At 41.5% G+C, this 121,896-nt stretch overlaps 2 protein-coding genes across 2 annotated transcripts; one reads left to right on the forward strand and one right to left on the reverse strand.

Annotated features, from left to right (window-relative positions):
* Positions 1-3,805: 3,805 nt before the first annotated feature.
* On the reverse strand, positions 3,806-121,341 carry MAPK1 (mitogen-activated protein kinase 1). The gene is made up of 9 exons (XM_055322726.1): positions 121,002-121,341; positions 43,993-44,175; positions 41,633-41,822; positions 33,782-33,898; positions 26,951-27,065; positions 26,520-26,651; positions 13,951-14,060; positions 11,793-11,918; positions 3,806-5,491 (listed from the first exon to the last, which is right to left on the reverse strand). The coding sequence occupies exons 1-8, from the start codon at positions 121,118-121,120 to the stop codon at positions 11,802-11,804; spliced, it is 1,083 nt and encodes a 360-aa protein (XP_055178701.1). The 5' UTR covers positions 121,121-121,341; the 3' UTR covers positions 3,806-5,491; positions 11,793-11,801.
* Positions 51,691-52,422, forward strand: LOC129507816 (elongation factor 1-beta-like). Its single transcript, XM_055322557.1, has one exon. It carries the CDS (start codon positions 51,691-51,693, stop codon positions 52,420-52,422), a length of 732 nt encoding a protein of 243 aa, XP_055178532.1.
* Positions 121,342-121,896: the final 555 nt, after the last annotated feature.

The following is a 121,896-nucleotide window of genomic DNA, read 5'->3' on the forward strand; positions in this document are numbered from 1 at the left end:
CCTCACAGTCTCCCCTAGCCTCCCTGGGCCTCTGCTCTGCCCAAGCCCGCCAATGCAGCTGACGGGAAGAACATCCAGGCCCCACGGGGCAGTACTTCACTAGACTCTCAGGCACCACCTCAGTCAGGCTTCACAGTGACAGGCATTCCTGATTCTTCTCACACTGGGTCATCCTTATTCTCTAAAGATTCTCCCACTTCACCCAAAAAACACCTGTCATGGGGCATAACCTCATTCCCTTTCCTCCGCTCTACCTTTTCTTCAAAGGACCTTTGTCTTCAGCTTTCCTTGGTGCCAGACTCCGAGAAAGAGCCCCTGTGCCATGCCCACCTTGACCCACCCCTTTGCTGGCCCTCAGCCCTGTGAAGCCCAGCAACATTGTCCCCACCGCACCCATTTCCCTCGTAAGACTTAAGTATGGTCACACCCAACCCCTTTCTCCCTCTTCCACACTTGGGGCTTCAGGGAGGTCTGCACCTGCCTCCACCTGGTCTGTAACCCCGTGACGTGGGCTTGGCTTCTGCACTTCCCAGAGAGCCACTCTGTGGCCACTGGTCAGCCCTGAGCGCTCTGGTTCTGATTAAATACAGAGAATCAACCAAGATGCAAGTCTATACTGCCAACTGGAATGGCTGCACTACTGCTAAGACAAGGAGCTCATCATAATTAATGTAGAAAATAGAATTCCTTGTGCTGAATACGGAAAATGACCATTATAATCGGTTTCTATAGGATCTAAACAGAGCTGATTTCTCAAAGGGAAGGTGAAAATTCCATCAGCATTTCAAATACCCATCAATTGAGGAGAGATCAGCTCATTTCCCTGCAGAAAGTTTCAGACAGGTTTTTTCCTCTGTTCAGATTAATAGAAAGCAGGTAGTTCAGTTAGCAGACATCTTAGTGCTGCCTTACAACAAATAAATACAAAAGAAATAAAATAAAGGATTTAGGATGATCTGCTATTTAGTGTTTGTTTTGAAGTAGTGGGCTAGAAACTTAAAAATATATTTGTAAAATCTTTACGACACGTAAAATTCCAGTTTACGGTCAAAGGTCTGAATGTACACCACAAGGAGTGGCCCAAAGCCTGTGCTCTTTCTACATCACCAAACCAGAAAATTTCCCAATATTTTTGTCCTGCAAGTAAATCACTGCCTGATGCCCAATATTGAGATGAACCAAATGTTCAAGAGTCCCTAATACATTCATGACACCTTGGTCTGAAAAAAGGCTGCTGAAGACACCTTCCCTGGCAACAGAGCTGCTGCAGTTTAGCAAGACAGAGGAGGAGACGCACATGGGCACTGTGTCAGCACTCCCAGCAATGACGACTTCTCCCATCTATTGCCACGCATCTGAAGAACAATCTGGAAAACCTGATGGAGCACTAAAATCCCACTGGCTTTCAGAGCACCATCTTATGGTTCTATCACTGATTACTATAAGCAAAGTCAAATTACAAACACACTTATTTGGGAAGCATTGTAATAAAGGACTAGACCACTTCATATTTTCACATATGAAATTCCAATTAAGCTATACATGCACAGTACTATATTATTTTGGTAACACAGGGACACAATTTAATGATTCTAATTTTTTTTTGTAGTTTTTTTTTTACAAGTCAGGTGCCATAAACATTCAAATAATCCATCTTTCAAAAAGTACGTTTACAACATCAAAAGAATTAAGATGAAATATAAACCTTTCTACTTACAATTTTTATACAGATTAACCAAATCACAAATACCACAAATAAATGTTAAATTGTAACAATATAATGAATAAACATTCAGATTCTTAATAAAATCTTCCTTTAACATTTTTTTTTAACTTACCATTATACTAAATAATCTATGCAGAGTTTTGGGGTACAATACCAAGAAGGCACCAACAGTACAAAGCAGATACAAAGCAGTTTCAGAACTTTCTCGAGTGCTCTACATGGATAAACAGCACAGAAAAGGCAACGAGCTTTAGGTAAACCTGGTGCAACCCCAGAGAATTCCCTCTGGATTCCTACTCACTTCCGATCCATGATGCCCAACTGGATTACAGTGAGAGAGACCACATATCTACTGTTACATGCTTCTCATCTGCACTATAGGAGTATCGTATTTCAAACACCAGCATGACAATTTTAAAGCACAACTGCTTTAAAAATGTATAAGCAAAAGGATTGCTCAGATTTTCAAAACCACTACATTTACAAAAATATTTCCCTTAAACTTGGGATTGCTCCAAAACATTGATTTACAAATATAAAAGTATTATGGAAGGACCCAAAGCATGTGTGCATATGTAGGTGTGTATTAACATACTGTTACCGTACTATATAAAAGTTACCAATTTAAAAACCGTATTAACATATAAGCAAATAAAGGTAAAACAGTCTCCTCTGAATGGTCTGAACATTATGTGGCATGTGGCGCAGGCAGCATATGTGTGTGACTCCTCACTCAGATACAACCACTGATGAGCCACGTGTGGCTCCAAACACTGACAGGACTCTGCATACCCATCGCCTATGCCTGCAGCAGAAGGACTGACCGTGAACACACCACGTACTGTGTACTGCACACTAACACAATGATACTTTCCTACCCATGCATCAAAATGGTCTGCGTGTCTCCATTATCTCTGAAGACTTGTGTCAGCACAGAGTCGTCATGAGTTCTCTCAAATCCATTCCACTGGCTTGGTTACGTATTATTTTGTTTCATACTAAATGAAAAGACTGGAATGTTTCAACAGGAATTTTTTGCTTTACGTTTTAGACACCAAAAAAGCCATTGATTGGTCTGAAAGCTTCTCTGAGCATACTAAGATGGGAGGCATTCAGTATCACCAATAGGAACTTGGATGACCTAAGCGATACATTTTTAGAGATATAAGAAGATCCAAATGACGAGCCTAGCACATAGAATAGCTAGTACTTTTCACAGGTACCTTGATTATGACAATTCTCTGATCTGTTAAACCAAGTTTGGCATGATTAATAAAAAGCACACAACTTACGGCTACAGTGATTCTAGAATGCAGTTAGTGGTTTCATGCTAATCTGACTCCACAGTACCAGTGAGGAGGGTGGGACAGCCCACAGTCCTCAGGTATTAGTAACCAAGGCTATGGCTTTCTATTTAGAGGACTGCAAATTAACCTCATAATAATACTAACATTCCATTAAAAAAAAGGACAAAAGAAGCAAGAGTAAGAAAACTGTCACTGCTTCTTCGAAAATGAAAACTGACTCACCAATGTTATTAAGTAACAATCAAACTTCTATCCTGTCAATGCTGTACAGACCTTGGCCTGGCAGCTCTGAGCATGGAGATGAATCACGTATTTTAGGGCAAGAATCTAGATGTGGTTCCGATCTCTGAGGCTGAGTCAGCTGTCCATCGTTAGCCCATGAGGTGTGAGCATCCACTCCCTGACCCAGGTGGTATGGGCCAAGTGGGCAGCCCTTCCCAGCACCCCGCCATGCCCAGGAGCAGTTCTGGGGCACATAGGCAGGCCCTCTTTAGAAAGAACCAGAGAATCCAACCTGAGACGTTTGGGCTCTTCATCAGAGTTTGACATAGTATTTTAGACCTATGGTTTGAGTAAAAGAACATGTCAGAGTTGATCCTAGGAAACTAGGACCCTACAGAAATGCCTTCTAAATCATCTTGTGTAAACCAGTGTTGGGGCAGTGCCCGGGCGGGAAGGGGAGGCCCGTAAGCATTTCTGCTCCAAGCACAACTGAAGCTGACTGTCCATTTGGACACGCTGATCCAGAGGAAATTGACACTGAATCTTAAAATGAATATGAAGATCGAAGATGTACATTTATTTTCATGAATTACAAGTGCATTTCTGTTCATATTAGCAGGCAGTCTTTATATAACCCATTCTCCATTGCTGTCAAAAATCAAACAAGAAAAAAAGGACAGCTGAGAAATGAAAAGCTAAAAATAGAATTATTTTTCCTAAGTGATCTGCTGGATAGCATTTCCGTGGAACACAAACTCAGAGGTAACAATAAATTTTTCGTTTCAATCATAGGCATGTGGCACTTGGACAGTCATCTCTGCACAGAAAGCTGTAACAGTCATGCGAGGGTACAGTAATTATTGAACAAGGCAAATTTCTCACCACAGAGAGCAGTGGGGGAGTCAAGAGGAGGCACCGCACTGGGACAGAACACCAAGTCAATGCCACAGTGTACTGTGGCAGGAACAAATACTTAAAGAGATCAGGAGAATATGGGATAGAGCTCCAAATATGACTTAGTGCTAGCTTTTTCTCATGGTCTTAGCTCAGCAGTATCAGAAACATTTGAGAGTACTTGACGACAGAACAGTGCTTCACGCCATGAGCTCATGAAGGCTTTATTACAAATTGTTATATCGTAGGTTGAAAAATGAACTTGAGATGCTGACATGCTGTAGGAGGAAAAAGAATTGTACACTTTCTCATTTAAAGACGCAGGGCTCCTCTCTGCTAAATCCTGAGGCATTGAATGTGGTTACACTGAACGTGGCACACCATGTGAAGTAGCTCAGGGATATACGTACACCTGTGTGTGCAGCTCTGCCCCATGACAGCTGGGTGGCCTGCTGGCTGCTTCTCCAGACACTTTCTTTAGCACCCTGTTGTGACCTGTGTACATCTCTCACTAAATCCTGAGTGCAGCTGTCACTTTAAATCTTTTTGTGTAAGCCTTGCAAACAGTACTGCAGATGACACATCTGGGCAAGTGTTATACCTCAATAAATGGTGTAAGAAACCACATAAATCTACAGAGTGAAGTTGCTGGATGCAGTACTTCTTTTATTTAGAAAAATGGTTGAGTATTCTAAAAGCTGGGCAAACAGCACAAACCTTAAATATGTTAGTGACTAACATGATATGAGAAAAGACACGGGCAAGTGCCCCTAAAGGCTCCCGAGATGGGAGCACTTGCCGCAGGCTGCAACGACATCCCAGTTGTTTCCACACACTCCTGCTCCGGGGAAACGCTGATGGTGAAAAGGTGATGTGCAAATAAGGGGCTGTCACTGACTTAAAGTGCCCTAGGTAGTAGCCTTCCGTATCATAAAGTGAGAGGCCAGTGACGAGAGCCAATCTGGAAAGAACTATCTCTGGTGTGACTGCATGGGTCAGTAGGGCGGTACATAGGGAGGATTCAGGAGAGGGAGGAACCACTGCATCTTTCAAACCAGAAAGCGATTAGTGACTAAAGCAACGGTAAGCAGTAGGTGCACTGAAAGTACATACTGCCACAGGTCACCGGTGGGTGACACACACAGGGATGCCAGGAACAGTTCTCTGGACTGAAGGAATTCTTTGAAAGCATAAAAGCCACAACTACCAGAAACCGCCCCTCCGAACGGCTCAAAGGAGTCAAGGTGGATTAAGCCGAGACAGGCTGGAGACAGGACCGGGGTCAAGAACTGGGAAGAACAACACCGATGTCTGAGCACGTCCAGTCCTCTGAGCCCTTGTCCTATTGAAAAACACAAACAAACAAACAAACCAAACACACCTATGAGTTAAAAAAGACCCACGCTGGGGTGCCTGGGTGGCTCAGTGGTTAAACATCTGTCTTTGGGTCAGGTCGTGGTCCCAGGGTCCTGGGATCGAGTCCCGCATCGAGGCTGACATCGGGTTCCCTGTGGGGAGTCTGCTTCTCCCTGTTTCTGCCTCTGTGTCTCATGAATAAATTTTAAAAATCTTTAAAAAAATTTTTTTTAAAAAAGGACCTACGTTAAAACATTAGCAGCAGCATTAGGAAAATGGAGAAGTGAAAAGAATGAACCAACATGATAGAAACTGGAAAGTGGGGAAAAAGAATAGAGTAAGAGAAAAGCCACTCCTGCAAAAAGGTCATTTTACCTGGAACCACTCAGGCCTACACATCACAAGGTAGCTCTGAAGGGGTGGGCTCTGCCTCTGGTCTATAGGCACCTCTTCTCGGACAACTCAGAGGAGGTTCTTGCTACACCCACAAGGAACACATGTGCGTGCACTCATAGCTTGGGGGACTTCAGTGTTCTCAAGATGCCTTTTATTAACTACTGTACCCGCCACTCCAATGATCAAAACCAGAATCTGAAGGTCTTTGTAAAGAACATACATTTGGTGGGGTGCTTAGGTGGCTCAGTCAGTTGCCTGCCTTTGGCTCAGGTCATGATCTCAGGGTCCTGGTATGCAGCTCCATGTCCAGCTCCCTGGCTCAGCGGGGAGTCTGCTTCTCTCTCTCTCTCTCTCTCTCTCTCTCTCTCCTTCTACCACTCCCCCTGCTGGTACTCTCTCTCAAATAAAGCTTTAACACACACACACTCGGGGCACCTGGGTGGCTCAGTTGGTTAAATGTCCAACTCCTGAGTTCAGGTCAGGCCATGATCTCAAGGGTTGTAAGATCAAGCCCCACATTGGGCTCCACACTGGGCACAGAGCTTGTTTAAGATTCTTTTTCTCCTCCTCCCCCTCCAAAGAAAAGAAGGGAAGGGAAAAGGGAAAGGGAAGGGGAAGGAAAAGGAAAGGAAACACATTTATGTAAAACATTTGTTTGCTCTGCCACCTCCTTTTTTTTTTTTTTTTTTAAAGTAATCTCTACACCCACTGTGGGGTCAAACTCAGAACCCTGACATCAAGAGTCACATGCTTCACTGACTGAGCCATCCAGGCACTTATACTGCCTCCTATTCTTACCAAGCCTCTTTTTCTCTCTGGAAGTCCAGTCAGGACAGAATCAACCACAGAGCGCCAAGCATGTTGTTGTAACACTCAAGTTTCCTGTAACTGCAACAAACCAAGACAAGCAAACTGAAGCACTGGCTGAAGTGTGAAGTTGGTGGGCCTGGATTCTGGTGAGGTAGGGGACCATGGCAGGGTTCCCACGAGCAGGAGATGGTTCTGATGGCTCAGGTCAGAGGTGATCTGACAGCTATTTCCCCACCGGGCCTCCAGGACAGCACCTTGAAAGCAGGTGGCACCCCGAAGATACCCTTCGTTCATTTACTACACTTGACAGGGCCCACCTGGCTCTCCAGATGTCTGCATATGGGCCACCTGCAAGAGATCCCCAGTACAAATCAAATCTATTCTCTTTATAGGCTAGTAGTTCTCAAGGGTGAGCATCAGAATGCTCTGCAGAGCTTGTTAAAACACAGATTATTAGGGGGTAGGGCACAGATGGACCACACTTTTGAGAACCACTGCCTAGGGCATCCATATATAATGAATTAAGCTCATCCCTAGATCTCTATTAGTTTTGTATCATCCTAGGGAGAAGTGAAACATTGCCACTCCAATCATGTTGTGTTCTTGATTCTGATGAGGAAACCTGCTTGAGATGGCTGGGAGGGCAACTAAATGTGTCAAAATGCAAACAAAATAAATATTCTCTCTGGAGAGACTTGTGTTTTTTTAAATATTTTATTTATTTGAGAGAGTACAGAGTGAGAGAGAACAAGAGAGCATAAGAGAGAGCACAAGCAGGGGGAGGGGCAGAGGGAGAAGCAGACTGCACCATAAGCAGGGAGCACAGATGTGGGGCTTAATCCCAGGATGCTGGGATCTTGATGCTTAACTGAATGAGCCATGCTGGCACCTGGAAAGACCCTTATTGCTATGAAATGTTTGCTAGTACGATCTAGCAGAATGTCACTTTGGTATTTCACAATACACTTTCAGGCAAGATGGCTTTCATCTACCACTCAAGAGTCAGGGCAGGAAGGATGGATATTATATCCCAATTCTGTGGCAAGGAGATAGACTCAGAGATGGGAAATTATCTCCTTCTAGGTCCCACTGTTCTGAACTGCAGCCAAACATACTGGCGGGGAGAAATTAATCCATTTGAGAAAACTCACCAACAGGCAGATGAGGAAGGGAGTCAGGAGCCTACCTTCACCTTCACCAGCCTCTTACAACATGAGGCTTGTCAAAAAGTTAACCATGAACACATTCTTAGACTTTTCAGTGGATAATCTGAATCTGGTCAGTGACCTGACCCACTTAAATAAAATATAATGAATATACTCTGATCTTTTAAGACCACTAAGGGCATCAGTAAAGCCTGTGATGAGGTAAGCAGAGGACACCTGGAGCTTCTTCTGGAGTATCTGCCATCCCCCGCCCCCACAAAGGGGTCCCCATGGCTGTGCTCTGAGGTCCCGTGTGTGTATGTTTTCCAGTTCTTTCCTATGTAGCTGGACAGTCAACATCACCTTCCTCTAACGTCCCTGTATGTTCTAGCACCTGTATCTACCTGACTCTCCAGTTTGTAACTTCTAATCTTACTGTTGTAGGCTGGGAACTCAGTAACACTGCTGCATGGTATTGTGAAAGAGTTCCTCGACCCTTTCCAGAGCACAGAACTACTCCAAGGCAGTCTACAGAACTTGTAAGAAAATGGGATTCTGGGTCCAGACCTGTCTAACTTTGCCACCAGCATAATGCCTAAACACAGGCAATCTTCAGTTTCCTCAATCATAAACATGGGCTGTGTGCTGACTTCAGACAATGTTGCTGTGAGCATCAAAATGAAATGTTTGTGAAAGAACCTGGCCCAGAATTTAGCAAATGCCCCCAGCCCCCACCTTCCCATGGATTCAACTTTTATATTCTAGATGACTAAATTTATAAGCTGGTCTAGATGTTGGCAGCCTCCTTTGAAATGCACACTAAAGTAGTAAGATAGATTGACAGGTAGATGGAGGAACAGATGGACAGATATGTGAGAAAGCATGTATAGCAAAATGTTAATTACGTAATATAGATGGCGGAATGTGGGTTTTTATTGTAAAACTCAACTCTTCAGAATAGCTGAAAATTGAAAAAAACCACTGGAAGGAACTAGATCTATTAAGGTGATTATTTTGTGATGTATAAAAATCAAATCATTATGCTGTACACCTGAAGCTAGTATTATGTATCAATTATAATTCAGTAACAGAAAGTTGGGGAAAAAAGGCTATAAGCACATACTGTGCCTTTTGCCCCCATGGAGAAAGTGAACTAAACAGAGAGTGAGGGTCTTTGCCACCCCTGTCCATGGTAACAAGCCACGGTCCCAGACTCTGAGAACTAGGGTGGACTCTGGCAGCAGCCTTGACCTCTGTCTGCTAACTCAGACTTCAGATGTCAGGCCCCAGGAGTTGCGCCCTGGATCCCCAGGAGCATGCTCGCCTTTGTCTTGTTCCTCTGTGGCTGCTGCACTGCCCTTCTCCTCCAGTAGCCTTGCCAGTGATCCCAAGGGTGCCTGTTCCCTGAGGTTGCCCAACATTCTTACTGCCCTAGCATCACGTACTCTGGTGCTTCAGGACTGGAAGATGCCTGGGAGGAAGAGGCGGGGCTCCTTGATAAGCCTGGACTTCAACCTCCCACTCGGACCTGACTCCCTGGCCCCGCACTGCCAAGCACCTCCCCAGACAGCAGAATGCTCCCTTCCTGGCACACTCTTTTACACGAAAACTGTGCATGGCAGTTCCGCCTGTCTTTGTACTCTACTAGACCGTATGCTCCTTTGAGGCCAGTTTCAGAGTTGTTTGCTCTGCTCACTTAGCAGTCTAACATGTGCTTATCACAGAGGAGGCATGCAGTATGTGTCAGTTCGACAAGAAAAAGATGGGGAAAAACAAAATCCACTAACAGACTTCAGGAAAATGAGCTGCTAAAGGGATTGTGAAGAAGAAAAGCAACCAAAGTAGTTCAGCCCACTATTCTAGGCCAGGGATCAGCAAACCTGTTCTCATAAAGGGCCAGATTAAACTTTATCTACAAAACCGCAGGCAGCTGATCTGACCTCCTGCAGACACAGGAAGGGAGAGAGAGGACCCCTTCCACTGTGAGCACCAAGCAGAGGGACCAGAAAGGAGAACCCAAGGAGACTCAATTTAAGGAGTGAAAATGGTTGGGTCCTGGGGTCTGACCTGTCAGTAAATCATCTTGCAGATCACTGTACATAACAAATACTTTAATAGACTATCACACCAAGAGGTATGAAAGGATAAATGAATCCCAGCCTTGCTAGACTCTGTCCTACTCAGCCTCCTAACACCTTCTGTCTCTCATTCAGACACTTCCCCAAAGGCTTGTTTATCAGTATTCTCCTAATGTCCTGTAAGCCTACACTTCTTCCACACTACGTGCTTTGTCTTTTAGGACATGTCCAGTGTCAGGCTAAGATCCCCTGGCCCCCAGGTGCTAGGGTTAGGAAATTTGGAGTCTTTCAGACTTTGTGTTCCCTCCACTCTCCTGAACACAATGGTTCTCACCTCCACAGCCCTTACCCTAGCCTCTAGCCCTCTGGTCTGGAAGATTCATTTTGAGCTCATCTCCCATCCAGTCTTCTCCTCCAACCCTCCATACTTGGATACCAGACTTCTGAAAATTCCATTTTCTGTCCCATTAGTAGAGTAGCAGTACTCTAACTAGTTAGTACCACTAACTGGTAGTGGTACTCTCTACCAGTTAATAACCCAGCCTTACTCTGCCTGGCTTCCACAGCTCTCTGAAGCTGAGCTGGCCATGTCTGTTCTCAGATATCCTTTCTAGTTTTCCCCTGTCCTCTGTCCTTAATGACAGTGCTGGGAGCTTGTCACTGCACTGTTGGACTTCATTGGTGATTGGCTTCTGAGAGGTTCTGCCAATGGCCGGCACATATAGGAAAAAACAGGTTTCCTTTTCTCTGCTTCTTACTGATACATGGTTATTTAGGAGGGAGACTCCTGGTTTTAGGAGAAAGGATGGTAATGATGGCTTTAGGCTCCAGAGATCCCCCACATCAGTGGCAGCACAGGCTCTTGACCCCTTTTCAGCAATGGTGATAATCTAACAGCTGCAGTTACAGCAGCTGCCCAGCACCCTGGCTGTGTGATGATCAAGGACCCTGGAAAACAGTTTGACTTTTGTTCCTTTAGCTGGAGGCTAGGAACAGCTTCCTGTGGTTACATCTAATGCCCTCTGACCATTTGTATGTCCTCTGAGTGAAACCCCAAGCAGTTTCTACTTGGAGCCTCAGTACTGCCCTCAGCCTGAACCATGATATGAAAATGCAATGGACAAAACAGGGAAGAGGGGAGCAGAGATATGGTTGTATTAAATGCATACTGCCACAGAACCCATTCCCCTCTTTCTGCTGTCAGGGAGCCTCCAGTTCCAAGGCAAGCGCAGCAGCTCCATGGATACTTGTGGGCACGCTGCACACAACACTGCTCCAGCCCCTGAGGCTGGTATGTCAAAGCATTTCTCCAGCAAATGCTTTGGCCCTTGCTTGTGATTCTCAACTTCACTGCTCATTTCTACAGAGTTGAACACAATTCTCACTCCCAAGTTCCCACACTATTCTCTCTCCTCTTTCCCTATGTTCTCTAAAATCAAGATCTGCATTTCCTTTTTCTTGAACACAATTTTTTGAAATCTTACTGATACCACAACATTGCTCACCACCCTTTCAAACTTAAGCAAAGGAAACTTCCATGTGGAACTCAAGGAAATTTTTTTTAATTTAATTAATTTATTTATTTATGTGAGAGAGAAAAGAGAGAGAGAGAGAGACAGAGAGAGAGAGAGAGAGAGAGAGAGAGAGAGAGAGGCAGAGACATAGGCAGAGGGAAAAGCAGGCTTCTCGTGGGGAGCCCAATGGAGGACTTGACCCCGGAACCCTGGGATCACGTCCTGAGCCAAAGGCAGACACTCAACCACTGAGCAACCCAGGCTTCCCCTTTCTTTTTAATAACATTTAATTTATATTCTCTCTCCCTCACCAGGGTTTGTTGTGCGACTAAAACTCTAGGTACCTGATAAATTTAAGATCTGTATCCCGGCTGGAATCTAGCTGTCTCTTCGAAGATGAGCTCCTTGAGCTTTTCCTTGGGCAGGTCATCCAGCTCCATGTCAAACTTGAATGGCGCCTCAGCGATGGGCTGTAGGAGAGCATAGAACATGGAGTAGACAAGAGTGATTGTGGTTGAGGTAGTCATGTACTGATTCATAATGTATGTGGATTCAACTCTGAAATGTATATAGTAGCACTGACATCTTTGGAATCCCAAAAGCTCTGAGAAGTATCTATGTACCCGTATTCCATCTACGTGATCCAAAACGCACATCTTCTGTGAACATACAGTAAATGGACGGGGAGCAACTAAATCTATTTTGACCACTCTTCTGAATTTACCACTAATCCCAAAATCATTTTCAAATTTTTAAGGCACTAAGTGTTGAAGTTAACAGAAATTTGCTGTTGTGGGGATAGGTTTACACAATCAAAAGCCATGATACTCAAAATCAAATACTTGATTAAATACATTATACTATCTTCACATGAAAAATTATTATGGAGTCATTAAAAATGAAGCCGTAAGAAAGATTAATATTATGGGGAAATGTGCATGTTTGTGTTAAACAAAATGAACCCTGTTTTTAAAAAAAATTTAGATACAGAAATATAAGACTGAGAAGAAAATACTCCAAAATCTTAATATCTGTGTAACAAGACTACAAAATGATCTGTCATAGTTTTCTGCAAGTTTTCATTTTTACTATTCAGCACACCCTATGACTAATCAGAAGGCTATTTAAGTACATATTTCAAATGACTATGTCAAAGAATTTCCATATATACAATGGTGAAAAAGAAAATCAGTCAATTGATATTATTTATATTTTGATTTTTAAGTACCTCCAAACTAACACAATGTGCTAGAACTAATCTGATGAGGATTCCAGCTATCAATCAGTGGATGCCTAGTTATCAGGCACTCCTAGATTTTATCCATGTAATCCTCACACCAGGCCTTCAGGGTAAGGAAACATGGACACCAACTCTGAACTAAGCATTGGTTTCTTGAAAGGGGGAAAAGGATTCATGTCCACAAGAGAAAAACAAGTAGTTAGCCCTCTTTGAAGGGCAGCTATATGTGTGAGGTCACAATGGTGTGCCACATATGCCATCTTTCTGGTCCTCCCACCCGCTAACTGGATTTGGAGTACCACCTAGGCTTGTGATTAGGACACGGGGGGCTCATAGGGCTGGTTAGAGCTCCAAACTTTACACTCTCCCCTCCTTCCCTATTATTTATTATGTTGTAGGTATCTTTGCAAGCTGCCTCCATTATTTCTGAGGGTAGGGGACAGAGATGGAAGGGGGCTAATTAGGAAATACTTCCTCTTTTTGATTTCTTCTTTCTCTTTCATTTATCAGTTTTTAACTTTTTATCTTTTTCTTTTCCTCTTCCATTTTTCCTTTTAACACTCTCTGCTTGGTTCCCTTATGAAAGCGTACTGTCTCTGCATGAGCCTCCACTAGAAAGATCCAAACTTTGGTTCATACTACATTTTTCTTCATTACCATCCAGAGAATAAAGCCCCAGAAGAATCCAAGAGGCTAAGGAACTGGGACTTTCTTAGAGATAAACATGACACACAGGGTCTTTACCTGGCTTTGGAGGCCTGCCACATCCACCTCTGGACACATTTCTCACCACAAGAGGCTCTAGTATCCCCATACCTAAGGAGGCATACCAGGCACGACGTCCGACCGCCCCCCTTGCAATGCCCCTCTCCAAGCAGGCAGTTGGCCTCCTTTCCACCCTCAGACAGGCACTGTGATTGAGGTAGCTCCTCCTGCCACAGACCATGACCACATTCTCTAGCCTTGGACTGCTTGTTTATTCGTGCTCCCCTTTATTCATCTATTTCCCCAGTCCCACCTCTGCTGCAGGTGCTCTGGAGGAAGCTTTCTGAGACAGAAGGGGTTTGGGGGGTGGGATAGGGAGAGGTTTCAAGCTGTGCTGACAGTACTAGTCCTCAGGCAGACAATGCAGGCTGAGAGGACCAGGTGTGGCACCATACACTTCTCAGAACCAATCTAACATGACATCTGGGCCCTTCCTGGTTGGGCCTACTGCTGCCTGATAGATATTCCTGAAGCAGCAGCCAGGGTATAGGTCTTACCTCATCACTTGGGTCATAATACTGTTCCAGATACGGATGGGCCAGAGCCTGTTCTACTTCAATCCTCTTGTGAGGGTTGAATGTCAACATTTTGTCCAGTAAATCCAGAGCTACAAAGAGAAAGGTTTTGTAGTGGTGAGAAGCCAAAGGAACATTTACCGACTACTTTCCATTTCCTGTTTAAGAAAATTGACCCATGAAACAATGGAACTAAGCATCACTATGGGGAGAAGAGCCAGCAGCACACTGGGTGCCTATTACCTCTCTGAGCTTCTCAAGACTGTGGCTAATCTAACAATTGCAGACCTAGACTCAGAAAGGTGATGTGATCAGCCAAAGGCTGAAAGTGGAAGCCTAGGGTTCAAACCCAACTCTTCCTACAAAATCTGGATTTTTTTCCCTAAATCATTCTTCTGTTTTGCAGGCATCTGAAGGTAAAGTGTTATATATGTATTTCTCTGAAATCCAAAGTCCTCTCTGCAATGGTCAGTTTATCTTTCAACATATAAAGAAGGCCTCTAAGGTCACAGAAGACAATGGTCACTTGTCCTCCTGTGTGGTTTCCAGGTCCTGGCTGAGATCCATGTGGGAAGCACAGGCCCCCTGGCCCACTCTGCAGCTTGGCATCTTTCTCCAAGGCCCAAAACAAAAGAATGCTCTTTTTTTTTTTTTTTAAAGTTTATTAATTAAGTAATCCCTACACCCAACATGGGGCTCAAACCCATGACCTCTACATCAGTCACATGTTCTTCTGACTGAGCCAGCCAGGCACCCCCTAAGTATTCTCTTGATCTGGTCAGTAGTGAGCAGCTGAATATTTCTGTGTAGAGAGTACAGGAATAGGAAGCAAGTGTAGCATCAACCAGATCAAGAAGGAGGGATAGCTAATGATTAGCTCACCCTGGTGGCCTCCATAGCTAGTGTCCAGGCACTACTTCAAGCCATGAGAAAAGCCAAAGGTCATGGCTGACAGTGGCTGGAACACGGGTTAAGGGAAACGTGACCGAACACTTCCTGCATTTAGTTTCAGGCGCAGATTTCAATGAGAAAGAATACATGCTAGAAAAGACATTATCGCTCTGGTAAAGAAGCAGCAAAGGGAGCTTTTAAAAAAAGTGTCTGGGGGATGGCGCAGCGGTTTGGCACCTGCCTTTGGCCCAGGGCGCGATCCTGGAGACCCGGGATCGAATCCCACATCGGGCTTCCGGTGCATGGAGCCTGCTTTTCCCTCTGCCTGTGTCTCTGCCTCTCTCTCTCTGTGACTATCATAAATAAAAATAAAAAATAAAAAATAAAAAATTAAAAAGTGTCTGCTTTTACTTGACAATGCTTAGAACAGTGTTTCCAATTCATGTAGCAGGTCCTTTTCTCAAATTCAAGGCTATCGACGGAGTAAGGAGCTATCCATCTTTCTCAAGTCCTAGCTCACAGCTCTGAGGCACCCCTAAAAAATCCAAGGATTCCAAGAAACAAGTCTGATAATCCATTCCAAGTCTGAAAAACTACTAGGGAATAAAAAGAACATTCTTTTTTAAAGAACAGTGATCAAGGGGATCCCTGGGTGGCTCAGTGGTTTAGCACCTGCCTTCGGCCCAGGGTGTGATCCTGGAGACCCAGGATCGAGTCCCATGTTGGGTTCCCTGCACGGAGCCTGCTTCTCCCTCTGCCTGTCTCTCTGCCTCTCTCATGAATAAATAAATAAAGTTAAAAAAAAAAAGGGAATACTTTAAAAAAACAAAAACAGAATGGTGATCAATAAAATAAAACCGGGGGATCCCTGGGTAGCTCAGTGGTCTGGCGCCTGCCTTTGGTCCAGGGCGCGATCCTGGAGTCCCGGGATCGAGTCCCACGTGGGGCTCCCTGCGTGGAGCCTGCTTCTCCCTCTGCCTGTGTCTCTGCCTCTTTCTCTCTATCATGAATAAATAAAATCTTTAAAAAATAAAATAAAACAAAAAATGAAAACACTGCCATCTACTCAATGAAGCCTTGTTTATCAGTGATAACTTATGAGGTTGTCAACCTCATTCATCTGCAAATTAGCACGTATCACTGGTCCTGAGAGTAAAATGGTAAAGGAAAATCATTTTAATCATTTATTCACTAAAAGCTGTGTTCAACCCGTGAGAGCAGCAGGCCAGTATACAGTCAGAATCTTAAGTGACTGACCACTTGTGTGCCTGGAAGTCAATCTCAGGAGAGTTCAAAGCAGCAATTTACTGCCTGAGGTGACTGAAAGCAGAGGCGTGAGAGGACATGTGTGCACGTGTGTGAGCATGCCTCAGTGTGGATACTCCGCTCTGGCTCCCATCTGTGACTCCCCTTATTGCACGTCACTCATCCTTAATCTTCAAGACAACTGTGAGATAATCTATGTGGTAAACCACACGCTGGATGTCATGAGAAATTCCACACAACACAGAACTTTTCTCATGTCCACAAGACAAACTGTAAAAAAGTTTTTTACATAATGCATTTCTACAAATAGTACATTTTTTATTTTTGCCTCTAACTATAATCTCTTCAATACACATGAATGTACTGTAGGAAATTCGGGAACAGTGACACTTTGCTTTATAGGCTTTATGAGGACTTTTCAGGAGAGGAAGGAAGCTCTTAGGAATCTAGAGTGCTGACTAAAGGAGTGTCTTGGGCAGGAAAGGTATTTATCCCTGCAGCCAGGACATGGGGTCTCAGGGGCCCATGAACAGGCTAGGTTTCAGAGGCAGCTCTCTCAAGAGTCTGGACAATGCAGTACAATGATGAACTTAGGTGCCTCTGCCCCAATCTAAGTTTCATAGAATCCCTGGCAGATGTGTGAACACATGACATACCAGTTGCTGGGCATCAGTCTTACTATCTGTAACACAGATAATATTACCTGTAACACAGGTAATAAACCTACCCCTGTTCTCCTCTCTCCATAAAAGAACTCACAGACATTCCCCAAACTTTTTTTTAAGATTTTTATTTATTATAATTTGAGAAAGCATGTGTGAGTGCATGGAGTAGAGGGAGAGAATCCCAAGTAGACTCCACACTGAGCATAGAGCCTGATATGGGACTCAATCTCACAACCCTGAGATCATGACTTGAGCCTAAAGAGTCGGACACTAAACCAACTCAACTATTCAGACACTCCTCAAAAACTTTCTTGAGACTAGAAGCTATTTGGCCTTTTGTCCAATTAGATACCCTCTGTCAGGAAAAATCCAGGAGAGTTTGGCCATAGATTGTAACTTCATTGTTTCTAAGCTGTTGGGGGATACTTTTCCCCTCTGAATCTTGTTGGTACTAAGTTGGGAAGCACTTCAAAGCAGCTGGTATTTGGTAGCTTAAACAGCTTTAAAATAGACCTTTTAGTTCCTTCAAGTTAAATTCTAGGCCCTTAAACATAGAGGCAAAAATTGCAAAGGAAGATAGTTTTTTTTTTTCTGCTTGAAAAATAACTGGATCTCTAGCTTCCTTTTATTGCTAGTGCTATTTCTGCGTTATTCACAGCTACAGAAGGGGAAAAGGAGAGAAACGGGAAGCAGCTGGCAGGTGCTGATCTCACAGTCAGAGTGCCTGGCCTCCCTCCTCCCACGCCACACAGCAATCCACTGGCATCACTCAGATGGCATGAATCACTCTGCCTGTGCGTATGTTTCCTTGGATACAGGCTTTATTTCCCCTAAAGGACTGGAAGTCCCTTTGAGGCTGGGATTACATCTAACCACAATCCCGGACTCTCCTTGATATCATCCTAGAACCCCACACCTTCTCTTTTACTTCAGTGGGTACAAAGCAACAAGACCCTGCCCTTCTGATCCATCAGCTATTTTTTCTTCCCATCTTAGCCCAGACTCTAGGGTGAGCCATAGGATTGGCTCTCCATATCACCACAGCGGGTCCATCTCACCTATCCAGCAAAACTCTCCTCAGAGATCAAGGCTTCAACCTGTCACTCCCATCCTCAACCTGAATTTCTGAGCAGGGCCAGAGAAAAAGACCTAGCTGTTCAAACTGTGTCACTGCAACAATGCTTCTCAAGCTTCCTGATCTTAGAACCCTACTCTTAAAACCTGTTGATGATTAATCTTAAAAACCAGTTAATTCAGACATAGTCCAACCTCTGTAAGCACTCCCCTGCATTCAGTATGTGTTCATGCTCTCGTTTTGTCACACAGAATGTGCAAAAGACATATGAGAAGGGTGGGATTTAATAAAGTAAGGACTTTTCAGGGACATTCTTATGTGCAGCTGGCACTGTTTTTTAGCTATGAGGACAGGGTACTGCCACTGCCTTGTCCTGGGTCGAGGTGCTGGCAGTCATGTTCACCACTGCTTCTGCACCAAGAGTGCAGATGGCAGCACAGAGAAAGTGTGAGAATACCTTAAAACTATGAACATAGTTTTAACCCTATAGACACCCTGAAAGAACCTGGGGGAACTCAGAGGTCTAAGAAGGATGCTATTGAGAACTATGTACCACAAAAACACAAGATTTTTAATCATATCAAGGATCTCCCCAAAGTTCTGGGAATTTTTCTGCTCAGCTGCTTCTCTATTTCAAGATTCAACTCAGACAGCTTGAATCATATCTTTCCTGCCATGTGAACTTCATTACTCTGTGCTACCGAGGAAACTGAGGTCCCTGGGAGCAACCCTCCGGGATGTCCCTCCATCAGATTCACACATATATCCTTAACTGTGGAAAGAGGAGACCCTCTCCCTATTCAAAGCCAAACCTCCACAATGCTGTGTGTGGCCTGACCACAGCCAGCTCCCCTCATCTGGACTAGTTGTACCTGTCTGCACTTTCCAGTTTGAACTTCCTGCTCATACTCAGTGCTTCAACTACTTTTTTTTTTTTTTTAAGATTTATTTATTTGGGAGAGAAAGGGCACACATAAGCTAGTGGGGAGGCAGAGGGAGAGAGAATCTCAAGCAGATTCTGAACTGAGTGAGGAGCCTGCTGCGGGGCTTGATCTCACAATCTTGGGATCATGACCTGACCCAAAACCAAGAGTTGCACAGTCAACCAACTAAGCCACACAGGGGTCCCTCAACTACTCTTATGTAGTCACCAATGACCCTTTAGTTGGAAGCCTCTCTGTTCCACGGAGGCTGCTGAGCATGTCCATTTTTCATGATGTCATCTATTGCTTCTGTGAAATATGCACTAGTTATTTTCTATGTCCATCATTCTTTCTAGTTTTTAAGAATTCCTACACCTATTACATTTTGGCCATTGAAGGTTCTTCAGGCACTACTAATATTAACTAGTCTAATAGCAATAAACTAATAATTCATGGAAGTCTCTCACAATTACCCTATGAGGTGGGAAATGCAATTTGTTCCAATTGAGATGAGGAAATTGTGAAATAGAGAAGTTAAATACCTTGTTCAAAGTCAAAGATTTGAGGTGGTAGGGCCCATATGAATTCAGGCTGGTTCTAGAGCACATAGCCTAAACCACTGTGCTATGACACCTTAACATCAATAGTTAGGATAGGGATCCTTCAAATGTTTTTCAATTTGGAACATTTTACATCTATCGCTCAGGTGTAAAATAGACCTGACCTATCTATTTTAAGTTTTAAGCTTCTTTGTGAAAAAAAAAAAAAATTAAATAAACTTTTATGTGATCAAATATAGCTTTTTTCTTTTATGTTTATCTTCTTGGTTTTTATGTTTTTAGAGCTTAGGAAGACAGTCTTTCTCCAGTCAGAGATCAAAAAAATACTGAATACTCTAAAATATCATTGGCTTTTAATGGCATGGTTTTTTTTAAAAAAAAAACATATCTAATTATCAATTCTTTCGGAATTCACTTTGAAGTGTGAATAATGATTTAAACTGATTTTCTTCCAAATAGTTATTCAACTAGCCCAGTACCATCTGTTGAATAATAATCATTTCTTCCCCCTCACTGGAGTAATTTTGGAGAGAATCCTAAACTAAACTCCTTTGAAGAAAAATACACAATACTACTGTTCAAAGGACTCAGCAATCAGAAATTCCTAATAAATATCTGACATATATTCAATCTCAGGATTTGTTTTTCTTTTATTAAGTAAGCTCTATGCCCAATGTGGGGCTTGAACTCATGATCCTGAGATTAAGAGTCCATGCCCTACTGAGCGAGCCAGGTGCCCCGCCTCAGTAAAAAAAAAAAAAAAATTTAAAATGCCACTTCTCTCCCATTTGGTTGGCAGATCCAAAAGTTCAATACCCTAAATTGCTGGGACAAAAAATGTGACAGAACTGCTGAACTGCTAAACTGCCCTGCAGAGAGACTCAAACAATCTACAGGCTATCAGCTATCTCTGAAAACATCCATCTTCCCCACAGCCTTGATCACATGGTGGATCATCAACCTTGGTGCGTTCTACTGGAGGCCGGGGGGAGGGATTACTGATCTTTCGATTTTCATATCCAAAATAATAATATCTTTTCCTATATTTGAGATATTTACATTTTCTTTTTTGTAAACTATCATTAACCAGACTTAAAACTGCCAGTGTTTCAGCTTGAAAGTTTTAGAGTTGTGAGTTCCCTGAAGTCTTCCACTCATTATTCACGTCATTTTTATACTAGTCCAGACTATTCGCTCCATGCAGGCAGGTAATCAATTTTATAGTTGTTCTAAGTCCAGGGTCTTAGAAATCCGATGGCACAGAACACTTAGATCTATTTATTAAAATAAATAAAATTATGTACATTATAGTAAAAAACTAGAAACAATCTGGTGGCAGATTAAATATGGCCACAAATCCCTCCCAACAATGGTTTTTTTTTTCCACCACTTGAATCTTTGCTGACCTTGTCATTTGCTTTGACCAACAGATTGTGGCAGAAGTGTCTGCTATTCTCAGACCTTGCAGCTTCTGCTCTTTCTCTTTTGGAATATTTCTGCTGATGTCATAAGTCACCCATTTGGGTCTACTGTAAGATGACAGGCAATGGCACAAAGGAAAAGCAACTGCAAGATGTGGTAAGGCTACTTCGGACCATGCAACTTGAAGAGACCTAAGCAGACCCACTTAGCTACGCCCAGGTCAACAGATTTATCAACAAATACGTGGTGGTCATTTTAAGGCCCCAAACTGTGGAGTGGTTTGTTATGCAGCAATAGATAACTGAAGTGAACTTTAATGTCCAATATGAAACTGGTTAAAGACACTATGAGTCATCCTTATTAGGGACTACTACCTAGCATTCTTTATAACTAGGGATATGGAAAAGACCTCTGAGATATATAAATGAAAAAATTCAGTTTTGAGATCTCAGAATCTAGATCTACAAATTCCAATAGTCTGGACTTTTATACAACCTTGTGATGCATGTACTATTACTAACTCTATTTTATAATCGGGAGGGGCGCCTCAGTTGGTTAGGACTCTGACTCTTGATTTTGGCTCAGGTCATGATCCCAGGGTCCTGGGATTGAGCCCCCATCTGGCTCTAAGTTCAATAGGGAGTCTGTTTGAGATTCTTTCCCTCCCCTTCTGCCCCTCTCTTGGCTCACATGTGTTTACTCACTCTCTCAAATAAATCAATCTTAAAAAATTCTAAATAAATAAATAAACAAACAGGAAAACCGAGACCCAAAGGGGTTAGTTTGTCTGAAGTTCACGCAGCTAGTAAGTGGCTTGGCTATGAACTGAAACCAGGAGGTCTGGCTGGAAAGCCTGTGTTCCTAACATCGTAATGCTATGTTGCTCACTCCAGCACTACCAATCCCATTTTCCCACTTTCTTTATTCTATTTATAGTCCCCTCCCTGCTTCATTATTTTCATCCAAAGCCTGTATTTCAAAATTAAATCTCTGGATTTTAGTAATTTCTAAAGATTTTTTAAAAATTTTATTCAGGATGAACACACAGAGAGAGGCAGAGACACAGGCAGAAGGAAGCAGGTTCCCCATGGGGGGAGCCCAATGCGGGACTCCAAGACCACGCCCCAAGCTGAAGGCAGACACTCAACCACTGAGCCACCCAGGCGTCCTGGGTTTTAGTAATGTTAATTATTATCTAAAAAACCAATCTTAAAGTTCATAGCTTTAATTTAAAGATGATAATCTAAATACAAATCTCATCTAATTTGATACAAATCATAACAATAAAAGAGCGAGGAAACAAACAGGGGAACCCTGGAGGTCTATTTATTATAAAGTTTTAATTATGCAGTTTTGTTGTGCAACCACCTCTTACAAAAGCAACTTAGGAAAGTAAGATTTATGTAACATGCTTGGGACAACACAGAATACAAGCCCATCTAATCAGTAACATATGCAATGCACGTACAGGTATAATTTTTTTAAATCTTACAATTATAATACATTATGTAATTATAGAATTATAACTAAATAGGTTAAAGCTATGCACCCATTGGCATAGCAAAATGTTAAAGGTTACTTTGGGATTCTGGTAATTGTTTCTTTTACCTACTATTGTTTCTAGATTTCCAAATTGTCTCTCATGGTAACACACTACCTTCATTATCAGAGGTTTTAAAAGATAGTTCCTTCTATATTCAAAAGAAATTCAATTTTATTTTTTTTTAAATTTTTTATTTATTTATGATAGTCACACACACACAGAGAGAGAGAGAGAGAGAGAGAGAGGCAGAGACACAGGCAGAGGGAGAAGCAGGCTCCATGCACTGGGAGCCCGACGTGGGATTCGATCCCGGGTCTCCAGGATCGCGCCCTGGGCCAAAGGCAGGCGCCAAACTGCTGCGCCACCCAGGGATCCCAAGAAATTCAATTTTAAAAACCACCAAGTGTTTCTGAACTTTGACTCAGGTTAGTACATTAAACAAATTCAACAGCTAAGCTGACAATTATTAAAGCAAAACAAAAATAGACATACACACAAAACAGTAAAAGGTAGAAAAAGCTGAATTTCCGAAAGACTAGATGAAATATTGTGGTTTTATTTTTTATTTTTTATTTTTTAATTTATTTATGATAGTCACAGAGAGAGAGGGAGAGGCAGAGACACAGGCAGAGGGAGAAGCAGGCTCCATGCACCGGGAGCCCGACGTGGGATTCGATCCCGGGTCTCCAGGACCGCGCCCTGGGCCAAAGGCAGGCGCCAAACCGCTGTGCCACCCAGGGATCCCCAATATTGTGGTTTTAAATAATGCTTCCGAAAGACTAGATGAAATATGTTGGGCATGGAGCCTGAGTTCATGGCCTTGACTGAGATTAAGAGTCTCGTGCCCTACCAACTGAGCCAGCCAAGCTCCCCTGGATGAAATGTTTTTAAATCATTAAAGAAAAGCCAGATCCATGTACTAACATGGAAAGACACTCAGACACAATTCTATTAACGGTGACCTTAATTATATAGGAATTTCACTTTTTAAATGGAATATTCCTAAAACTTTTGAATTTTTACCAAATAAATTAGCTGACATAGTAATTATTTATAGAAAGGAAATTTTAGGTAAAAATATAAATCTGTATGAAGATAAAGAAAGCTATGAAAGAACAAGTCCTAAGATGTTGGATGTTGGCAAGTTGATCTCTCTCTGGTTTCTTTTATTTAAAAAAAATTTTTTTAAAGATTTTATTTATTTATTCATGAGACAGGGAGAGAGAGAGAGAGAGAGAGAGAGAGAGAGAGAGAGAGAGAGAGAGAGAGAGAGAGAGAGAGGCGCAGAGGCTCCGTGCAGGGAGCCTGATGTGGGACTCGATCCCGATCCCGGGGACTCCAGGATCACGCCCTGGGCTGAAGGTGGCGCTAAACCGCTGAGCCACTGGGGCTTCCCTCTCTCTGGTTTCCTATTCTGATTTCTTCTTCCACTTTTAAGGACCCTTGTGATTATACTGGGCCCACTGAGATAGTGCACAACAATCTCCACCTTCTTAAAATCAGATGATAAGCAACCTTAATTCCTCTTTGCCATGTCATCTAATATATTCACAGATCCTGGGGATTAGGAGGTGGACATCTTTGGGGATGTGGTCATTACTCTGCCTACCACAATTCTGTAATAAAGTTTTTAAAACAGCCACCTATGAGAAAACGAAAAGCACAACCACCTAATATATTTAACAGATACATGCTAAATAGGTATAAAGGATAAATAATTATTAAAGTTAACTTAAAATATAAAAGGGTAAAATGGAATCTATCATCTTTCTTTTATGGATGAATGCTCCTGCTATTTTATCTAAGAAATCTTTGTTCAACCTAGGGTCATAAAGACTTTGTTCTGGTGTTATTCTGTATGTTGGTAAATTGAACACCAATAAAAATTCATTTATAAAAAAAAAAAAAAAAAAAAAGACTTTGTTCTGTCTTCCTGAAGTTTAATAGCTTTAGGCCTATATTCCATTTTTAGGTTTTTATGGGGGGGTGTGTGACATATAGAGATCTCCTGGCACCATCTGTTCAAGAGACTGATACAAGCAATAATATTGATATATCTTGGGGCACCTGGGTGGCTCAGTTGGTTAAGCATCCAACTCTTGATTTTGGCTCAGGTCATGATCTCAGGGTCATGAGATCAAGCCCAGTGTGGAGTGTGCTTAAGATTCTCCCCGCCCCCCAAAAAGATTCTTTTTCCCTTTCCCTCTGTCCCTCCCCGTCCTGCACACATGCACACATATGTGCCTTCTCTCAAGAAATAAAGAAAGGAAAAAATAAATATTGGTAACTCCCAAATGCATTACACTGAGTGGAAGAATCCAGACATAAGAGGCTACATACTGCCTAATTAATTACAATTTCTATAACATTCTGGAAAAGGCAAAACTATAAAACAGAGAAATGAGATCAGGGATTGCCAGGGACTAAGGAAGAGAAATGGGTACGAGGAGCAACTTTTGGGGTGATGAAAATAATCCATATCTTGATTTTGGTGGCAGTTATGTGACTATATACATTTGTTAAAAGTCAAAGACCACACAATTAAAAAGGATGAATTTTACTCTCCATAAGTTATTCTTCAAAGAAACATGACCTGATAAATTATGCAATAACAAGATGAAAATAGTGTAATTTGTGTTGCAGGCTCCCAAACTTTCTGAATCCTAAAAATGTGAACTTAATCCAAGTTAAAAAGTAGGTGAAGAGGATTAAGAGGTACAAACTTCCAGTTCTAAAGTAAGTGCGTCACAGGGACAAAAAGCACGGTATAGGAAATATAGTCAATATTGTAATGCTTTTATCATGGTGAGAATTTCATAATGTATGTAATTATGGAATAACTATTCTGCATACCTGAAACTAACTTATTATTGTATGTCAAGTACAATAAAAAAAAAAAAAAAACTTTTTTGAAAGGGAGCAAAGAGGGGTGCCTGGCTGGCTCAGTGGGTAAAGCATGTGACCTGTGATCTTGAGATTCTAAGTTCTCACTCCACACGGGGTGGGGGCCGAGGAGGCGGGGGGAAGGCTTGCGCATGTATACTTGAAAAAAAAAAAGGAAGAATAAAATAAGGGATGCCTGGGTGGCTCAGTTGTTTAAGTGTCTTGACTCTTGATTTCAGCTCAGGTCATGATCTCAAGAGTTGTGGAACTGAGCCCCACATCAGGCTCCATGCTCAATGTGAATATGCTTTCCCTCCCTTTGTTCCTCTCCCTGCTCACGTGCGCACACACTCTCTCTCAAATATATAAATAAAAAAAAAGTCTTGGGGATCCCTGGGTGGCGCAGCGGTTTGGCACCTGCCTTTGGCCCAGGGCGCGATCCTGGAGACCCGGAATCGAATCCCACATCGGGCTCCCGGTGCATGGAGCCTGCTTCTCCCTCTGCCTGTGTCTCTGCCTCTCTTTCTTTCTCTCTCTGTGACTATCATAAATAAATAAAAAAAAATTTAAAAAAATAAAATAAAATATTAAAAAAAAAGTCTTAAAAAAATAATAAAATACGGGCGCCTGGGTGGCTCAGTGGTTGAGCATCTGCCTTCGGCTCAGGTCGTGATATTGGTGTCCTGGGATTGAGTCCCACATCAGGCTCCCTGTAGGGAGCCTGCTTCTGCCTCTGCGTCTCTCATGAATAAAGTAAAATCTTGAAAAAATAAAAAATAAATAGAAGTATCTGTCTTTGAACAATGTAAACAGATACAGGCTCCTCCTGAAAAACTGGAACTTAAAAAAATAATAATTTAAAAATAAAAACAAATTTAAAAAATAAAAAGCAATGGGGTGCCCAGGTGGCTTAGTTGGCTAAGTGTGTGCCTTCGGCTTAGATCATGATCCTGGGGTCCTGGGATCAAGCCCTGTGTCAGGCTCCCTGCTTAGCAGAGAGCCTGCTTCTCCCTCTCTCTCTGCCCCTCCCCACCCTACCCCTGACTCATGTGGGCACTCTCTCTCAAATAAATAAAATCTTTAAAAAACAAATAAATAAAAAAGCAAAGAAACTATAAGGTGGAAAACTATACAGTCATTCCTAGATTCCCATACCCTATGCCACTGCTTGAAAAATGAAAGAGGAGAAAACAGAGTGACCACTAAATAAGGCATTATCCAACAGGCTAACTTTTCAAGCTAGTGACCTAACAATTTAACCAGTAAAACACACAAGCAAATAAACAGCTGAATAAGAAAAAATATCAATAAAATAACATTTACCTTTGGAGTCAGCATTTGGGAACAGCCTGTTCCATGGCACCTTATTTTTGTGTGGAAGAGAAAGCAAGTAGTTTCTAGCTTTTAAATTTATTATACAGTTCAGGTCTTCCTGTGATGGGGATCCAAGAATACCTATCAGATAAAATAATTAGCTGTTAATTATCCAGACCCAGGTAGACTGACCACACACTATTGGCTTCAGGGCACAATGGACCCTAATAGCTGTTTTCTCACCATCTCCCCATGCTTACCTTTCTTAACAAGTTTTTACAGGATCCTTAACATTTCGAATCAAGCAAGATTACAAACTCATAGGTTAAAGAGGTTAAAGAGTTGTCAAAACAACTCTTAGTTTCATGAAGTGACTCTTAACATAAACTGTGGCAGGTGAACTAAGTAAATCTACCCTCTACAACGTTTGGTAACCTTACCCAAAATGTGGTTCAGCTGGTCGAGATAATGCTTCCCTGGGAAGATGGGCCTGTTGGACAGCATCTCTGCCAGAATGCAGCCTACAGACCAAATATCAATGGACTTGGTATAGCCCTGTAGTGGGAAGGGAGAAGAGACTGAGAATGATATATCATGTTACAGAACACAGTGAGATTGTCCTACATGACAGGTACATGGCTGATAGCAATTTTACCTTCTCCATTGGCTCTATAATTCAGAAATAAGACTGTGCGCAGAATCAGTAATTTGGCTTTCTCATAAGTTGTTGGACAACCAAGATTACTTGATTTTATTTCTCTTTTCAAAATTGACTGATATGGGTAGTCCAGGTAGCTCAGCGGTTTAGTGCCGCCTTCAGCCCAGGGCGTGATCTTGGAGACCTGGGATCAAGTCCCACGTCAGGCTCCCTGCATGGAGCCTGCTTCTCCCTCTGCCTGTATCTCTGCCTCTCTCTCTCCTCTCTGTGTTTCTCATGAATAAATAAAATCTTTAAAAAAAAAAAAGTTGACTCACTTATTATTAAATGAGAATTTCCAAAGTATACCTCATTCCTTTTCTCAAATGATTTGAGAGAAAGAATCCTTATAAGCTGAAGATAGAAAAAGCAATAACATCCCTTGCTTTAGGACATCTGTGGCCCACTTACTCATTTTGAAAACGTGGAACCAACTCAAAAGAAGCAGCACTGCTATACTTCCAGAATATCTTTGCCCATTTTGCAAGTCATTTCCAAAAAAATCAGGCTGAAAACCCTTGATCTTGGGGGTGGGGGTACACGGGACAATGTTACACAGTGCCCAGGGTGTGCTGGCTCGATTACAGTTTACCAATCCATATTTCCTATCTTTTATTTCTATTCAATTTTCAGGTATGATTTTTTTCTTTTAAAGGAATTCTGTGAAAAGACTTGGAATAATTATCTAAATCATACAACAGTGTAAAAAAAGATAGCTCTCCAAAGAAGGTAAGTTAAGTTGAATTTTATGGAAAATGCTAGGTGATAAATAGTAATAGTGATAATACGAATAGAGGAAAAAAAATTCAGCCAAATATTAAAGTTTAGAGAAACATAGCGAAAAAAATTCTGAAGATCAAACACAGAATGATCAGATCTGCAACTATGATAAAATGGGGTTGAATTTCAAGATAATTATTCCCAAAATTCTTGTAATCCAAAATAACTTTTGTTTTGAGCCAAAACTAAATAAAGAGGAACATTTAAAACACACACACAAAATAACTAAAAGGAACCAGGGCTCCCTGAGAAATGGCTGCTCCAAGTCTGGGACAGGGAAAAGTACTATGAGCATCTAGTGCCAAAAAGTAAAGTAGCGCTCAACATTAGTGGGAAGATGTCAAAGTGGTTCCTATTAGAAAGTCTGGGACAATGTCAACATCAAATACAGAATGGTAGCTATGGAACTGAAGCCACTGAATAAGATAACTAGGAGTTAATAAGTGGAGAGAACTAAAACAAAGAAGGAATGATAGAGGTACAAAATCATCAGTGCATGGTAAAAAGTAGTGGCTGAAAGTATGATGAAGAAGATAACTTACACAATCTTAAAGTACTTCTCCACAAATTCCTACTCACCTAATAACAATTATTACCATAATTAAACATAATGATCACCATTACATGGCAGAGAATCAAAGGACACCATTTAACCAAAGTATCAACATGTAGTTCACCAATACAGACATAAACCAGCCTAAACCTCTTGACAGCATACTGAGAATAAAACATTGTTTTGTGGTACTCATGCCCAGAACACATGACACAAAATTGAGGTGCATTCTACAAAACAGCCACCTGTACCCTTCAAAAGGATCAAGGTCAAGAAAGGCCAAAGAATTATTTCAGATTGAAAAAGACTGGAGAAACAACACAATGTGTGAGCCTGGAGCAGGGAGAGAAAAGCTATAAAGATTATTGGGACAATACTTAAAATTTGAATATAAATGATGCATTAGACGTTGGATCAGTATTAAATTTCCCACTTTTCCTGCAAGCTGAAAATTCTATGAAAATAAAATGTTACAAATACACACAGCATGCTAGCCTGCCAAAATGGGGATATGAGTATAAAGATGATAATGGACAGCACATATATCATGAGTCCATAATAAATGTTTTTTTTTGTTTGTTTGTTTAAAGCTGGGATGGGCACCTGGGTGGCTCAGATGGACTCTTGGTTTTGGCTCAGGTCATGATCAAGCCTTGCACTGAGCTCCCCACTCAGCAGGGAGTCTGCTTCCTCTCTCCCTCTCCCCACACCCAGCTTGTGTACTCTTTCTAAAACGACTAAATCTTTTTTTTTTTTTAAGATTTATTTATTTATTCATTCAGAGAGAGCGAGAGAGAGGCAGACACAGGCAGAGGGAGAAGCAGGCCCCATGCAGGAAGCCCAACATGGGACTCGATCCCGGGTCTCCAGGATCACACCCCAGGCTGCAGGCGGCACTAAACCGCTGCACCACCGGGGCTGCCCCTAAAACGACTAAATCTTAAACAAACAAAGGTGGGAGACAGGAAGAGAAAAGAGAAAAAAAAGAAAGCTCTTCACAGAATAGCAGCGAATTAATGTAGAATGAATACATTTGGAAAATTCCCAATATAAGTGATAGGGGCAAGGGGTCATTGAGGGTTTAAACTGCTGAGAAACAGAAGCTGCTCCATATATGTGGTTCCAATAATCCATGGGGTTCCTGCCAGAAGAGTGTGACCTAAACCTAATCATAAGGAACTGATCTGTACTCTGCAAAGCATTCAATGTCATGAAGAAGACAGGAAGGGCGTGAGGACTGTTCTAGAGTGAGCACAATGCATGAAACGTGATTAGATCACAGACTGAAAATAAAACAAACAGCTGTAAAGAACTTCTGGGCGGGATAACTAGGTTGTCACTGAATTAATGCTTACTGTCTCAATGTGCTAAGGGTACTACGGGTATGGGGAAAGAACACCCCTCTGCCTTTAATGAGTATCAGTATGGCCCCAAGGGTCTAGGAGTAAAGTGGTATTTTAAGTTGGTGAAATGTCAGAAGGTTTGGCCAAAGGGAAGAGAGGAAGGAGGCAGGGAGGGAGGCAGAGATAGCCACGGAAGGAGTAGTAAGATGTTAATAGCTTGTTAAACCTAGGGAAGGAAAAAAAAAAAAAAAAAAACTAGGGAAGGAGTGTATGGGTGTTCACCGTACTCTCAATTTTTCTACAGGTTTGAAAATGTTCTAAATTAATAAGAAAAAAATTAATACGGTGCTAGAAGTAACATTCTCAGGCTAGAGGTGCTGTAAATAAACGAATTTCCCACTCAGTTTTCATCAGTTAATTCTACAAGCAGGAGGCACTGGGCATCTTATAAAACACAGAGGCCATCCTTTTGGGTTACTTCCCCCCAGAAGGTGAAGACAGTGGAGTCGCCTCAAACTATGTTGGAGGCTGCAGGGCCACGAAGGCACCAGGGTAAAAAGCCCACTGCCAGCTCTCCGTTACAACCACCAGCACCACGCACACACGCAAATTCTTCTGGTTTGGAATGGCTGTCACATGGCCAGTCCAAAGAAAGAACCTGCTATTTGGGACTATGTGTAATACAGAATTATGAGAATCAACATGGCATTTTCTTCTTTGAAACATCTGTTACACTACATCCTTCTTTATAATGAAACTTATTTTAATGGAATTTTACTTTTATAACTAAACTGAACAAATGTTTATCTAGAATAACTAACTGCTTTAAACAAATTCCACTTCCTCACAAAACAACTTAGTGTTCATCTCAAGCTTTTCTATTTATAAAGGATGGAGAAAGAGAGTGAAGCTCATGGGCTAATGGATTCCCTTAAAGCTTCTTAGGTCAATTTCTGGTTCCTAGATCTGAGACACAAGGCCCAATGCCAGTTTTATTGCTTTTCTTCATATATCTTCACATTACATTAACATTAGATGGCACTGAAGAAGATGTGACCCTGGAGCTGGACCCAGGCAACAGGAAGCTCCTTACCCACTCCCCTGTCCTTGAACATACAGTCTGACCACTGCTTCCACAATGGGAGCCATTTTCAAGGATGTAGCCTAGAAAGAATAGGTATTTTGGAGGCCATCTGGACAGTATATGTGACTGAGCCCAGTTAAGGCCTCTATGTAAACTTTAAGGTTTGGCAGGTGAATACAGAAATTGACTGACTTTGCAGTTGCCCAAGACAAGCTTTGTAATAAGTATGTATTAAAATATGTAAAAGCCACCCAGGTGGCTCAGCAGTTGGGCGCCTACCTACAGCTCGGATCCTGGATTGAGTCCCACATCGGGCTCCCTGGAGGGAGCCTGCTTCTCCTTCTGCCTGTGTCTCTGTCTCTTTCTGTGTATCTCTCATGAATAACAAATAAATCTTAAAAAAAGAAGTATGTAAAAAAATTTATGTACTAAAACTGCCTCTACCAATCTGGACCATGCTGCCTCTTCAGTTTTTCCTTGTCCACTTGGTACTGGGGGTACTTGGCAAACCAACAGATGGAATTAATTGCAAATTTTGAGATATTAGGGATGCCCGGGTAGCTCAGCGGTGGAGCGTCTGCCTTCAGTTCAGCATGATCCCAGATTCTCAGGATCGAGTCCCACATCAGGTTCCTCACAGGGAGCCTGCTTCTCCCTCTGCCTGTGTCTCTGCCTCTCTCATGAATAAATAAATAAAATCTAAAAAAAATTTTTTTTGAGATATTATAGAAGTATGTGGGGGATCCCTGGGTGGCGCAGCAGTTTGGTGCCTGCCTTTGGCCCGGGGCGTGATCCTGGAGACCCGGGATCGAATCCCACATCAGGCTCCCGGTGCATGGAGCCTGCTTCTCCCTCTGCCTATGTCTCTGCATCTCTCTCTCTCTCTCTCTGTAACTATCATAAATAAATTAAAAAAAAATCAAAGAAAAAAAAAAGAAGTATGTGGAGTTCATGCTTTTTCAAATTTGCTACTTCACTTATATACTATTTGCAAATGATATATTAAAAAAACTGACTTCGGGATGCCTGCGTGGCTCAGAGGTTAAATGCCTGCCTTCCACCCAGGGCGTGGTCCTGGAGTCCTTGGATCGAGTCCCGCATTGGTCGCCCTGCATGGAGCCTGCTTCTCCCTCTGCCTGTGTCTCTGCCTGTCTCTCATGAATTAATAATTAAAAAAAAAAAAAAAACTGACTTCAACTAGTTTGTCCAAAATAAACTTTGGAAAGAAAAAAAGAAATACTGAATCTCTCTTAAAAAAAAAAAAAAAAAAAGGGATCCCTGGGTGGCGCAGCGGTTTGGCACCTGTCTTTGGCCCAGGGCGCGATCCTGGAGACCCGGGATCGAATCCCACGTCAGGCTCCCGGTGGATGGAGCCTGCTTCTCCCTCTGCCTGTGTCTCTGCCTCTCTCTCTCTCTCTGTGACTATCATAAATAAATAAAGAAAAAAAAAAAGGCAGCCCCGGTGGCGCAGCGGTTTAGCGCCGCCTGCAGCCTAGGGCGTGATCTGGAGACCCTGGATTGAGTCCCACGTCAGGCTCTCTGCATGGAGCCTGCTTCTCCCTCTGCCTGTGTCTCTGCCTCTCTCTCTCTCTCTCTCTCTGTGTCTCTATGAATAAATAAATAATCTTTAAAAAGAAGAAGAAAATCAATCAATCAATCAATCAATCAATCAATCAATAGGGCAGCCCGGGTGGCTCAGTGGTTTAGTGCTGCCTTCAGCTCAGGGCGTGATTCTGGAGGCCCGGGATCCAGTCCCACGTCGGGCTCCCTGCCTGAAGTCTGCCTGTGTCTCTGCCTGTGTGTGTGTGTGTGTGTGTGTGTGTCTGTCTGTCTCTCTCATGAATAAAAAAATCTTAAAAAAAAATCCTGTGTACTTTTCTTTAAAAAAAATTTATTTATTTATTTGGCAGAGAGAGAGAGAGGGAGAGAGAGGGAGAGCATGCACAAGTAGGCATAGGAGCAGGCAGAGGAAGAAGCAGGCTCCCCACTGAGCAGGGAGTCCACTGCAGGCTCTTGACCTGGGATCATGACCTGAGGTGAAGGCAGATACTTTACCAACTGAGTCACCCAGGTGCCCCCAAAATACTGAATCTCAATCTCCACAGCAGCCCTCAACGTGTGCCACCTGGCTCATAAACCTAACAAAGATGTCATATTTCACTTTTTCTTGCCTTTATATATTTATTCAATCATTTCTTATAACCAAGGCACAGATATTGTTAGAAATGATTGCCTTCCACCTGTATGCACTCTCCATAGCCACTTTCAGATGCAGAGGTGCATTTGGAAGCAGGACCACCACATAATTTTGAAAGAACCCATAGTAGTTCCTGTTCTTTCCACACCTATGTTTTCTTCAAACTACAGTACAATTTTGCTGAAGAGACATTCTTCATCATCAGATAAATCTGACCTTTACAGAATAGTCCTGGCCCACCTTCAGAAAAATATGCACTTGGGATAACCTATAACAAGCCCAGTCTGTACTCAGCTGTGGCAGCAGTGATTGTAAAAGCTGCCGTAAGAAACACTTCAGAAGAGCAGACCAACAGCCAGGACACAGACCATTTGTTTTAACAGTGACCAGACAGGCATGCCCCCCAATTCTACAACACATCACCATTACTGCAGTGGAGGTAAAGAGGCCAAAACCCAGGGGCTGGAAGGTTCATGCTGGAGATTAAGCATGGTTCTGGCCACACAGGCCAAGCCTCAACCTAGGTAGACACAGACTTACTGAGAGGGAGACTTAGCAACACAGAGCCACAGTTCTTTTGCTTTTTGGTTTTCTTTTTATGCAAACCTTATCCTTACCTTGGAATTCAACATTATTTCTGGAGCCCTGTACCAACGTGTGGCTACATACTCCGTCAGGAACCCTGTGTGATCATGATCCGGATCTGCAACACGGGCCAAGCCAAAGTCACAGATCTAGAAGAGAAAAAAAAAGGGACACCTCAGAGACTGTAATGAAATTAGTACCTCAGACTTACTTCCTGTCGTCCTTCCACCAGGTTCATAAATGCAGGTACCTCCAAAGATTCTTCCCACTTCCTTCCCTTCCATGCAGTCAAATCTATTCCCAAAGCCTTAGAAGAGGTTTCATATACTAAAGATGAATTTTTTTTTTAAATTTTTATTTATCTATGATAGTCACACATAGAGAGAGAGAGAGGCAGAGACACAGGCAGAGGGAGAAGCAGGCTCCATGCACCGGGAGCCCGAAGTGGGATTCGATCCAGGGTCTCCAGGATCGCGCCCTGGGCCAAAGGCAGGCACCAAACCGCTGCGCCACCCAGGGATCCCTAAAGATGAATTTTTTTAAGGTAAATATCCAGCCTCTAATTTTTGCTGAATCATTGAAGTGCCTGCTGGCTATCCATACTTTGGTGCTACTCCAGACTCCAACACATATAAAATTTAAATGTAATACACAGTTGACTCTTGAAGAACATGGGTTTAAACTATGCAAGTCTGCTCAAATGTAGACTTTTTTAAAAAAGATTTTATTTATTTATTCATAGAGACACACAGAGAGAGAAAGACAGAGACATAGGCAGAGCGAGAAGCAGGGCTCCATGCACAGAGCCTGATGTGGGACTCGATCCTAGGTCTCCAGGATCATGCCCTGGACTGAAGGCAGTGCTACACGGCTGAGCCACCCAGGCTGCCTAGATTTTTTTTTTCAACAAATATCTGGAGGGATGCCTGGGTGGCTCAGTGTCCTTTAAGACCACATGCTGCCACCAAGCTACCTTCCCGATCTCATGTCTCCCACTACCTTCTCTGCCTACATCTGACTCCAGACTACACCTGTTTTTATAACCTAACTATACAATGACCTCTCCACTGAGTGCCCTAGCCATACCATTCCTTTACCCTAAACCCAGCTTGAAAGTTACCCCTTCTGAGAGGTATCCCAGCAATCAACAATATCCCCCATCCAAGAACTGGTTGCTCACTTTTCTTTCTTTTATTTATTTAAAGATTTTGTTTATTTATTCATAGAGACACAGGCAGAGGGAGAAGCAGGCTCCCTACAGGAAGCCCGATGTGGGACTCAATCCGCAGTCTCCAGGATCAGGGCTGCCTGGTTGCTTACTTTTCTAAACTCCTCTAATACTTTGTTAGACGCTTATTAAAGTACATCCCACAATCCATGATAGTTAGCTGTCCATATGCCCATCTCCCCAGCTAAAAGAGTATCAAGTCCCTAAAAAAGGCAACACTTGATTGACTTGTTATTCCTATGTGTGACACACATGGTGGGCACTTGACGTTTGGTGAACAAATGCCTTACTTTATATGTTTATAGGAAGCACAACTGGGGGGCATTATTGGCACAGACCCTGGTACTGACCATTTTTCACAATATCTGAATTATTGATAATTTTAAAAAATAAAAGTGAAGGACATCCGAGTGGCTCAGTGGTTGAGCATCTGCCTTCGGCTCGGGGCATGATCCTAGGGTCCTGGGATTGAGTCACAAGGAGCCTGCTTCTCTCTCTGCCTATGTCTCTGCCTCTCTCTGTGTCTCTCTCATGAATAAATAAAAACTCCAAAAAAAAAAAATCAGAGTATAGAATTACCGGGATTAAAACCTTACGTTAAATAATTGTTAAAAAAAATCGTTAGTAAAATTACACCTTTCAAAAGTGGCAATACTGAGGAAGGAAAAATTAAAAACTGGAATTCCTAGTTTTCCTTTGCTAGGAAAGATGACATAATACCTATCATACTGAATTCTGCAATACATCTATTTCCTTAAGATTATTATTAAGATTGTTTTTTCTAGATTTATTTATGATAGATAGATAGATAGATAGATAGATAGAGAGAGAGAGAGAGAGAGAGGGGGGCAGAGACACAGGAGGAGGGAGAAGCAGGCTCCATGCTGGCAGCCTGACGTGGGACTCGATCCCGAGACTCCAGGATCGCGCCCTGGGCCAAAGGCAGGTGCCAAACCGCTGAGCCACCTAGGGATCCCTATTTCCTTAAGATTAAAACTAAATGTGCAATTGCTCTTCCTCTTCCCCTCCCTATGAGAAATCTAGTCCAAAGGCCCTAAGAAGAAAAAACAAAAAACAAACAAACAAACAAACAAAAGGCCCTTAAGAGGGAGCTCATATGACATAAGGGTCTCTGTGGGATTGGGAGAACTGCAGCAGCCCATGGGGGTATGAGACATCCAAGTGGAGGTAAGAGGGAGCTCCAGAGCAGGACGTTGACGTAGTCTACGTGTGAGGTGAAGAGAAAACTCATGGGGAGGCAGTGGCAGCCCACCTAGGGTCTTAGAGTCTGAGCGAAGAGAGCAGAAGATCCGTGGATTCTATGCTGTACAAACCACATATTTCATTGAAGTTGCAAATGGTGATTTTTCTAGTTTTATTATTTGTTCTGCATTTGTTAGCTGGCATTCTAAAAAGAATAAGAGCCATTGTTCATCAACTGGAGCTGTTTATCCTGATGCACAAATCCTACTGGAAAGATAGGAAAGACATTTCATCCCTTTCTTTTATAGTGATCAATTTTCAAAATACTGAGTTGGTGTAAGGATGACCGTGTTTTATTATTTGTATCCACCACATCTAGCAAAGGACATAGAACCAGCAGGTTCTCAAAAAGTCATTGGTTACAATTTTAAAAATAAAGAGAGAGATGTAGAGTTCGGACTTCTAAAAGATTTTACCACTCTATTCACGGTTATCAATGAAAAGCTCCTATGATTAAAAAAACATACAAAACAGTAACATTACAACACTGAAGGCTTGCTAAACTTTTATGGCATTGTCCATTGTGGACAAGCAGGATATGGTACAAGAAACATAAAATGACCTCCAGCACTCCTACCTGGCTATTTTACAGCCTGTGTAAACTCAGATTTTCATTAAACAAAGGAAACCCCAAAGATTGGTTTCATTTCCCATTTTCCAGAGTCTTCTTTCCCAGGCACACTGAAAACCACAACCACTGTGATCCTAGCACGCTTGAGACTCCAACTGGGATTTCTGTGGGCTCAGTCTAGCAAACATTAAGGACACAGACTGCTAGAGACCTCATTTCCCTGGTAGTTCCACTAGAAATATGCTAGCAGAATCTCCAAATAGGATCTGTAACTCTTGTGTTTCTATGGCCCTGAGAAATAAAATGGGAGCCTCTAAGAGGGGCTCGGCTCCCAGAAGGGTTCTAAGAGGTCAACATCTACTTGTCTCAGAGCTTCAGATAACAAGTGCAAAGCATGTTTAATGAAACGAGAGAAATCTTACTGGTGCTGACCCTGACTAGTATGAGAGTCAAAAGTTAACAGTTTAAAATACTAATAACAGCTGATATCCCAAGGGCTCAAGACTAAGAAATAGTTTAGTAATACAGAAGCCAATGGAAAAAGAAACGACAGGACTGTCTACCTGAAAATTCAAAAAACCCTAAATAACAAAAGATAAGATCACAGGCTACAATTTTCCAGGCACAGAGGCCTGTGGTACAGGTATCATGGTCACCCCCAAGTAGTGAAGATGTGATGGATATACAGTGACTTCAGAGGGCAAGCAGGGAAAGACCCTTTTCCCCACTGGCGCTCTCTCAACCATCATATATACACCTGAACTGCCACCATACCCTGACCTGCCTTTCGGACATGTTCACCATGACAAATCAGGGATGACATACCATACTCATCTTTACAATGAGATTCTCTCAATATTTATATGCCCATTGAATGAAGCATGCCTCATATGTATATTTCAAAATGTGGGTGAATTGTACTGCTGTAAATATCTAAATTATCCTATTGTGTTTGAGTCTGTTATACTGAGTTTTGAAAACAATACTTGGATTGTGCAGATGGCCAACAACACAGATGTATCAAATATCAACGTGGGTGTTAAATTTTGGTGAGTAAGAATAAAATGGCCCTAGGTAAAGACAAGCCCAGAAACAGAGAATAGACAACAAAGTAGCCTGGTTCTGTTTTTTGTTTGTTTGTTTGTTTGTTTGTTTTCTTCTTAAGGATGAGCATTTTCAAACAAAAGTTAAGAGTCAACTTTCCCCCAAAATATTACATACTGGAAATACTGATGTCTCTCCAATTGGGCAGCCCGGGTGGCTCAGCAGTTTACCGCTGCCTTCAGTCCAGGGAGTGATCCCAGAGACCTGGGATCAAGTCCCACGTCAGGCTCCCTGCATGGAACCTGCTTCTCCCTCTGCCTGTGTCTCTGCCTCTCTCTCTCTCTCTCTGAATAAATAAATAAAGTCTTAAAAAAAAAAAAAGATAATGTCTCTCTAAAAACAAAAAGCAATCTGTCATAACAGAGTTATGGTAAAAAGAAGAGAAAATAAAAAAGAATTAGGAGACACAAAAATACCTAATTTTTCCAGAAAATCATGAAGAGCCAATGAAGTGTGGCCATTCCTACAAGCAGTTATATTCCTTTTGTGCCTCCCTGGCTTTTAGTTGCAGATTGGTGGGACAGGATCTGTTTACACCCCCATGTAAGACATGAATCTAATCTAACTCTGTAGGATCCCAAGAGGTGACAGAGTCTAACCTGTGTGTAATGTAAGAAGATACCTACCTTTTACCACATCTCACAGGATGTTGGTCACCCTGTTTTAAACACTAAATGACAGTGAGTAAGCTGAGTGACCACCTGGTAACAGAACTAACTTTTTTTTTTTTTAAGATAGTTTCAGAAGATTCTCTATGACCTACCTCCAACCAACAGCTCCAGCTTAGTGACAACGACTTCCAATTACTCCCAAAGCTGCAGCCACAAAAAGTGGGCCTCAGTGTTTATGCACTAATCCTTTAACTTCTTACCTTTCTTTCTGTTGTTCCTTTTGTCTACTATGATACCCTTTGCCCAACACAGTCACTCCCTCACCGAAAGCCTGCCTGTCTTTAGAGGACCAGTATGGACACCACCTGCTTCCTGATGCTGCTCAAAGCCCCAGCTAGAACTAACCCACCTTTCTCCTTTGCATTTGTACATTATTCTTTTCAGTATCTCAGTCGTAGTAGATATTATTACAATCATCTATCATTTATCAGACTTCTGACCTATCGGTTTGCAGATTGCAGGGGCAGACACTCCTCCCTCTCCCTTGCCAGGTATATTTTTATGGGCTTCTCACAGGAATGGCTGTTAAACTGCAATCCAAGAAATGATCATTGCTATATACCTAAATGTCCTTTTTAAATAACTAGGAGACATATACCATACAATTCATCCACATAAGGTATACAATTCAATGGTTTTGGTGTTATACTCACAGGGTACACAACTGTTAGCACCTCCTAATTTTAAAGGATTTTTGTAACCACAAGAAGAAATCTTGTATCTATTAGCAGTCTCCTCATTTCCTCCGCAATCCCTAGGATTTTTTTTTTAATCCATTTTCTGTTGCTACAGATTTGTATATTCTAGACACTTCATGTAAACAGAACCACACAATATGTAATCTTTTGTGACTGGCTTCTTTCACTTACAGAATAATTTTCTAAGATTTGCCAATGTTATAATGTAACATTGTAGCAAGTTACATACATTCCCTTCTATTCCATTGTATGGATCTACCACATTTTATTTATTCACCGTCAAATACATTTAAATTGTTTCCACTTTTGGACTGTTATGCTACTTTAGATATTTGTATGCTAGTTTTTATGTGAACACATTCTCATTTTACTTAGGTATACACCAAGGGGTGGAATCCTCACCAATACATATTATCTGATTATACCATCATAGTGCGTATAAAGTGGTATCTCATTGTAGTTTTGACTTGCATTTCCCTACTGACTTATGATACCAAGCATTTTTTTATGTACTTATTGGCTGTTTGCATAACTTTACAGAAATGTCCGTTCAGATCCTTTGCCCAATATTAAACTGGGCTATTTATCTTTTGTTGTTGAGTTTCAAGAGTTTTTCATATGTTCTAATATGTCTCTTATCAGTTACAGGATTTACAAATATTTTCTCTCATTTTGTGGGTTGTCTTTTCACTTTCTTGATGGTTTAGTTTGTAACAGATTCCTAATCTAGATGAAATCCAATTTCTTTTCATTTTGTTGCTTGTGCTTTTGGTGTCACGTCTAATAGGATCTGCCTAACACAGATTGCTAAGATTAACTCCTATGTTTTCCAAGTCTATTCTAGTTTAGCTCTTAAATTTACGTATCTAGGGGCACCTGGGTGGCACAGTTAAGCATCCAACTTTAGCTCAGGTCATGAGGTCCTGGGATTGGCTGGTAACTGGCTCCTGCTCTACACTCAGCAGGGAGTCTGTCTGTCTCCCTCCCCTTCTGCCCCTTCTCATGCTCACTCTCATATACATTCTGTCTCTTTCAAATAAATAAACTCTTATAAAATATTTTTCTTAGGTCTTTGATTTGTTTTGTGTTAATTTTTATACATGGTATGAGCATATATCCAGTTGTCCCAGCACTTCGATCATTTGTTGAAAAGAATGACCTTCGCACTCACACCAAAAATCAGTTATCATAAACGTACAGGTTTATTTATTAACTCACAATTTTATTTCATTGATCTATATGCCCCACTCTTATGGCAATATCAGAATGTCTTGATTACTATAGTTTTGTAGTAAGTTTTGAAATCAAGAAATGTAATAAGCCCTCCAATTTCTTTCCAAAGATTATTTTGACTATTTTGGGACTCTTGAATTTCCATATGCATTTCAGGACCAGCCTGTCCATTTCTGCAAAAAAAGCTACCTGGAGAGGGCACCTGAGTGGCTCAGGCGGCTAAGTGTCTACCTTCCGCTCAGGTCATGATCCAGAGCACTGGGATTAAGCCTTGCATAGGGCTCCCTACTCAATGGGGAGCCTGCGTGTCCCGCGCTCCCACTCCACCTGTTTACGCTCTGTCAAATAAATAAAAAAAAAAAAAAGAAAAAGAAAAAAAAAGCCACCTTGAGCTCTGACAGGGATCATCCTGACTTAATCAATATGGGAGAGCACTGCCTTCTAAACAGTATTAAGTCTTGCAATCCACAGACACTGGATATCTTTCCATTTATATATGTCTTCTTGGATTCACATGCATTTTTATCAGACTGAATCCACATCCCCTCTTATCTAATACATCTGGAGATTTCCCACCTCTTTTAGCTCTGCTACTATTAAAATAGAAATATACATATGCCAACGCTGCTCATTTTTAAGAGACTTCTGAGGACTGTAAGGATCTAGGGTTTCCCTATTTATTGGGGATGTCTTAGTCAGGTACTAAAGTCATTAACATTGAATTTTCTGTTTTCTGAGTGTTCTTTGTATAAAATTTATTGAAGAAAAAAGTTACCAATGAAATGGATGATTTTTTAACTTACACATAATGCATATGATCCTGCTTTTATATATATAAGCATAAATGTTCATATGTAAGTAAGAGCAAAGCAAAAACTTTGAAAGAAGATATACCAATATGTTATAGTGGTTACCTTTGGAGAGGAAGGAACAATCAGATGGAGAACAGGAATAGCACTCTTTACTTGGATGGGTGGGTGTGGGGGGGGGGGTGAGGGGCTATTAAAATGTTTCCATGTATTTTTGGTGTGATTTTAAATATAATAATATAAATATGCCCCAGTGAAAGAGTTTTTCCAATATATATCACCCTGAGAGTAAATAACCTGGCTGACCTTGAGATCGCAGGTGGTATTGAGCAGCAGGTTGGAAGGTTTGAGGTCACGGTGCAGTACATTAGCTGAATGGATATATTTTAACCCTCTGAGGATCTGGTAAAGAAAATAGCAGATATGGTCATTGCTGAGGTGTTGCGTCTTCAAGAGCTTGTAGAGATCTGTTTCCATGAGGTCTTGTACTATATATCTGTTTAGACAGGTTAAGGTAACCAAGTATCTGGCTGGTTACACTTAGCAAAGCACTGAAAACAAAATGGACCCTCTCCACAAACAGTCCACTATTATATCATGAGGACTGCAAGGAAAATGAGAAATGATGAAAACTTGGTATATCTACTGAAGAAATCCGAAATAGAGAACCACTTCTTAGGTCCTGTGAAACAACAGGCATTAATATATGACTGATGTGACCAATAATGGGCCTAGAGTGAGCTGAGACAGGCTGTTACAGAAATACTGGCCAATCTTCAAGTCTGAATTTCCTAGTCCTACAAATTGTCCAGCATCAACAAACTCTCTCCCAGGATTACTGGAAAGGGCTGGAAGAGGGTGGTGGCCAGCAGGCATCATACATCCCATCCTCTCTTTGGCCCAGCAACAACTTCTAATGTCACTGTTCTTTTACCCCTGTCAAGTCACCCCCTCCTTGTCCTTAAGAATCAACCATAAAACCAATGGAAATAGGACCTAGAACACATCTCTACTAAATTCAGCCTTCTGTGTGCTTGACCCTTCAATTAATATTAAGATCCTAAATAAAGAGAGTCCGGGGAAATCATGCTCATTTTGTTGCCTGGTTAAAGACTGCATTTGAAAGATAGAAGCATTAAGTATACTGAAGAGGATCTGCCAGAAAAAAAGTTACTGTTTGGGCTAGTACAGCATTCCTACCAGGAGCTCATTTTACTCCTCTTGCTTTCTTGCATATCCATGTATCTAAGCCACCTAGAACTTTATCTTTGGTTGATTTCTTCCTTACAGAAATTGAATTATAAAACTCTTTAGCTTTCACTAGCAGTGTTTTTACACATTCACTTCTGTGAAAATATTTTATGTCCCCTACAGATTCATGCTAGATAAGACACTGCGATTCAGAGGAAACATGATTTGAAAACTTATCATCTTGAGGGGTGCCTGATTAGCTCAGTCAGTTAAGAGTCTGCCTTTAGCTCAGGTGATGATCCTGGGGCCCTGGAATCAAGCCTCACATAGGTTTGGGCTCCTTGCTCAGTGGGGAACCTGCTTCTCCCTCTCCCTCTGCCTGCTACTCCCCCTGCTTGTGCTGTCAAATAAATAAATAAAATCTTTTCTAAAAATTAAAAAATAGGGCAGCCCGGTGGCCCAGCAGTTTAGCGCCGCCTTCAGCCTAGGGTGTGATCCTGGAGATCCAGCATCGAGTCCCACAACGGGCTCTCTGCATGGAGTCTGCTTCTCCCTCTCCCTGTGTCTCTGCCTCTCACTCTCTGTGTCTGTCATGAATAAATAAATACAATCTTTTTTATAAAATTAAAAAATAAAACTAATCATCTTCAAAGAAACTCGATTTTCCTAGTGAAAGGTAAAGAAGGACAACAGGTGGCAGCAGCAGGAGACATTTTACTTAAAACAACACAATAACTTCATTACAGAGCTGCTTAATAATGGAAAGGAGACAGTGAGTTGCTTGTCCTTGGGGGGGGGGGGGCAGAATGCAAACTGGGAAAACTGGTAGGAATGCTGTACTAGCCCAAACAGTAACTTTTTTTCTGGCAGATCCTCTTCAGTATACTTAAGGCTTCTATCTTTCAAATGCAGTCTTTAACCAGGCAACAACCTCTGGACCTACTTAGTCCAGATTTCTAAATGTTGCTTATAGTTAAAAGCAGAATTTCAGAACTAAGTCAGCTTTAAAAGGTCATGAAAGCTAGTGCCTTAATACTAAAGACAAGAAAACAGACCTAGAGGCGAATGACACCGTCTAAGATCAGGACAGTCTGGATTTGACCAGGTGATATGCAGGGAACCCTCTTTCTTAGTCTACTGTTGATTCCTTCTCTTTCTACCATAAAAAATCATACCTTGAATGGAAAAAAAAATGACTGGAAGTGGTGTTAAGATTTTCCATAACTACACTTAACAAAATCTTTACTAAAACAGAGAAAATATTAGATTTGCCAAAAGACACTAAAAATAGTTGACAACTGATAAATCAAAGAGAAAAAATCACACAAGTCTTCTAGTAAATAGCCAGCAGATTACAATTTCCCCTTTAATGTGCTTTATGTACTTTTTCTTTACTCTGGTAAGTTCAGGTATTTCAGGTTACATTTCCTCAACAAGGTGACCAATCACAGGAATCAGCTGTCTGAAAAGGATACACATCTTTCATTTGCTCGATGGTTGGTGCTCGAATAATATCATTGATTCCAATGATGTTCTCATGTCTGAAGCGCAGTAAGATTTTTATCTCCCTCAGGGTTCTCTGGCAGTAGGTCTGGTGCTCAAAAGGACTGATTTTCTTGATAGCTACTCGAACTTTGTTGACATTATCATAAGCAGAGCTAAAAAAAAAAATAGGGGAGGGGAGAGATGGCATTTAAAATAGTTTCAGAACATCTTGGCAGGAAAAATAAAGATCAGTAAAGTATTAAATATTTAGCACTCTGGGTAAATACTTAGTTCATATACATGAAGGTACCCTGTATATTATCCACAAGAGCCTCAAGCCAGGAAAGATGCAGCTGGCACAATGCAGCACATACTGAATATCAAACTTAACTAAGGGCCCAGTCCTGGTAAATATGTCGATGCCCATAAACCCAGGAACATGGTTTTAGGCCACACATGCATGCATAAAACATTTTCCTATTGTTTTTAATAGCAACTGCATTTTGGTGAGAGTAATCATTTCTGTCTCCAAAACAACTTCTATTGTTGTATCAGATTCCTCTGACTCAGCAGAAACATTCAAAAGACCATCAACCACATCTTTATCCCTAATAAAAATGGACCCAGAGGATGCGCCTCAATTGCTTGCATCCACTCTGTCTTACTTACAAAATGATACGACTCTTTCTTCTTCTTCTTTTTTTTTTTAACTGTTTCAAGTAATCAATTTATGTACACTCAGTTCCAGGACTGACCTTCATATAAATGATAAGCAAACTATTCTTGGTGAGGAAAAATGATGGTTCTATGTATATTAAAGTAGTTTTTAGGGATGCCTGGGGTGGTTCAGCGGTTGAGGGTCTGCCTTCAGCTCAGGTCGTGATCCCGGGATTGAGTCCCACATCGGGCTCCTGTGAAGAGCCTGCTTCTCTCTCTGCCTATGTCTCTGCCTCTCTCTCTCTCTCTCTCTCTGTGTCGCTCATGAATAAATAAGTCTTTTAAAAAACATAAAATAGTCTTTAGGGGCACCTGGGTGGCTTAGCCCATTGAGCTTCTGCCTTCAGCTCAGGTCATGATCCCACAGTCCTGGGATGAAGCCCCGGGTCAGGCTCCCTCCCTGTTCAGTGGTGACTCTGTTTCTCCCTCTGCCTCTGCCCCTCTGCCTGCTTGTGCTCCCTCTCAATAAATAAATAAATAAACAAACAAATAAATAAATAATCTTTTTAAAGAAATGGTTTTTAATCATAAAACACAAAAGCCATAAGGAAAAAAATCACACTTTAAGATAGTATTGATAAATACTACATAATTTTGAAAATTATAACACATTAAAAAAAAACCCTCTTCATATACATAATTGCATTTTGTCTTCACAATAGTTTTAAAAGTAAGGGACAGCAGTGTTCTTATGTACATTGTCCAGGTAAGATTCCCTTAGTTATAGAGAGGATAATTCACTTACCCAAAAAGTTAATCTCCCTAGGCCCTCTTTATCAAAAGTACCTTAGGCTTACATCTTTTTCTCAGGAAGTTCTCTTTTTATCTCACTCTATCTGGGACAACAGAGCAAGGATAGGTTGCCACTAATGGATGAGCCTCCCAGCTCAACTAAAGTGCTGCTCAAATTGTGGTCCTCAGACCCCTGCATCAGGATCACGTGACATTCTTGTTAAAAATGCTAGTTTCAGGGTGCTTGGGTGGCTTAGTTAAGCATCTGACTCTTCATATCAGCTCAGGTCATGATCTTGAGGTCCTGGGACTGAGCCCTGCATGGGGCTCTGTACTCAGCAGGCTGTCCACCTAAGATTCTCTCTTCCCCCCGCCCCTCCCCCCACTCACACGCACTTTCTCCAATAAATCAATAAATCTTTAAAAAAAAAACAAAGCTAAATTCTGTGCCTCATCCTAGGCCTTCCTTTCTGGAAAAAAGTTTTTTTTTTTTAATTCTAGTATAATTAATGTACTGTTATATTAGTTTCAAGTGTGTGATTCAGCAATTCTATATATTACTCAGTGCTCATCATGGTAGGTGCCCTTCACCTATTTCATCCATCCCCTCATCCATTTCCCCTGTGGTAACATTTGTTCTCTATATTTAAGGGGGTAGGAGGAAGAGTCTACTTTTCTGTTTTCTTTGTTAATTTCTTTTGTTTCTTAAATTCCACATAGGAGTGAAATCATATATTTATCTTCTCTATTTCACTTAGCATAATACTCTCTAGATCCATCCATGTCATGGCAAACGGCAAAATTTCATTCTTTTTTAATGGCTACTCGAGTAATATTCCTGTGTGTGTGTGTATATATATATGTACACCACATTTTCACCCATCCATCTATCAGTGGACACTTGGGTTGCTTCCATGTTAGCTATTATAAATAATATTCCAATAAGCACATGGGTGCCCATATCTTTTCAAATTAATGCTTTAATATTCTTTGGGTAAATAGTAGTGGAATTACTGGATCATATGGTAATTCTATTTTTGATACTTTGAGGAATCTCCATATTGCTTTCCATAGGGGCTCTTTCTTTTTTTCCCCAAGGTATTTAACCAAAGTATTTGGGTAATCATATAACAAAACCTATAAAAGTATTCTTCAAAAAGAGTTCCAGGAGTGCCTGGCTGGCTCAGTGGGAAAGTGTGCAACTCGATCTTGGGGTCGTGAATTTGAGCCCCACACTGGGTGTAGAGATTACTAAAAAGAATAAATAAACTTAAAAAAAAAAAAAGAGAGAGAGAGAGAGTTCTATAGCTCTTATACAGAGCCCAGTTCTTTCCAAGTTGACCTCAAGGTTTGACTTAACAGAATTCCAAGCAGAAACAGTAATAATTATGCCTTCAGTTTCGTGATGAATTTATTTTAGAGAAAGTGAGCAAAAGAGCACAGAGAGGGGCAGAGGGACAGAATCTTGAAGTAGACTCCCCACTGAGTGCAGAGTCTCACTTGGGGCTCGATCTCCTGACCCTGAGGATAATGACCTGAACCAAAACTAGGAACAGGATGTTCAACTGACTGTGCCACCCCGGCACCCCATGGTGATGAATTTTAAACTTGAATGTTACTACTATCTTTATGATCAATATTCTATTTAATCTTTTCTATAAGAGCTTTTCATCTTAATAAATATCAATATCTGGGGATCCCTGGGTGGCTCGGCGGTTTAGCGCCTGCCTTTGGCCCAGGGCGCCGTCCTGGAGTCCCGGGATCAAGTCCCATGTCGGGCTCCTGGCATGGAGCTTGCTTCTCCCTCTGCCTGTGTCTCTGCCTCTCTCTCTCTGTGTCTATCATGAATAAATCAACAAAATCTTTAAAAAAATAATCAGTATCTGGTTCACTGACTGAAGCAATAACACTGACAGGCAATAAGACACTGCTTCTTGTTTCCTCAAGTAAGTGCCAGAAATAGAAAAAAGTCAAGTAAGTTTATTCTCAAGTTTGTGCTTCTATATGGTATTTGTCAGTTTGCTTATTTTGAGAATTACTGATGCATTTGTCTGTCTCCATCACAAAACTATACTGTAGGAGGCACCTTATCTTATTCGACTTCAATTCTCCCACACTACCATTAATATATTGCACTTAGGTGCCCCCAATACTTTGAAATGAAATGCATTTATTTCCTTAAGTAAAAGAATCACTACTCAAATCTTATTTTGCTTAGGTCTGCTGCATGAATGCCTAAAACCACTGATTTTCAGGTTGGTAGGCAGAGGGACATGTCATTCAAACAACTTTATCCAATATTGATAATATTTTTATAATTTAAAACTTTTGGGGCAATTAAAATCATAGAGCATGAGTCCGATAAAAGAGAACACAGTTTAATACACTGGCTTAATATTAACATTATAAATTTCTAGTTTTACTAAAACAGGGTAGTCAAACATGGCCAAAAATTTGCTTCTAAGCCAAGATTGTTGGGGGGAAGGGGTTATGGTGAACGTACCCCTCCAGCTGTATCAACACTTAGGTGATGAAATAACCAACTGCCCCCTTTTAAGTGCGAAGGCATGAAATCCTCCTCGTTGGCTCCTACTTGAAAAGAAAGTATGATCCTGTCCATGGAGTTGGGTTATTTCCTTTTGTTTTATACAATCTGCCATAGGACTGATCACAAACAGTTTGTTTTACACTCTTCCACAATTCTTTATTTGCTCATTTCTCCTTGGATTTCTCAGTTTTGTTTTATGTATTTTATTTTGCTATGTATCTTTTACTGTGGAGTTTGTATTAGCTTTTGTTTTGTTTTTTTATCTTTTTTTTAAAAGATTTATTTATTTATGATAGACACAGATAGAGAGAGAGAGGCAGAGACACAGGCAGAGGGAGAAGCAGGCTCCATGCCAGGAGCCCGATGCGGGACTCGATGCCGGGACTCCAGGATCATGCCCTGGGCCAAAGGCAGGAGCTGAACCGCTGAGCCACCTAGGGATCCCCTAGCTTTTGTTTTAAAATCACTTTGGCAATGGGTTGCCTGGGTGGCTCAGAGGTTGAGCATCTGCCTTCAGCTCAGAGCATGATCCTGGTCGGAGGATTGAGTCCCGCATCGGGCTCTCTGAGAGAGCCTGCTTCTCACTCTGTGTCTTTGCCTCTAAAATTAGGGACTCCTGGGTGGCTCAGCGGTTGAGTATCTGCCTTTGGCTCAGGGCGTGATCCTAGAGTTCTGGGATCAAGTCCCACATCGGGCTCCTGCAGGGAGCCTGCTTCTCCCTTGGTCTCTGCCTCTCTCTGTGTGTTTCTCATGAATGAATGAATGAATGAATGAATGAATGAATGAATAAATATTTTTTAAATTATAAAATCACTTTGGCATTTTCACCTTTTTTTCCCTTTTAAGAATTTGATTTTTGCTCATCTCCATATCCCCCACAACTAACACCATGCTGCAACTTTTGCTTTAAATGTCTCTCTGTAAACAACTTATGGGTGTGGTTTAGGATCTCAATCTAGTATGTGATTATATAGTCTTTGAATGAGTTAATTTTAGATACTCGTATTTTTTTCTTTGTTTTTTTTTTAATTTTTTTTTTTTATTTATTTACAATAGTCATACAGAGAGAGAGAGAGGCAGAGACACAGGCAGAGGGAGAAGCAGGCTCCATGCACCGGGAGCCCGACGTGGGATTCGATCCCGGGTCTCCAGGATCGCGCCCTGGGCCAAAGGCAGGCGCCAAACCGCTGCGCCACCCAGGGATCCCCGTATTTTTTTCTTTGAACTGATAAACTTGCTCTTTTCAAAAACAAAATTTAAACAAATTGTTCAACATTAAGGGAAATCTTCCTAACTCATCTCTATAAGGTAAATAATCTTTTTTTTAAAAAAAGATTTTATTTATTCATGAAAGACACACAGAGAGAGAGGCAGAGATACAGGCAGAGGGAGAAGCAGGCTCTCTGCAGGGAGCCCGATGTGGGACCCTGGGACCATGGCCTGAGCCAAAGGTAGATACTCAGCCCTTGAGCCACCCAGGAGCCCCTAATATAAGTAATCTTTTTTTTTTTTAATTTTTATTTATTTATGATAGTCACAGAGAGAGAGAAAGAGAGAGGCAGAGACACAGGCAGAGGGAGAAGCAGGCTCCATGCACCGGGAGCCCGACGTGGGATTCGATCCTGGGTCTCCAGGATCGCGCCCTGGGCCAAAGGCAGGCGCCAAACCGCTGCGCCACCCAGGGATCCCAAGTAATCTTTAAAAATAAATAAAAAGTGATGATGATGAGAAAGAACTAAAACCAAAACTAAAGACCAGGGGTGCCTGGGTGACTCAGTCGGTTGAGCATTTGACTCTTGATTTAGGCTCAAGTCATGATTTCAGGGTTGTGAAATCAAGCCCCTTGTCAGGCTCTGCATCCAGCAGAGTCTGCTTGTCCTTTTCCCTCTGCAACTCCCCCTGCTCTTTCTATCAAAAAAAAAAAAAAAAAAAAAAAAAAAAGCCCCAGAACTTTGTGCAAAAAGAGCAAACACCCCTACAACAAACAAAAAGACCTATCTCTTTTATAAGCACAGGCTTGAAAATCAACAAAAAATGAGTAAGTATAATTCAACAACAACACATTAAAAATCCATCATGTGCAAGTAGTACTTAATCTTGGGAATTTAAGAATGGTTCAATTAAAAATAAGATGACATGTGCTCACTCCTGCAGCACATATACTAAGAAACAAGACATCATGTCAAATAGACATTTCTCCAAACAAGATACATAAATGGCCAACAAGGATCTAAAAAATAAAAAGTTAGGGAGGGACGCCTGAGTGGCTCAGGGGTTAGTTAAGTGTCTGTCTTTGGCTCAGGGTGTGATCCCCAGGTCCCAGGATCGAGTCCCACATCAGGCTTCCTGTGGGGAGCCTGCTTCTCCCTCTGCCTATGTCTCTGGCTCTCTCTCTCTCTCTCTATCATGAAAAGGAAGGAAGGAAGGGAGGAAGGGAGGGAGGGAGAGAAAAGAAAGAAAAGAAAAGAAAAGAAAAGGAGACCAAAAGACTGAATGAAAAACTGCAACAAGAGCAGCCTCGGTGGCGCAGTGGTTTGGCGCCGCCTGCGGCTCAGGGCGTGATCCTGGAGACCCTGGATGAGTCCGATGTCAGGCTCTCTGCATGGAGTCTGCTTCTCCCTCTGCCTGTGTCTCTGCCTCTCTTTCTCTCTCTGTGTCTCTATGAATAAATAAATAAAAAAAAAAAAGAAAGAAAAAAACTGCAACAAGTTATCATCTCATACCCATCATGATTGCCAATACATAAACAAACACCTCCCCACTTTGTTGGGAATGTAACATGATACAGCCACTATGGAAAACGGTATGAAAGTTTCTAAATAAATAAATAAATATAGAATTACCATATGGTCCAGCAATTTCACCTCTGGGTATACATCCAAAAGAATCTAAATAGGATCTCGAAGATATATTGGCACATTTATGTTCACTATAGCATTATTCATAATAGCCAATTTGGAAGCAACATAAATGTCCATGGATGGATGAATGGATAAAGAAAATGTGATACATACATACACGGAAGTATTATTGTCTTAAAAAAGGAAATTCTATCATATGCTACAACATGGATAAACTTTGAAGACATTAACAAATAAGCCAGCCACAAAGTACTGTGTATGATTCCACTCATAGGTAGTTATCTAAAGTTGTTAAATTCATAAAAATCAGAATGTAGAATAGTGGTTACCAAGGGCTTGGGGGAGAGAGGAAATGAGGAGGTGGTGTGCAAAGGTACAGTTTCAGTTTTGCAAGATGAAAAAGTTCTTGAGATCTGTTGCACAATAATGTGAATATACTTAACATCACTGAACTGTATATTTAAGAATGGTTAAAATGTTAAATTTTACATTGTTATTTGTTTGTTTATAAGATGTATTTATTCATGAGACACACAGACTGAAAGAAGAGAGGCAGAGACATAAGCGGAGGGAGAAGCAGGCTCCTCGCAGGGAGTCCAATGCGAACTCGATCCCAGATCCCAGGATCATGACCTGAGCTGAAGGCAGGCGCCCAACTGCTGAGCCACCCAGTTATCCCCCTTTTTTTTTTAATTTTAAAAGAGGTGCAACCATCTGGAAAACAGTACGAAGGTTCCTCAAAAAATTAAAAATAGAACTACCATACGATCTACCAATTCCACTCTAGGTAGCTATTTAAAGAAAATTAAAACACGAATTCAAAATGATATATGCACCCTCTTCTCTTCTTTCACTGCTGCCCGGTTCTTGGAGCCTCCAACGCCATCGGTTTTGGAGACCTGAAAAGCCCCGCCGGCCTCCAGGTGCTCAATGACTACCTAGCGGACAAGAGCTACATCGAGGGGTACATGCCGCCACAAGCGGACATGGCAGTGTTTGAAGCAGTCTCCGGTCCCCAGCCCGCCAATTTGTATCATGCCCTGCGTTCGTACAATCACATCAAGTCTTACGAGAAGGAAAAGGCCAGCCTTCCAGGAGTGAAGATAGCTTTGGGCAAGTATGGTCCTGCTAATGTGGAAGACACCACAGGAAGTGGAGCTACAGATAGTAAAGATGATGATGATATTGATCTCTTCGGATCTGATGACGAGGAGGAAAGTGAAGAAGCGAAGAGGCTAAGAGAGGAACGCTTTGCACAGTATGAGTCAAAGAAAGCCAAAAAACCTGCACTTGTTGCCAAGTCTTCCATATTACTAGGTGTGAAACCTTGGGACAATGAGACAGATATGGCAAAATTAGAGGAGTGCGTCCGAAGCATTCAGGCAGATGGCTTGGTCTGGGGCTCTTCTAAACTAGTTCCAGTGGGATATGGAATTAAAAAACTTCAAATACAGCGTATAGTGGAAGATGATAAAGTTGGAACAGATATGCTGGAGGAACGGATCACTGCTTTTGAGGACTATGTGAAGTCCATGGACGTGGCTGCTTTTAATAAGATCTAAAATCTACATCATAGGAGATCCCTGGGTGGCTCAGCGGTTCAGCTCCTGCCTTTGGCCCAGGGCGCGATCCTGGAGTCCCGGGATCGAGTCCCACGTCGGGCTCCCGGCATGGAGCCTGCTTCTCCCTCTGCCTGTGTCTCTACCTTTCTCTCTCTCTCTCTCTCTCTCTCTCTCTCTCTCTCTCTCTCTCTCTCTCTCTCTCTCATCATAAGTAAATAAATAAATCTTGAAAAATAAAAATAAAATCTACATCGTAGATCATTGCCCTTAAATGCTTAAAAGAAAAAAAAAGGATACATGCACCCCATTGTTCACTGCAGCATTATTTTTTTAAAGATTTATTTTTATTTATTTATGATAGACATAGGGGGATTTTTATTTATTTATGATAGACATAGGGGGAGAGAGAGAGAGAGGCAGAGACACAGGCAGAGGGATAAGCAGGCTCCATGCCGGGAGCCCGACGTGGGACTTGATCCCTGGACTCCAGGATCGCACCCTGGGCCAAAGGCAGGCGCGAAACCGCTGAGCCACCCAGGGATCCCCTCACTGCAGCATTATTTACAATAGTGAAGATATAGAAACAACCTAAGTGTCTGCAGATGAATGGATAGATGATCTGGGGTGTGTGTGTGTGTATACACACATTTCACTTGTAAGTGCAATCTAAACAACAAAATACAACAAAACAAAATCCAGACTCATAGATACTGAGTGCTGGTTATCAGAGGGGAAAGAGTTGCAGAAAGGGTGAAATGGGTGAAGGGGATCAAGAGATACAAACTTCCAGTGATAAAATAAGTAAGTCATGTTGGTATAATGCACAGCATGGGGAATACAGTCAATAATACTATATTAACTTTGCATGGTAACACATGGTAACCAGACCTACTATGGTAATCAGTTAGCAATGAATACAAATGTTGAATCACTATGGTATATACATGAAATAGAATACTACCTAAGTGGCTCAGCCGATTACATGTCTGACTTTGGCTCAGGTCATGGTCTCAGGGTCCTAGAATTGAGGCCCGAGTGGGGTTCCCCACTCTGAAGAGTCTGTTTGTCCTTCTTCCTCTGCCCCTCTTCCCACTCATGCATGTGTTCTCTCTCAAAAAAATAAAAAGGAAACAATTGTCAATTATACTTTAAAATAAAATTTTTAAAAGAGTTTATTTATTCATGAGAGACAGAGAGAGAGACAGAGACATAGGCAGAGGGAGAAGCAGGCTCACTGCAGGGAGCCTGATTCAGGACTCAATCCCAGGACCCTGGGATCATGACCTGAGCCAAAGGCAGATGCTTGACCACTGAACCTCCAGGCTCCCTCAACTTAAAATTTTTTAAGCGGTGCCTGGGTGGGCTCAGTTAGTTAAGCATCTGACTCTTGATCTCAGCTCAAGTCTTGATCTCCGGGAGGTAAATTCAATCCCTGTATTGTGCTCCATGCTGGGTATGAAGCCTACTTAGAAATTTAAAAAAATTTTAATTTAAGGGGAAAAAAAAACATGTTAACAAGGAAAAATTAAACATTTCAAGAAAGGTCAAAAAAGAATGGTAGTGGTTTATGAACCTACATATGGAATAAAAATGCACGGAAAAAAAAAAACACACAACAAACACACACACACACACACACACACACACACAGGGATGATAGACAGTTAGTGATATATGAATGAGCTCTATAGATTCTATCAATGTCAGTCTCCCAGCTATGGTACTGTGCTGTAACGTAACATATACTGTAATGTATAATTAAAACACAAGATGTTACCAAGAAACTGGGACCTCTCTGTATTATTTCTTACAACTGCATGTGATTCTACAATTATCTCAAAATAAAAAGTTTAATTAAAAAAGCATCCAACAGGGGAGTAGTTATCCATACAGTGAAATACTATGTAGCTAAGAAAATGAATGATGCAAGATCTGTTAAGTGGGATAAAAACAAGGCCTAGCAGTGGATAACAAGCTATCTTTTCCTAATAAATAATAAAAGATAATATATTAACATTTGCTTATGTTTGCATAAAGGAAGTCTGAAGGATATACAAGGAAGTAAAGGAGTGGTGGTGTAGGGACAGAATGCCAGGCTGGAGTGGGAGACACAGGAAAACAAAACTTTTTACTGTATAACTTGAAGAGCCATGTAAACCTCTTCCAAAAAAAAAAAAAATCTTATTAGGGAAAAAATGTACTGGAGAAATACTACTGCAATATTGGAATATCCCTTAAAGGAGGAAGAACAATTACTTTGAATTCCTGACCAATACAAAAATACTTGAAAAGTAATACTGGAAAGAGGTGCAAAATTAATTAACCTTGTTCCTACCTGAGAGAATAGCTTGCTCTCTCTAATGAATAAATAAAATCTTTTAAGAAAAATTAGATTGGGTATATTATTTATACTCTTACACACACACACACACCCCTGAATAAAGGGGGAAATTTTATCCAATCTTGGGTTACTATTTTTTCTTAAAGATTTTATTTATTTATACATGAGAGACACACACACAGAGAGAGAGAGAGAGAGAGATGCATAGACACAGGCAGAGGGAGAAGGAGGCTCCATGCAGGGAGCCCAATGTGAGACTCGATCCCGGGTCTCCAGGATCACACTCCGGGCTGCAGGTGCTAAACCGCTGCGCTAGCTACCGGGGCTGCCCTTGGGTTACTATTTGCCTTGTACCAAAGACTACTTTAACAGTTACAAAGATTACAAATAGTACTCTGTCCTTGAGAAACTCAAGCTACTGACACAGCCAGTCATCTTACATAAATGTAGCCTCAAGTTCCAGATGAATCCTGAGATCCATTAATTGTGGGGAATGGGCATGGTCAAGGCTGGAGGTGAGTATCTCAATATTCAAAACAAATTCCTACTATTCAGCAATCAAAGGGAATGAACTTGATATAAACAGCACATAGGAATCTCAAAATAATTATGCTGAGTAAAGCCAGACCACCAGAAAAGTACTTCTACTCATATAAAATGAAAACTAATCTTTGAGGACAGAGAGCTGATCATATGGTTGCTGGCAGCTAGTGAGGAAGGGGGCTGGTGGGATGGAAGGACTACACAAATGGAAACCAAACAACTTTGGAGGTGATGAATATTTTCATTACCTTGGCTGTGCTGACAGACATGGGTGTATGTCAAAATATAAACTGTATACTTTAAATATGTGCAGTATACTGTTTATCAAATTGCTTCTCAAAAGAGCAGTTCCTTAAAAAAAAAAAAAAAAAAAGAACCAAGGTTCAATTCCTGGGCCAAGGTGGATGGAACAGATAGATTCCAGAAACATATTTGATCAGCAAATGTGGAAGTAAAAGCCTACAAAATTCTGGAGTAGGTTATTTAACAGATGTTTTGTGTTCACCTAGGGAAGAAAAGGGAACCAGCGTGAGTCAATTATGAACAAGTCATGCTAAACTAACTTCATTTCCTGTTTTGATAGGGTTACCACAACAACATGAGAATGACGCCAGACCTGTGGTGGACTCAACCCGCACTTGACAAGCACTTCCCATTTGTGAGACTTCATGTTAAGGACTGGTGACAAAAACAAATAATGATCTTGCCCTTAAGAAGCTAAGAAACTTGCTATTTAGTAAGGGAAGGAGACAGGATCAGACAACATACACTGCCTTTACATAGTAAAGCACTTCTGAAACCCAAAGCAAACCTAGATTTGGATCAAGTTCAAATAGGGGTATTAGAAGAGGATTAAAACATGATGAGACCTATAGAAACCATATCCCAAAGGATGAGCAGGCTCTTGAAAGAGGAGCAAGGGCATTAAGAAAGGCAAGAGGTAATACTTGGGAGAGGAAAACGAGCAGAACACCTATGGGGATCACTGCCCTCACCCAGCCAGGCCCTTCTCCACAAGGAGGTGTTCATGGGGTCTGGAGAACATGTCTATCAGGAGCTCCAGAATTCCTGTTGCCTGAGTCTCTTTCCAAGGTTGTGCAGGCCTCTTACACAGCAGCTTTGCTGAGAGGAGAATATTCCTCCAGTTTGTATGCCACAAAGAATGGCCAAAGGGCAGCTGTTTGCAGGGTGTGCACTGCACCTGGACTGTCATGTCAAGCTGGTATCCCATTCATGAGACATACACAAGCTCAAGTTCACAGCAGGGCCCAGCTCTGGGGGAAGAGAAGAGGGGTATGCTAGAGGTCTGCTTTTCTGGAACTGCTAGTACCAAACTCTAATAAGCCTAAGAATTTTCAATTTTTTAAAAAATGATTTTATTTATTTATTCATGAGAGACAGAGAGAGAGAGAGAGAGAGAGAGAGAGAGAGAGAGAGAGAGAGGCAGAGAGAGAAGCAGGCTCCATGCAGGGAGCCGGGACTCGATCCTGGGTCTCTAGGATCACACCCTGGGCCACAGGCAGGCGCTAAACCACTGAGCCACCCAGGGATCCCAGAATTTTCAATTTGAAGCTGATCTTACAGGTCTTTAAGAAGGTTTATCTCTGTGGTAGGAGGAAAGACTATATTTTATTTATTTATTTTTTTAATTTAAGGTTTCTTAATTTGAGGCTCCATTTGTTTTGTTGTTGTTGTTGTTTTGTATTTTGGACACAAGCCTTGAAACATATTCTTGACACAGGCCTTGCACACATTAGAGCTAGGTTTTAGAAGTACAAAATGAAGATGGGGGGTTGGAGAGGACAAGGATCATCTTGAACTTCCTGATTTAAAGGATCTAAGGATGCTTGTAGGTGATTCAGATGGAGGAAATGAAGGTTCTCTTCTTCCAAGAGCATTAAGGAGAGATCAAGGTTGAGAATAAGATATAGGAATCTTTAACAGAAACCAATTGGGTAGGGGCACCTGGGTGGTTTAGTGGGTTAAGCATCCAACTCTGGTTTTCAGCTCAGGTCATGATTTTAGGGATGTGAAATGTCATGAGATCAAGCCTTGCATCAGGCTCCACATTTACCAAGGAGTCAGTTTGAGATTTTTCTCTCTCCCTCTCCTCCTCCCTTTTCTCATGCACACATACTCTCTCTCTCAAATAAATAAATCTTTTTTTTTTTTAAAGCCAACTGGGCAGTACTGCTGAGGAGAGATGATGTCATGAAAAGAGGCCTGAGGATAAAATTCAAAAACAGAGGAAGAGGAACTGGCTAAAGAGAGAAAGTAGTATAATAAGGGAATGAGAACCCTTGTTGTCCAATTCCAAAGCCACATGCTAAGCCACATACAAGACCCAGGAGGGGTTGGTGTTTCCGAAGCCAAGGAAGAAAAGAGTTCCAAACACAGAAGACTAAGAAAGGTAAAAACTGCAAAGCAGTCACTGAATCTGCAATGAGATGATTTGTGGTAATGTGGGTGTAAGTAAGTAAATGGAGTGGAATAGCGACAGCAGTGGAAAAAATGCTGCGGACTGTTTTTTAAAGGAGGCAAGGAGGAGAACAACTAGCAAATCCAGGTGAACAACTGAGAGGGACAGGGTATTATGCAAGAAGTGGGTGGTTAGAGGCTGGAGGACCAGGTGGGGTGAAAGAAAAGGCTCCCTAAAGCTACCCAGGGGGATGAGAGAGTGTCTATTTCAAGCAAAGCGGTTACAAAGGTGCAGAGGCCTGAGGAAACCTGGGGCAATGGTGTGCAGGGGTATCATGCTGAGGCTGGAGGCAGAAGACTAAAATGGAATTTGTTAAGGGAGGAACAGTAACTTTATGGTGTCAAAATCCAGCAGATACCACCTCAACCAAGTAATCGGAGTTCATACTCTCAGTGATAACACGTAAATATTGTGAGTCCACTGACACAAGACAAAAAGGGCATTTCACCTTTGTGATATTCTTTCCCAATACCTATAACTCCAGTCTTATAAACCCAAATTGAGGGACATTATACAAAACACTTAAGTAGTACTCCTTAAAACCATCAAAGTCATGAAAAGAAAGTGTGAGAAACAGACTGGAGGAGACGAAGCCGACATGACAACTAAATGTATGTGGTATCTTGGGAACAGAAAAAGCAGAAAAATGAAATCTGAATAAAATCTGGAGTTCAGCTATAACATACTAACGTTGGTTTCTTAGTTTTGATAAGCTTACTACAGAAATATAAGAGGTCAACATCAGAAGAAACAAAGTGGGTGGATGCACACAGGAACCCTTTGTCCTATCTTTGCAACTTCTCTGTAAACCTAAAATTATTCCAACATAAAAGTTTATCTGAGGGGTGCCTGGGTGGCTCAATTGCTTAAGCATCTGCTTTTGCTCAGGTTATGATCCCAGAGTCCTGGGATAGAACTCCATGTCAAGCCCCACACCCGGCTACCTCCTCAATGGGGAGTCTTGCTTCTTTCTCTGTCTCTCCCCTAGCTTGTGCTCTAATAAAATCTTTTTTTAAAAACGGCTATTTTAATTTCCCATAAAAGTGAATGTTTGAGGGGATCCCTGGGTGGCTCAGCGGTTTAGTGCCAGCCTTCGGCCCAGAGTGTAGTCCTGGAGTCGCAGGATCAAGTCCCACATTGGGCTCCCTGCATGGAGCCTGCTTCTGCCTGTGTCTCTGTCCCCCAACCCCATGTCTCTCATGAATAAATAAATTAAATGTTTTTTTAAAAAGTGAATGTTTGATGGAATAAAAGTATTCTTAAAAAGGTAACTGAAAATGTTATCTAATTGAACTTTATAAGTTAAATTCCACCTCAATCATTTGATAAACATTTACTAATAAATACCTAACATAGCCTAAATATTCATTGTAAAGCAAAATAAATAAAACATCTCATCTGTCTTTCTCCCTCTGGGCATCCTTAAGAATAGGGATAATAGGGCAGCCCCGGTGGCGCAGCAGTTTAGCGCCGCCTGCAGCCTGGGGTGTGATCCTGGAGACCCCGGATGGAGTCCCACATCAGGCTTCCTGCATGGAGCCTGCTTCTCCCTCTGCCTGTGTCTCTGCCTCTCTCTCGCTCTCTCTGAATGAATAAATAAATAAATCTTAAAAAAAAAAAGAATAGGGATAATAAATGAAGATATATATACTGAAGCACTACCTTACAAAGCTTGTATTGCCAAATATAAGGATTACTACATTACAGAATGTTAATTTAACAGGTCATTGTGCAGCCATTTAATTGAGTATGAATAATAAATTAACTAAAGACAAGATTGAAAATAAAACCAAAGGGACGCCTAGGTGGCTCAGCGGTTGAGTGTCTGCCTTCGGCTCAGGGCGTGATCCCGGGATCCAGGATCCAGTCCCGCATCGGGCTCCCTGCATGGAGCCTGCTTCTCCCTCTGCCTGTGTCTCTGCCTCTCTCTCTCTGTGTCTCTCATGAATAAATAAATAAAATCTTAAAAAAAGAAAAAAGAAAAGAAAACCAAAGACTGAAGCTTAAAAATAATATCTAGAGAAGGCAATTTACAAAACAAGCTAAGATGATGGGATCATGAGTGATTTAAGACATAATTTATCTTCTGTCTCACCGTTTCTGTCTAATCCACTGGGAGGAAAAAAAAAACAACAACCAATAAACTGTAGGTTATATACAACAAGACAGCTTAAAATAAGGCAATAACCTGAGATTTAAAGAAGTTCCCAAAGTTCTATTTTCTTTTTTAAAGGTTTTATTTATTCATTCATGATAGGCAGAGACACAGGCAGAGGGAGAAGCAGGCTCCATGTGGGGAGCCCGATGTGGGATTTGATCCCAGGTCTCCAGAATCACGCCCTGGGCCAAAGGTGGCGCTAAACCACTGAGCCACCCAGGAATCCCCTAAGTTCCCAAAGTTCTAAATACCTTCACAGGCTTTTGCTTCTAACCATGACAAAAGAACACAGTCTGATTTACTCTCCAACCTTAACCAATGAAAAAAAAAATCCAGACAATATGTATGTGAAACAAATTTTTGGACATCCAACAAGGGCCAACACAGGATAGTGAAGTTAGTCCTATGACTGCCCCAGCTTACTGCCTGGAGTCTCCAGACTGTAATGCAGAAAAGAGGAACTCAAATGGAGCCTGGTTGTCACCATGAGTCAAGGACAGAATTCAAATTTGTAGAGTTAAGTAAGAATTTGCCAGGCAGAGTGCAGGACAGGAGAGAACTTCAGAGAAGGTTGAGATCAGTAGATGGGTTCCCTTCAAGTCTTCAGCTGAGTAATAATCAGAAGCACATGCACAATGAAATTTCCAAGGCTGGGAAAGGAGCCACCAAAATCCAAAAAAGCTTAAAAGTAATAAGCTTTGAAAGAACTGCACTGTACCTTAACTGCATCCCAGATAAAAAGCCCTCAAATATTTAAAGGAATGCCAAAAAAAGAAAAAAAAAATCTTAGCACTTAGTAATGTAAATCCATTATGTCTTATATCTAATCAAACCTTACCAATATTTTATTTTTTTAAAGATTTTATTTATTTATTCATGAGAGACAGAGAGACAGAGAAAGAAAGAGAGAGAGAGGCAGAGACACAGGCAGAGGGAGAAGCGGGCTCCATGCAGGGAGCCCGACGTGGGACTCAATCCCGGGTCTCCAGGATCGTGCCCTGGGCTGAAGGCAGTGCTAAACCACTGAGCCACCCGGGCTGCCCACCAATATTTTAAAAAGCAAGAAAATACAATCCATAATGAGGAGAAAGCCAATGATAAAAAAAAGACCCAGGGGGCACCTAGGTGGCTCAGTTGGCCTTCAGCTCAGGTCATGATCTCAGGGTCCTGGGATGGAGCCCCATATCGGGGTCCCTGCTCAACTGGAAGCCTGCTTCTCTCTCTCCCTACTGTTCCCCCTGCTTGTGTGCGCTCCCTCTATCAAATAGGTAAATAAAATCTTTTTAAAAAGATCTAGAAATCAGAAATGATAGATAAGAATGTTAAAACAATTATAAGTTTAAAAAAAGAAAGTACAGCATGACAGAAATGGACGTTATAAAAAAAGACTCAAATTTCTAGAGATGAAAAAAATTACAATGGTTGGAATTAGGAACAGATTACACACTGAAAAAAAAAACCTGGTGACTTAGCAGACACAGCAATAGAAACTAGTCAAAATGTAATACAAGGAGAAAAAAGACTGGGCATGGGGAGTGGGTAACAGCATGAGTGAGCTATGGGACAAGATCAAGTGGTTCCACATACATTTATTTTATTTTTTTTAATTTTTTTTATTTATTTATGATAGTCACAGAGAGAGAGAGAGAGGCAGAGACACAGGCAGAGGGAGAAGCAGGCTCCATGCACCGGGAGCCTGACGTGGGATTCGATCCCGGATCTCCAGGATCGCGCCCTGGGCCAAAGGCAGGCGCCAAACCGCTGCGCCACCCAGGGATCCCCCACATACATTTAATTGGAATCTGACACCTTCATATGTACAAAATCTGAGAGAAACTAAATACCTGTTTCTATAAAAGTGCTGGAAAAAAAGAAACATACAAGTCCTCTCTCAACACTGGTTTTAAAACCAAGTTATAAGCACTAGCTAAAAGAGGAAAGACACTGTCATTACTACAGAGAGTGAAATGTATTCTAATGTCCAAGTAAAAGCCTGAGTGGTTACAGTTGTTGGATGCTTAAAATATTTGTCTCTTAGACTATAAAAGGAAGCAATTATTTACAGGTTCCCACTTGGACATACAGGAATACTTTTATATATTCTGGACTCTGAGAAACAAAAGAACCATTTCAAATCTGCTGTTTGCCAACTAGAACTGGCAGCAACAGTCTTCTGGGGGTGGAGTGAGGGGGAAGCAACCAGCCTTCTCCAAATTGCGATATGAAAACTGTACCTTTCATACTTTAGAAAGGCATTACTTCAAAATTTCAGATCTTTAGGGGTGCCTGGGTGACTCAGTCAGTTAAGCATCTGACTTGATTTCAGCTTAGGTCATAATCTTAGGGTCATGGGATTGAGCTCCATGTAGGGCTCCATGCTCAGCAAAGAGTCTCCTTAAATACTCTTTCTCCTTCTGCCCCTCCCGCTCTCTCATATAAATAAGTAAATCTTTAAAATATTTTCAGATTTCTGGGGCTCCTGGGTGGTTCAGTGGTCAAGCCTTTGGTTCAACTCTGATCCCACGGTCCTGGAATCTAGTCCCATATTGGACTCCCTGCAGCGAGTCTCCCCCCTCTGCTTATTTCTCTGCCTCTCATGAATAAATAAAATCTTTTAAAAAAATATTTTCAGATTTCTAATTATTTGGTTCTTAGAGTTTGGGAACTAAATTTTATTCCTAAAACTTTTTGAATAGCTTTACTTTTGTAGTATAGGTACTTTCAGTGAGAGTATTTCTTTGTTTCTCTTAACATTAGTATCCCCCTCCTTGCTATCTTGAACATACTTGCTTTTTTCTAGATGCATTTGGGTCTATCCATGGGCCTGAAGGGAGGGCGCTCCACAATATTACCACTCTCTCTCCAGTGCTAGTAGTGCCCACATAGCAGTGAGTCAACTTGATTCCTACAGCTACACTTCCAAAACCGCTCTGCATTCTTATATAAGCTGTCTAGGCTTTGAAATACTCCACACTGCTGGTTTATACTGGGAAACTTTTCATACTATCTACTTCTGATCACATCTCCCCTCCTTTCTAGGTCATATTTACTATGGTGTAAAAAGCAACAACAGTTAACGTGGCTGGTATAGTACTTTCAACTCTTGCTTGTCCCATGTCAAGACTTCTTTTTCGTGTACGTTATGTACTGAGCAGCAATTAAAGCATATTAAAAGTGTGAAAAAAATAGAATTCTTAAAAACTTGATGGCTTTGTTTTATAAAAAATGACTGGGGATGCCTGGGATGGCTAGGTTGGTTGGGTATCTGATTCTTGATCTCAGCCTAGGTCTTGATCTCAGGGTCGTGAGTTCAAGCCTTGTGTTAGGTTCCCCGCTGGACATGGAGCCTACTTAAAAAAAAAAAAAATCACTGAGAGTACTCTAAATCTACCATACCGGGGATCCCTGGGTGGCTCAGCAGTTTAGTGCCTGCCTTCGGCCCAGGGCTTGATCCTGGAGTCCCAGGATCAAGTCCTGCATGGCTCCCTGCAAGGAGACTGCTTCTCCCTCTGCCTGTGTCTCTGCCTCTCTCTCTCTCTGCGTCTTTCATGAATAAATAGAACCTTAAAAAAATAAAAATATAAAAATAAATAAATCTACCATACCTGTAAGGATTCCTAGTGGGTTTTGGGGGGACCAAGTATAAAAGGTAAGATATATCTATTAAGGGCAGCCGGGGTGGCTCAGTGGTCTAGCACCACCTTCAGCCCAGGGCCTGATCCTGGAGACCCAGGATCGAGTCCCAAGTTAGGCTCCTGCATGGAGCCTGCTTCTCCCTCTGCCTGTGTCTCTGCTCCCTCCCCCTCTGTGTATCTCTCATGAATAAATAAATAAAATCTTTTTTTAAAAAAAGATATATCTATTAAATAATTTTCTCATTGTATTCTGATGTAAAACTGATAACCATTCAAACCAAGATCAAAACAAAATTCTAAGTATTAATCATTTATGCACTCACTTTACATTATGCTTGCTTACACTTACTGACCTACTGATTTGCCTTGTTTCCAATATGTACGTCACTCAAATGTTTATAGTTTACTTATGAGGAACTAAATAGTGGTGATAATGAAAAGTTATGTGAACAATTCTTTTTTTAATAATAGCTACAATTTATTGAGTGCTTATTATGTGTCAGGCACTGCTCTGTTACTATCTGTAGATCTCTTTCAGAAGGTGGTATTTTTTTAAAAAAACAGGCAGAATTTAAAAATAGGCAATATATGAGAAGGGCTTGTAGGAGGATGGAGCTGCAGGAGCTAAAGCATGGAAGGCTAAGTACAAGCGCTGAGTCGTTCCATATGGCTGGAGTTTTAGAACCCATCTAGGGATAGAGAGAAAGAAAGGTGATGTAAGATGAGAAAACTGAGAAATCTAGGCTTTCTTCTTCTAAAACATTCTTCAAGCCCTAAGAGTGACACTATCAGAAAAACGGGTATAAAGCTGATGAAGGAGGCTAACTAGAAACAGGAAGACCAGTGAGAAGACTACAACTGTAATTCTCAAAATACTTACACTCCTCACTGACTTGAAATTACAGTAGTCATGAGACCTGCTGCCTGATCTTGTTATTTACGGCATTAATAACAAGCACATATATCAGAATTAAGAGTACACTTATGATGATGAGCACTGAATAACGGACAGAACTGCTGAATCACTATACTGTACACCTGAAATGAATATAACACTGTATGTTAACTATATTGGAACTAAAATGAAATCTTACAGTTTGTTTCACTAACGGTCTAAAAGATCCAGAGCACAAAAAAGATTAAAAAGCCTTGTTACTGGCAATTTATAGATTCACTATAAGTGACAGAGATAGAAAACTAATATAGAAGTTTATATTCAAAGAAAGGACAATTTAGGATCTTGAAGGAGGTGCACTGTTGAATGTTAAAAACATTCACTTGTTAAAATTCAAATGTTAAGGTCAATTTTATTTTTTAGTCAAATATCTATTAACCATCCACACTGCACTGAATGCCAAGGAAAGAGCAGAGAAAATAGAAAGCTCCCTGTTCTCATTAACTTTATATAATATGGGGGCAGCCCCGGTGGCTCAGTGGTTTAGCGCCTGCCTTCAGCCCAGGGTGTGATCCTGGAGACCTGGGATCGAGTCTCATGTCAGGCTCCCTGCATAGAGCCTGCTTCTGTCTCTGCCTCTCTCTCTCTCTCTCTCTGTCATGAATAAATAAATAAAATCTTTAGGGAAAAAAAAGTTATACAATATGAGGAAAGCATAGAGACTTATATTAATATATATTTATATATAATAGAATATATGACTACATAAATTATGATGGATGCCAAGGAAAAATGCAAATGGTATCATCAATGTCGTCACAGATAACTAGACAACTTGGTTTAAACGGTTTAGAGGTTTTTCCTCTCTAAGGAAGTAGCATTTAAAACAGACTTGAGGACAGCCCTCAAGTGTGGGGGCTCAGCAGTTTAGCACCACCTTCGTCCCAGGGCATGATCCTGGTAGAGCCGGGATCGAGTCCCACATCGGGCTCCCTGCATGGAGCCTGCTTCTCCCACTGTCTGTGCCTCTGCCTCTCTCTGTGTCTCTCTCATAAATAATAAAAAATATAAAATAAAATAAAATAAAATAAAATAAAATAAAATAAAATAAAATAAAATAAAATAAAATAAATAAAATAAAATAAAATAAAATATAAAATAAATAAAATAAATAAAACAAAACAAAACAAAACAAAATAAAATAAAATAAAATAAAAAGACCAGAAAGATGAGCAGGTATTAGGCAAGTTGAAGAAGGACAGGGACAAGTACGGAGGAGTTAGGCTGGAGGATTTCTGGGCTCAAAAGGTTTTCACACCAAGCAGTGTTCAGGGTGAGGCTGAAGAAATAGGCAGTTCTGCTAAAGAATTAAGATAAGTGTTCTTCCACTATAAGCTGAGAACTGAAAGTGCCAAATTTATATTTTTAAATAATCTCTCCAGCTATAATATGCAGAATGAATTGTAAAAAGGAAAAAGTAAAAAAAAAAAAAAAAAAAAAAAAAAAAAAAAAAAAAAGAAAGAAAGAAAAAAAGGAAAGAAACCATTTGAAGCACTCCAATGGTACCAGTGAGAGAAGACAGCACCTTGGACTAAGCAACAAGCACAAGTGGCACTTTACGGAAGTCAGTTACTGTGTGAAACTGTGCAATCTACTGCAGGACGTTTAGCATCCCAGGCCAAAGAGCTCTATGAACCAGAAGCATACTCAATTCAGGAAAATAATTTTAAAAAGAAAAAGAAAAACTACCACACCTCTGAGGGGGAGTGGTAAAGCCCCTGGAACATACAAGAGCAACAGCAGGGAGACAGGAGGAAGAGCAAGTCAATGAGATGGGTGAGCCAATGAGATGGGTGAGCCAGTCAGGTAAAATACCACTGGGGTCCCAAAAGGAGCTGTACAGATGGGAGAAGAAATTTCACAACACACAGGACTTGTATTCAGAATATATAAAGAACTCTCACAACTTCAAAATAAGAGGATAAACAATGCGGTGCTAAAAAAAAAAAAAAAAAAAAAAAAGAATAAAAATAAATAAAATAAAATAAATAAATAAAATAAAATAAATAAAATAAAGAATAAATATTTTTTGTGTGAAACACATGAAACAATGATTGATGAATCACAGGGGAAAATGCAAATGTAAACCACATACTCTTTAGAATGGCTAAAATAAAAAAGACTGATCACATGAAGTGCTGGCAAAGATGTAGAAAAGCTAGAACTCACATTCCACAACTGCAATTCTACAACTACTACAGAAAAGTTAGGCAGTTTCTGAAAAGCTAAATGTACACAGATCGTACAACTCAGCAATTCCACGGCTAAGTGTTTACTCAAGAAATGAAAATATAGGGATCCCTGGGTGGCTCAGCGGTTTAGCGCCTGCCTTTGGCCCAGGGCGCGATCCTGGAGTCCCAGGATCGATTCCCACGTCGGGCTCCTGGCATGAAACCTGCTTCTCCTTCCTCCTGTGTTCTCTGCCCCCCCCCCCTCTCTCTCTCTCTCTCTCTCTCTCTAGGTCTATCATAAATAAATAAATCTTAAAAAAAAAAAGAAATGAAAACATATGTCCACACAGAATCGTACACAAATGTTTGTAGGAGTTTTATGCACAGTAGCCACAAACTTGGAACAACCTAGTGTCCATCAAAACAAGAAAAGGGTGGGACGCCTGGGTAGTTCAGTGGTTGAACATCTTGACTCAGGTTGTGGTCCTGGGGTCCTGGGATTGAGTCCCACTTCAGGCTCCCCACTGAGAGCCTGCTTCTCCTCTGCCTATGCCTCTGTTTCTCTAATGAATAAATAAATAAAATCTTTAAAAAAAGGAACGGTAAACAAACTGCACCATCTCCATACAATGGAAGAATACTCACAACAGAAAGGAAACAACTACAGCCCTGATACATGGAACACCAAAGATGAATCTGAAAAACACTATGTCAAGTGACAGAGCCAGGCACAAAAAGTACAGACTTTTTTTTTTTTTTTTTTTTGAGAGGAAGACAGAGAAGGCAGGGAGCAGAGGGAGGGAGAGGGAGAGAGAATCCCAAGCAGGCTCCTCGTCCAGCACAAAGCCTGCCGAGCTCCATCTCACAACCCTGAAGATCATGACCTAAGCTGAAATCAAGAGCCACTGAACTACCCAGGCACCCCAAAAGCACAACTTTCAAACTCCATTTACATGAACTTCTAGAAAAATTGAAGCTGAGCAATAGTTATAGAAACCTGATCTGTGACAGCCTGAGGTGAAGACTGATTGTAAAGGGATACAAGGGTGCCTTTCTAGGGTTAAGTAACGTTCTGTATCTTTGCTGTGGTGGTGGTTACACAAGTATATCCACTTGCCAAGATTCACTAAACTGTACACATAGAGAAGGTGCATTCTACTATATATATATATATATTACACCTCAAAGGTGATTAAGAAAATTGAGCTGTGCTATAAATTATAGGGTTGGTTTTCTTTCATGGTTCATATACTTATATTGAAGGCAATTCCAAAATAAATGTTCAAACAGGTTTTGAGCAATGGCAGGATCATCAGAATAAATGCCCAAATTTCCATCATTATTGCTGAGGCTTTAATACAATTATAAAATTTCTGGTATGTTCCAGTTTTCTCATCCTTCCCAATCCCCTGTCATTATAATCATTTCTTAGCAAAAGCTCAATAATATTTGTGGATAATAAAGAATGTCTAAATAAAGTAGGTATCTTATCTTGCATAAGCACACAGATTGTACACGCTGTTAAGCAACTAAAATGCTACCTATCAACTGTGAATGAGATATTTTTAGAGAAAGCTATTAAGCTGTTCTCCAAGCTACCCATTTTGATGAACTTTAATTATCTGAACAAAACTACAGTACTTCATTTTACAGATAAAAATTAACTTGTCTTCAGATGCTAAGTAAGTTAGACTGATCCAAATTAATGTTCCAAAAATAAGAAGATAGATAATACAAATGACTGCTTTAAAAGAAAATGTATTCCTTACCTCTGCTTGATTCTCTCATAATTTACTTACCAAGAAAGCCAGTGCAAAGGGTTTTGTAAGAGGATGCAAACCATTAGGTGAGCAAAAAATAGCTTGTCTAAAGCCATTTCGACTCTAAAACCATCATTTTAAGAATCACAGCTTTATGGGACACCTGGGTGGCTCAGCGGTTAAGCGCCTCCCTTCGGCTCAGGTCGTGATCCCAGGATCCAGGATCAAGTCTTGCATAGGGCTCCCTGCAAGCAACCTGCTTCTCCCTCTGCCTGTGTCTCTGCCTCTCTCCCTCAGCCTGTATCTTTCATGAATAAATACTCTTAAAAAAAAAAAAAAAAAAGATCACAGGTCCAGGGGCACCTGGGTGAGTGAATTGGTTAAGCATATGACTCTTGATTTTGGCTCAGATCATAATCTCAGAGTCAGGCTCTGTGCTAAGCATGGAACCTGCTTAAGATTCTCTCTCTCCCCCTTCCTCTGCCCCTCCCCACCTCTTTCCCCCTCTCTTTAGGAAAAAGAAAAAAAAAAAATCAGGGCAGCCCCAGTGGCCCAGTGGTTCAGCGTCACCTTCAGCCTGGGGTATGATCCTGGAGACCCGGGATCAAGTCCCACATCAGGCTCCCCGCATGGAGCCTGCTTCTCCCTCTGCCTGTGTCTCTGCCTCTCTCTCTCTCTCTGTGTGTCTGTCATGAATAAATAAATATTTTTTAAAAAAGGTAAAAAAAAAAAAAATCAGTGCTCCAATATAATATCACAGCTTAAGATCTGATGTCATTGATACATACACAACCTCTCAAGAAAAGGTGCTCTGGACAGTCCAGAGCTTAAAAAAAGTTTGGCTGTCTATATGTGCATATTTCAATCTCTTCAGTAATAAAACAGGAGCCAAGAGTCAAAGAGTTCCAACTCTATCCCTTCCTGAGACATCACTGAGTTACCTAACAAGGATCTCTGAACAATCGTTTGCTTGGATCAAAAATGAGGAAAGCCCAAAGTTTGTAAAGATTGCAGAAATAGCAGATGCAAAGCCAAAAAGATATCAGGCTTTCCCCCCAAAATGGCAGCAATTCTTATTGTTTTATTATATTATTCACTATATTCATTAATCTTAAAAAGGAAATAACATTAGGAAAGAACACCATGGGGCACCTGGGTGGCTCAGTCTGTTAGGTATCTGCCCTCAGCTCAGGTCATGATCCCAGAGACCCAGAACTGAGTCCTGCACTGGGCTCCCAGCTCAGTGGGGAGTCTGTTTCTCCTTCTTGTGCTCTCACTCTCTCTCAAATAAATAAATATTTATTTTTTAAAAATAAATATTAAAAAAAAAAAAGGGAAAGAAAACACCAGACTTCAAATTAGGAGGGTCTGAGTTTTAGTCCTAGCTTTTGCTATGCCCTACATGTCTGCTCTGACAGTGCTGGCCAGTTACCAAAGAAGAGAAGACTCTAATATTCTGTGTTCAGGCTTCTTTTAAACATAGCCAAGTGAAAAAAAAACTAATATGCATACACGACAATGAAAAAGATACCTACACCTAATAATGTATATACACATGTGTGCATAGATATAAACATAAAAAGATGGAGACTTGTAGTGGCTTATATTTTGTAAAAGTTCCTCAAATTTTTGATGGATTAAAGAATACAAATTATGGGGGAGCCTGGGTGGCTCTGACTCTTGGTTTCAGTGCAGGTCATGATCTCAGGGTCCTGGCTCCATGCTAGCGGAGAATCTGAGGATTCTCTGTCTTGCAAATAAATAAACCTTTAAAAAGTATATGCATTATTGGAAGAGTATGAAAAACTAACATTCCTTGCCTCTTGAATAGGAGAAATGAGTCTATGCTATTAGATCTAAGATACCATAACAGGATTTGGTACCCTATCATCATCCTAAAAATCCACAACCAGTAAATCTTGTTTAAGTTGAAGCATGTTCGGGTAACAACACAAAATCAGTATTCTTTGTAACAGATACTCTAATCCAAAGCTGTGCTATTTAGAAGTGATCTTTGGGGTGCCTGGGTGGCTTAGTCAGTTAAGTGTCCAACTCTTGATCTTGGCTCAGGTCTTGTCCCAGGGTTGTGAGTTCAAGCCCCATGCTGAACTTTAAAAAAAAAAAAAGTGATCTTTGTAATTCCACTGTGCTCTGAACTTGTCATGACAAAGAGACAGAAACCTTGATGAAGCAGATGGGCCGCTCACTTTTCGCTTATTGCCTTACATTTCCTTCCTTGGTTATTCCCTCCCACCTTCACTGGGCAAGAATTTTGTAAGGGTCAGGTCAGGCTGGTTAGTAGTGTGCTATAACGACAGCTAGAAGTCATCAACAACAAAGACTAAGAGCATTAAGTCTCTTCCAATGCCAAGCTTCAATGGTAGCACAGGCACCTCTGTGTGCCTCTGCACTTGGAAGAAGACTAAGAAAATGAAAAAGGACCTCTCTATTCATTATGACCATAGTGTCCGAAGCACTTGGCACTTGGTCGAAGCTAAGAGCTTTAAAAAAAAAAAAAACCTTTAAAAAAAAGATTTTATTTATTTATTCATGAGAGACACAGAAAGAAAGGCAGAGACATAGGCAGGGGAAGAAGCAGGCTCCATGCAGGGAGCCCGATGTGCGACTCGATCCCAGGACCGCGGGATCACACCCTGAGCCAAAGGTAGATGGCTCAACCACTAAGCCACCCAGGCATCCCTAAAAAAAATCCTTACATACTGTCTTTACCATAACCCTATGAAGTAACCCATTTTGTGGATGATGAAACTCAGGCAGATGGGAAGAGTCAAGTAAGCTGTCTGTGAATACTTAACCAACAGCTAACAGAACTGGTACTTAAACCCACATGTGCTGACCTCCCACATTCTCAGCCAGTACACCAAATGAGGACCCACAGTCCTCTACTAGCCATGCCCTCTTGGTAGTGGTGATGAACCAAAACTAGGCCCATAACTGAGCCACATTTTGATAGGTAACTGGAAGAAGAAGAAGAAAAAAAAGGCAGACAATGAAGACAAGAAAAAATGATCATGATTATAATACAGATATGTTCTGCTTTCCAAAGCAGCCTACCTGTTTTGTTGGTTCTGGCTATTTAGATGTTCTTCAGGATGAGCCAAAATTCATCTCCCCAAAACAACAGACAAAAATATATGCTGAAGGGCAGCCCCGGTGGCGCAGCGGTTGAGCACCACCTGCAACCCGGGGTGTGATCCTGGGGACCCTGGATCAAGTCCTACGTCAGGCTCCCTGCATGGAGACTGCTTCTCCCTCTGCCTGTGCCTCTGCCCCTCTCTCTCTGTGTCTCTATGAATAAATAAATAAAATCTTAAAAACAAACAAACAAACAAATATATGCTGAAAATGAGGTGTGATTGGGGTGCCTGGTGGCTCAGGTCATGTTCCCAGGGTCCTGGGATTGAGCCCTGCATCAGACTTTTGCTCAGTGGGGAGCCTGCTTCTCCCTCTCGCTCTGCCTGCCACTCCCTCTCCTTATGTTCTCTCTCTCTCTCTCTCTAATAAATAAAATCTTTTAAAAAAGAAAGAGAGAGAGAGAGAATATGAGGAGGGGGAGTGGGAGAGTATACTTGAAGGCAGAAGACAGAAAGCCAAACCAGATACAAGGGAGGTGAGAAAGGGGCCTGAATGGAGACAAGCAAAAAGATCATGGTGAAAAGCTGAAGAGGGACACACCTGGGTAGCTCAGCAGTTGGGCATCTGCCTTCAGCTCAGCTCATAATCCTGAAGACCCGGGATCGAGTCCCACATCAGGCTTCCTGCAAGGAGCTTGGTTCTCTTTCTGCCTAAGTCTCCTCTGCCTCCCTCTGTCTCTCATGAATAAATTTAAAAAACTTTTTTTTTTAAGATTTTTATTTTTATTTATTCATGAGAGACACAGACAGAGAGAGAGAGGCAGAGACACAGGCAGAGGGAGAAGCAGGCTCCATGCAGGGAGCCCAATGTACTCCATCCTGGGTCTCCAGGATCACACCCTGGACTGAAGGCAGGTGCTAAACCACTGAGCCACCCAGGGATCCCTAAATTTAAAAATCTTAAAAAGAAAAGAAAACCTGAAGAAATTAGAATCCAGAGATTTTCAGTGGCACTAATTATGACACTTAAGTGATTTGTCTCCAGCAACTATCATAACCCTGAGCAAGATCAGGGTGATTCTTGAAGTAAAATGGGAGTGGAAAGATAAGTTGAGCATCTGGTCAGAGAAGAGGTCAACAGCCAGAATCCAGACCAATGCCAGACCAGACTAATATACTGGGAAAACCATAGAAATCTCAAGCCAAAGGGCACAGGGCAAAGAAAGAAGGGACAACATAGAGCTTTGGTTTCTAAGAGGATGACCTACTTCATGAGTTTGACCCTTGCACACTTTCGTAAGCTAAACCCTGATGAGTCAAGTCAAAGAAAGAGCACCTGAGGGACGCCCGGGTAGCTCAGCAGTTGAACATCTACCTTTGGCTCAGGGTGTGATCCCGCGGTCCCAGGATCAAGTCCCGCATGAGGCTCCCTGTGGGAAGCCTGCTTCTCCCTCTGCCTATGTCTCTGCCTCTCTCTGTGTGTGTCTCTCATGAATAAATAAAATCTTTAAAAATAAAAAGAAAGAGCAACTCAGAGGACTGTCCCCATCACTGAAACATAAAGTAGTTGTTACCCTTAAAAATAAAATTGAGTGGGACCCCTGGGTGGCTCAGTGGTTTAGCACCTGCCTTTGGCCCAGGGCATGATGCTCGAGTCCCAAGATCAAGTCCCACGTCAGGTTCCCTGCACGGAGCCTGCTTCTCTCTGCCTATGTCTCTGCCTCTCTCTCCCTGTCTCTCATTAATAAATAAAATCTTTTTTAAAAATTTAAAAAAACTGAATTATTTTACCACTAAAAATGGGTTTATTCAGGAATAACAGAGAGTTATAATTTGGGACACACAAACTACAGTTAAGACCACAGGCAAATCCGACAAAAGAGAGAAATTTCATTTTATGGAGCAGGAAGTTGGAAGGGGTTGTTTTGAACAAAAGTCCATTGGAGGGACACCTGGCTGGCTCAGTGGTTGAGCATCTGCCTTCAGCTCAGGGCATGATCCTGGGGTCCTGAGAAGGAGTCCCACATCCTGCTTCTCCCTCAGCCTGTGTCTCTGCCTCTCTCTCTGTCTCCCATGAATAAATAAAAGTCTAAAAAAAAAAAAGTCCATTGGAGAAAAGCAAAAGTTCAGGGTGAGGATGGTTTCTCATTGGCTGAATTGTAGAGGCAGTTAATTTTTTTCTTTCTTTCTTCTTTCCTTCTTTTCTTTTCTTTCTTTCTTTCTTTCTTTCTTTCTTTCTTTCTTTCTTTCCTTCCTTCCTTCCTTCCTTTCTTTCTCTTTCTTTCTTTCTTTTCTTTTCTTTCTTTCTTTCTTTCTTTCTTTCTTTCTTTCTTTCTTTCTTTCTTTCTTCTTTTTTTTTTTGAGGCAGTTAATTTCTTATAGGAGATACAATGTATCTCTCCCTACTGGGGCCTCCAAGCATTTTTTCCTGTTGACATTCTTCTGTTGGGTTCTATAATTGACATCCAGCAGTAAGGTCCTGCTCTAGGCTCCCAACTCCACTTTAGCAAGGTTTCACTTTATTACTTTTCAGTGTCTAGAAATCCAAGTGTCTTATGAACTGTCACTGTCAGAAATATCAAACACCTGCCTCAGACATGTGGAAAATGACTAAGATGGGGGGGGAATGACTAAGATGGGGAAAATGTTTAAGCTTGAAGTATACAGTATTATTACCTAAACTGAAAAGAGCTGCCTGCACAATTAAGCAGGTGGTGAGATGTTATATAACAGATGCTAAACTAGGTAAAGTAGAAAACTGTAACATATAATTATAACTAAAATGCCAGTAAGAAAATCTCCAGTCAGCTCTAGAAAACTAATTTACTTCTTCCCATTAAAAAAGTTTCTGCAGGGGAGCCCTGGTGGCCCGGGATAAGGTCCCACGTCGGGCTCCCTGCATGGAGCCTGCTTCTCCTTCTACCTGTGTGTCTCTGCCTCTCTCTCCTTCTTCTTCTTTTTTTTTTTTCTCTCTCTCCTTCTGTGTCTCTCTCTGCCTCTCTCTCCTTCTGTGTCTCTCATGAGTAAATAAATAAAATCTTAAAAAAAAAAGTTTCTGCAGTTAAAAGCTTTCGGGTTTTTTGCACAACCCATCATGACAGAAGCAGCAGATAAGGAAAGAATATACTGAGCAAAATTTGATAATCTCTTACATGTATGTCAAGTTATAAAATGTAAGCAATTAACTCTCATATATTGCTGATGGGAATGCAGACTGTATTAATTTCTGGAGAGGAATTTGGCAATACTCACAAAATTATTTATCTACATCTATCTCTTGATTCAGCAATCCCACTCCTAATAATCTGCCCTGGAGATACACCACCAATAATAGGAAAGTATAGATGTGCAAGGTTATTTGTGGCAGCATTTATAGCTATTAGTTTCACAATACTGGAAATAATCTAACTACCCCTATATACTGGAGGGAGGCTGAATAAATTATGGTACACCCACACAAAGGAGTACTATACAACTGTAAAAAATAAGATCCCTAGCAAACTGATAATACAGGGTGACTCACTGGTTGAGCATCTGCCTTCGGCTCAGGGTGTGATCCTGGGTTCCTGGGATCAAGTCCCACGTTGGGCTCCCCAAAGGGAGCCTGCTTCTCCCTCTGCCTGCATCTCTGCCTCTCTCTCTGTATCTCTCATGAATAAATAAAATCTTTGTAAAAAAAAAAAAAAAGAACTGATAATAGAATGGTTTCCAAGATACAGTGTTTAAAAAAAAAAATCAAGTACAAAAGCAGTTTATACTATGCTATTTTTTTAAAGATTTTGTAACATGTATTTTATATACATAACACACTGCTTATTTGTACAAGAAATATAAGGATAAACCAGAAACTGACAGGATACCTATAGCAGGGTGAGTGGGAAAATGACAAAGCAGAGAGTGAGAGCAGGATGACACAGATGAGGAAGGAATAAGATACTTCCCTCTGGGGAAAAAAAAAAAAAGATACTTCTCTCTGGAGCATACCTTTTGTGTAAGTCTAACTCTTAGAACCATAGCAATGTATCACATACTCAAAACTATCAAGCAAACAAAACCAGATGCAGGAAGAAGCCAAAATGGAACACAACTAGTAACAAATGAACCTAACTATATTACAAATGTATAATATCACATTGAAGGGCATGAGGAAGAAACCAAGTAGCCTCCATAACTTTGGAAAACAGTATTTTAACTGGATGCTCTAAAGCTAAAATCAGAACCATACACAAATCCTGTAATCTAGTTTGTAAATTTATTTCTCACAAGGATATGGGTTAGCAATTCTGAAATTACTTTATGTATACAGAGAATGCATCTGAACAAATAAACAAATGGAAAATAATGAGCCAGATGGCAAAGAATGACAAGAGGGAAGGCTAAAATAAACCATATAGTGTTGGATTAGAATCAAGAGGTATCAGTATGAACCCACAGTTTTTAATATATACACAACAAATAGATACAGAAATACAGATGTGTGTATAAATGTGGACTGTATATGTACACGTTTTCCGAGCTGTTTGCTGAGAAGACCTCAAAACCACCACCACCTCAGTAGCAATGATCAAACTTTGCACCTAAGAGGAACCCAAAAAAAGGGGGAAGGTTTATTGAAAGGATCTGGGAGTCAATCTGAAGGAACAAAGGTCAAAGTTGCAACAATTTCAACAACAAAATAATGACAGTATAGGATTATAACCCACGGAATAAAACAAATATCTATGAGTTCACACTGAAATAATAAATAGAGACAGAACATGAAGACTCCTAACTTTGGGAAACAAACTAGGGGTGGTGGAAGGGGAGGAGGGCAGGGGGTGGGGGTGAATGGGTGACAGGCACTGAAGGGGGCACTTGACGGGATGAGCACTGGATGTTATTCTGTATGTTGGCAAATTGAACACCAATAAAAAATAAATTTATAATAAATAAATAAATAAATAAATAAATAAATAAATAAATAAATAAATAAATAAAATGAAACAACAAATAAACAGAAAAGATAGCTGTTTCCTACAGAAGCATTTCAATTAGTACATTTAGAAAGAATAAGGGAGGCAGAGAAATCATCATTAGGCAAATACCACAATAATTTTTTTTTTGAGGAGTGGCTGGCTGGCTCAGTTGGTAGAGCATGTGACTCTTGATATCAGGGTCATGAGTTCAAGCTCCATCTTGGGGGTAAAGATTACTTTACAAAATTATTAAAGTTACCATCTCCAAGAATAAGACAAAAAACATCATGAATGGGATCCCTGGGTGGCGCAATGGTTTGGCACCTGCTTTTGGCCCAGGGCGCGATCCTGGAGACCCGGGATCGAATCCCACATCGGGCTCCCGGTGCATGGAGCCTGCTTCTCCCTCTGCCTGTCTCTCTGCCTCTCTATCTGTGACTATCATAAATAAATAAAAATTTAAAAAAAAATCATGAACTCTCAAACATGCTTTCAGAAGAACACATCACTTTTTTCGCATTTTTTGCCAAAAGTGTATAATCTCATTCCCCTCATAAGAAAACATCTAAAATAAACTGAGGGACAGTCTACAAAATAATCCAGTAGTCTGCAAATGTGTCATGGTCATGAAAGACAGGGACAGACTAAAATGGCATAGAAGAGATTTAAAGAGAAATGACAATTAAATGCAACACAGGATCCTAGAAGAAGAAAAATGACTTTAGTGGGAATATGGGGAAATCTGAATGAAATCTGCGTCTGGTTATTAATAGCACTATACCAGTTTTAATTTCCTGGTTTTCATAATTCTCCTATATGATACAAAAGATGTTACATTAGGAAAAGGTGAGTGCATGGAAACTATGAGGGCTATTTTTGCTACTTCTTCTATTAACAGAAATGGACTACTAATATAATCTATTATGCAGCTTTTAATAATCTATTACCTCAATATAAAAAGTCTAAAACAGTATATGCTTATATTAAAAATCACACGTTTGTGTAACAAAGATTTTTTAAAAACAAACAGAAAAAGAAGGAAGAATGTGAAAATAAATGGTAACTAGACTTGAAAGGAATAAAGTAAAAAAAAAAAAAAAAAAAAAAAAAGGAATAGTTATTAACCGGTGAGAAAAAGAGCTAACAGACACAATATGGAAGAATAAATTAAATAAAGAACTTAATAGTTCCTGGCACAAAATAAACATTCAATAAATGTTTTGATTCATATATTTCAAAGAGAAAAGAAATAAAAAGGGCAATGGGCAGAGCCATCATGGCAAATTTCCTGTTGCACTGGCCCACTGGTTCTCAACCTTGGCTGCATGTTGAAATCAAACACGGAATTTTTTTCTTTAATGCCTGGTCTCACATCCAGAAATTGACTGACGTGGTCTAGGGTACAGTTCTGGGCACAGGATTTTTCTGTTTTTAAAGGCCCTCAATGAGTCTAATGTATAATTAAGGTTTAGAATCATTGCTCCAACCTTTCCTTCTAAGCCCACTTTGTCCTGGGCAGGTATCTCACAGTTTTAGGTTGCTGTGGGAGATACCTCCCTATAGAACAGAAAAAAGGCCAGAGAACACAATATCTTCCAGTTATCCCTTTCTCTCTATTTTCACTTTGTATTGAATGGTTGTTGTATAGCCACAAGCAATCACTGGTTCCAGCCATGAGACAGATGAAGATGATCGCAGCATCTCTGTAAAAATTTACATATACATGAAACCTCCTCCAAGAGTATCTCAATTCTTTGAGCACATCAATGATTAACCACAAACCAAAATTTCATGTACACTCATGCAAAAACAACTTAGGTGTTTCTGGATCACTTACAGTTCCTTCTTCAGATCTTATTTGTAAGACCTGCTAAGCAGGAAGCCCGATGCAGTGCTCAATTCCGGGACCCTAGCTAGAATCATGACCTGAATGGAAGGCAGCCACTTAACCTACTGAACCACTGAGGTGCCCTCATTTTTTTTTTTTTTTTTTTTTTAGATTTAAATTCAAGTTATTTAACATAAAGTGTAGAGGGTGCCTGGGTGGCTCAGTTGGTTAAGCATCCGCCTTCAGCTCAGGTCATGATCCCAGGGTCCTGGGATAGAGTCCCACATTGATGTCCCTGCTCAGCAGGGAACCTGCTTCTCCCTCCCTCTGCCCATCCCCGCTACTTGGGTGCACTCTCATAAATAAAATCTTCAAAAAAATAAATAAATAAATAAATAAAATAAATAAATAAATAAAATAAAATCTTCAAAAAAAATCATGTAGTATTGGTTTCAGGAGTAGAATCGAATGATTCATCACTTAAATATAACACCTAGTGCTCATTACACTATCTCTTTCTTCCCCAACCTACCAGTATTAATGTCTTTGGGATTATGCTCATAAGGGAAAATGCATTTAAATAATAAGTACCAAAAATTGGAATTACTTTGCAGATGAGAAAACTGGCCACAGAAAAACCTGGCCCTCATTATCTTCAATTTTTTTTTAATGAGGGGTCTTTTGGATTTTATTTTCTTTTATGATTTATTTATTTGAGTGACAGAGAGACACAGTGCACAAGCACTGTGTAGGGGCAGAAAGTGAGGGACAGAGAACTTCTAGCAGGCTTCCCACTGAGTGCAGAGCCCAACTCAGGGCTTAATCACAGGACCTAAGTCCAAATCAAGTCAGAAGCTTAACCCACTAAGCCACCCAGGCACCCCAGGTTTTGTTTTCTAATTGATTGTTCCCATCCCTGTCTTTATCTACCTGGATCCCATAAATGTTTTGAGTTTTCTGTTTATCTTTCCATTATTTCCTTATGCAAATACATACTGATTTATTTACGTATATTGGAATAAACTGATTTCCAAACCTAAGGTAGGCCACTAGAGTCAACCAGGGAGGGTTTTTTTTTTTTTTTTAAGATTGTATTTATTTGAGAGAGACAGAGAACAAAGGGAGAAGCAGATTCCCTGCTGAGTAGAGAGCCAGATGTGGGGCTCAATCCCAGGATCCTGGGATCATAACCTGAGCCAAAATCAGACACTTAACGGATTGAGCCAACCAAGTGCCCCATCCAGAGAGTTTTTTAAAGTGTGGGCACCCAGTTTTTATCCTATACCTATTGCTTGAACAAAAATGTCTAGGAAGTAGATGTCTGGGAAGTGGCGCCTAGAAACTCTTTGCACAAAGTTCCCCCATGTGACTCTCTGTGAAACATCTTTTAGGGTACCTGGCCAGCCCACATTCCCCTCACCCAAGGAAATTTGCCCCAATGCCATGACTGATAAAGTAATACCCAGTATACAAGAAACCATCCAAAGGCTAAACTGGACCAACTAGCTTTTCTTCCGAGAAAATGTGTGTTTGGAGGGTGGAGAATGCTGGGATGGGCCACGCATACTCACACTTCATTCTGCAGAGAGAGAAGTATGAAGCAGACGGAGCCAGAGAGAAAGGGCCTGCTGCTCCAGAGAGATGACAACAGCACTGCGCCTTGATCCCTAATGACTTTCTAATTCCTCCATCTAGTCCTCCATCCCTCAGGTCCTAGCCTCAGTTTGTTTCAATAATCTGAGAGCATACACACAGAGTCCCCTGAGGATTTCAGAGACCGACAAGAATTCTATAGGATACTGGTCAGTAGAATTACCAACTTTGTGAAACTACTCAGATTCTTCATTGCTCAAGTTACTGTGGAAATCTTTTTTTTTTTTTAAAGATTTTATTTATTTATTAAAGACACAGAGAATGAGAGAGAGAAACAGAGACACGGGCAGAGGGAAAAGCACGCTCCATGCACGGAGCCCGACACGGGACTCGATCCCGGGTCTCCAGGATCACACCCCGGGCTGCAGGCGGCACTAAACCACTAAGCCACCGGGGGGCTCCCCTACTGTGGAAATCTTATTTCTGAAATCACTTCCTTTTTCTCTCCATATATTATCTCCTCATTTTCACCTCTGAGCCATAAATATATCTGTGCCCAAACACAATCAAAGATTAAGAAAGGGAAATACTGCAAGAGAGTGGCTACCCCCAGATAACTCACAATACTGACCCACAGCACAAAGTAACTGATGATCTCCAGGACAACTGCTGAAACTCCTGCCTTTACACACTTCGGAAAACCTACTGACATGATAGAGTAGCACGTGTTAGAAGAACTAACCTTAAAACTTCTCAAGTTTTATTTTGGGTCATGTTACAAATGCTGGTCTTGGAAATACTGAAATCTAATTCAAGATCTTGCACTGTCACAACTCTATGCTTGTAACATTGGCCATGTCTCTTAACCTTGCTGAACCTCAGTATCTTCCCCTGAAAAATCACCTCCCACATACTGTATAGTTATTTGGAGGAATAAGTATCTGTGAACTACATAAATTCAGTACATATGCAAACAATACTGCCACCTAAAAACAATTTTTATGAGTCCCAGCCCCAACAATCTGTTATTTTATTATCATTTAAAAAGAACCATTAGGGGATCCCTGGGTGGCGCAGCGGTTTGGCGCCTGCCTTTGGCCCAGAGCGCGATCCTGGAGACCCGGGATCGAATCCCACATCGGGCTCCCGGTGCATGGAGCCTGCTTCTCCCTCTGCCTGTGTCTCTGCCTCTCTCTCTCTCTGTGTGACTACCATAAATAAATAAAAATTAAAAAAAATAAAAAAATAAAAGAACCACTAAATCACTTAATAATACTCATTTTCTTTTGACCATTGTAAACTGTGTATTTTAATTTCCCTCATATTTTCATTAAACGTAAAAAATACGCTTATTTTTAAGAACATGATAATAATATAGAACTTTAGAAGAATTCCTGGGACACCTGGGTGGCTCAGCAGTTGAGCATCTGCCTTTGGCTCAGGGCATGATCCCAAAGTCCTGGGATCGAGTCTCACATCGGGCTCCCTGCAGAGAGCCTGCTTCTCCCTTTGCCTGTGTCTCTTCCTGTGTCTCTGTCTCTCTTTGTGTCTTTCTTGAATAAATAAATCAAATCTTTAAAACAAAAATTAAAGTCCTATCATAGAGTATAAATGACTTAATCAAAGCTATCCAATGAGAGGGCTACTTGGGTCTTTCTTCTGAATTCTGCGTTCTTTCCATCATACAAGAATGTGCTCAGAAAGTCTTACACAACAGAATTTTAGGAAGTGTTAAGTGAGAAATGGTACAGAATGCCTCCTTCAAAACCCAACAAAATAAACAAACATGTTACAAACAAAGAACAAAGGTGAAACTCAGATGAAGGAACACAGCAAGCACATTTTAAAGGGCAACACAGGAGCAGGGAGTGGTAACTAAGTACCAACCATAAAGGCCCAAGAGAAAAGGAACAGGATTGGCAGAGTCTAGTCTACAAGAATGGACATAAATAAAAAACAGAATGGGGTTCACTAACATTTAAAGTATTACACATAGGAGGATGCTAAATAAAAATAGGCCACAATATATACTGTAGAACTATGACATATTACAAATGAATTTAAAACACTTCAGAAGGCAGAATGAGATTGAAACTAAAAAATAGGGGATCCCTGGGTGGCTCAGCAGTTTAGCGCCTGCCTTTGGCCCAGGGCGTGATCCTGGAGTACCGGGATCGAGTCCCACATCAGGCTCCCTGCATGGAGCCTGCTTCTCCCTCTCTCTCTCTCTGTCTCTCATGAATAAGTAAAAAAAAAAAGTTTTTTAAAAGTGTGATGATTATTCTCAAGTAAATTTTATGGAGTCACTGACAAATAGTAACTAATGACTCTGAAAAGTAAATCCTGACAAGCCAACAAAAAAGTAAAATGCATGTGGAAAAATAAAGCAGAAGAGTGCAAAAGGATACATAGTATACTCAAAGAGCTTCACAGCAGCACAGCAAGCTCTATACTATTAAGGCAACGGGTTGGCTGCTAGGGGAGAAATGGGGAGTAACCACTAACCATAACAGGTACAGGATTTTAGGAAGTAATGAAAATTTTGATATTAGATATCTCCTCCCACCCCATGGTCCCATGTTATAAAAAATTCTTTTTTCAGGGGGCACTTGGGTGGCTCAGTGGGTTAAGCATCTGCCTTCAGCTCAGATCATGATCCAGGGGTCTTGGGTTCAAACCTTGCATCAGGCTCCCTGCTCAGCAGGGAGTTTGCTTTTTCCCTCTACCTCTTAACCTCCCCCTGCTTGTGCTCTTGGGTTCTCTCTAACGAATAAAAAAAAAAAAAAAAAAAAAAAAACTTTTTTTTTTTAATAGACATCTGGGAAAAATGAGAGTAAAAACCCTTATAATAATGCCAGGTAGGGATTCCTGGGTGGCGCAGCAGTTTGGCGCCTGCCTTTGGCCCAGGGCGCGATCCTGGAGACCTGGGATCGAATCCCACATCGGGCTCCCGGTGCATGGAGCCTGCTTCTCCCTCTGGCTATGTCTCTGCCTCTCTCTCTTTCTCTCTCTGTGACTATCATAAGTAAATAAAAATTAAAAAAAAAATTAAAAAAAAAATAATGCCAGGTATAGGACAGCCCGGGTGGCTCAGTGGTTTAGCGCCGCCTTCAGCCCAGGGCGTGATCCTGGAGACCCGGGATCAAGCCCGGTGTTGGGCTCCCTGCATGGAGCCTGCTTCTCCCTCTGCCTGTGTCTCTGCCCACAACCGCACCCCCCCGCCATGAATAAATAAATAAAATATTTTTAAAAAATTCTACAGTATAAGCATAAAAAAAAAAAAAAGGACCGTGCTGAGAACAGATCTAGCAGAGCAGAGGGAGCTGAAACCCAATGTGGGAAGGAGGACAGAACAGGAGGCAGGACCTGGAGAAGAGAGAAGCATGGAAGTGCTTGAAAGGGTACTGGGAGTTTGGTACTCCCTCACCTTTTTTTTTTTTTTTAAGGAGTGGAGAGTCATCAATACATAGCAATTTGGATGAAGTCACCCAGACAGATTGTATGAACATGTGACAGCCCAAGAACTAAGAACAAAGGGTCAAAGACTAAAAAACATGTATTTCAGCAAAGAGTGAAGGTAACTTTTTAGAAAGGAAATGGTTTACAACATCACCTCTCCAGAAAGATCAAAATCCTGGCAGGAGGATTTGGGGGAAAACTGCCGAATCCAGAAGGATTAAAATTGAAAAAGACTACACATTTCTTAATGTACACAGCCTCAGTTCTGACTGAAGTGCTAGGTCTGAAGTCTGACTGCAGTGAGTACAAGAAGCTTAGAACACAGAGAAAGAAATAGACCATTCCTGAGAGAATCTGAGTATAACAAGAACAAAAGGGATGCCCTTGGTGGCTCAGTGGTTGAAAGAAATTTTAAAAGTAAATTTTTTAAATAATAAAACAATGAAAAAGTACTAAATAGAATAACAAAAACAGGAATTTTCAATATATGTTTTACACCCAAAGATTTATTTCACTGACTTAAATTTTTTTTCCACCATAAAACTGGCTAAAACTTCAAATAAAGAATATAATTTAGGGGATCCTTGGGTGGCTCAGCGGTTTGGCGCCTGCCTTTGGCGCAGGGCGCGATCCTGGAGCCCCGGGATCGAGTCCCACATCAGGCTCCCAGCATGGAGCCTGCTTCTCCCTCCTCCTGTGTCTCTGCCTCTCTCTCTCTATGTCTGTCATAAATAAATAAATAAATGAATAAATAAATCATTTAAAAGATAAAAATATATATATAATTTAAAAATAATTTTTATTACCTTAAATAAAAAAGAAATATTGTACAAACCCCTAGTCACTTAGAAGGCTTCTAAAATCAGGAACAAGAGGATGTTAGGGGCACCTGGCTGGCTCAATTGGAAAAGCATACAATTTTTGATCTCATGGTTATGAGTTTGAGTCCCATGCCAGGTATAGAGATTACTTAAGTGCAAGAGTCTAATTCTCCCCCTCTGCCCATCCCCCACAACTCACTGCACACTCTCTAAAATAAATGAATAGGGACGCCTGGGTGGCTCAGTGGTTGGGGGCCTGCCTTGGGCTCAAGTCGGGATTCCGGTACCCAGGATCGAGTCCCACATCGGGCTCCCTGCGAGGAGCTTGCTTCTCACTCTGCCTATGTCTCTGCCGCTCTCTCAGTCTGTGTCTCTCATGAATTAATGAATAAAATCTTTAAAAAAAAAAAATGACCTACAGACTCAGTGCAATCTCTATCTGAGTCCCAGCTAGCTTCTTTGTAGAAGCTGACAAGGTGATTCTAAAATTATATGGATGGGGATCCCTGGGTGGCCTGGAGGTTTGGCACCTGCCTTTGGCCGAGGGAGTGGTCCTGGAGTCCTGGGATGGAGTCCCATGTCGGGCTCCCTGCGTGGAGCCTGCTTCTCCCTCTGCCTCTGCCTCTATATCTGCCTCTCTCACTCTTTGTCTCTCGTGAATAGATAAAATCTTAAAAAATAATAATAAAATAAAATTATATGGAAACCCAAGGGAGCCAAAATAACCAAAAGAATCTCACAAAGGAAGAACAAATTTTCAGGACTTATACTGCCTAATTTCAAAATTTATTAAAGAGTAATCAAGAGGTTCAGTACTAGGCAAATAGAGACCAAAAGAACAGAATGGTGTGGAAATAAACTCATTTGTCTATGGTCAACTAATATCTTTTTAAGTATTTATTTGAGAGAGTGAGCACTTGTGTGAAGGGCAGAGAGTGAGAGAGAATCTTTTTTTTTTTTTAAATATATTTATTCATGAGAGACACACAGAAAGAGAGAGGCAGAGACACAGGCAGAGGGAGGAGCAGGCTCCATGCAAGGAGCCCGACACCGGACTCAATCCCTGGTCTCCAGGATCAGGCCCTGGGCTAAAGGTGGCGCCAAACTGCCTGAGCCACCTGGGCTGCCCGAGAGAGAGAATCTTAAGCAGGCTCCACACTCAGCGCGAAGTCCAAAGTGGAGCTCATCTCGTGATCTTAAGATCATGACCTGAGCCAAAACCAAGAGTTGGACACATGTAACCAGACTGCACCACCAAGGCGCCCCTATGGTCAACTGATTTTCAACAAGAGTGGCAAGACCACTCAGTGGAGGAAGGAAAGTCTTTCCCACAAATTATGCTAGGGAAATGTCATAGCTACATGCAAAAGAATGACGTTGGACCCTAACCTCACATCATATACAAAAATCAATTCAAAATAAATTAAAAGACATAGGGGTGCCTGGCTGGTTCAGTTGGTACAGCGTATGACTCTTGATCTTGGGGTTGTAGGTTTGAGCCCCATGTTGGTTGGGTATAGGGAATATTTAAAAATAAGTCTTAAAGACAAACAAAAAATAGATTCAAGACCTAAATCTAAGAGCTAAAATTGTAAAACTCTTAAAATGAAACAGAGTTTGTCTTAATCGTTGGGCTGATAAAATACCAGACTAGGTAGCTTATAAAAAGAAAATTACTTCTTACAGTTCTGGAAGCTTGAAGTTTGAGATCAGAGTGAGGGCACTCTTGCTGGTTTGCAGAGTTCTCATTATATCCTTGCATGGTAGAGGGGACTAGGGAGCTCTGTGGAGTCTCTTTTATAAGAGGACTAATCCCACTCATGAGAGCTCAGGGCTCCATCCTCATGACCTAACCACCTCCCAAAGGTCCTACCTCTGAATACCATTACAGTTGTCATTAGGATTTCAGCAAATAAATTTGGATTGGGGGTGGGGGGCGGGTACACAAAAATTCAGACTATAGTAAGAGTAAATCTTCATGACTCTAGACTTAGCAATAAATTCTTAGATATGCCACCAAAAGCACAAGCAACAGAAGAAAAAACTAGTAAATGTGACTTGGTCAAAATTAAAAGCCTTTCTGCTTCAAAGGATACTATCAAGAAAGTAAAAAGGTAGGAGCACTTGGCTGGCTCAGTCAGTAGATCACATAATTCTTGATTTTGGGGTCCTGAGTTTGAGCTCCATTTTGAGGGTAGAATTTACTTAAAGATAAATAAACGTAAAAAAGCAATTCACAGAATGGAAGAGAACATTTGCAAATCATGTATCTGATAAGGAATGTGTATCTAGAATATATAAGTAACTCTTACAAGTCAATAATAAAAAGATAAATACTCCAATTTAAAAATGGGCAAAGGATCTAAATAAACAGATGGTTCTCACTGCCTAAAAATTTGAAAAGCCAATAAACACATGAAAAGATGTTCAACATCATTAGTCATTAGAGAAATACAAAACAAAACCACAATGAGATACCACTTCACACCCACTAGGACAACTATTTAAAAAAAAAAAAAGGAAAATAACAAGTGTTAGTGAAGATATGAAGAAATTGGAACTTACACAATAGGGACTTTAGCTAATGTATTAGTATTGATTCTTTAATCGTGACAAATGTACCACACAAATGTGAAATGTTAATAAAAGGGGGAACTGAGTGCTGTGGAGTATATAGGAAAATTCTGTACTATCTTTGTAATTTTTCTGTATTATCCAAAACTATTTCTTAAAAGATTTATTTATTTATTCAGAGAGAGAGAGAGGCAAAGACACAGGCAGAGGGAGAAGAAGGCTCCATGCAGGGAGCCTGACGTGGGACTGGATCTGTCACACCTCGGGGTGCAGGCGGCGCTAAACCGCTGCGCTACCAGGGATGCCCTAAAACTATTTTTTTAAAGCCCTTTTATTCTAGTATTTAAATACATTGCTTTGCAATCCATGAATGATATGGGTGGGTTTTTTTTTTAAGACTTTGTTTGTTTGTTTGTTTATGAGAGAGAGAGAGAGAGAGAGAGAGAGAGGGGGGGGGGGAGGGAGGGAGGGAGGGAGGGAGGAGCGCAGACACACCAGCCCTTTTATTCTAGTATTTAAATACATTGCTTTGGGATCCCTGGGTGGCGCAGCGGTTTGGCGCCTGCCTTTGGCCCAGGGCGCGATCCTGGAGACCCGGGATCAAATCCCACACCGGGCTCCCGGTGCATGGAGCCTGCTTCTCCCTCTGCCTGTGTCTCAGCCTCTCTCTCTCTGTGTGACTATCATAAAAAAATTAAAAAAAATACATTGCTTTGCAATGCATGAATGATATGGGTGGGTTCTAAGATTTTATTTATTTATTTATTTGAGGGAGAGGGAGAGAGGGAGAGAGGGAGAGGGAGGGGAGAGGGAGAGAGAGAGAGAGAGAGAGAGAGAGAGAGAGAGAGAGACGCGCAGACACGCCAGCAGAGGGAGAAGCAGGCTCCATGCAGGAAGCCCGATGCAAGACTTGATCCCGGGACCCCAGGATCACGCCCTGCGCCAACCACTGGAGCCACCCAGGCCCCCATGAATGATATGGTTTTAATATTTTGACTGTTTTCAAAGATTGTTTAGTGGCTCAGAAAAAACATGTTAGATGAAAGAATCAGGACACCAAACTATATACAACTGACCCTTGAACAACATGGGTTTGAACTTCATGAGTCCATTTACACATGGGTTTATTTTATATGCAGTACAGTATTGTACATGTGTTTTCTCTACTTACTTACTTTAAGAATAGAGTATATAATACATAGAACATACAAAATATGTGTTAACTGTTTATGTTATTGGCAAGGTTGACAGTAAGACTACCAGTAGTTAAGTTTGGAGAAGTAAAAAATAAGATGGATATTTGAATGTGTAAGAGGTTGGGACCCTGAGCCCCATGTCATTCAAAAATTCACTGTAATGTAACCTCAATTTTATTAGGAAAAAAATGTGCCAAGATGTTGACAGTAGATATCCCTGGGTACTAGCATTACAGGTGAAATTGTCAGGGTGTGTGTGCCTTTATTACCAGATTCTCTATAATAAAAAGCTGACACAATTCTCAAATCATATCATTTACTTGGACATTACAAACTACCAAGTTCAGAAGGAGTACACATTCATTAGTTCTTAGCTAAAGCCCTTGAAATCAGAGGGGTTTCAGAATTCAATACTTTCAGATTTTACAAAGATAATAGAGTGCATATAAATGCAGCATACATCTCTGGCAAGGTCTCAAGACATATCCAGCAATCCAATACTAGTATTTCTGCAGCAAATTATATGAACAATTACACTGAATGGGAAAAATAAAGGCTATAAATAGCCTCATGGTAGTTCAGGTTAGGTGTTTTTTTTTTGCCATTTTATTATTTTTTTAATTTAAATTCAATTAATTAACATACAATGTATCATTAGTTTCAGAAATAGAAGTCAGTGATTCATCAGTCTTATATAATAATACCCAGTGCTCATTACATCACGGTTTTGCTCTGAAGGAGTTACAAAAGAATCCAAAAAGGCCTGAGACTCTGAACTGTGTGAATAAGGACAGTGGACCTGTAGGCAGAGGCTTCTGGTCTGTAGGAGGACTTCCAACCCACAGAACCAATTCCAGCAATAACAGCCCCTCCTTCATGGGTTTGCTGAAACAAGAACTCAGTAGTTTCAAGTGTAAGTGTATAGATCATATTCGGAGATGATGAGACAGAAAGGGGCAAAGAGAATGCACTTCAGCAAAGGGCAAGGCAGAGCTCTCTTGTCAGAGGGAAGAGCACAGGGACCACCACGCAGCTCGGAGGATCATCATTATCTCATCTAAGGCAATCGGGACTGTAGTTTTGATATGTCTGATATTTTACTTGAGTTGTGTCATTTTACAGCTCTGCTGAGCTTTGGATATCTACCAGAATGCACGTGTATTTTAAAAATTTAGATGTACGGGGGGGGGGGGGGGATCCCCAGGTGGCTCAGCGGTTTGACGCCTGCCTTCGGCCCAGGGCATGATCCTGAAGACCTGGGATCAAGTCCCACGTCAGGCTCCCTGCATGGAGCCTGCTCTTCTCTCCTGTGTCCCTGCCCCCCCACCCCCATCTCTCATGAATAAATAAATCTAAAAAAATAAAAAAATAAAAAATAAATAAAGATGTACGGACACCTATATTAAAGATTCAAAATCCTAAGAATTATTAGCGTTTTTAAGAACAAGTGAGATTTATGTAAACATAGCACTCAAATGGTTACAGAAGACAGAAACACTTTAAGTTCCAGTGTATACTTAAGCCCCTTCATAGTGTTGATATTTATAGACAGAGAACGTAAATAAAATATTACCTACCCTTACACTGTAGCAACAGGCTTATTATTTTCCTTTGTGGGCTAGAACTCAAGACCCTGAGATCAAGACCTGAGCTGAGATCAAGAATCAGATGCTTAATCAACTGAGCCACCTAGGTGCCTCTGCAATAGGCTTACTTTTTAACATGACTTTGCTACAACCAGCAAAATGGTATCCACTCAAGTAGTGAATATTTTATTTCCAAAGATTTCATTAAAACCTCTATTCTGGGGAAGCCTGGGTAGCTCAGCAGCTGGGTGTCTGCCTTTGGCTCAGGGCGTAATCCCACGGTCCTGGGATCGAGTCCCGCATCGGGCTCCCAGCATGGAGCCTGCTTCTCCCTCTGCCTACGTCTCTGCCTCTCTCTCCATGTCTCTCATGAATAAACAATCTAAAAAAAAACCCCCCAAAAAAACCAAACAAAAAACCTCTACTCTGTTTAAGAGAGTTTAAAAAGGCAAATATAGTTGCTGTGTTAGTTACAATTCCATTATGTGACAGTCTTACAGCAGATGACTTTCCTTACCGCCAAAGGAATACAGGCCAAACTCAGTAACTTGCTTCTAACAACAACAAAAAAGGGGCAGGGGAGGGATGGGTAGAAGTGATGGTATATCTTCCCAGGCTAGGTCATAAAGGTACTCCCTCTGGGAGAGCCTGGTCAACCAAAATGTCGTGAAAACACTCAAGCAGCCTATGGAGAAGCCTCCGTGGGGAGAAACAGGTCTAACCTCCTATCCCCTCACCACCAACAAGCCAGCCCTGTGAGTGAGAGAAGCAGATCCTCTAGCCTCAAGCAAGCCTTCAGATGTTTATAGCCCCACCTGAGATCTTGGCTGCAATGTCTTGAGCCCTGAGCCAGAACTGTTCAGCTAGGCTCACTCCTCATTCTGATCCAAAGGAAGTGTGAGATAACAAATATTTATTGTTTTTTTAAGTCACTAAATTGTAGGGCATTTATCACATAGCATTTATAAGCAAGGAGTGCCTAGGTGGCTCAGCTGGTTCAATGTGGTTGAATCTGCTTTGGCTCAGGTCATAGTCCTGGAACTGAACCCCTCATCGGGCTCACTGCTCAATGGGAAGCCCGCTTCCCACTTTTCCTACTTGTGCTCTTTCTCTGTCAAATAAATAAATAAAATATTAAAAAAAAAAAGATTAGTAACACAGTAGTGGAATGAGGAAAAGATGATGATGGAAAACTTTACAGGTATCATGTGGTCTGGGAAAAAAAATGGAAAGAATATGAAGACTACCTAGAAACTTCTTCCCTCCAGAAATGGAGCATTAACAGCACTGCATCAATTGCAGAGAAATGAGGAAAATCTCTTTCTAGGCTGTCAGTAGTTTGCCTTAAAAAGTAAAATAATTTTGGGGGATCCCTGGGTGGCTCAGTGGTTTAGCGCCTTCCTTCAGCCCAGGGCGTGATCCTGGAGTCCTAGGATCGAGTCCCAAGTCGGGCTCCCTGCATGGAGCCTGCTTCTCCCTCTGCCTGTGTCTCTGCCTCTCTCTCCCTCTCTCTGTGTATCTCATGAATAAATAAAATAATATTTTTTTAAAAAAGTAAAATAATTTTGAACTACAGACATGCACAATATGAATGATACTCACAACACTGAATTTAAAAAAACAAAAAATCCAGACACAAAAGAAAAACAAACCATAGGATCCATTTACATAAAGCACAAAGCCAGGCAACTAATCTGCATGTTAGAAGTCAGGATAACAGTTACTCCAGTGGGTGAGGGGTGGGTAATGATTGAGAGGGAACACAAGGCAGGCTTCTGTAATGCCAATCACATTCTGTTTCCTGATTGGAGTACTGATTACCTAGGTGTGTTCAGTTTGCAAAAATTCATTTGGCTGAACAATTAAAATACATGTAGGTATGCCTGAGTGGCTCAGCAGTTGGGTGCCTGCCTTCAGCTCAGGTCGTGATCCTGGGATCTGGGGTTGAGTCCCACATTGGGCTCTGCATGGAGCCTGCTTCACCCTCTGCCTAGGTCTCGGTCTCTCTCTCTCTCGGTGTCTCTCATGAATTAATAAATAAATCTTTAAAAAAAAATACATGTAACACTTGGCTAACTGTATAATTCAATAAAACATCTTTAAAAAGGGCACCAGGGTGGCCCAGTCAGGTAAGTGTCTCCCTTTGGCTCAGGTCACGATCCCATGGTCCTGGGATCAAGGCTCACATCAGGCTCCCTGCTGGGCTGAGAGCCTGCTTCTTCCTCTCCTCCCTCTGACCGTTAGTTCTCCCTCTCAAATAAATAAACACAAATCTTTAATATATATTATATATATATATGACCAGATAGAGTATTACTTATTATTGTTACTAAGAATAATAACTGAACCCACATTAATGCTTTTCCTCAGCTACAGGTTTCTCATAAAAAACCTTGACCAGGGATGCCTGGTTGAGTGTCTGCCTTTGGCCCAGGACATGATCCCAGGGTCCCGGATCAAGTCCCACATCGGGCTTCTTGTGGGGAGCCTGCTTCTCACTCTGCCTATGTCTCTGCGCCTCTCTCTCTCATGAATAAATAAGTGGGGGCAGCCCCAGTGGCTCAGGGGTTGGATCTTGGAGTCCCAGGATAGAGTCCTGCATCAGGCTCCCTGCATGGAGCCTGCTTGTCCCTCTGCCTGTGTCTCTGCCTCTCTTTCTCTCTCTCATGAATAAATAAATAAATACATACATACATACATAAATAAATAAAATCTTTTAAAAAGCAAAACCTTAACCACCACAAAGGAATTTAACAGTTTTATCACATGCATCAAAGCCATTAAAAAAAAATCAAGTTCGTACAGGGAACCAACCCACTTCTCCCTCTGCCTATGTCTCTGATGAATAAATAAAATCTAAAAAAACAAAAAACAAAAACAAAAATCAAGTTCATATTCCAACAAGGAGAAGAATGCTTTCTATGCAGAAAATTCTCTCTGAAGACTACTTAGGGAAGAAAATAGTATTTCTCCACTTCTACCTGTACCCCCACTCTCCACCCCCACAGATAAAGCAAGCTAGGCTTTCCCTACCCTCTCAATACATACTATTTTCTGGGCATTATATTACACTCTCTCCCTCTGCCCCACTAAGTGACAATAAAGAACTAGAGGGCAATGTCTACCTTATCCACCCTCAGGGAGGCTGTCACACCTGAAGGCTCTATCACAAGGCTAAGGAAAATGGAAATTCTAGGATTATCAGAGTATTTATGAAGTATAGTCTAAATAACTGAAAATTTATCATGTCTTTTGAAATTCCACTGAGGGCAGCCCCGGTGGCCCAGCGGTTTAGCGCCGCCTTCAGCCCAGGGCGTGATCCTGGAGACCTGGGATGGATAGGAAATATGAGAAAGGGGGACAGAACATGAAGACTCCTAACTCTGGGAAACGAACCAGGGGTGGTGGAAAGGGAGGAGGGCAGAGGGTGGGGGTGAATGGGTGACGGGCACTGAGGGGGGCACTTGGTGGGATGAGCACTGGGTGTTATTCTGTATGTTGGCAAATTGAACACCAATAAAAAATAAATTTATTATTAAAAAAAAAAAAAGAATTCCTTTAGCAGCCTGGGTGGCTCAGCGGTTTAGCGCCGCCTTCGGCCCAAGGCGTAATCCTGGAGACCTGGCATCGAGTCTGGCGTGGGGCTCCCTGGAAGGAGCCTGCTTCTCCTCCCTCTGCCTCTCTCTCTGTGTCTCTCATGAATGAATAAATAAATAAAATCTTAAGAAAAAAAAAAAAAAGAGTCTGACTTGATTTAATAAAAGGGGGGGTGGGGGGTGGGAATCCCTGGGTGGCTCAGCGGTTTAGCACCTGCCTTCAGCCCAGGGCCTGATCCTCCAGTCCTGGGATCGAGTTCCACATCGGGCTCCTGGCATGGAGCCTGCTTCTCCCTCTGCCTGTGTCTCTGCCTCTCTCTCTCTCTGTCTCTCATGAATAAGTAAACAAAATCTTAAAAAGAAAAAAAATTCCTTTATAACTGCTGAGGAACAAAGGGCATGCTAGGGAAAACACTCATACACACATGGACTTCTAAATTGTAAGCTCCCTACTTTATGTACTAAAGGCTTCTCTGAGATAAGGGTTGTGCCTGACTCATACTTTTATCCTAGCAAGTGCTTAACACTACTTATTGAAATAGTCACTCCCATTTTATTTTTTTAAAGACTTTTTATTTATTCATGAGAGACACAAAGAGAGAGGCAGAGAAACAGACAGAAGGAGAAACAGGCTCCATGCAGGGAGCCCGATGTGGGACTCCAGATGTGGGACTCCATCCAAGACTCCAGGATCATGCCCCGGGCCGAAGGCAGGCGCTAAACCGCTGAGCCACCCAGGGATCCCCCTCACTCCCATTTTAACTGCCAAATATCAACTGCTGACTGAAAGTACATCAAATATACAGGGCACAAGACCCATCAAAACAAGATCTCCATCTCCCACCCATTAGGATGGCTACTATCAAAGTGAAAAAAAAAACAAAAAAAACCCAAAACCAGAAAATAAGTGATGGTGAAGATGTGGAGAAATCACAACCCTTGGGTGGAATGTAAAATGGTACAGCTGCTTTGAAAAACAGTATGGTGATACCTCAAAAAATTAAACCTAGAACTATGATATGATCTGGGAATTCCACTTCTGACTACATATCCAAAAGAAGTGAAAGCAGGATCTCACAGTGGTATTCGTACATCTATGTTAAAAGTAGCATTATTCACAATAGCTAAAATGTGGAAGAAATCCAAGAGTGCATGAGTAGATGAATGGATAACAAGAAGGAAATCCGGCCATTGGCAACAACATGAAAGAACCTTAAGGAGATTATGCTCACTTATGAGGTACCTGTAGTAGTAAAATTTCACAGAAACAGAAAATAGAATGGTAGTTGCCAGGGGTTGAGAAGAGGGGAGAATGGGTAGAATTTCAGTTTTTCAGGATGATACACTTATTAATTATACACTCAAAAATGGTTAAAATAGTAAATTCCATGTCAAGTGCATTTTACCACCATTTTAAAAATAGTAATTTTAGGGATCCCTGGGTGGCGCAGCGGTTTAGCGCCTGCCTTTGGCCCAGGGCGCGATCCTAGAGAGACCCGGGATCAAATCCCACGTCGGGCTCCTGGTGCATGGAGCCTGCTTCTCCCTCTGCCTGTGTCTCTGCCTCTCTCTCTCTCACTGTGTGCCTATCATAAATAATTTTTTTAAAAAAATAGTAATTTTAAAACCCCTACACCAACCTTATGAGTTACCTACTTATACAGATATCCAGCCTGTACCCCTCAGTTTTCATTTCAATGTTTTATTTTCTAGTCTCATACTGGGATGCAAGAAAAATTGCTCTCAGGATTATATAGTGAGTTAGTTGATGTAATCACTTCAACGCTCATAAGGCACGACTCTCTACTTCACTAAAAAGTGAAATGAGACTGAGAAGTTAAATGACATGCTCTAAAGTCACCCAGCTATCAATGCCAAAGCTGAGATTTTATTTTTTATTTTTTTTAAAGATGTTCTTTATTCAAGCAAGACACACAGAGAGAGGCAGAGACACAGACTGAGGGAGAAGCAGGCTCTCCGCAGGGAGCCCAAAGTGGGACTCAATCCTGGGATTGGGATCATGCCCTGAGCCAAAGGCAGATGCTCAATCATGGAGCCACCCAGGTGTACCAAAGCTGAGATTTTTTTATTTTAGTATTTTTAAGTTTTTTTTTTAATTTATTTTTTTATTGGTGTTCAATTTGCCAACATATATAGAATAACACCCAGTGCTCATCCCATCAAGTGCCCCCCTCAGTGCCCATCACCCAGTCACCTCCACCGCCCACCCACCTCCCTACCACCCCTTGTTCGTTTCCCAGAATTAGGAGTCTCTCATGTTCTGTCACCCTCTCTGATATTTCCCACTCATTTTTTCTCCTTTCCCCTTTATTTCACTATTTTTTATACTACCCAAATGAATGAGACCATATAATGTTTGTCCTTCTCCGATTGACTTATTTCACTCAGCATAATACCCTCCAGTTCCACCCACATCGAAGCAAATGGTAGATATTTGTCGTTTCTAATGGCTGAGGAATATTCCATTGTATACATAAACCACATCTTCTTTATCCATTCATCTTTCGATGGACACCGAGGCTCCTTCCACAGTTTGGCTATTGTGGACATTGCTGCTAGAAACATCGGGATGCAGGTGTCCCGGCAATTCACTGCATCTGTATCTTTGGGGTAAATCCCCAGCAGTGCAACTGCTGGGTCATAGGGCAGGTCTATTTTTAACTCTTTGAGGAACCTCCACACAGTTTTTCCAGGGTGGCTGCACCAGTTCCCATTCCCAACAGTGCAAGAGGGTTCCCCTTTCTCCACATCCTCTCCAACATTTGTGGTTTCCTGCCTTGTTAGTTTTCCCCATTCTCACTGGTGTGAGGTGGTATCTCATTGTGGTTTTGATTTGTATTTCCCTGATGGCAAGTGATGCGGAGCATTATCTCATGTGCTTGTTGGCCATGTCTTTGTCTTCCTCGGTGAGATTTCTCTTCATGTCTTTTGCCCATTTCATGATTATGGATTGTTTGTTTCTTTGCTGTTGAGTTTAATAAGTTCTTTCTAGATCTTGGAAACTAGCCCTTTATCTGATACGTCATTTGCAAATATCTTCTCCCCTTCTGTAGGTTGTCTTTTAGTTTTGTTGACTGTTTCTTTTGCTGTGCAAAAGCTTCTTATCTCGATGAAGTCCCAATAGTTCATTTTTGCTTTTGTTTCTCTTGCTTTCGTGGATGTATCTTGCAAAAAGTTACTGTGGCCAAGTTCAAAAAGGGTGTTGCCTGTGTTCTCCTCTAGGATTTTGATGGAATCTTGTGTCACATTAAGGTCTTTCATCCATTTTGAGTTTATCTTTGTGTATGGTGTAAGAGAGTGGTCTAGTTTCATTCTTCTGCATGTGGATGTCCAATTTTCCCAGCACCATTTATTGAAGAGACTGTCTTTTTTTCCAGTGGACAGTCTTTCCTCCTTTGTCGAATATTAGCTGACCATAAAGTTGAGGGTCCACTTCTGGATTCTCTATTCTGTTCCATTGATCTGTTTTTGTGCCAGGACCACACTGTCTTGATGACCACAGCTTTGTAGTACAACCTGAAATTTGGCATGAAGTTTCTGAATTGATAAATGAGACATATCCCTGATGCTTTTATTTATTTTTTTATTTTTATTTATTTATGATAGTCAGAGAGAGAGAGAGAGAGAGAGAGAGACAGGCAGAGACATAGGCAGAGGGAGAAGCAGGCTCCATGCACCGGGAGCCTGATGTGGGATTCGATCCCGGGTCTCCAGGATCGCGCCCTGGGCCAAAGGCAGGCGCCAAACCGCTGCACCACCCAGGGATCCCCTCCCTGATGCTTTTAAAGACGCTTATAGTTTAGTGAGGAACGTTTTTCTTCCTTCAATTCAAATTGATGGAATTTTCAAATAATATAGGGAAATGAATGGAAATGTGAGAAGGACATGTAAGGAGGACAGCACAGAGAGCTAGCCAGCTTCAACGTACCATCACTGGTACTATTACATATGGCTGATTCCACAAATATTTGCTAAGCACGTACTATGTGCAATGTGTGCACTAGATGCTGGGGCTACATCAGGGAACGAAATCCTTGCTCTCAAGGAGTAGGACCAGTCCATCGATTTATCTCTAGCTGACTTTCAAGCACAAAACAGCTGTGTCAAACTTTCTTCTGACTTTCCAAGCCCCTGATCCCTCACACAATGAATGCACTCTTGACAGATGTCTGACCTTAACTCCTAAACTCAGAAGCTAAAGCCACCTGGCAAAAATATTCCTTTTTTCCACCAGAAATAATGGAGGTGCAATTGTCAAAGGCCTGTTCCTTTTTCCTTCCCTGGGGCCTTCTTCCCACAAATACCCCTTCTTCTAATACCACTAATCTAGCCAGCAGAAAAGAGATGAAAAGATGATGAACTTCACTAGAGAACTTAAATCTGTGAAAAAGAATCAAAGAGACTCCATCAAGAAAATGAAAAGGCAACACTCAGAATGAAGGAGGTATCTGCAATATATAAATTTAAAAAGACTCCTGTTCAAGACCTATTAAAAAAAAACTATTATTTACTAAAAACAGAAAGCTGAGGCACCTGGGTGGCTCTGTCGGTTAAGCATTTGACTCTTGGTTTTGACTCAGGTCATGATCTCAGGGTCCTGAGATTGAGCCAAGTCCAATTCTGCTCTCACCATGGAACCTGCTGGAGATTCTCTCTTCCCTTCCCTCTGCTCCTCCCCCTGCTTGTGTGTACACACAACACACACACATTCTCTCTCTGAAATAAATAGAATCTTAAAAAAAAAAAAGACAGAAATCTCAATATAGGGGCATCTAGGGGGCTCAGCTGGTTAAGTGTCTGCTTTTAGCTCAGATCATGATCTCAGGGTCCTGGGATCAAGCCCCACATCTGGCTCCCTGCCCAGCGGGGAAGCCTGCTTCTCCCTCTCTCTGCCCCTTCCCTGGCTTGTGCTCTCTCTCAAACAAAATAAAATCTTAATGGGGAAAAAAAAAAACTTAAAGGGCACCTAGGTGGTTCAGTGCTTAAGCATCTGCCTTTGGTTCAAGTCATGGTCCCGGGGTCCTGGGATCAAGTTCTGCATCAGGCTCCCCAGAGGGAGCCTGTTTCTCCTTCTGCCTCTCTCTTTCATGAACAAATAAATAAATAAATAAAAATTTCAATATAAAAATGTGCAAAAAGGTTTCTTCAAATGAAGATGATCAAAAGACTAATAGCCAGAAAGTAATCTGAAGAGCTAAATTCATCAGGGAGATGGCAAACAAACCCAACAACACATACCATTTCACACCCACCAAAATGGCTAAAACTAAGGTAGAAATTATCAAATGCTGTTGAGGATATGGAGCAGTCCAAAAATCTAATACACTGCTAGTGGGTATGAATATGATTTAACCCCTTTCAAAAATTGTATGGCAACAACCACTGAAGTGGAACCTATGCCTTCCCCGGGCATAACCATTCTGTTCCTAGGTATCTACTCAACAGAAATGTGCAACATGATCACCAAAATACACTGCACTATGATGTTTATGGTAGCACTACTAATGATGGTCAAAAACTGGGAAGAATCCAAAGGAATATTAACAGGGTGAATAACTGAGATACAGTCACACCATGAATACTAATACTATAATGAGAATAATTTAAAGCTGCAAAAACATGATGCTGAATAAAAGAAGCCAGTTACAATAGAAAACAAATATGTTATATAAGTAAAAGTACAAAACAAGGGACGCCTGGGTGGGACAGCAGTTGAGCATCTGCGTTTGGCGCAGGGCATAATCCTGGAGTTCCGGGATCAAGTCCTGCGCATTGGGCTCCCTGCTAGAAGCCTGCTTCTCCCACTGCCTATGTCTCTGCCTTCTCTCTTTCTCATGAATAAATATATAAAATCTTAAATATATATATATATATATAAAATCTTTAAAAAAAGTACAAAATGATGCATCTATGCTACATGTCAGGAGAGAGGTCACCTATGTATCTATGGAGAATGATGGGAAAGGAATTCAAAAGGAGCTTCTGAATTGCTGGGGTTCTGACTGTTGATCTGGACATGGTCATTTACATGAGTGTGTTTACTTTGTGTAAATTTATCTAGCTGTAATCTTGTGACTTGTGTACTTTTCTGAATATTATGTTATACTTCAATAAAAATAAAAACGGAGTGAAGGCTGCAAAGAACAATTATCACAAAATTGAGGATAGTGGGGCAGCCCCGGTGGCGCAGCGGTTTGGCGCCGCCTGCAGCCTGGGGTGTGATCCTGGAGACCCGGGATCGAGTCCCACATCGGGCTCCATCGGGCTCCCTGCATGGAGCCTGCTTCTCCCTCTGCCTGTGTCTCTGCCTCTCTCTCTTTGTGTCTATGAATAAATAAATAAAATCTTTAAAAAACAAAAACAAAAACAAAAAAAATTGAGGATAGTGGTCGACTCCAGAAGGGGATTTCATAAGGCATTTCTAAGGTACTGATGATGTTCTAATTTTTTTTTAAAGATTTTATTTATGTATTCATGAGAGAGAGAGAGAGAGAGAGAGGCGCAGGCAGAGACACAGGCAGGAGGAGAAGCAGGGCTCCATGCTGGGAGCCTGACGTGGGACTCGATCCCGGGTCTCCAGGATCAGGCCCTGGGCTGAAGGTGGCACTAAACCACTGAGCTACCCAGGCTGCCCGACGATGTTCTAGTTTAGAATTTGCATGATTACATGTATTTAACTTGTTATTCTTTAAACAGTACATATGTTGAGTATCTAAATAAAACTAAGAAAATATAATACTTCAATAAATGTAGAAATAAATTCCTAGAAAAATATAAATTATCAAGAAAAAGTAGAAAACGGAGAGTCATATATAACCATTTTTTAAAGAACACTGAAACAGTACTTTAACATATTCCCACCAGAAACAAAAACGAACACCGAAACAAAAACGAACACCAAAACAAAGCAAAAACAATGAAACACTCAAGTCCAGACTTTTTTACAGGCAAGTTCTACCAAACTTTACATGAATCCATCATTCCAATTTTACAGAAATAGGAATAGTAGAAAAAGAAGAAGCACTTTCTAACTAATTTTATAAGGGTAGTCTAATTCTTTTTTTTTTTTTTGAGGGAGGGAGGGGGAGAGGGGGAGGGGGGGAGAGAGAGAGAGAGAGAGAGAGAGAGAAGGCACATAAGTGTGGAAAGGGGCAGAGGGAGACGGAGAATCTCAAGCAGACTCCCCATGAGTGGGGAGCTATATATGCAGCCCAATACCACAACCCCAAGACCATGACTTGAGCTGAAATCAAGAGTGTAACATCTAATGGACTGAGCCACCCAGGCACCCCAGGGTGGTCTAATTTTGATACCCCAACTAGAGGAGAACATGAGAAAGGGAAAACAGGCCAATTTCATTCATGAACACAATAAAGAAATCTTAACTATTTATTAGCAAACCAAATGTAGCAATATATAATAATGATAATACATTATGGCCAAGCTGGGTTTAATCCCAGAATTGCGAAATTGGTTCAGCATTAGCAAAACCTATTAATGCAATCTGAAATTTATAACAGATTGAAGGAGAAAAATCACATGAAAATTTCTACAGATTCAGAAAAAAAAAAAGCATGTGTGGAAATTCAACAAACAGGATAAAAGCAACAACAAAAAAATCTTTAAAAACCTTGAAAAAAAAAACCTAATAAGGAAAACTACAGTAAAACAGACAGTCCCTCCCCCATTCGACTAGCGCTTCAACATCAGAACAAGTCTGCATGATGCCACTATCCCCACTGCTCTCAAGATAAAAGAAATGTAAGTAATGAAAAGAAAGTTGTCATGATTTTCAGATGATATGCTTGTCTTAAAAGAATTTAAACAGAAATTACTACAATAAGGGTTTAGTGAAGTTATGAGACATAAAATCAATTTTATAAAAATCAAATGCATTTCTATAAACAGCTACAAACAGATACAAATTATGATAGAAACAACAAATGAAGGTACCAAGAATAAATTTAACAGAAGATGTACAAAAGTAAATAGCACAAAAATTTGCTGGAAAAACTACCTAGGAAAACAAGGTGGCATTACCTAGTGAATATGCATGCATATGCCCTATCACCCACCAATTCTACTACTGGGATATGTCTAAAGAAACTCTCATACACCAAAACCACTGTATTAACAAGAAACAATTCTAATGTTCATTAATCCCTGACTGGGATAAATTGTGGTATTTTTATACATGAGACTTATAAAGCCATGAAAATGAATAACTTATACTAAAAAACATAACAATGGGTGAAAAAAGCTAGTTGAAGATGATGTATGGTATGATTCCACTCCTACATATGGTGCTTAATGGATAATAAGCTCTTGAAAAAATAGTAGTCATGATGGTAGTTATGCAGAACAAACTGGAGGAGCAAGAGTGATGGCAGAGAGACCAGGCAGAAACAAAACTTGAAGGAACACAAAAAAGCACCAGGCTAACGGTTTCTTAGGGACATTCTACCACTTAAAGTAATCCTAATGCTATCTCAGAACACAGAAAAAGAAAACTTCCAAATTCACTTTATGAAGAAAGTGTAACTATAACCCTCACACCTGCCAAAAGATTGCACAAAAAAAAAGATATAGTACGCTAGTATCGCTTGTGAATATCAACACAAAATCTTTAAACATTGGAAACAGAATCCAACAGTACATTATAAAAAAGAATACAGCCTACCCAAGCAGGATTTATCCTAAGAATTTAAGGGAAGTTCAATAAAATATGGATATTAATAAAGAGGAAAAATATCTTCATGGAGGCAGAAAAGACAAATTTGACAAAATTCACTCATTTATGTTAAAAAAAAACAACCAAAATAAGAAATGATAGAGGGGGGATCCCTGGGTGGTTCAGTGGTTTAGAGCCTGCCTTTGGTCCAGGGCATGATCCTGGAGTCCCAGGATCGAGTCCCACATCGGGCTCCCTGCATGGAGCCTGCTTCTCCCTCTGCCTGTGTCTCTCCCTCTCCCTCTCTCTCTCTCTCTACCAGTTTTTGAAAGCTACATTCTGCCTTCTGGGGTAATTCTTATGACCATTCTGTCTTACACTTTTTGGTGGCAGGAAATAAATTGGCTCTTCCAAGCAGTTATGTCAGAGTAGACAAAGAATCACAAATGCCCTTTCTTTACAGATCCTTCTAGACTAAACAAAGAATTTATAACACTTCCAAAGAGGGGCACCTGGGTGGCTCAGTAGTTGAGCATCTGCCTTTGGCTCAGGTCATGAACCCAGGGGTCGTGGAATCCAGTCCTGCATCAGGCTCCCCACAGGGAGCCTGCTTCTCCCTTTGCCTATGTCTCTGCCTCTCTCTCTCTCTCTCTCTGTCTCTCTCTTTCTCGTGAATAAATTAAAAAAAAAAAAAAGCAAGTCTAAAGAACAGCACTTTCAGGGGCACCTGGGTGGCTCAGTCAGTTAAGCATCTATCTTTGGCTCAGGTCATAATCCCAAGACCCTGGGATCCAGACCCACATCAGGCTCCCTACTCATGGCAGAGTCTGCTTCTCCCTCTCCCTGCTGTTCCCTGCTTGTTTTCTATCTCTCTCAAATAAATAAAATCTTTAAAATTAAAAAAAAAAAAGAATATCACTTTTATCATCACATGAATGGTAAGGAATCAGAGTTGTCCTAAAAGGATGCTTGAAAACATTGGCAAAATATGTAACAGGCAGAACGCCCCAAAAAGGAGATAAACACTCCTGGCAACAGTCTCCGATTAATGTAGTCTTGCTATCAACTGGTTTTTCAGGTATGTGAAACATCACATCAGTTATTTTTATATGCTTATACGGTCTTGCAAAAATTAATTTACACGAAAGGATTAGATTGATGTTGAAAAAAAATCTGTTTCAACTATGAAAAAGAAACAAAGATGATTTAACAGGCGAAATAAAATTTTATTTGAAGTTCAGCACTGCTAGATTGAAAAGGGAAGGAACATTTCAAATAAGCCCCAAACTAAACATTTTCACATTTCTATTGAAGCAATTAAGAGCAGTACCTTCAGGATCCCTGGCTGGCTCAGCGGTTTAGTGTCGTCTGGCCTTCCGCCCAGGGCATGATCCTGGGGTCCCAGGATCGAGTCCCACGTTGGGCTCCCTGCATGGAACCTGCTTCTCCCTCTACCTATGTCTCTGTCTCTCTCTCTCATGAACAAATAAATAAATTTTTCTTAAAAAAAAAAAAAAAAAAGGAGCAGTACCCTCAACTCAGTTTCTGACTCAAGATAAAAACCTTGTGACCGGGCAGCCCGGGTGGCTCAGGGGTTTAGCGCCGCCTTCAGCCCAGGGCGTGATCCTGGAGACCCGGGATCGAGTCCCACGTCCGGCTCCCTGCATGGAGCCTGCTTCTCCCTCTGCCTGTGCCTCTGCTTCTCTCCCTCTCTCTCATGAATAAATAAATAAAATATTAAAAAAAAAAAAACCTTGTGGCCAAAGTAAATTCTGTAGGTTTTACTCTCTACTTTACAAACCTGACCTGTGTTCAGTGGAAATTTAGATATTAATTGGGAAAATGTATTGGTTTTGCTTAATTTTCTTTACCTGTGCAGTTAAAACTATTTCTTCTAAAAATTAGATTGTACTAACTTATCTTTTTCAGAATTACTTATTATCAGGAGCACCTAACTGGCTCAGGCAGTGGAGCATTGAGACTCGATCTCAAGAGTTGTAAATCTGAGCCCCACATTGGATGTAGAGATTACTTAAAAATAAAAAATTTAAGATTTTATTTGAGAGAATGCACGCATGTGCACTTGCACAAGATGGGGAGGAGAGAGAATGAAAGAGTGAAAGAGAGAGAGAGAGAAACAGACTCCTTGAGCAGGGAGCCCGTCCCAGGGCTCAATCCCAGGACTCCAAGATCATGACCTGAGCTGAAGGCAGATGCTTAAGCAACTGATCCACCCAGGTGCCCCAAAATTTAAAAAATCTTAAAAAAAAAAAAAAAGATTTACTTATAATCAGTTCTATTTAAGTATCTCCTATCTCTGAAACTCTACATTTTCATCATACATTTGTTCCCAAGCTGAGGACAGCTTAACATTCATCTCAGTCACCAAATAAACTCTCTTCAAATGCACACAAATAATCTAATCACTTGAAGTAAACTAATACTCTGGTACAGTATAGAAAGAGCACAAAAATAATCTTTCTCCTCAGTTTAATTTTGAGATCGGGATCCCTGGGTGGCGCAGCGGTTTGGCGCCTGCTTTGGCCCAGGGCGTGATCATAAATTAATTTTTAAAAAAATGTTAATCTCAAAAAAATTTTTTTAATTTTTTTTATTTATTTATGATAGTCACGGGGGGGGGGCAGAGATACAGACAGAGGGAGAAGCAGGCTCCATGCACCGGGAGCCCGACGTGGGATTCGATCCCGGGTCTTCACGATCGCGCCCTGGGCCAAAGCAGGCGCCAAACCGCTGCGCCACCCAGGGATCCCTTGTTAGTTTTTTTTTTTTTTTCCCTTGTTAGTTTTTAATAGGAAGTTCCCCCAATGTTTTTTAGAACTCAATAATGACTATCCAGAGGTTTCTCAGGTGAACTACACTAAAACAGACAGCTTTCCAATAACAGGTAAATAAATAATCTATATATGGGCCCTCAAATATGCATATGTACATACATGTATATGTATGTGTGTGTATTTGTGTATATATATACACACTAATTTTATGGACTGTCTCTGAGGGAAGTAACAATATTAGAGGTGAAAAGGACTATAAAGACTTACCTAATCACTTTATTTTCAGATAAGAAAAACTAAAACCTCCAGAAGCAAAGTGACTAGCACAAGCCCATGAAACATGCCAATGATGGCGGGTATGGAGACTCAGGTCCCCTAGACACCGAGGCCAGGGATCTTTCACTTGGCTGAAAGATGCCTTTCATGACTTCTCCCAAATTTCTGCACACCCTCACACAGGCACCTTCTGGAGACCCAACAACTCCAAACTTGTACTCTCTGAAGCATCTGAGAGTAAGTTTTTCTGTGATACCTCATTGTCCCCTGATACTTTAGTGTATACTTCCTACAAACAAAACAAGACCATTTTCTCACATAACATGCAAATATCAGAATTGTTAACACTGATACATTCTTACAATCTAATCTCCAAGCCCTACTGTACCAATTCAGAATCACCCATCACATTTAGTTGTCACATCTCTTTAGATTCCTTCAGCCTGGAACAATTCCTCAGGGTTTGTGTTTTGTTTTTACTTTCATGACCTTGACATACTTAAAGATTACAGCCTAGTTATTTTATAGAATATTCCTAAATCAGGTTTTTCTGGTGCTGCCTCATGATTAGATGTGGATTATGCTTCAAATTCTTGGCTGTCCTTATACTTAAGGAAAACATAGTGCTGAGCTATATATATCAGAACCAAATGAAAGACAATTTTTTTAAAGGGGCAAAAGTTAAGACCAGACACTTCATCAATGAAGATATACAAGTGGTTAATACGCACAGAAAAAATCATCATTAGTCATGAGGAAATTGCGAAGTAAAATTATAATGTAATACCACTTATAAACTCAATAGGATATAACCAAAAAGACTAAGTTTTGGTAAGGCTGTGAAGAACTGGAACGCCTCACACATCGCTGATGGAAATGTAAAATGGTGTATGTGCTTTGGAAAATAGTTTGGTGGTTTCTTCGAAACTAAAAATACAGGGCACTAGGGTGGCTAGGTGGTTGAGTGTCTGCCTTCGACTCAGGTCATGATCCCAGGGTCCTGGGATCAAGCCCTACCTTGGTCTCCCTGCTCAGTGAGGGATCTGCTTCTCCCTCTCCCTCTCTGCCCTGCCCCCCTGGCTCAAGCTCTCTTTCTCTCTCAAATAAATAAAATCTTAAAAAAAAAAAAAAAGGTAAAAATACAACAATTTTCAAAAGTGTCAAGGCAGGGACGCCTGGGTAGCTCAGCAGTTGAGCGTCTACTTTTGACTCTGAGAATGATCCTGGGGTCCAGGATCAAGTCCCACATTGGGCTTCCTGCACGGAGCCTGCTTCTCCCTCTGCCTGTGTCTCTGCCTCTTTCTCTCTCTGTTTCTCATGAATAAATAAAATCTTTAAAAGAAAAAAAAAAAGTGTCAAGGCATTAGACTCAAAGGAAACCTGAGGAACTGCTCCAGCCAAAAGGAGACCAAAGAGGCAGGACAACTAAATGAAACACGGGATTACTGAAGAGGGTCTAAAAAGTAGGAAGTAATAATGTGTCAGTGTTAATTTCTTCATGGTGATGGTTATATTACGGTTATGCAGGAGACATTTCTTGTTTGGTAAAAATACACACTGAAGCTTTCCAGTGATTTGGGGCACTCTATCAGCAATTTACTCTCAAACGGTGTAGGGAAAAACCTTTGAAATATATATATTTTATTTATTTATTCATTCATTCACTCATTCATGAGAGACACAAAGAGAGGCAGAGACATAGGCAGAGGGAGAAGCAGGCTCCGTGCGAGCCATATGTGGGATTCAATCTCAGGACCCCAGGATCAAGATCTGAACTAAAGACAGATGCTCAACCACTGAGCCACCCAGGTGCGCTGGGAAAAACCTTTGTACTGTCCTTATAATATTTCTAAACTTTTCAGATTGTTAAAAAAAATTAATTTTTAAAAAAATTGTTGGGCAGCCCGGGTGGCTCAGCAGTTTAGTGCTGCCTTCAGCCTAGGGTGTGATCCTGGAGACCCAGGATCGAGTCCCACATCGGGCTCCCTGCATGGAGCCTGCTTCTCCCTCTGCCTGTGTCTCTGCCTCTCTCTCTGTGTGTCTCTCATGAATAAATAAATAAAATCTTTAAAAATTAAAAAATTGTTAAATGTGTAGCATTAAAAAGGCTGACAATCTATTACAGAAAAAAATGCCTTCCCCTTTCCATTCTATATTCTTAATCTACTTTATAAAAGTTTTCTTCAGGGACACCTGGGTGGCTCAGCAGTTGGGTATCTGCCTTTGGCTCAGGGTGTGCTCCTGGAGTCCTGGGAGCAAGTCCCACATCGGGCTCCCTACAGGGAGCCTGCTTCTCCTTCTGCCTGTGTCTCTGTGTCTCTCATGAATAAAATCTTTATTAAAAAAAAAATCTTTAAAAAAAATAATAAAATAAAATAAAAGTTTTCTTCATAGCACTTACCAGTCAGTGAAATGTTAGTCTATCTTTTCCACTAAAAAGGAACTTCCTCAAGGTCAGGGACTAAGTTTTGTTTACCACACTATTTTCAGGACTTAGACTCGTACACAGTATATAGGGTATTCATATTTATTCAGTGAATTAATTTGTTGTCTTATTATGGTTTAAAATAAAATAATTTTGGGATGCCTGGGTGGCTCAGCAGTTGATCGTCTGCCTTTGACTCACAGGATCCAGGATGGAGTCCTGCATCGGGCTCCCCGCAAGAAGCCTACTTTTCCCTCTGCCTATGTCTCTGCCTCTCTTGCTGTGTCTCCCATGAATAAATATTTTTTTAATAAATAAAATAAATTCATTTTACCATCCTCTCCCAAAAAGCACACACACACAAATCATTTGTCCTATGACACAGCAACCCAACTAACCAAAAGAAATAAGACCAAATGTCCACACAAAAACTTATACATGAATATATATTAGCAACATTCAGAATAGACAAAACCCCAAAACTGGTATATCCAACCAAGTAATTACTATTTAATGACAAAAAAATAAACTACAGATCCTGGCAATGAGATGAATCTCAAAACCACTGTAAGTGAAGAAAACACCAGATACAAAAAATTGTATCTTGCATGATTCTATTTTCATGAAAGTTTAAGGACAAGCAAAACAGAAAGCAGATCAGGAGTTGCCTGGGGGTGGGAGTGGGAGTGGGAACTGACTGCAAATGACAAGAGGGAACTTTATGGAATGATGGAAATGTTCTAAAGCTGGATTGCACTTTAGATGGTTGCACAACTTTGTAAATTTACTAAAACTGATTGACTGAACACTTAAAATTTTATGAATTTTGTATTATACTGATATAGCTATTTTAAAAGGTAGAAAGCTAGACACAGCCTTCTTTTGCTTGCCATTTGGTTAATTTTTTAAAAATCAGTGTCCTATAAATGGATGAGTGAGGCTACATCCTGTAAGGGGGATAGGAGTATTTTAAAAGAGCTTGCTAACCCAAATTAAGGTCCAAATTGCAAAACCTGAGACCCTGATAATTAGTAGGAGCTGCAACTATCATATTCTGTCCATTTGTTTAATCTTATGAGGGTCAAGTTGGCCTTAAAGGAAATTCTCAGAATCTGCATCAGACTCATACCTGGTCATCCCTCCAACACTGGGGACAAGAGGCTGTGGGAGTACCTGGGCTTGGAAAAACAACCCATTAATGCTATAATTGAAATTACTTTGAAAAATTAGAGCTAAAGAATTTGAATTTAGGGTACTGTTTTGCTGAGAAAGAAACTATTAATTTTCTTAGGCTATCCTATCAACTTTTTAGTTGTCAACCACAGTTTTATTTCTTACAATAGAATATGATTCTTAAATAGGGAGGACAACTTTGACAGGGCTTCAGAATCTCAAAAATTATTTTAGGGGACACGTAAGAAAAAAGAAAAACATGTCCTGCTTAGTACAGAAACTGCTCAGAGATGCTTCATTTTCATTTAATAACAACAGAAAGTTTAAATAGAAATAGAAAGCTTGGAGCGCCTGGGTGGCTCAGTCAGTTGAGCATCTGCCTTTGGCTCAGGTCATGATCTCAGGCTCTCTGTTCATCAGGGAGTCTGCTTCTCCCTCTCCCTCTGGGAGTGTGTGCTCACAAATAAATAAAATAAAAAAGAAAAGAAAAAAGAAAGAAAAAAAAGGTTAAAGTTTAAATAGAAACAGAAAGCTTAAAAAACAGGTTTGTGCATGGGGTGCCTGGCCGGGTCAGTGGACCACGTGACTCTTGGTCTCAGGGTTGTGAGTTCAAATCCCACACTGGGTATAGAGATTACTTTAAAAAATAGAATCTAGGGATCCCTGGGTGGCGCAGCGGTTTAGCGCATGCCTTTGGCCCAGGGCGCGATCCTGGAGACCCAGGATCGAATCCCACATCGGGCTCCCGGTGCATGGAGCCTGCTTCTCCCTCTGCCTGTGTCTCTGCCTCTCTCTCTCTCTCTCTCTCTCTCTCTCTCTCGTGACTATCATAAATAAATAAATAAATAAATAAATAAATAAATAAATAAATAAATAAATAAATAAATAAATAAATAAAAGAATCTAGGGGGATCCCTGGGTGGCTCAGCGGTTTGGCGCCTGCCTTTGGCCCAGGGCGCAATCCTGGAGTCCCGGGATCGAGTCCTGCGTCGGGCTCCTGGCATGGAGCCTGCTTCTCCCTCCTCCTGAATCTCTGCCTCTCTCTCTATGCCTATCATAAATAAATAAATAAATCTTTAAAAATATATATATAATCTAGGGGCACCTGGGTGGCTCAATCAGTTAAGCATCGGCTTTCAGCTGTGGTCATGACCTCAGAGTCCTGGGATCGTGTACCTCCTCAGTGGGGAGCCTGTTTCTCCCTCTCCTACTGCTCCTTCTCCTCCTCACATTCTCTAATTCTCAAATTAATAAAATTTTTAGAATAATAGAATCTTTAAAAAAAAAACAGGTTTGTGCATAATCCACCCTTTCTGCTTTCCAAATGCAGAACAGGAAGGCCATTGAAAATTAAATATCTATGAACTCCAAAAAAAATATTTTAAACTTGTCCTGGGGATAAATGCTATAAAAAGAGAAATAAAGGGAAGCTCACTGGAAAGAACTTAAAAGTGAAGGTCGTGACCAGGCCTAACTCTCTTCAAGCCACTCTCATTATACCAGCCATTCCAAACACCGTAAGCTCCCAGGGCCACATGTTTGTTTCACTGACGTACCCACACAACTACACGGTGCCTAGTACATATGTTATTTGTTAATTATAACTAGAAAGGTTAGCCAGAGTTACCTGCTCAATCGAGAATGATTTCATAACAGTGTTGTTTTTTTTTACCATATTATACATTTATTTATCAGTCTGCCCCTAATACTATACTGCAACATTTGTGAGGGAGATCAGGAACACGGCTCAGGGCTTGGCACAGAAGATGCTCTATGATTGTTCAATCAAAAAATAGGAAAGGCATTTGCCCAAGATCACACAATTGGAACTTGACAAACAACTCGTGTGACCCAATGCACATGCTGCTTTATACTACAAGAAGCTATTCCAAAAGACTGGAGCATCTGACTCTTGGTTTCAGGTCAGGGTCATGAGATCCAGCACAGTGTCAGCTCCATGAGCTCAGTGTGGAGTCTACTTGAGATTCTTTCCCCCACCTTCTCCCTACCCTCTACTCCTCCCCCACCCATGTGTACACTCTCTCTTAAATTAATAAATAAAATGGGACACCTGAGTGGCTCAGTGGTTGAGTGTCTGCCTTTGGCTCAGGGCATGATCCCAGAATGCCAGGATGGAGTCCCGCATGGGGCTCCCTTCAGGGAGCCTGCTTCTCCCTCTGCCTGTGTCTCTGCCTTTCTCTCCGTGTCTCCCAGGAATAAATAAATAAAATCTTTAAATAAATAAATAAAAATTTTAAGAGAAACGGATATTCCAAGAGACTGAGGTGACAGAGGATCCAGATTTGCAAGGCCCACTGACTTCAAGGGAATTAGAGCATTAATTGGACACTGAGAACTCAGCACTTCATACCTACATACCTCACTTAATACAACACTGAGGTGTACACCACGACTACCTTTCTACAGATGGGGAAAACAAGGTTCAACCTGGATAACCTGTCAAAGCCACATATGTAAGTGGTGAAAACCCATGCTCTCAATCTATTGTACAGGCTCCCAGAAAGAAGTTAAACCTTGGAGTGAAGGCTGTGGCCAAGTATCAGAATGCTGGCCTCAGACTAATCTGGTCAAGAAGTCACTGAAGGGCGTGGGGGGCGGACTTAAATAGCTCAGTTGGTTATTAAACATCTGCCTTCAGGGACGCCTGGGTAGCTCAGCAGCTGAGCATCTACCTTTGGCTCAGGGCATGATTCCGCGGTCCCGGGATCGAGTCCCACACTGGGCTCCCTGCATGGAGCCTGCTTCTCCCTCTGCCTCTCTGTCTCTCTCATGAATAAATAAGGTCTTTTTAAAAAATTAAAAAATAAACATCTGCCTTGGGACGCCTGAGTGGCTCTGCGGGTTGAGCATCATCTGCCTTTGGCTCAGGGCATCATCCCGGAGTTCTGGGATTGAGTCCCACACTGGGCTCCCTGCATGGAGCCTGCTTCTCTTTCTGCCTGTGTCTCTGCCTCTCTGTGTGTCCCTCATGAATAAATAAATTTTTAAAAAAATAAACATCTGCCTTCAGCTTAGGTCATGATCTCAGAGTCCTGGTATCAAGCCCCAGGTTGAGCTCCCTGCTCAGTGGGGAGATTACTTCTCCCTCTCCCTACACCCCCATGCTTGTGTTCTGAGATAGATAAAAAGAAAAAGAAAATCTTGAAAAAAAAAAGTCACTCAGAGGGTGGTGAGTTTTTAAGTATTTATTGTTAGCCTGCATAACTCATACATGTTAGATATGTATCAAATATTAAAGTTTGAGATACCACTCAGTTTAGCTGCCACCCCCATAAAGCCAGAGACAGGAAAACAAAAGAATCCTAAAAGCAACCCAAAGCCCTTCTTCTGCCTCAACTACTTCTCCCAATCTTCATGTCTCCTCTCTTGCTTTCCCACAGGCTCCAAAAAGCAGGGGAAAATTCCGCCCAGAGAAGAGCAGGGGAAGCAGCACTAAGAACTTGAACCTGGCAAGTCAGCAGTCAACAGGACTTGTGACTACCCCCACCTCATCCCTCACACCTTAAAGAAGTCCAGCCTTTTCAAATGACTCCACCAACTGACTGGACCAGAGGTGAACACTATCCCAAGCTGGATCAGATTCTCTCTCCCAGAAATTGGATTCAGAGTGCTCTTAACCTCTGGCTGTCAATGAACTAAAGACACATACCTTAAGGAAGCTAGAATAAACCGCTCTTTTGCCAAATGCATGGGATGTGTAAAAGAGAAAAGAAAAAATCCCTAGCTGCGTAAAGACGCAGGATACAAGATTTTTGTAAACATCAATATAGAGGGAGGGAGGTGATTTAGTCTATTTTCTAGTTCCAGGTTACAACCATACCTGAAGTTTTAACTGCACTTGCTGTCTCTGGAGTACCACGAGAAAGATCCCTGAATTTTAATAAAATCAATTTCTTCAGTCATTTTCTGTAAGGTAGTGGATGAAACACTCCAGCACCTTACAGCACCTTTCAATTTGCTAGCTCCAAATCATTCTTCAGGTCCGAACTTAAACACCACTTCCTCTAAGAAATCTTCCTGGACTACCATCCCAGCTCCATCTTTTATGCTCTCCTGTAGCACTATGCACTTCATCAAACTCAGTAAGTTATTACTTTCCTGTTGGGACAGTAAACATCAGAGTAAAAACCATCTCTTCTGTTTGCCACTTTGATCTTACTGCCTAGCACTCAGGTCAGGTACACACTTAATATTAAGCTAATGGAAATAAAGAAACTGCTGGAGGTAAGTAGAAGGGATGGGAAAAAAAAAAATCAGCACTACCCTCCTGAAAGTAAGTCTGACCCTACCTTTCTCATTCTTTCCAGGTATCAAGCTTTTCCCTCTTCTACCTTCCTATAGCCCCAAGTCATCTATGACAATTATCATTTTATATTTTAGTGCCAATGTATTCAAGAACTCAAGCTGCAGGAAGCATGTTTCCAGGTAGCTTGGTATACAGAGCAAAGCCAATCAAGTAATAATACAGGTTTGCGGATCTAGATAAATCTCAGTTCTGCTGTATATTTACTGGGTGTGAACCTTGGACAAATTACATGAGACCTGGTTTCCTTATCTGTAAAGTGGAAAAAAAAATCAATTTAAAGATGAGAATGCAAATGAACTTGAAACCACAGTACCTAAAATAAGGTAGGCTTGCAGCTAATGTCAGTTAATTGATTGTGGCATACCCCTACACCCTACTTCCCAGCTCCTATGGGCCATGGATTCAGAACACAGAAAGTGTCCTAAAACTGCAAATCTGAAAAGGACCTTGGAGAGTATCTATCCTGCCTGCTTTCCAATGTGAGGTAGCCCCAAGTAGTCAAAGAGAAACAAAAGCGGAGAAACAGCACCTCAGGGTTAGGTGGGTGGGTGGAGTGGAATGGAGTGGAGTGGATTCAGGGTGAAATAGCTCTGGAAGTTTGTTGGGGAATCAGTTCTTTTTTAATGAGTAGATACCTTAACGTGAGCAAGGTATAGAATAAATTATATACGGTTCCTGAGAAAACTCAGATGCTTTTCATAAAAAACTTTTCATAAATACTTGAGAGGTGAAAACATACAAATTAAATTCATGGAAATGGCTTATCACTTACAGCTAATCACTAGAATCCCACACATTAATAGAAATGTTATTAATATTAAAAGTAATTTCATTAAGTACTCAAAACTATTCAGAAACACTGAGTTTTCACTACCTCACGTAAACCAGTGTACTCAGATCTTTGAGCTCCCAAAAGCATACCAGAGACTCCCTTATTAAAAGTTAACAGTTCGGGGATCCCTGGGTGGCGCAGCGGTTTGGCGCCTGCCTTTGGCCCAGAGCGCGATCCTGGAGACCCGGGATCGAATCCCACGTCGGGCTCCCGGTGCATGGAGCCTGCTTCTCCCTCTGCCTATGTCTCTGCCTCTCTCTCTCTTCTCTCTCTCCTCTCTCTCTCTCTCTGTGACTATCAAAAATAAAATATTAAAAAAAAATTAAAAAAAAATAAATAAAAGTTAACAGTTCGGGCAGCCCAGGTGGCTCAGTGGTTTAGTGCCACCTTCAGCCCAGGGCGTGATCCTGGAGGCCCGGGATCTAGTCCCACGTCGGGGTCCCTGCATGGAGCCTGCTTCTCCCTCTGCCTGTGTCTCTGCCTCTCTCTCTCTCTCTCTCTCTCTCTCTCTCTCTCTCATGAATAAATAAAGCTTTAAAAAAAAAAAAAAGGTTAACAGTTGGGCACCTGGGTGGCTCAATGGTTGCGTCTCTCTGCCTTTGGCTCAGGTCATGATCCTGGGGTTCTGGGATCGAGTTCTGCATTGGGCTTGTTGTGGGAAGCCTACTTCTCCTTCTGCCTGTGTTTTTGCATCTCTCTGTGTCTCTCATGGATAAATAAATAAAATCTTTAAAAATAGGGACACCTGGGTGGCTCAGTGGTTGAGCATCTGCCTTTGGCTCAGGGCGTGATCCCAGAGTCCGAGGATCAAGTCCCACATCGGGCTTTGTGCACTGAGCCTGCTTCTCCCTCTACTTATGGTTTCTGCCTCTCTCTGTATCTCTCATGAATAAGTATATAAAATCTTTTTTAAAAATTTTAAAAATAAATAAATAAAAATAGAAGTTTACAGTTAAGCAAAACTAAGAATCTGAATTCAGATATACTTATAGGTCTTGAGCTTCTACAGGTGATATATACCACTGCTGGTCTCGTCTTTCAAACAGTTGGTATGAATACCCAACAGTTTCAGGAAGGAGGGAGTGCTACAGCCAACAGGAATAAGGGTAAGTTTATGGAGAAGATGAGCCTTAGAGGAGCACAGGACTTCAACATCCCACCCCAATGTTTCTCAGGGGTGGGATGGAGGGGTGCACTACTAAGCATCTTGACAGGACGATTCTCCAGTGCAGACTGTACCATGCACCGTAGGTTGTTTAGCATACCTGCCTCCACGATATACACATGGAAGGCCTATAACATTCCCCAATCAATGTTAACAATGAAAAAACTAAAAATAAAAACAAAAAGAAATCCATATATATTTCAGACACCTGGGTGACTGTTGGCTAAGTGTCTGCCCTTGGCTGAAGTCAGGATCCCAGGATCCTGGGATCGAGGATCCAGGATTCTGGACCCCTGTGTCAGGCTCTCTGCTCAGCAGGGAGTCTGCTTCTCCCTCTCCCTCTGCCCCCCGCCCCCCCAGCTTGTGCTCTTTCTCTAATAAATAAAATGTTTAAAAATAAATAAATAGGAACGCCTGGGTGGCTCAGCAGTTGAAGATCTGCCTTTGGTTCAGGACGTGATCCTGTAGTCCCGGGATCGAGTCCCACATTGGGCTCCCTGCATGGAGCCTGCTTCTCCCTCCTATCTGCCTATGTCTCTGCCTCCCTCTCTCTGTATCTCTCATGAATAAATAAATAAAATCATAAATAAATAAGTAAATAAATAAATAGGCCACCTAGGTGGCTCAGTTGGTTAACTGTCTTCAGCTCAGGTCATGATCCCAGAGTCTGAGGATCAAGCCTGCATCAGAATCCTTGCTCAGCGGGCAGTATGCTTCTCCCTCTGCCCCTCACTCTGTGCTTGCGCTCTCTCTAATAAATAAGTAAAATCTTTTTAACAGAATGAATGAATGAATGAATGAATGGCTACAAAGTAGAGCACCTGGGTGGTGCAGACAGTTGAGCATCTGACTCTTGGTTTCAACTCATGTCATGATGTCAGGATCCTGAGGCTAAATCCCACATGGGGATCCAGGCTTAGCACTGAGTCAGCTTGGGATTCTCCCTCCCTCTCCCTCTGCCCCTTCCCACTCGTGTTCAAGCACACACTCTCTCTCTCTCTCTAAAATAAATGAAAAAAATCTTTAAAAAATAAAAAATTACAAGGCTAAAATTTAATACAAGTAAAAGCAGACATGTATTTCTTGAAAGCATATACTTTCTCAACTTTCATCTTTGGTTGAGTATCATTTAGGAACCGGACAGAATGGGATGCACTATCATTTCCTAGTCATGTGTCTTTGGGCAAATTAACTAAACTCTCTGTCCCAAGTTTCCTCACTTTCATACAAAGTAATCATGTTTGCAATGTGGTTGAAGATTAACTGATGTACATAAAGCAAAGTGTTAACTAAATGGTAGTGCTACTAGTCTGCCATAATCAACATGCCTCAATAAAACAGAATATTGTACCATAGAGAAGGTGATCACACTGAAATTTTGTCTCTCTTCAAGTTGCACTGTTAGTCCTCTATAGTATTCAATACCAATCCCTGATGACTATAGTCTTTTTGGTTCCTTTGATGATGCACACTCCTCATTGTCTGGTCTCTCTAGCCACACTCCTCATTGTCTGGGCTCTCTAGCCACACTTTCTCTGTCCTCTTCTGTAGCTTGCCCTCTCTGTTGACACCTAAAATCAGACATTCCTGTGGCTCAGTTCTTACATCCCCGCCCCCCAATCTTATCCATTCTCAAGGTATCTCTATCTCTATCTCTATGGAGATGACCCCATGACCTCTCAATCACTCCAAAAACTGTTTCAGAACTCAACCTATTCAAATAGATACCTATATTTTTTTTTTAAGATTTTATTTATTTATTCATAGAGACAGAGAGAGAGGCAGAGAGAGAAGCAGGCCCCATACAGGGAACCCAATGTGGGACTCAATCCCGGGTCTCCAGGATCACACCCCGGGCTGCAGGCGGCGCTAAACCGCTGCGCCACCAGAGCTGCCCTACCTATCTTAATTAATAAATGATCAAGCAAAAAAAAAATAAAATAAAATAAAAATAAATAAATAAATAAAAAATAAAAAAAAAATAAATGATCAAGCGTAAACAACTTCCGTTTCTCCTCTCATTCATTTTTTTTTCTAATTCTTATACATCTGACCAGTCTTTAGGATCCCATTCCTCGGGATCCCTCGGTGGCGCAGCGGTTTAGCGCCTGCCTTTGGCCCAGGGCGTGATCCTGGAGACCCAGGATCGAATCCCACGTCGGGCTCCTGGTGCATGGAGCCAGCTTCTCCCTCTGCCAATGTCTGTGCCTCTCTCCCTCTCTCTCTGTGACTATCATAAATAAATAAAAATTAAAAAAAAAAAGGATCCCATTCCTCTGCCTACCTCTTAAAAAATATTTATCAAGGGGGCACCTGAGTAGCACAGTCGGTTAAGCATCCAATACTTGGTTTCAGCTCAGGTCATGATCTTGGGGTCGTGAGATCAAATCTTGAGTCAGGCTCATGCTCAGCAAGGAGTCTACTTAAGACTCCATCTCCCTCTGCCCCTCCCCACTGAATGCTCTCAGACAGAGAGAGCGAGCGCTCTCTCCTCCTTTCTCAAAAAAATAAGACTTAAAAGAAATATTTGTCAGGGTTACCTCTGTGGTATTCCTATTCTACCTCAGTGGATCTTAATCTTTCTGGGACAATGGACCTCTTTGAAAATCTACTGGATGTGTGAACTATTTACTAAAAAGATGAATATACACATCTGTTTGCAATTTCACCTAAACAGTCACCTCAGATCTCAGATAAGAATCTCATCCATGAAAGACCACTTACATTAATTTTCATCTCGATTCTATTTCCCTTTTCTATATTTCAAGATGCCTTCTAGATGTTGCCTAAACAGTCTATAGTCATCACAACTTACTAAGTCTCAACTCACTATGTATCCCTAATAAACTTGCTTTGTCTACAGTATTTCTTCTCTGATAACAGCAACACCATCCTCCCAGACTTCCAAACTAGAAGCCTTGGAATTAACAATTGACATAACAATTAACAATTGACCATACCCAAACTAAAAAATCCTTGTCTCAGAAATCCCTCTTAAATCCAAATCCCACCTCATTAAGACTCTTGTCCTTTAAGATCTTATCATCCTTTGCTTCTTCCCATACGTGCCATAATTCAGTCTACCATTCTTCTGATAAAAGCCCATATGGATTATTTTTTTTAATATTTGATTTTTAAGATTTTATTTATTTATTCATGAGAGAGAGAGAGAGACAGAGACACAGGCAGAGGCAGAAGCAGGCTCCACGCAGGGAGCCTGACGTGGGACTCGATCCTGGGTCTCCAGGATCACACCCTGGGCTGAAGGCGGTGCTTAACTGCTGAGCCACCAGGGCTGCCCTAAAGATTTGATTTTTAAGTAATCTCTACACCCAACATGGGGCTCAAACGTACAACCCTGAGATAAAGAGTCACATGTTCCACTGACTGTGCCATCCGGGAACTGCACGAATTCTTTGTGTGTGCCTGTGTGTGTGCAGAGCCCAATGCATAACTTGAACTCATGACACTGAGATCAAGGCGTGAGCTGAAATCAAAAACTGGACATTTAACCGACTGAACCACCTAAGCACCCACGATTCCATCTTAACAAGGTCTCTCAACACTTCCATCTGTTACTTTCCAATGCCACTATTATCACTTCACCTCTAGACAATTACAATAGGTTAATTGATTCCCCTCATCACAGTTTTTTTCTCTATCATTTCCACCAGTGCTGATCTACCCCTCAAAAATCTCAGAATTGACCAGAGGACTTCTTTTTTTTTCAAAATCACTGATGTTTCTTCCTTGCACTAATATACAACAATGCTCATTTTTGCTTTAGGAGTCCTCTACAGTTTGCTACTTAACTACTTTTCCAGGATCAGATTCCACAGCTCAAACTCACTTGTGCCTATTACCCATCAAAATTATACCCACTCCTAAATATCACTATTTAAATATTAACATTTCGGGAAGCCTGGGTGGTTCAGAGGTTGGGCACCTGCCATGGCTCAGGGTGTGACCCCCGGGTCCCAGGATCAAGTCCCGCATCGGGCTCCTGCAGGGAAGCCTGCTTCTCCCTCTGCCTGTGTCTCTGCCTCTATGTCTGTGTCTCTCATGAATAAATAAATATTTTTTAAAATAAATAAATATTAACATTTCACTCAAGAAGCCCTCCATAAACCCAGCATTCTTAATCAACACTTATTAAATGCTAATGATGTGCAACATAAATTACATTCTTACTAAGATAAGGATTAAAAACTGTAATTTGGACCAAGGATTTTAATTCCAGTTGTACTTGTATTTGGATTTTAGGAAAGGAAGATTACTGTAAAAGTACTTGGCATCTTCCCTGATAAAGACTTGGAAGGTCAAATATGTCCACAGCAATGATAGAAATAGTTACCCTATCTTACTTATCTTCAAACTAGTAATAATCTCATCGGGGGGAAAAAAAAAACTTTCAATTAACCTAAACCTAAAAAAAAATGAAAAATTTAAAAATAAAAAAAAAATAGTATCCTAAACCTAAAGTTTTTTCAGTCCATATATTAGATGCTAAATTTTCAAAAAGAGCCATGGGACATGATGAACAATTCTGAACCTCTCATGACACATGCCTACTTACCAGTAGTTGCCATAGCAATCAGATGTTATGACAGAGAAGTGATGCTGTGGGCAGTACTTTCTAGGGCCTTATTTCTTTTAGACCTGACCTAGTTTAATTCTTCTTTTGGCTCCTAAACCTGAGTTCACGTTAATTTTCACAGTTGTATATGTGAAGCATTTTGCTCCTCAAGAGAATGAAAATAGTCAAGATTCAATTACTTTTTAAAATTTAATTAGTCTAAAATACTTGTTAAAACAGGCCCTTTATGGCATTTCTAAAATCACAATCACTTAAATTTGAATACATTTTTAAAACAGATTTGCTTACAACAGTAAAATATACCCAACTCTAAAGCTATTAATAACACTATTTAAAGACAAAATATAACTGAAAGAGCTCCAGCAAATGAGAGAGGATCTCAGTCTACCATCTCAAGTCTGTCTCTTCTAGACATAGGACTTGAAGAATTTGCTCCACCTCGAAATATTTTCTCCCCTGAAAGAGGGATATCACCACCTCGAAGGCGGCTGTTCATATAAAATGAGATAATATACCTAGTACAGTACCTGCCACCAAGTGTTCCGTAAATATGTTTGCTTCCTTCATTCAACTCAAGACACACAAGAAAGAGGTGTAAGGGAGCCCATGCTTCCGTAAGTCCTCATCAGCACAAAATAATACAGCTAATTCTAATAAAAAGAACCAAGAACGTTTTTGAGGGATATGATCAAGATAAGGGAGGCTGCACGTAGTCCTGCAAGAATTCCATTAAGGCTACACATATACTGACCACTAAAACATCATTAACAGGACAAGTCCACAACTATTCTGCTAAAACGTGTGAATACATTTACGCCAAGAGAGTTCACTCAGGGTAAAGAAAAAAGTGAAATTAAGCCCAACTCCAAATGACTAATAAATCAATCAAGAGAGCGGTGCAGACTTATCCTTCTTGAAACGCATACAGTGTGGGTATTAAAATCCATTTTAAAACTTCAAGATTAAAATATTTCACAACCCACAGTGGTGCCACTGATGCTTTTTACGGACAGCCTGCGCGGGGCACCGTTAGCACGACCGAAAATATTTAATGAAAGCCGTTCGCGGAATACCGGGGAGGAGAGAAGATTATTTCAGGTTCTGCACACAAGACCGCGACCAACACCACCACCGACGAGCATCCGATGGAATTCCTGGCTCTACAGTCGGATGTCAAGAGGAAGGCCACGATGCTAGCATCATGGGGGCGGGGGCCCGAGGACCACTTCCGTTCCCCTCCCGGGGGTCCCGGCTCTAAAACCCGCGCCGCGCCCGGATCCCCGGGTCCCCGGACACTGGCCTCCGCCCCCCGAGCCCCTCCCCTCGGCGAGCGGAGGCCGGCCCGCGAAGCGCAGTGAGCAACACCCAAACCTCCAGCGGCCCCCGGGCCCCGCCCGAGGCCCCCGGCGCCCACTCCGCGCGAAAGCCACGGGCTGGGGGCGCGGCGGCGCGGGAGGCCGGGACGCAGACGAGGCCGCGGCTGCGTCCGCCGCGTCCCCGGGCGGCGGGTGGGCGGGCGTGGCGCGGCCTGCGGACAGGCGCCGACACTCACCACACCATGCCGTAGGCGCCCTCGCCGATGTAGGAGAGGTTGGTGTAGCGCGGCCCCACGTCGAACACCTGCCCGCGGACCATCTCCGGGCCCGCGCCCGCCGCCGCCGCCGCCGCCATGTTGGCTGCCGGGCCGCCGCCGCCGCCGCCGCCGCGAAAGGCTCGACGCTCCGCGGCCGCCGCTCGGCCCACGCCGCGCCTCCCGGGGGGACTGCGCCGCTGCGGGTGCAGCTGCCGACGCTGACCGGAAAGGAGCAAGGAGGGCAGCGCTCAGGACCGCGGGAGAGACTACGGCCGCTCGGACCGACTGCCTGCCTGCCTGACTGACGGGCGGGCCGGCGGGCGGCGGGAGGGGCGCGCGCCGAGGAGGGCGCCGGGGCGGGGCCAAGGAGCGTGCGCGCGGATTGGTTCCCCGCCGCCTGGGGGCGGGGCTGCGCGGGCCGGCGGAAGCGGCAGGGCGGGGCGGGGCACTGCGGCGGCGGCGGCGGCGGAGTCACTGCCCTGCCTGGTCACGTGCGCCCGCGGGGGTGTTGGCGCGGGAGGGGGCTCCGAGACACAGAAGGAGGGCGTGGCGTCGGGACGGGGACCGTGGCCGCGGGCCTGAGAAACTTTCGGGGGGAGGCGAGCCCCGCAGCGGGGCGCTGACTGGGCTGGGGCACGACCTGGGGCCGCGCGTGCGGCATGCCGACGCTCCGCGCGACCCCGTGGCCCACGCACACACTGAGGCCTCCAGACGGGGCCAGAAAATGAAAGGCATGACCGAGACCACGGAAGATATTTGCATACTGAGAAAGTGTGAAACACAAAGGTCGAGACTCCAGCGAGAGGCTCAGGATCCGCTAATCAGACACCTTCCTTCAACCAGTGTTTGGTGAGCACCTGCATTGTTCCTGGGC

The sequence above is a fragment of the Nyctereutes procyonoides genome, unplaced genomic scaffold (genome assembly GCF_905146905.1).
Source record: "Nyctereutes procyonoides isolate TBG_1078 unplaced genomic scaffold, NYPRO_anot_genome, whole genome shotgun sequence".
NCBI lineage: Eukaryota > Metazoa > Chordata > Mammalia > Carnivora > Canidae > Nyctereutes > Nyctereutes procyonoides.

Excerpts from the sequence above, each read along its gene's own strand:
- LOC129507816 (XM_055322557.1), top strand. The coding sequence starts at position 51,691 with ATGCACCCTCTTCTCTTCTTTCACTGCTGCCCGGTTCTTGGAGCCTCC.
- MAPK1 (XM_055322726.1), bottom strand. The coding sequence starts at position 121,120 with ATGGCGGCGGCGGCGGCGGCGGGCGCGGGCCCGGAGATGGTCCGCGGG. Across the intron at positions 44,176-121,001 it reads GGCGCCTACGGCATGGTGTG|CTCTGCTTATGATAATGTCA; the intron begins GTGAGTGTCGGC and ends TTTTTTTTTTAG. Across the intron at positions 26,652-26,950 it reads CCAGCTGAACCACATTTTGG|GTATTCTTGGATCCCCATCA; the intron begins GTAAGGTTACCA and ends TTTATCTGATAG.